The sequence below is a fragment of the Plecotus auritus genome (assembly GCF_963455305.1).
Source record: "Plecotus auritus genome assembly, chromosome: 1".
NCBI classification, from domain to species: domain Eukaryota; kingdom Metazoa; phylum Chordata; class Mammalia; order Chiroptera; family Vespertilionidae; genus Plecotus; species Plecotus auritus.
The window spans coordinates 143,444,880-143,585,179 of record NC_137770.1 but is presented as its reverse complement, the minus strand read 5'-3'; the positions used below and the strand labels follow the sequence as shown (position 1 = coordinate 143,585,179).

The 140,300-nt window shown below is 40.5% G+C and overlaps 3 protein-coding genes and 2 pseudogenes across 7 annotated transcripts in view; all 5 read left to right on the top strand.

Moving 5' to 3' along the window:
* Positions 1-163: 163 nt before the first annotated feature.
* Positions 164-4,063, top strand: COMMD3 (COMM domain containing 3). The gene is made up of 8 exons (XM_080657324.1): positions 164-347; positions 1,671-1,782; positions 1,883-1,946; positions 2,039-2,073; positions 2,423-2,483; positions 2,567-2,623; positions 2,712-2,771; positions 3,700-4,063. The coding sequence occupies exons 1-8, from the start codon at positions 209-211 to the stop codon at positions 3,757-3,759; spliced, it is 588 nt and encodes a 195-aa protein (XP_080513450.1). The 5' UTR covers positions 164-208; the 3' UTR covers positions 3,760-4,063.
* Positions 4,064-4,869: 806 nt separating this feature from the next.
* Positions 4,870-15,233, top strand: BMI1 (BMI1 proto-oncogene, polycomb ring finger). 3 transcript variants are annotated; one of them, XM_080657295.1, is made up of 11 exons: positions 5,203-5,550; positions 10,215-10,345; positions 10,665-10,761; positions 11,343-11,398; positions 11,511-11,561; positions 11,719-11,827; positions 11,908-11,953; positions 12,380-12,478; positions 12,825-12,905; positions 12,988-13,126; positions 13,209-15,229. In XM_080657295.1, exons 2-11 carry the CDS (start codon positions 10,234-10,236, stop codon positions 13,214-13,216), a joined length of 798 nt encoding a protein of 265 aa, XP_080513421.1. In that variant the 5' UTR covers positions 5,203-5,550; positions 10,215-10,233; the 3' UTR covers positions 13,217-15,229. The 3 variants fall into 3 exon arrangements, with proteins under 3 accessions (XP_080513419.1, XP_080513421.1, XP_080513420.1); XM_080657293.1 differs by having other exon boundaries at positions 4,870-5,550; positions 12,988-15,233; XM_080657294.1 differs by lacking the exon at positions 5,203-5,550 and adding an exon at positions 9,377-9,494 and having other exon boundaries at positions 12,988-15,233.
* Positions 15,234-28,368: 13,135 nt separating this feature from the next.
* Positions 28,369-102,846, top strand: SPAG6 (sperm associated antigen 6; the record flags this gene model as incomplete). The annotated part of the gene is given in 16 exon segments (XM_080654707.1): positions 28,369-28,407; positions 28,551-28,741; positions 52,678-52,826; positions 70,252-70,331; positions 70,333-70,381; positions 70,384-70,476; positions 92,663-92,683; positions 92,686-92,828; positions 92,832-92,867; positions 93,954-94,136; positions 94,138-94,170; positions 95,319-95,385; positions 95,388-95,458; positions 101,336-101,519; positions 101,522-101,527; positions 102,791-102,846. Coding segments are annotated over 16 exon segments (1,401 nt in total).
* A 30,969-nt stretch (positions 102,847-133,815) lies between these two features.
* LOC308248158 (transketolase-like protein 1) lies at positions 133,816-135,372 on the top strand (annotated as a pseudogene). The gene has a single exon. The product of its transcript is annotated as a transketolase-like protein 1 (transcript).
* Positions 135,373-138,287: 2,915 nt separating this feature from the next.
* The window catches only part of LOC308241292 (large ribosomal subunit protein P1-like), a 5,076-nt pseudogene continuing 3,063 nt past the window's right edge, over positions 138,288-140,300 (top strand). The window contains exon 1 of the transcript in view: positions 138,288-138,346. The product of the transcript in view is annotated as a large ribosomal subunit protein P1-like (transcript). The remainder of the gene's footprint in view (positions 138,347-140,300) is intronic.

Genomic DNA, 140,300 nt, shown 5'->3' with positions numbered 1-140,300 from the left:
GGCCGTCGCAGAGGAGGCGGCAAGGGGCGCGGAGCGTAGGAGGCCGGCGGCTGGGGCAAAGGCCAGGCGGCCGGCGGGGACGCCCAACGCTGGGAGGCCCGCAGCCCGCGCCGCCCGCCCGGAGCCGCGTGCGCGCGCGGCGCCGCATCAGCTGAGCGCGCGGCACGTATCACGTGGTGCGCGTGTCGAAGGTCACAGCGCGCTCACAATGGAGCTCTCGGAGTATGTGCAGAAAGGCTTCCAGATGCTGGCCGATCCCGGCTCCTTTGACTCCAACGCCTTTACGCTTCTCCTCCGGGCGGCTTTCCAGAGCCTGCTGGACGCCCAGGCGGACGAGGCTGTGTTAGGTAAGCCGCTAGGCTCCGAGCTGGGTCGGCCTGGGCAGAGGGGCGCTCAGAGGAGAGTGCGAGACCGAGGGAGAGGGGAAGCCCCGGGAAGAGGAAGTCTCCGGGCTCTGCCCTTCGCTCCGGACGGAGTGTAGGGTAGCGGCTCTGCCAAGACCCAGAGCGGACCCTGGCATTACTCTATCCCCAGTTGGCACCTGCACATAGCCAGCTCTAAGTGCCTAGCCGGATTCCCACTCCCAGGCTCTTTGTTCTGTTGTAAAACCCGTGTTTAAGTCTTGTTTGTGGCCTAAACACCTAAGGTTCTCAGCCTGGTCCGAGGTAAAGGCTGTTTGACACTTGGATTTCATCAGGCGAGCTCCCTGGCAATTGAAGCTTTTGGTGCTAGGCTGGCAAGGGTTTTAAAGGCTCTGTTTCCAAAGTAATTACTAGGTCAATTAGTGTTGACATCTTCCAACTTAGAGAATACCTCAAGCTCCTATGATCACTCCAACAGTGTAGTTCAGTATGTTTTGCACAGGTTGCACACCTAGAGCGTTAAGATATGGTGCATAATGTTTTGTTCCGCCCCAGTTACCAGGAGGCGAGTCTAAGTGGTGCAGTCAGTGATTGCGGAGTGCGGTGTTTGTATGGATTGAAGACATATTTTAAGACAGTTCGCTTCTAGGTACTTTTCTTAAATATAAATATCCCAACAATTCAAATGTTTGTGTTTTTTTTCTGTAGTTTTCATGAACTAAACACGTACAAAAGGTATGAAAGTGGAAGTTGTGTAAACGAAAATAGTAGCCACCACCTGGGTAATCTCAAAAAAGGGATGGCTGTCAAAACCTGAAAGTATTTTGAAAATTATGTTTAATAGTCTGAACTTGTGCCCTTGCCTTCCTTGATGTGTTACTGTCCATGGAGGCATTTACACTATAATTAATCAATCTTTAGAGGGAATGTATTCATTCATAAATTTGCACCATGTGAAATATATATGTCCTTATTTTCCTCTGAATTTACTCCACCCAGTGTTAGAATGGCCACTGTATAGTTATTTTTTTATTTGGAAAATATTTTTTAAGAATACTAAGAATATCAAGGCAAAATAAAAAAAGGTAATTGAGACCGGGAAATAGCAGAATTATTGATGTGTGCTCTTTATTGTTTTGCCATTGACCTTGTTGCTCATCTCATTTACTTATAATTGCCAGTCTTTACAATGGAATTCTTTTTTTTATCTTGTTAAAGGGGCGGGTGTACCCAAATTAAAATATCCCTTTAAGAAACATGACCATAAAAAACTTACCATAGGCTTCACTGGCAATTAATTTATTTTAGATCACCCAGACTTGAAACATATCGACCCAGTGGTTTTAAAACATTGTCATACAGCAGCTGCAACTTACATACTGGAAGCAGGAAAGCAAAGAGCTGACAAATCAACTCTAAGGTATAGGATTTGCTTAAATTCCATTTATTATCAAATAATATATTTATTACAATTTTAGTTTTAAAATAGGAACTAAACTTTGATTTCTTTTTTCCTTTAGCACTTATCTAGAAGACTGTAAATTTGATAGAGAGCGAATAGAACTGTTTTGCACAGAATATCAGGTTATTTTCTTCAATTTTTAAAAATGAACAGTTACTGTTTTTTTCTCTTCTGTTTGCAAAGATGTTTTCTTTTCTTTTTTTCCACCCTCCAGAATAATAAGGATTCCCTAGAAATCCTACTGGGAAGGTAGGTACTGTGTAAAGTGTCAAGTTGAGCCACTTTTCACTTGCAGGTATGAATGAAGAATGCTGGTGTGAAACAAAATAGGGTAAAAAAACAGGGATTTTGACCAAAAGAGAAGGGGCCAAAGGGCAAGTTAAACAATTGAAGTTAAGCTAATGTTTTTAAAAGATGAAGTTTATTGAAATAACTTTTAAAAATGATCTTTTACTATTCAAAACTTGAAAATGAAGTTTAACAATGTTTTAAATTCAGAATGGATTAAAATTTTGGCGGGGGGGTTGGAAGATAGAAACCATTCTTAGTAAAGAAAAATACTGAAAGTTTTGTACAAAATTATCACTGTATCTTTCAGTATAGGCAGATCTCTCCCTCATATAACTGATGTTTCTTGGCGTTTGGAGTATCAGATAAAGGTAAAGTTTAACTGTTCTCTAAAGGGTGTTTAGGAAACTTAAAAAAGTAGAGTTGAACACTGAAATGTGTTGTGTTGTTTTAGACCAATCAACTTCATAAGATGTACAGACCTGCCTATTTGGTGACCTTAAATGTAGAGGTATTTATACATTAGCCCTGTCTAAAAATTAAATGTGTAATGGAATTTCAATTTTTTTGATTTAAACAGCATTTTTTTCCTTCTCTAGAACACTGATTCCCAATCCTACCCAGAGATTAGTTTTAGTTGCAACATGGAACAATTACAGGTACAGTATTAGGATCTGTGAATATGTCCATCTTTTTATAGATGTTTAATTGAGAATTATGCTTTTGGAAAGTTCAAAAGAAAAATAATCTAATCATGTCAGTAGATAATGAAGATTGGGTAAGGATTTAATGGGAAGAGGGCTTCAAGAGCAATATTTTAACGTAGACTTCACTTTTGAAATTAAGATGATACTAATAGAGAATTGATCTGTATTGGCTGTTCCTTTCAGTTAAACTTTTGAGTGTATTGTTGAGCGTAAATTCCTTCTATTTGTGATGACTTTGATCCAATAGAACAAAGCAAAATTATAAACATGGCTTTGAAAATGTATTCTTTGTTTTCAGAAATTGAATTAAACTTTCAAAACAGGATTCTTAAACTTTGGTTTTAAAAGACTTTTTATAAAGGGGGAACTATACATAAAAATCTAAAATTTTATATTGCCAATGTAAGGCTGGGAAAATTCACCACTACATTGATTAATGGACATGACAACGAATTTATTTCTTACCACTTAAAAATGAAGATGATTGCTTGAAATTTTGGTGAAATTGAATTTTCCAAAAGGCATCTTCTGCAGTTTTTTTTTTAATGTAACCATTAATCAACTTTAAACTTTCAGAAAATGTGAATACAGGATAATCTTTGGTAGATAACTTGAGAAATTTAATTCTTATATACCTTGCTTGTTAAGAGGATTCGGTTATAAATCATTATTTCAAATCTGAGGGCAAGTAGCCGATTTGAAGTTGAACTATTTTAGAGGAAAACCTCCTTTTGATGGTCTGTCAAAGGTTAATATCCTTGTGAATTTTAAACTTTGTTTATAAAATGTCTCCCGACTTTTTTCTTGAATCTTTCTCAAACTTGGATACTTCTTTCCCGTGTATTATCTTAAAAAACATAGCATTATATACGTCTTTTAGGACTTAGTGGGGAAACTTAAAGATGCTTCGAAAAGCCTGGAAAGAGCAACCCAATTTTAACTTGGGGAAGTTAGCGACCCGCCCGCGTCTAGAAGACCAGAACTCCTTGACGTCCCCGTCGGCCGAACCGTCGTTTGGGTCCTCTGTTTTTAATAGAAAAAAATTTCTTTTTGAATTTATGCCACTCATCAATTTTGACACTTTTTTACACGTATGAAAAAGTTTATTGGGAAATTCTGCCTACGTGTTTGAATATTTAGTATTAACTGTACATTGATCCATTTTGATCATTTTTCAAGTCTTAAAAAAGGAAGTAGACAGTATTTACATTCTGAATAAATGCGTTCTCTTCAGAAGAACTGAGCGTTTGTTTTAATGTGTCAATTATTACTTTGAAGACAGAACGATTAGCGTTAACTCTTAACGACTGTCTTTCCTCTGGATTAAAATTAAACCTGGTGGGAAAGATGCGATCTCCCGGGTTGAATACTCCAGCTTTGAGACTTGGGGAGCCGGTGCAGTCACCCTGCGGAGGGAAGCTGGCCCGTCCCGTTACCGGTGCCGGGGGACTTGCCCGCAGCCCGACTCTCACACGCTGGGCCCCCCGAAGCCCGGCCCGGCCAGCTCCCGCGCGGAGCTCCTGCCGGGAGAGTGGCTGCCCGAGCGCGCCCCGCCTCGGCCGCTGGCGGGAGAGGAAGGGGGCCGCGCGGCCGCGGGAAGACTGGGGCAGGCGCTGTTTCCGCGAGCCCAACTCGGGCGCAGGTTCTGCGCCGCGGCGCCGGAGTCTGGGCCGCAGCCCGTGGGGGCGGCTGGGCCGACAGGGGGCGGTGGCCGGCGCTCTCCTGGGCTAGAGCCTGTGGACTTGTGCGCTGCGGGCGGAGGCGTAGGACAGGAAAAAAATAACGGGGGTGGGTGCGTGGGGTGGGCTGAGCTGCGTGCGGGGAGGGAGCGATGCCCGCGTCCGGAGCTGGGTGGCGCGAGTGACGTGGTGGAGAAATGCCTCCGAAGCTGGGGCCGTCGCGCAGCGCTAGGGGGAGGGGGCGGGGGCCGGGGCCCGGCTGCGCGCTCCGCTGGGAGGGGGCGGCCACGGGCCCGACTACACCGACACTAATTCCCTGGCCGCCCTTAAGGAATGAGGGGAGCACGTGACCAGGGGGCGGGGGAGGGGGCGGGCGGACTCTGAGCCATTTTGGAGCCGGTGTCAGTTTCCACTCTGCCTTCAGCGGTGCATTTTTTTTCCACCCTCCCCTCCCCCTCCTCACCCTGCCACCCCTCCCCCCGCCGCTCCGCACGCACACTCACGGCGCCCCCCACTCGCCCACTCCCCCCACAGCAACTATGAAATAATAATTGTAGTATTAAAGGCAGAGATCGGGGTGAGACAATGGGGATGTTGGCGAGGGAGCCCCGATCCGGATTAGAAACACCTCCCAGCCCCGCAGAATAATACTGATCGCGCCCCCTCCGCGCACTCCCTCCCCCGAGTGCGGAGCGGGAGGCGGCGGCGGCGGCTGAGGAGGAAGAGGCCAAGGAGGAGGAGGCGTTGGAGGCTGAGGAGGAGGAGGAGGAGGAGGAGGCCGAGGCGGAGGAGGAGGAGGAGGCCGAAGCGGAGGAGGAGGAGGAGAGGAGGAGGAGGAGGAGGAGGAGGAGGAGGCCGGGCTCCGGAGGCAGCATGAGCAGAGCGCGGCGGCCGCGGCTCCTCTCGGCTGCGCTCGTTGCCCATTGACAGCGGCGTCTGCAGCTCGCTTCAAGATGGCCGCTTGGCTCACATTCATTTTCTGCTGAACGACTTTTAACTTTCATTGTCTTTTCCGCCCGCTTCGATCGCCTCTCGCCGGCTGCCTTTTCCGGGTACGTAGGAGTAGAAGCGCCCCGGGCCGGGGCCGGGGGCCGGCGGAGGCCGCGCGGGGTTGGAGCTGGCCGCGGGTGGACTGGGAGCGGCCCCCCCGCGCCTCGCCCCGCCGGCCAGGAGGGCGCTGACAGCGTGGGCACCGAGCCCCGCGCCGCCGCCGCCGCCGCCCGCCGGGCCCCGCGCGCCGCCCGCGCCCGCGAGCACGCGCCCGCGCCGCCCGCCGACTCCCGCGGCGCCGGGACCGACCCGCAGCCCGCGCCGCGCCGCGCCGCCGCCAGCCGGGCTCGGCGCCGCTCCAGCCGCCTCCCGCTCTGCCCGGACGGGCTGCGCGCGGCCCCACGTTTTAGTTCCTTTCTCCCCCCAGCGCCCCTTTACACCCTTGCGACGCACATGGCCCCCGAGAAGAACACTTCTATTTGCAGCCCCTGCGGCTCTCGCGGCCACGGCGCCCTTTGTTGAGAGGTAGATTTTGATGAAACGGGGACGGGTTCCTGAAATCGGGAGCTGCTTGGGTCAAGTGGCTTCCCTCCTCTCCCGAAGAAAGGGCTTTTGAGGGGTTTGAACAACCAGAGAACGCCCCCATTTTATAGGGACGGGTTACGTGGGGGGCAGCGGTCCCGCCAAGGTGAATGTTAGACTGGGGAAAGCCCAAATAAAAATGTTATTAACTTAAGTTGGAGGGACACTTGTGTGAAATTGGATGGCTTGTAAGATGGCGGTTCCCAGTTGTTTCCAAGGTTTCCTGCGTTTGTGTCTAAAATGGTAAAGTTTTCAAGGTGTTATTTGTTATTAGTCTTGAATGAGTTATCTAAACATCACTTGGGACGTGCTCACTGGGCAGTGGCCATTTCAAATTTGGAGCTTTTTTTTGGAATGATGATGGTGACTGGACGTTAGTCTTGCAGGAGGTTTCCTTTCTTTTCAAGCTTTTTCCTCTCTTTTTCCCTCTCGGAGACTACAGTTTTTCTCCCAACCTCTACAATGGGATGCGCTTAGAACCACGACTTAGGTCCACTATGTTTTATAGATTTTGCTTAATGTCAGCATAGGTCATATGGTAAAGAGATGCTTTGGAAAAGGAGCACCAAAAAGTGATTGAATATAATTACGCAGTCTTTTGGGTTTGACAGCGATATTGTCTGATCTTTTAGTCCCAGAGATGTACAGTTAATAATTGGAAATAAACAAGTAGAGAGACTTTGATCATTTCCAATTGCAGTAAAAGGATTTAGTGGGCTTAGTTGTCACGGTTCAATATTTGAAAGAGGAGGATGCATTAACCCTTCCCTTAAACTAGGCAAAATTCTAGGCATATTTTTCCAAATACAAGTGTAGGTTGGTGGTACCTGGAATATTATGAGTAGTTCAATTTATATCCTTAACCTTCAAATTCTGGAAACACATTATAAGCTATATTAAATATTAAACACTTGAAACTTAAGGATGCAAATTGTTGACAGTATGTACTAATTTATGAGACTACGTTAACATTTGAATTAAGTAGTCTCTCAGAGGTTGATTTTATGAGCAAATTTATAAACTTTTAATACTTGAGTACATTCCCATACTTCTACCCCAGAGTGCAAGTGTTTGAAATAACCTACCTGTGCAAGTTATACATCTAGTAACAATATCTTTAAGGTCATGGATAAGTCATTGTGCACTTGTGTATACACATATACACACTTTTGTAAGAAAATTGAGCATTTCATTGTACTTGATATTCTACCAACTCCTTGGATGAGCATTAAGCAAAATTCTCCCTAGGAGCCAAGCTAACCCCTACTTCACCCATACTTGCATTGGGCTGTGAGCCTCTACTGGGGTTTTGAAATTCATTTGCATTTTTTAGATTGCAATAGTCAAGCCAATTGTTAACATAATAAGAACTTGCTTCTGTTTTCCTTCATTTTGACATTACTGGTATTAGGCCTCCAATCAAATTAACAGCCCCAACTAAGTATGCCATAATGGCAAGTTTTAACTATTGAATATTTTTACCATTGTACATCTGATGGATTTTTGCTTGCTTAGTTGGCAGTTTCTATGTTGGAACCTAGAAGGTTTTCACTTCTAAGGTGCAAGTGTTTCTTAAACCTTATCAGCATGTCAAATGTTTTCAGTCTTCATTAAGCTGCCAGTACTTTCAAATGGTGTAAAAAGACAAAGACCTGATTTTTATATAGTAACAAAGTGATACTTATTAGCATCATAAATGATAATAGGGTTGTGGCCAAATTCTTCTGAACTTAGGTAGAGGAGTTGTGTGAATTAAGACTTTAAGATGAATTTGAAAGGGTTTTGGTCAAGTATATGTGCCTTAAATTTTAAAGCCAATCAGTAGATAATCCTCCACTGAGGTTTGACTGTTCTGGTGTGTTATATTTGTGTTTGGTGTTGGTTTTCTATAAAGTAGAGAAAGGCAGCTCTTTTTATTGAAGCCCCTAACTTAATCTTCATGATCAGTGGCATTAGTGTGGTGTGCTTTCACCGGCTAGGGCAGGTCCTGTGGTGTCACAAAGAGAGTTTTCTTTAACAACCAAGAATACTTGTTTATAATCACCAAGTGCAATGGATTTAAGTATTGCTACTCTAGGGATACTGCTCCACCCACAACTCCTCTGCAACCCTACTTAGACTTATATCAATAATATGTTGACAATATTCTTCTAAACAAGTAACCCAAAGGTAACTGAGGATTCACACATGAAGCTTTCTGGTTGAAGTCACTGGTTGCCCCTGTAGGCACTTTCATAAAAGAGGTTTTGTTTTTACCATTTTTTAGTACTCTAAAGCTTTTAGTTTCAGCCATTGAGGTATGTTCATTGGTATTTCCCTCCTCTACATAAAAATTTCCTAAAAATTACAATCTTAGATACATCTTCAAGTTTCACAAGCTGCCAGATATCTATTCAAGGCAACTTGGAGAATGTCCTTCAAGACAGGTCTAGAAACTTAGCCTTATTTCAGGTTCTGAAATGAGTGAAGTGGGAGTAAAATGTATTTTTCAAGAATACTACACGAAATAATTGACTTCCTTGATTGTCCACTGGTGTATCATTGCTGATAGTTTCCCACTGTGACTTTTTATAACATATAATATGTTGGGAATATCATTTCATCATGTGGGGGTCTCTATGGAGTTTAGGCTGAGAAAATGGCATTTGTTTTTCTCTTACATGGTTGCTCTGGGTTGACAAGGTGTTGATTTAGCTTTGGGAATGGGCTGTGGTCACATGGTTCTTTACATATTGTCACTATTGTGGCGATTAAAGAAGTTTTTCTTGTCTCTAGCATAGCTCAAATAAAACAGGGCTTTTCCCCTTCTCCTCTTCTTGTAAATTTCAGTTTTTAGCCTTTTCAAAACTTTGTATCGCTCATCTAATCTACAGCAGAACTTCATAGTAAAGAAGAAAGCTTTAGAGAAGTTCAGTTCAATAAACATCTCTGCAATTTGAGCTCTGACGGTTTCGGGCTAAGTGCACAGTTGGCAATTCTCAAAAGATCCCTTCGTGAAATTTTTGATCTAGTGATTGCAAACAGGAGAGACCGAAAGAGTCAAGATCTAAAAGAAGCTCTTCGCACAGCATCGACGTGGAAAGAGGCCCCCAAGAGTGTCCGAAATGGCCGGGAGTGCGGTTTGCATTTCCCTTTACCACTCGCCCACTTCGGGGTCCCCCAAACTGCCCCGCTGGGTCGTGGCGGGCAGGGATCTTGTTCCCCAGAGCCGTGGGCCTCGTGGGGCTGCCCCACCCCCGAGACTCGGCGCCCGCACCCCACCCCGCCCCCGCGCGGGCCCCGCCCCCGCGCCGCGCCGGCCCCTCCCCCGCGCCCGCTGCCTCTGCCACCGCTGCCCCAACCACCCCGCACGCCAGCCTGCCGAAGCTCGGCTCGGCCTGGGTCCGCAAGGAGTTGTAGCTGTGGCCGGATGCCAAGTGTAAGTGTAAGTTGCTATGGAAACCCCGACAGAGGCGAGTTCCGAATCCGGAGCAGACGGAGCCGCGGAGCCCCGGTGCTGCCGGATCCGCCCCTTGCATCCCGGCCCCGGGCGTCCGCGCGCTCAGGCCCCAGCCCCAGGCTGACTCGAGGTGCTTCTCCTGAGGCCCCAGCACCCAGCTCCGGAAATGCCAGGGATGCAGATAGAGCAGAATTTATTTTCCCTTTGTGTTGCCTAAAAAACGTGCCAGGTTCTGGTTGCTGGAAGCGCCTAAAACAACAGGAACCCCTGGAAAGCCAGGGCATGCTCCTGAGTTTCGATTGAAGATCCATAAGGTAGCTTTACAATAAACTTGGGAGACTCTGAACAAGCCCTAGCGGTGGGTAAATATCTGTGGGGACTGTGGGGCTTCTAGGCTGGAGGACAAATGGAAGAAAGAGACCCAAATACTCAGCTCCCTGCCCCCACCCCAGACCTTTTCTTGTCCTGCTGGAATGACCTGAGGACCACAGGTTAACGTTAGTTGGAACCTTTTTCACCGTTTCAGGATAATTGATTCAAGCTTGATTAGTATATTTCTTCTGTAGAATTAATTGGGATAGTCTAGCTATACAATGTTAAATGAGTTTCACGAACACCTCAGCATTTCAGAGTGTAAGGTTACTAGGAGTTGGAGATAATGTCGATTCTCCTGTGAATTATGGCCAATATTTCTATGTCTTGCAGGGTCTTTTATTAAGCAGAAATGCATCGAACAACCAGAATCAAGATCACTGAGCTAAATCCCCACCTGATGTGTGTGCTTTGTGGAGGGTACTTCATTGATGCCACAACCATAATAGAATGTCTACATTCCTGTAAGTACAAAGTTTTAGACCTTTTTTGTGTTATATTTCACATTTTATCCTGAAATAGGAAAACTAACAATTCTGAAGTCCATGGGAATGTTGGTACAAAGTGATGGAATTGTTTCCTCTCTTGCATTTAGTGACTTTTTATTGATAAATATTTAATAAAACATAAGTATGCAATGTATAAATGTTCTCAGGATATTAGTTTATTTTATTTAAAATAACTTTTGGCATTTACCAGTTTGCTACTATTCTCCATTTTTAACACAATTTTAATGCTTAGCATATAATTTCTAAACTTGCAAAAATGTGTTTTTACTTCTAGTCTGTAAAACATGTATTGTGCGCTACCTGGAGACCAGCAAGTATTGTCCTATCTGTGATGTCCAAGTTCACAAAACCAGACCACTACTGAACATAAGGTAGAAAATTTTTTAAATCATTGTTTGTAAGTGTTGTTGGAATTACATAATTTAGTGAAGGGTTACCCTGTTTATTTCTTCACAGAAAATCTACCCTCGAATCCCCACCTAATGTGTATGCTTTTTTGCAGGGTAGCCCTTAATTTCATGCCATGTTAATAATGACTAATTGTAAACAAAGTTCAGTGTTATTCAAGTGATTTTAAGATTTTTGAAAACTGAATCAGTTTTTCATTTTTTCATTGTTTTATTGATATAATAATAGGCAAAATTGAATGTGTTCAAAGTGCTTCTATTCTCTTTTTATTCTCTTTCATAGATAATTTAGTAACTTGAAGGGCATGCATCTCATGACTCAGTAAAATTCGAAGAATTTATTGAATATAAAATAAAGTATTTTTCTACTGATTTAAAATAGTGCTACTACATAAAGAACTTTTGTTATCTTATTAATGTAGTTATAGACAGAGTCATAGTCAAGTAAAATACCATAGCAGCAGGAAAACAAGGAATCTATAATAACTTGTGAACATTTTAGTTTTTGTCATATTGATAGTTTATTTTTCTAATTTATTTTTCAGGTCAGATAAAACTCTTCAAGATATTGTATACAAATTAGTTCCAGGGCTTTTCAAAAGTGGGTAACTTGCTTAAAAATTATTTTTTAAGAAGTATTTTATCAGTTTTACCTGCTATACCAAATGTTTAAGTCTTTCCACCCCCTTCCCCTTTCCCCTCCTCCCCTTTAGATGAAATGAAGAGAAGAAGGGATTTTTATGCAGCTCATCCTTCAGCCGATGGTAAACTCTTTGGAGGGGGGAAGACATTTTATTTGGAGGGAGAACTTTCAGTAATTTATTAAAATTGAATTTAATCCAAATGTCACTTCTATTCTCATATATAATATATAATTAAATACTTAATTTTTAAAATTTGACTTTCATAATGTCTTTATAGCCACCAATGGCTCTAATGAAGATAGAGGAGAAGTTGCAGATGAAGATAAGAGAATTATAACCGATGATGAGATAATAAGCTTATCCATTGAATTCTTTGATCAGAACAGGTAAATTCTTTAGGAAATGTGATTTATACTTACATGTTTATTAGATACATTGTTCCACTAATAAATGATCTGCTTCTTAGATTGGATCGCAAAGTAAACAAAGACAAGGAGAAATCTAAGGAGGAGGTAAGGTTCCATGTTTCAAAAGCATAAAAAAAATTTAGATTCTAAATTTTATGAGTTATGTTGCCCTTTAGAATATTCTAGGGTCAGATGATGCTGTCAAATGTAAGAAAATTGTCATGTTTGATGTTTAAGAGTGACTTAGGTATCTGATAGTTTATAAATAGAATTTAGTTTATATATGATTGCTATTGTTACAAAATATTTTAAATAAGTAATGTTTAATGCTTTGATATACTTAAAGTTTTCTTATTATATCAGGAATCTGTTCATTTAATATTTATAAAAATAGTAAATGCAAAGTATAGTTAAGAATTTAGTCATATCCCACTTTGGGGAATACCTTGTATCATTGAGACAATCTAATTAAAACTTTTTTTTAATCTGAAAGTTAAGAATAAAAAAAAATACTTTTCTGAATGTACTTAGGTGAATGATAAAAGATACTTACGATGCCCAGCAGCAATGACTGTAATGCACCTAAGAAAGTTTCTCAGAAGTAAAATGGACATACCTAATACTTTCCAGGTATGTACTTTACAGTGTTCTTGCATTTTATATAGATTTTTTTAATTCAATGACTTTTTTCTTTTTGGATTCTGAATCCCAAAAAGCAATAAAATTTTTTTTAAAAATTTAATTTAGTACTTAACTTGGAAATATCTCTTAAAATAAATTCTGTTTTATGCTATGAAAACAAATCCCTTAATAATTTCAAGAAATATTTTTCCTCATTTGAGATTTCAAGAGTGATCCTTTGTCCAAATGTTTGGAGAAAATGTTTTTTAAAGCACTTTTGGGTTATATTTAGACCCCCCCAAAAAAACTAGACTTTTTCACCGTGATATTTAATTGAAATATCATTTTTCAATAGATTGATGTCATGTATGAAGAGGAACCTTTAAAGGATTACTATACACTAATGGATATTGCCTACATTTATACCTGGAGAAGGGTAAGTAGCATATCTGATACAGATTATTGTGGTAAACTGTATTTAAAGAGTTAATATTAATTTCTTCCTTTTAACTTTGTAGAATGGTCCGCTTCCTTTGAAATACAGAGTTCGACCTACTTGTAAAAGAATGAAGATCAGTCACCAGAGAGATGGACTGACAAATGCTGGAGAACTGGAAAGTGACTCTGGAAGTGACAAGGCCAACAGCCCAGCAGGAGGTATTCCCTCCACCTCTTCTTGTTTGCCTAGCCCTAGTACTCCAGTTCAGTCTCCTCATCCTCAGTTTCCTCACATTTCCAGTACTATGAATGGAACCAGCAACAGCCCCAGCGGTAACCACCAATCTTCCTTTGCCAGTAGACCTCGAAAATCTTCAGTAAATGGGTCGTCAGCAACTTCATCTGGTTGATACCTGAGACCTTAAGGAAAACAATTTTAAATCCCTGATTTATATAGATATCTTCATGCCATTACAGCTTTATAGATGTTAATACATGTGACTATCGTCCAATTTGCTTTCTTTTGTAGTGCATTAAAGTTGGCTATAAAAGATGGACTAGATGTGATATTGATATGGACGTTAATTGAAAAGAAAGATTGTTCCTATGAAGAATTGGTTACTGAGAGGCAGACAAGATTTTTTTTGTGTTAGGAAAGATATGAAATGGTTTCTGTAACCGTTGTTTGGATTTGAAAATATTCTGCAGTGGATATAAACATTTGGCCATAGTTTGTTAATCTCAACTAACGCTGCCTACGTTACATTCTCCTTGATTGTTCTTGTTATTAAGCTGTTTTGTGAACCTGTAGAAAACAAGTGCTTTTTATCTGAAAATTCAAAAAACAGAAAGAATACGCATAGAATAATGCATTCTATGTAGCCATGTCACTGTGAATAACGATTTCTTGCATATTTAGCCATTTTGATTCCTGTTTGATTTTTACTTCTCTGTTGCTACGCAAAACCGATCAAAGGAAAGTAAACTTCAGTTTTACAATCTGTATGCCTAAAAGCGGGTAACTACCGTTTATTTTACTGACTTGTTTAAATGATTCGCTTTTGTAAGAATCAGATGGCATTATGCTTGTTGTACAATGCCATATTGGTATATGACATAACAGGAAACAGTATTGTATGATATATTTATAAATGCTTTAAAGAAAATATTGTGTTTCATGCATTCAAAAATGGTTAAAATTCTCCCAACCGGTTCGACCTTTGCAGATACCATACGTTTGAGCCTTTTCGGCATAGAATATTTTTAATGTGGATATCTAATTCTAAAGTCTGTTCCTTTGGAAGTAATTGGCAAATCATATTGACTTTCTCTAATGATACATGTTTACTTTTAAAATACGTTGCAGAAAAACTTTTAACAAAGGAATTTGGAAATAGTGTCTTCATTTCCCATTGCTTATGATGAAATTACTGTGTTTTAAAAATGTATATTGATCACTATAATCTTAAGACAAATTTTAAAATAAATCAGCAAATTGCTGGAGGAAGACATTTTATCTAAAATTATTTTAATATGTGGTATAACAGTAATTTAAAATTTAAGAGTTGCTTTTATAGTTGTAAACAATGGCATATGCCGTCTCTCTAATGTCTGGAAATAGAAGCAATTTATCATGAGCTTCTACAGGTATTAATTTTTAAATAGCGTGAGCATATTGAATTTAAAATATGAATAACCTCAACAATTTTCAGTTTGTATTTTGCTTTGGTCGAACTTGGTGTGTGTTCATCACCCATCAGTTAGTTATTTGTGGGGGTGTTTATATGAATATTGTTTCATGTTTGTATGGGAAAATTGTAGCTAAACAATTTCATTGTCCCCAGTCTGCAAAAGAAGCACAATTCTATTGCTTTGTCTTGCTTATAGTCATTAAATCATTACTTTACATATATTGTTGTTACTTCTGCTTTCTTTAAAAATACAGTAAATGAAGTTTTATGAAACTACAAATACATATATTTTTATTTTGACCTAAATTTGTACAGTCCCACTGTGTTGTTTCTAATTATAGATGTAAAATTAAATTTCATTTGTAATTGGGAAAAATTCAATAAAAGGGATATTCATTTAGAAAATAGCTAAGACTGTAATAAAAATTTGATATGAAAAGCACAATGTGCAGAAGTTTTGGAAACCCTATTGTGGATAATAACAGATAAAAGCTAAAGGGAATCCATTGCTGTCTTAGTGATGTTGATAAGAAGTACATGATTTGTTGTATAATTGCTTAAAAACCCAATTGAAAGATGTATCTGTTTATTTACTTTATAACCTTTGAAGTAAAAGTTACCCATGTTTGCCAATTTTGGTGAATTTAACTTCTTTTTCTAGGCCTCAACTTTTTCATATCTAAGACAGAAAAGTTAGTTAATGAAAGTTGCAAGTGGTATTTTTACTTTGGATGATTGTGTATATAAAAAAATGAAAAAACTTTTCAAAGGCTAAACACTTCAAATGCTAGTGGACTGTCATTTGACTTATTCAAAACCAAATTGTAAAATCAACATGGGATTTAGACTTTAGTGATTAATTTATTTTTGAAGTTATTAAAATATCAGATATTGTATTTATGGCTTAACACTTTTCTCATACTTGAAAACGTACATTTTATTTGAAAGGATTTTTTTCCCTACTCAATTTGAAAATTGCTTAAGCAATTAAAGGGTATTTCAGCCAAAACGTCATTGTCGTTTAATAAAATAGAAGATTACAATGTTTTGAATTTTCCTATAACCAGCCATCACAGTTTGGCAATTAAATTGATTTAAAACTTTTGTTAAACTATTTTAAAAATTTTCAACCTTGCTAAAATCTATAGCAAAGCTAACTTCGTAACTCTTAGCAGTAAAAGCAGGGTACATGAAAAGTCAGCTTTAAGTTTGGCTTTTGCTTCTGAAAAGCATGCTAGGATTCTATACTACAAAGTTAGTGCTAACAAAATATTCCACAGAAAATGCCTAAATTGATTTCACAGATTTTAGCTTAAAAGCAGAGAGAGAATGAAGCTTGTTGCTGTTGTGTAAATAGTGATCTATCTTGCTTTACACATGCATACCACTTTACAACTACTTTTTGCTTTTAAAATTGCCAGCCGGCCGCTAATTGCACTGAGTTGGAAAAAAAGAAAGCTGACTTAACCTATCAACCACGTTACTTCGTTCCCATTTCTGTATGTGCCAATGTTAGGATCTCTGGAGGTATAATACAACAGGCAGAGTAATCTGGTAGGGACTTTTCTTCATCCTTTTCCCTTATTCTTTCCCCAATATTTGGAATTTTAGTTCACGTGTGAAATTTGGTACACTCATACAGATCTGCCAAGATAAAGTTACGTTATGAAAACTTAAAAGGCTCTTAATAGGAACCCATGTGACATGCTGTTTGCACTGCCCAACAAGAAATGAACATGTTTGGTTTTTCAAAAATAGCTTACAGTAATCTTTGAGGGGATGGGATTTCAATTTTAGAAACAATCTGCATAGGGACCCTAGTCTCTTTTAGAATCCTGGAGTGAAGGAAGTTTTTTTTTTCACTTGTTTTAAAGGTTTGATAAATATGTATCTTCCCATTGCCCCTGGAATGACAATGGAAATTCTGATTTACTTTAGTGCTTTCCCTGATACAGTCTAACTCGAATTTTATCCAAAACAAAAGGCCTTGGTGACATTACATGTAAGTGACCCTTTTAAAAAACATACTTTTAAAGACATCTGTTGGTGCAAAGAGCATAGAACACAGCTCCAGCATAAGGCTCTTGGGTTAATTAGGTAATGTCATTTCACTTGATATTTCTTCATGTATAAAACGAACAGTACAACAGGTGATTTTTGCTAAGATCTAAAAAAAAAAAAAGTCTAACTCCAAAATAAAACCTTGAACTAAACTGGGACTATTTTAGATAGGCTGGTCCTTTACAAGGAGAGATGCTATCACCTATTAGAGCCTCCCAGAAAATCAGACTTGGGAAATAGCCCCGTGAAGTCCTTGAGTCTTTAGATCTTGCAAATCTCAAGATCGGCCAGTTTTGATTATGAAAGTCTGAAAATGTTTACACAGTCGAGTGTTTCCTGTTTCCGTAGTTAATTTTTTTTTTTTTTACCGTTTTTTCTTCTTTTGGTTCTTGAAACGGATTTCCTTTATTTGCACCAGTTTCTTTTTCTTAGTGTGCAATTTCTAGGTCGCATAAAGACTTCACTGTCAACTTCTGTCTTCAAGTCGACGGCATCAAAAGTCATTTATCTCTGGAAAGGCTACTTTAAGATCCTTGTGGGTTTTCTGAAGGCGTTCAAGTGTATGTGGAAAACTCATCCCGAAGTCTCATTTAACCTCCAAAAAAATTAGTAAGCATTCAAAAGCTTCCAATGAATGAGTTAAAGTGCTTCCCATCTTTTAACTCGTCTTAAAATGTCCATTCCAGAAGGAATTCCCCAAAATAGCAGGTGTTGCTCCCTCAGAATCACTTACATTTCAACACAAATATTACTTCTTGCTCTGATTGCTGGGGGTCAGCATGAAATCCAAACTTCCGAGAGAACGTGATTTCAAGTTCGGTACCGATTTGGCGCTCTCCAGCCCACGATCCTCCTAAGTGGCTAGAACCCAATTTGAGAACAGACTTGGAAAGCTGAGCACGGGTGCTCGGGGAAGCGCGTTGAGAACTGGGATGGAAGGAGTAAGAACTTGGCACAGAAGAGAAAAGTGATCACTGGAGGGAGGTCTGTCCAGGAGCTGCAGTCTTGGGTCTCAACCCCCCCCTGGAGTGGAAGATACTCGAACAAAGCCAAAGACAAGCGCGCACTGCGCCACTTGGAAGATAAAACTCGGGCGACGGTGATTCGGACGGAAAGATCAACAGCTCCCCCGCCGCTAAAAAGGCTCTTCACGTTCTGGCGCTTGGTGGAAAGCGCGCGGGACGCCCGCGGCAGAAGATGACCTCCCTCTCCCGGCAGCGCTGCCTCCCCGGTCCGGGCCCTTTACCCAACGGACGCGCCAGGAAGAAAGGGCCCTTCTCCCGCTCGAGGTTGTACTAGCAGCGCTCCGAGGAGTGCGGGAGTCACAGCGCAGACCCGCCCCGCCCGCCGCGCCCGCCGCGCCGCGGGGTCCGGCCGCCCCGCTTGAGCCCAGGCCGCGGGCACCGGAGGCCATTTTGCGCGTGCGCCGCTCGCCCCGCGCTGCTCGGCGGACGGATTCGCGTCCCGCCAATTTTGAAAGCTCGGTTCTCAGGCCCTGCGGGGCTGTGCTGGCGGGGAAACGAAGTCATTTCTCCTGCGTCGGACCCGTGGCGACCGGCGGCGACAGCGGGGTGCGCGTGGCCATACAAGGAAGGCTTCACGGGCGAGGCACAGGCGGGTCCGCCGCCGCCGAGGCGCAGCGCCCGCAAAAACGGACCCCCGCCCGGAGGCCGCGGCCTGCCCTCCGGAGCCCGCATTGGAGCATGTTTGCGGGGCCATTCCAGAGCAGCGCCTCGCTCTGCCCTCTGCCCTGCCTCAAATCCTATGTGTCCTTGGAGTTAGGGATTTTGGTGGATATATTGTAAACGAAATTAACAAAATGTAAAACTATCACCCAAGGTTCCCCAACGCTGCGCTTCGCGGGCAGCGGCTGGAGAGGGTCCCCCAGTTGAGCTCGTTTGATCGGTAGAACAGGGTCTGCTCCCCTGGGAAGGGAACTGGACCCGGTGACAGCGTGGAGGAGGGGGCGGTGTGCGGCAGGAATCTCAAAATCTGGGCCAAGAACGACGTGTTGGGACCCAACGGCGACGCCTAAATGGGTCTCCATCAGGGACAACTTGGAAGGCCGCTGTTCTCGCGCCCCCGGGCGAGGGCGGCCGCGGTGGGTTGTTGCCTCCGAAGGCGCTGGGGACACCACAGCCGGCTCCTTGCAGAGTCCGCGCCGGCTGGACCCCAGGAGTCCCGCGCGCACCCCAGAGACCGGGAGAGGGAAGGAGGACTTGGGGAGGGAGGTCCCGGTGGCGGCAGAGAAGTGAAAGCGACCTGAAATGGGCGCTGCTGGGCGAGGCCTCCATCAGTGCCGCCGACCGCAGGAGCCGCCATTTGGTGGCAGATTTCAGTAGCATGTGTTGCACGTCACAGCTGGCTTGTCTATGTGGCATGATTTCTTTAAAGCCGCGGTTTAAAAAAATGCAAATTTCCCCCTAGGTTCTCCCTTTCCCCCTCCCGGGAATGAATCCTTCCCCACTCCCCGCGGACGGCCGCGCGCGGCGGCCTCCGGGCCTCTGCGGGGGCGCATTTCCATGGGGCGCACCCACTCCACCACCGAGGGCTGGTGCGAAGCGCGAGGAAGCCCAGCAGACTTGGTGGGGGTTTCCCTCCCCGTTTTCCCGAGCCCGCAGCTTTCCTCTCCACGGTGAGAAAGAAGAATCTCATTTCCTGAGGGATCGTGACGGGCATTGTCCTTCGCCACCCGCACCCGCCCCGTCTCCGCCTCACACCTCAGCGGGAGGCGGGGGAGCGCGGTAGGCCCCGCGGCAGGAGGCCGCCTGACAGAGGGCTGGAGCCCCGGGGAGGGAAAGCCGGAGGGCTCCTGCGGTGCCCGGAGGCTGGAGCCCGCGCCGGTGCTGTCTTCGAGGGTTTCCGTTACAGCCCCCGAGCGTGAGGAGCCTACCGAGCGGGAAACAAAGGCCCAGGGTGAAGGCGAGGCGGGTCCGCGCGCGAAGCTGCCCAGGGCGCGGCCGGGCTCCCACTCGCGGGCGAGCAAGGCGGACGCGGGCCTGGGAAGGTGCAGGCCGTGCCCTGCGCAGCCTGCGGCCCCGCCTTCCGGCGGACCGAATGAGCCGGGTCTTCGAGACCCAGCTGCCATGTTGCCTTCACGGAGGGCGCCAGTAATTTGACGCTCCAGAGGCAGTGACACCCCCAACCCAGGAGCCCTTTGGCCCTTCGTGCGGCACAGCTGCGGTCAAGGCCCGAAGGGACCGCCGGGCGCGGGTGGGCGGGGGCCCTGCGGGCGGCCAACCGGCGTCCCCACTGCGCCGCAGCCGCTTTCCCTCGCCACCTTCCTTCCCGGCTGCGTGGCTGCGCGCTCCGCAGAGGCTCGGTTGCCAGTAGCAACCACACGACGGCGATTTGCAGCCGGTACCGCCGCCTCCTCGTACACCTCGGGGTCGAGCATTTGCAACTCTGGGGGTGGCCCTCTCGCCCCCGCCCCAGGATCTCATCAGGATCCTCAGCTCCCGCTCAAAAGCCAGCTCGCGGGCTTGGCCCTGCCCCCACGGCAGACAATAGGGGAGCTGGGAGCGCCCGCTGTGCGCAGAGCAGGCACCTGAGCGCCCCCCCAACCCCCCAGAGAGGGGTGCTTTGCTTAGTCCCTGTCCCAGGTGCCCTCCTCACCACCTTCAGCCTAAATTCTTTGTCAGTGGCTAGTCCATTAGGAAGGTTTTTTTGACATCAGAAATAAGGATGGTGGAAAAGAAATAAGTCAAGACCAGACACCTACTGCCTTTCTAGTTACATCGACACAAAGAAAAGCGCGTACAGTTGTGTCTGCTCTTGGTAATGGCTTTCCTATGGGTTAGAGCCACAAGCAAACACTACTATCTTTCGTCTTAGTTTGCCACGAATATTTTGCACGAAAGCCATAATGGATTATGTTAGCGCAAACATTATATCCATATACTTGTCCTTGTTATACAGAAATTGATGGGACATTTCATTCCCCCTCCCCCTTCATTTAATGATCCACATCACCCCTTGGCAGTGTGGACTGAGTGACCACACTGATGCATAAAGAAAATGACTGACGTTAACCCTTATGAATTTTTCTGCCTTATCTGTTTTCAGTGGTTCTAGGACACCGATTTATTTTAAGTAGAACTCTTGTTAGTGTTGTAAACAGGTTTTTATTGAAGAAAAATCTTCAAAGTATCCAGCAAAGTCTTTCATTTAGCAAGTAGAATAACTCAGGAAATATGTGCATTGCTAAATTTCTTCCCTGTTAATAATTTTCCTGGCTTTAACTAATTAAGTTGGGTGTTCTTCGTGGATTGAAATTTCATGTAAATTACAGATGTGCTGAAATTTCTAAGTTTAAAGCTCCATGAGGACAAGAATCTGTTTTATTTACCTTTGTATGCTCTGGAGTCCATTTAACATGACTCAACAATTTCCAGAGGATTCCAGAAGTTTAACAACCCTTATTAGAAAAACAAAACCTTACTAATAACTACAATAAAGCGTGGATATCTTTAATGAACTCAATGGAAAGCTAAACATTTTCCAGGCTAGTGGCATTAATAAGATATCCTTATTCATTATACCTTTACCTAATTATATTTCAAATGTGGTAGATTGGCATTAACTATCTTTACAGTTCAATAGGAACATTTAAGGGGCCAGTATTGGATATTGCAAAGCTAAGACAATGCACCTTGACATTTTCTATTTAGTTTAAATTAGCTTTAAAACATACTGAAAGTAACTAATATGTCTTAACCATATCAGATGGTAAACTCAAATCAAGATGACTCCTAAAATGACTCCTAGATATGGTGTTATAGAAGGTTTCACATTTAAGCTGCACAAAATGTCAAGTTCACTAAATAAGACAGTTCACTTCAAAGAAGAAAGTTAGTACTACTTGGTTCCTGGAGGCAACATAATGACCTGTAGCTTGCCCAAATACCCCCGCCCTCCCACCACCTTAAAAATAGGAAAGCAAGGCTTTAGTGAAAAGTTCCTTTCTATGGTCTTTCAAGAATGAAAAGCTCCAACAACTTGCTTTGGACCAAGTTAAAGAGATTATCTCCCTTTTTCATTACAACTGTGTCTTTCAATGAATTGAAGGATAAGATCAAAGTGCATTCATATTCATGTGAATTATCACTATTGACTTGAATAATGATGGATTTCATTGTTTTATTCAATCTGAAACCAGAAATGCTGCTGCTTTTGAGTCTCCACCCCTAAGGCTGTAGAATTTCTTCTAAGAGGACTCAAAAGCCAAGCAATTAGGTTTGACAACCACGTCATTTCCATAATGTACTTCCGTACAGAGGACCTTTTTGGAATTGGTTACATTTCTATAGAATTTTACCACGTAAATTTTGACTCCTTTCCAACCTCCTGAACAAAACTCCAAAGTTCAATGAACTCACTTCCAAAATACATAAGTATAAATTGTACTGGGAAAATAGAGTAATGTTTAGAAAGCATCTAGCTGTTCATGAATCAGAAAATTAATGTTATCAGTAATTAACTCAGGAGAGTATTTTTGCTTTGAACATGATTCATTACAGTTTGTTTTCTAGTGTAACTGAAGGACTCAGAGTAAGCTTGGGAAAATGTGTTTACCAGCTGTTTCTTTCTAAATATGCCTCAACACAATTTTCTTAAAATATTTTCACATGGGTTCTCTTCAGACTACCCCATCATTTTCTAAGGAGAAAGAGGTTATGTGATCTAGTGGACCTCACTCACTTTTATCAAATGACCATTCTGCTCAAATTACTCACATTTTTAAATTCTTGTCACTTTGGAGAACACTTTTAAGATAATTTATTACAATAAAGTAAGTTTACAATAGAATAATAAGAACAACCTTTAATATAGACTTAAAAAGATGCATTTTCATGAACTTTAATATACACAATTCATATAGGCTCTCTAACCTTAGAGACTCTAGTGCAACACAAGTCTAGTATGTTGTAATGGTCTGCAGTGGGTTCTGGGAATATCCTTTCCTGGAAAGATAATTGATGCCAGTTATTTGTAGCAATCTCAAACATTTGCCATACATTTAAAGCATTAAGCATCACATTAAAAAAAGTAACATTTTTCTATCCATCTGTGCTACAAGAAGTCTGTATTTCCACTGTCCTCATTTGATGTACTCTTTAACCAAAGAGTAAGTTTATTTTTCTTTGGGATTTGATCATAAACATACTGGCATTATTTGAATAGTTCCAAGTGTATTTGTAAACTTTGAAGACATTTACTTATAATTAAAATAAGCAACTATGTATTATTTCACCAGGAAAAAAAAACACCATTCCTAGAATAAAGACCATTTCTTTATAATCCATTTCCTATCTTACTAATGGGAAAGGTATCAGTATTTTCTTCTTATAGGTGGTCATTAATATTTTCTTATATTTTAACATATAAGAAACGTTATTCTAAGCTTTAAAAAATAAATATGGGCAAGTGTTGGAGTAGAAGGTAAAGTAATTCAGCTTTAGCAGCATTCAGATATTTCCTCCGAAATATCAAAAAGTAAAATATCAGAGTTGCAAATTGCAGAGCAGGTATCTCCTCTTAAAGAATGAGCTGCTGTGCCACCACGTCTTCCAATCTCGCCTGCATGTTAGCGTAGCTCACCAGACTGATCATCTCTGTCGGGTATGCAGAGTGGATAGTCTATTTTTGTGAAAGCAGAAACCTTGAACGCCTTCTCTCTGTACTTTCGTATTTTTTCCCTAGGCGTCAGAGCATACAGTCAATTGTTCTTCAGAGTAATTAATGAGCAATAAGTTTTGGCTTGGGACTTGATAAAGAGAAATGACGTAAAAAATTTTTGAGGCTCGCACATGCGCAGTGAGATACAGCTTTTTTTTTTTTTAAGTACGCTTTTGGCTCTTCACCCCGCCTCTGGGATTCCTTCTGCGCGCGAGGTCTAGGGAGCTGGCTGATGCCAGTTGGTGCCGGGTTCCCACACCTACTCGGCCAAACAGAGCATGGAGACCCCACCTCCAGCTCCTCCCCGCCCCACAAGGACTCTGAGACCCGAGGGCAGAAAGTCGGAGGGAGCCGGGCGGGCCGGAGCCGCTGCGGCGAGCTTTTCTGGTTGCGCCAGCGCTTGGGGCCTCGGCTCCTGGTTCCGGTCTCCGCCCGCTTCAGGCTCCCCCCGCGGGTCGGCCGCCAACCGGACAGGCGCCGGCGGGACCCCTCCGCGGAGCCCGCGTGGGTGCGGCTCCCGCCGGAGGCTCGGCCGCGGAAGCAAAGCGAAAGAACAGGCTCCTTCATCTCCACCCCCGCCGCGGCGGCTCTGCGGGACCCGCGGCCCTCCCCCGCTCCCGTCCCCAGCCGGCAGCCAGCCGGGCTGCGAGGAGGCCGGGGCGAGGGACCCCCCAAACTCCCCACCCCGCCGCGGGCGCCCCTGGAAGCCCCGCGGGAGGGAGGCGCCGGCCCAGCCCGCGCTGCTCTTCCGCCCTCGGCCTCGGGCCGCGCCCCCGCCCCTTCCTCCCCCCGCGCCCCCTCTTCGGCGGCCCTCGCGGGGCCCTGACCCGATCCTTGTTAGAAAGTGTGCGGGGGGTGCGGAGGGCTCCTGGGGTTCCAGAAACTTCGGGATAAAAGAAAAGCGTGAGAGGTCGGGGAGTCTACATGCTGACCCTCCCCTCCAGCCCCAGCGCCCCCGCCAACCTGAACGCAGGTGTCTGCGGGGCCTGGGCGGTGGACCCGGACCCGCACCCATGCCGCGCAGGGCCTCTCGGCGCCGGCTCCGAGGCGCTGGCTGGGAGCCTTCGGCGCGGGGCGGGCGGAGTCCGCACCATGGACTGCGGGCCGCGGGCCGCGGGCTCCCGGCCGCAGCTCGGGTGCGGGGTCGAGTTCCTTTGTGGCACCTTCCACCTTTGTCTCTTCTAATAGAGAGGTGGGGAGGGAGTCGTATCTGCCTTCTCCGGGAGAAGTCCATCGCCACCGAGATGTTAAAGGTGTGGGCCTGGCGGCGGGGAGCCAAGCTGACGGACTTGCTGGCAGGGCGACTGGCGCTCTGTCTGGCGACAGGGAGCTTGGGCACACTTTTAAGGAACACCCACGGGAGTCTGTGGAAAGATGATATTCACACATCTGTGTGTCTCTCTCTCACCAAGCCGCAGTTTTGAATTTATGCATGTCCCTTTGTCTTAGAAAATGTCATGCTATATTTCAGACTTCTACGTTAGAATCATTAATTTTTAGTATCCATCACTTTGTGCTACATGGTGTCTTTGCGGATGAAATTATTCTTGTGTAATCCCACTAATGACGGTCTACTGTAGGAGTGGGAAAAATCTCTGCATCACTGAATTAGTGGAAAAGATACACCTGTATCTTTGGAAGTTGGGTGCCAGCCAAATCACTGTCGTCATAACATTTCATTGACCTTAACACTAAAAAAAGCAAACAAAAAAAAAAACACTAAAAACTTTCAAATTTAAACGGTAAAGAGTTGGCTTAAAAAGGCTTCAAAAGTTAAGACTGGGAAATAAGACACAAGCATAGAAATATTCATCTTCCCCTCCTGGAGAAGAGCCTTCCGCCGTGCTGACTAACTTCATGGCAGAATTAGACGGTCTGCTCAGACCTGAACGTAAAATCCTGACGTCCCCCCCTCCCAAAAAAAGTGTCAATGCAGTATTTAAAATGTAGTATGTTTGCTTTCCTCATTATAGATAATATTTTGAATCCACTTAGTAATGGGGTGTGTAATCCTTTATTTTAACTCAAGTATGTAAATGAGTTATTTCAGTAATTTTAGATTTAGTGTTGGTAAAATGATTATTGTGTTCTCATAACTTAAATATATGCAATTGCCAAATGAACACCTGTTTAAATGCTAACACTATGTTTTTATTATTTGGGGGAGGAAGGAAGGACATTTCATACCTAGATAAAACAGCTAATTTTTCTTAAAAACAAGAAGCCTTTTATTATTTAAAGAATGTTTGGGTCTTGCCTCTTCACTTGGGTTACCCTAAATCCCCCCTCTTTACTTCCAAAGCACTTACATTGTAGAGTAATTACAGTCCTTAAAACAGGGCAGGCTGCAGTATATGCTTCTTGAATGAATTAATACTTTGTTTGCATGTCTGCCCCCCACCAGATTTCATGTGCTAGAAGACAGACACATTCTATAATTAGCAAAGTGTCTAGCACATATGTATACATAGTTGATTCACCTCTCCAGCAGTTTTTAAAATCTGGCTGTTAATATCTAATTAGCATACATAAAGCTTTGATTTTAAAATTCAGCTAGGAGCTAACGAAAAAGTCACATGTATGTTAAAATTAAAGTTCTTTTAGGCTTGTGTAGAATATATTCCCATGATGATGGGATTTTCTGAATTTCCAAAGCAAAATTTTAAAGGGAAACGGAACAGAATTTTCAACTGACTTTATACTGTCATCTTTTTTAGTCTCATTTGCATAAATAGAGGAATGCAAAGATGATTTTGAAGTTACATAAGATTAGCTTTTTATAAAAGAGCCAAAGTCTTCCAAACAAATCTTTCATAGAGACATTTTTGCAAGTTGCTCAGATGTTTCACTCAATAAAATGTATAATTTAATGTGTCAAGAACATTGTATGTCTGTATTTAAAGTCAGCTGGTACTTATTTTAAGAACTTTATCTTAAATAACATTTTTTTAAAAAAACCCTAAAGTATCCCTTTTAATAGCTTTTCCCCCTCACTCTTAGAAGTGTGCATGTGATCATGGGGACATTCAACTAACTTTGTAAAAACAATAGTATTTTATTTTAAAGTTAGAAAGTTGAAAAGTGGGTCAGAAAATATAGATTGGCTTTCTTGTCAGTAAAAGTAATCTGTTGCCATATTTTATATTTGAATTGCTAACAATTTATATGTATATTATGATCATTTCATGTTACATTTAGCCATTTAAAGACTTCTAAAAAAAGGAAGCTAGAATTAAGGAGCCAAAGATCTAGCTTCTTTAACATATCCAATTTCAGATATAAAATAGGAATCCTATATTGTGTTTTATCAGTTACAGTACAATTCAATCCATAGGCATTAAATGTTAATGATGACAGACTCTCAGAATCTATAGTTAAAATATATTAGATACCACTTGAATTAAAGATTTCAAACTTTGTAGCATTCCATAACTAGACAAGTTTATAGGTTTACACCTTTTTCACCACTGAGCTCTTATCTCAATATTTTTAAAGTAGAAAATACATAGTGAAAAAAAGAAAAGAAAATACATAGTAAAACCATCATTAAAAATGGCAGCTATACTAACTTGGGAGTTTAAGGACTGAAATCAATTATGGGACCTTTTAGTTTTAAGGGGATTCCCCCCCCCCGACCCCGTCCCCGCCAATAATGCAACAAGGAACTGAAAACAAAATTACAATGAAAGTTTATTTGCAATTTTAATTATTTGCTCAATCTGTCCTCCCCCTCCCCCCCCCACACATCTCAAAAAAGGAAACACAACAACTTTAATTTTAAAGGATCTGTTTCCTTAGGTTAATGTGGAGATCATTGTGAAACTTAACCCTTGGAGTTAGGTAGAGGGGTTTGGGTATCACTGGCTTCTGAACTGCAGAGCAGAAGACATGCATCTGTCTTACTGAACACATTGCTCTCTCTGATTTCCGGTCCATTCCCAACTATTTGGGGCTCCACAAAATGTCAGGACTTCATCAGAGAACTGAAGTCAGAATGAGATCTTCAAGATTATTTTATAGGACTCACACCAAATATAAGAACCAGCTAGGTTGAAGAAGAGAAGTCAAGAGGTTTCCTGTCTTGGCATGACTCAGCAGCAGCTGTGGCTATCTTCTCCACACCTGGTGAAATTGTAGTTTCTGATGGAGAAGCATTTTAAGTTAACACCTGTGATTGAAACATTTGGCAAACAGTTTTTAGAGAAGTTAGGAACCAGTAATAGACTAAGTACCTATTATTTGTTAAGAGAGACTCGGTAAAGAGTTAGTTATATAAGCTAGGGAAGTTCAGTTAAGATAATTTGAATTAAGACTTTCCAGGTAAAGATTCTCCCCCACCCTTTTTTTTGGGGGGGGGGTGTCATTCAGCAACAAAATAAAGCCTAAATTTTAAAAAGTGCAAATGTTTAAAAATCACACAAAAGTGAGGAAACAGCAAAGCTAGTAGTAGTAGGAGAAAGTCACGGAAGACGGGACATTTATCACATCGTTTCCTCGTAGGCTTTTCTCATTGAATATCTAGGAGTGCTTATTAAAAGCTTTCAATACAACATAATTCAGTGTGTGGACATCGTTGTCTTGACCCACCAGGAATTCTGAAACTTGAAGTGCCAGGTATATAAAAGCTGGAGTAAAGGGAAAACTTTGGACTTTAAGGTTGCAATGACAATAATGTATTTATCAGATTCCGCAATGTCACATGGGACATTCCACTGGACTGTGGAACCAAGACAGGTCCATTGCCCAGTTTCCTTGTCTCACTGCACTTGCCCCGGTGTCCCTGGCGCGTGGGGCTCCCGGTGCAGGCGGACAGATATGTGGGTCTGGGGTCGCTTGTAAAGAACCTGTGCTCCCGAGGACGTCCACGACACCAGGCTAGCTACACTTGAGGTGCACCACTCCTGCAGCGGATGGGCGCATTGGCACTTGGGGGGCGCCCCTGCAGGCGGAGTTCCCCTGGGGCTGGCCGTCTTTGGGGGTGCGGGTCCCGGCGGCCCTGACATCACTCCCGGGACTCGGCCTTGCTGCGAGATGGCAGCGTCCCGATTTCGGTCGGTTGACCAGTCGCGGGTACACAGAGGACCGGCTCCCGTCGGAGGCTGAGTGGCTGTCGCAGTCGCCCTGTCCACTCCTCCTACTCCCAGGCCCCGCGCGGATGAGCCCCGTCGCCCCCGAGCTGTGACCCGCGGAGAGCGGTGGGCGCCCTGAGTCAGAGGCAGGAGCTGCAAGGTGGGGGCCGAGGCGGCGCCCCGACGGCTGGCGGCGGGAGCCGGGGAGGACAGGGCGGCCAGCTCACCGCGTCTCTCCCAGTGTTGGAGCGGCCCCAGGAAGCCCAAACCCAGTTCGCGCAGATGGTGGCAGAGCTGACGACCAGACCTCAGAATACTGAGACCCTGCAAAGCGCGTTTAGCCCTCACCTGAACCCGCCTCACACCGCACGGGGGGCTGTGTCACCCCGGGCTCAGGCCTTGCCCCGCATCAGTCGCTCTGGGTCCTCAGCCCTGCCTCGCGTCACCCACATCCCAGGCCAGTTTTGTCCCCAAAACTCTTCAGCGGAGTCCCCGCTTTTCCGCCCCAACCCTCCCCTCCCCCGGGCTCCAATCCCACCCCATCCCCTGCCGGGCGGAGTTTTGGGGAGGAGAAGCGTGGGGACTGGAGGACAGCATCCCTAAATTCCTCCAGTTCACTGCGAAGGTGTAGAAGCTGCCGGTCTCCTGGCGGGCCCGTGGGGCTGAGAGGGTGAAGCTTACAGATTGGTGTGAGAGGGGCCCAACGCCCCTATTAACATCTTGATCGCAACCAGGCATGTGTCAGGTTGAAAGTCAAAGCCAACGAATTGCCTGGAAGTCATTTTACGTGAATGGGAATCTACCCTAATCACTCCCGTTTTATCCGGGTGCCCCTACACTTCACCCTGCCTTTGATCACCTTCACTTCTTCACACCAAAGGAATTCCAGAGCCGTTGACACATTATTTCTCATTTTGCGTTAGTGAAAGAGCCATGATATGCTTGAATATTTCCCAGGAGATTCAAAGTCGGTAAAGACCTAACTTTGAGAAATCATTATGGTGTTCTTATTTCACCCCTCAGCCAGAACTCCTGCAGACTACAGAGAGGGAGAGGGAGGGAGGGAGAGGGAGGAAGAGAGAGAGAGAGCGAGCGAGCGAGAGAGCTTTGCTTCTAATCTAGTAACAAAGAGATAAAATAATGGTGGCTCTCTTCTCCCCTGCCCTCCCTCTCTCATTAAACATGATTCCACCACCATCTGAACTCAAAGATAGCATTTTATCACTGTGTCATGAGAAACCTTCAATTCATTGGATATGATTTTAAAACATTAAAATTAACATGGAATTAAAAAATTTAAGAACTTATTGACAAGAATGTTTAGTTGTAGTACTTACTCTTTTTTTTTTTTTTTTAGGGGAATTACTACTGCACCTAGATTTTGTTTGTGTGTGTGTGTGTGTGTGTGTAGGGGGGGGTTGTCTTGTTTTTTGTCACTAGGAGGGATTTTGATATTTTATTCCCTGTATTTTTGGGAGGGGGGCATCAGGAGAAATATTTAGAATGGAGAAAGTGCATTTTATAATCATTAAAAACCTTTTTATTTAGGGATAATTGGAAATTCACATGCAGTTGTAAGAAATAATACAAGATCCCGTATACCTGAAAATTGTATTATGATATCACAACCATGAGTTGATATTAATAATTCATTGATTTAATTCAGGTTTCCCCAGTTTGACTTGTACTTGTGTGCTTGTGTGTGTGGTATGCAGTTTTTTCTGTGTGTATCCATCACCACAATAGTCAAGATGCAAAAGTCTTTCATCACCACCAGGATGCCTCCCTGTGTTGCCCTTTTATAACCACATCCACCTCCCTCTTGTCCCTAACCTGGGCAACCGCTAATCTGTTTTCCATTTTAAAAATTTTGTTATTTCAAAATTGATAATCTTTTGTTGTGCAGTTGTTTTATGTGGATTAATTTATTTTCTTCTGCATGTGTGTGTGCTTTAATGCATGCATGTATACTCCTCAAAGTACTCAGAACTCATAAGTACTGGTTAATTAAAGTTTATTAGAGCATATTATATTTTAAAAATGCACCTTTTAAAATGGTTTTTCCCCTCTCAGTCCTATTTAATGGCCTTCGTGAATGTACACTTGCTATTTACATTATATTAAACATTTGATACTGAAATATGGAAGTATAGATAACACTTAAAATACAGAATATCGTGTTTTAGTATAATAGTGGTAGGTTTTCTCTTCCCATAAGTATACAATGTAGAATATATTATGGAATTTAATCAATCCAAACTGTTAGGCTAAATGATCACCAAAGTATAAGTGACTAAGATGTGGCATTTTAAATAGCCACCTATTTTCACTTATGGTCTGGCTTATGAAGGAATGGAGTACAAAAGGAATATAACTTAATGTTTTAAAGTGATCTGTACTTGACTAATGTCTTTTTAAAAGTAATTTATTTTTATTGAATTTATTGGGGTACAGGTTTCAAGTGTACAACTCAATCAAACATCATCTGCTCACTGCATTGTGCGCCATTGCCCAAAGCAAAGCCTCTTTCCATTCCCATTTTCCCCTCTTTTATCCACCTCCACCTAACACCCGTCCCCTTCTCCTCTGCCTGTCACCACTGTCTTTCCCTCTGGCTATCAGCACACTGTTGTCTGTGTCTAAACATAATATAATATATATATATATATATATTTTTTTTTCCCCCCTCTTAATTCCTTCACCTCTTTTACCTACCCTCAACCCCCCTTCCCTCTGACAGCTGTCAATCTTTTCCATGTATCCATACCTCTGTTTCTATTTTGTCAGTTTGTTTATTAGATTCATGTAAGTGAGATCATATGGTATTTGTCTTTCTCTGACTGGCTTATTTCATTAAGCATAATACTCTCCAGGTGTATGCATGATGTTGCAAAAGGTAACATTTCTTTCTTTTTTAACAGCTGAGTAGTATTCTATTGTGTAAATGTACCATAGCTTTTTAATCCACTCATTGACTAATATCTTGATGGAACATTAAGATTTTTATTTTCCTGAGATATTTATTTTAACATATTTCATGTTACCTAGATTTAATTTAAGCACTTCTTTTTTAAAAATATATTATTTATTTAAAATATATATTTTATTGATTTCAGGGAGGATGGAAGCGGGAGAGATAGAAGCATCAATGATGAGAGAGAATCATTGACTGGCTGCCTCCTGCACACCCCACACTGGGGAACGAGCCTGCAACCTGGGCATGTGCCCTGGGTCGATATTCAACCACTGGGCCACACCAGCTGGGCTAAGTACTTCTTTAGTTATTTTAAGTAGAGACAGGTAATGAATATTGTAATATATTTATTCTTTTAATTAAAAAATAACCTGTAAGCTTTTTTTATGAAAACTTTTTTTAATAGTAAACTAACTTAAACATTCAAATGGTTTATTCTTAAAAAAATCACCTGGATTAAAAAATGCTTTTGAATGAGCCACTATATGTATACATCAATTATATATTCTGATCAAGCTTTTTTTTCAGTTATGTGACTTCATTTTGGTAGTCTAAGACACCACTATATTTTATTCCTGACTCACATAATTTCTGCATACCTGGGAGGGTTTTATTTTCTTACTTTTATATAAACTATTTAAATAAATACATGTCATGTATTCAAGGTAATGTGAAAACCATTTCCATACGGGCATCATGATAAATCAGTAGTTCGGTTGTTAAAAATTTTTGAATTCATTCACTGTGAAAGGAACTTGAAAGGTGAAAATTATCAATGAAGTTTTATTTCATTTTAAATCTCTGCCCTTTTTCATTGTGCTTTTGGTAGTCTTATGAGAGAATCTGCCTTATAAAATATGTCCAAAGTAATTACTAAAGCCAACAATATTCTTCAGAATAATTGGACAAAAATAAGTTTGATTCCTAATTAAACTTGTTTCTAGAAAGAACTGTGTACAATGTGTCTATAATTTAGAGTTATTTTTTTCTCATTGAGATTTGATTCCTTTGAAATCAAAAGAGCATACATGAAAACATTAAAAAGTTTAAAACCTCAAACTCTGTACGTTTGAACCATTACATCTCGCAGCTATAAATGTGAACCAAAACAAAAATAGGCTCTGCATTTTTAATTTTTATTTATCTTTGCATATTATAAAAATTTAAATGTACAGAGAATGTAAATATTAAAACATTATACAGAGAATGTAAATATTAAAAGAATTATCCACAATCTGTGATTTTTTTCTTCTGTTAATTTGTATTTTCAAATTTTTCTAATGCACATATGGTTTTAAATAGTAGTAGTAATGAATAATTTAAAACAAAAAAATGAATTTTGATACTTTTCCTCTTTTGATAATGACTGTCATAGTAGAGGTAATATATTGTTAATTCTACCAATTGTAGAATTTGAGCAATTTAGGGTGGTTGTTTAGTTACAAAATATAAGAATCATGTTTTGTTGCATATTGGAATACAAGACCACTCTTAGGTTGTTTAGGAGGTCTTTAGAAAAAAACTACTAAAAGTTCCAAGAAAGTTATTTTTAGAATTATTTTTAAATCAAATAAACGTATTTGAAGCAGATTTTCCTATAAGTCAAGTGGGGGGTAAAGTTTAAATTAATACTTTGTAATATATTACATATAATCTATAGTAAATCAGTAAGTATGCACATTTTCAGAAGAGTAGGAATACAGAAGTTTACATAACACTTTATGCATCTGTCTGAAGCTAATTTGCAAGTTGAATAAACTTAATGGATTCAGAATTCAAGAAAGTAATATATGTTGACATAAAATGATTTTAAATTACATGTGTCTGGGGCAGTGTTAAAATATTCAAATTAATGATCTAGCACCTCAATTTGCTATGAAAAGGAAAAGCCTGTGTTAAGCATTTATAATGTATCTAAACATATCCTGGTAGGTAAATGTACCATGATTCTCTTACAAAAATTATTGTTCCATAGGATAAAGACAACTAGTGGAGCAACTTCAAAATATGAATTATGCTATTTAAATTTGATGCATTTTGTCAACATAAAAGGAATCTTACAGTTGTAAATTATAACTCAAAACACTGACTTTTTTTTAAGATAGGGATATAGTTTTTTTTCACCTATGTTTAAATGAAAAATATTCTATGGAACTATAAAAATTCTGAAAATGTAGCACCTAACAATATCTCCTAAAAACAAGATTATTCAGAATTTTATTCTGTGTTCCAAATCATTGTTCCTACATGGATATTTATCTGTTTTGTTATCTAAATTTTGTTACATAAGTAGAAAATAATACAGTGAAGGGTAGGGTCTCATTGTTTTCTTAGGAAAAATTAGACAATTAAGGAACAAAAATAAACCCCAAGCTATTGATGAACTTATGAAAGTGAGGCTTAGAAATAGTGTGGATAAAATTTAAATGTTACATATTAAATGTTTCTGAAAGTATTTAAATATTTTCTAATTCCACTTTACACTTTAATAGTTTTTTTCATGGCCTTTGCTCCTATGACTAGAACCTTTTCCTATACTTCTTTTTCTAATTAATTTCTACTCATTCTTTTAAAAAAATATATGTTTTTATTGGTTTTAGAGAGGAAGGGAGAGGGAGAGAGAAACATTGACCAGTTGCCTCCCGCATGCACCCACTGGGGATGGAACCTGAAACCTGGGCATGTGCCCTGGCTGGAAATGGAACCAAAGACACCTTTTGGGGCACGGGAAGACACTCAACCAACTGAGCCATATTGACCAAGGTTCTACTCATTCTTTATGGCTCTATTTAGATGTTAATTCCTCAGAGAAACCTTCCTTGGGCCCTCAGAGTAAGTTAAGTCTCCTGATTTATGCTTTCCTTGCTCCTAGTATTTCTTTTTCATATTTCTTATCATAATTGCAATGATTTCTATTTTCTTCACTAACTGTAAATTCCATACCTAGTAAAATGCTTAGCATAGAGTAGATGTTTAACATGTTTAAATAGAATGAAAGAATAATTATTTTTCTAAGTGTTTTCTTATCTCTTAAAAAATCAGATTCTTGTAACAGCTCGGGTAGGTAGTGTAGGTATCTTCTTCAGTGTGGATTCTTAAGCCCAAAAAGGATGGATAATTGCCTTAATCACAAAGCAAGTTAGAGGCCAAAGTGGAACTAAGACCTGTTTCTTAATTGCTGTCTGATCCTGTGATCCTTCTGCTTATAGGAATTAGTAAACTATTTCTGAGTGGTTTTAGAAATTCCTAGTAAACCTCAATGTTAACTGTGAAAACAAGTTGTCTGTTTAGGCCTTTGGGTAAGGAGGCTGTCTAGTAATTGTGCTTAATGGTCCTTAATTGAGGTCTCCTTAAGGACCATTATGGGAGCTTGAGTGGAGGCCAGATGCAGAGGCTAACTTTGATAAATACCTGGAGGTTTGAGGGAGGAATTGTATTTAGGGCTTAAACTGGTCTTAGAGCTCTAGAGGACCTTTCGGCTTCCTGTGGCTTCTAAGGAAAAGCCTTATCAATCCAGAGACTCATTAAAGCACCCAGGGAAGAGCATATAATTCACAGGGGGTTGAGACCCAAGAGAGTACTTCGGAGAGTTGTTGGACTGAGGCCCTACCTGGATCAGGTGCGGTGCAGAGGAGATTTCATCAGAGCCCAGTGGGGTCAGCTGCCTGTGACTGCCTGCCTTCTCTCCAGTGTGGAACTTACATGATCATTTGAAAACTATAGTCAAAGCTCATCTTCATATTTCTTTATATAATTATAAACATGTAAGTTCCACTCATTTTATCTAAAGAATATGTAAATTGAACCTGCCATAACTTGTATGCTCTACATGCTCACTCAGTTCATGGTGATGGCTGTTGACCTAGTCTAGTCAGTTTAATACAGTAATCATGGAAGACAGCTACAGTAATGTTAATGGTAGAATAATATCAATTCAGAGATTATACCCTTTGGTATGCATTCTAAACCTGGCAATAGGCCAGTTTCATTGGTTAATGGTAAATGCTATATAAGTATACTAATAAAAACCTAGGTGGCGTCTCGCCCTTGTGGTCACAAGATGGCCGGCAGGGGAGGGCAGTTGTGGGCAATCGGGCTGGCAGGGGAGCAGTTAGGCGTCAATCAGGCTGGCAGGGGAGCAGTTAGGGGTGGCTTCTTTTCCTTAGAAGCCACAGGCTGGCAGGCAGAAATGGTTAGGGATAATCAGGCAGACAGGCAGGCAAGTGGTTAGGAACCAGCAGTCCCGGATTGTGAGAGGGATGTCTGACTGCTGATCGGGCCTAAATCAGCAGTCGGACATCCCCCGAGGGGTCCCAGATTGGAGAGGGTGCAGGCTGGGCTGAGGGACATCTCTCCAGTGCACAAATTTCGTGCACTGGGCCTGTAGTATGTTAAGTAAGTAAATAAACGCATGCTCTGCTTCCTTGCCCTCTTAGAATTGTTGCTCGTTTGTTCAGTGAGTTAGTGGTCTTGGTTTCATCTTCCTCTCACCTCTCCCCAATCAAAAATGACATATCAGGTGTGGTAGCCTATCACTCATAAACAACTGAGTTAACAGTGAATCACCAAACAAAATTCAAAGATGCTAAGCGTAGTATTAACTACAATGAGAATAATTTAAAAAGAAGAAAATGAACTACTTTTGATCATCATGTAAAAAGATTATACATAGATTTTTGTGGTTCATTATGACCCTTTAAGTAAATTATAAGACTCTGTGTTGTAAGGGATATAATACCTAAAATCATAATTGACTTGATAGTAATGACAGTGAGAAAGTAATATACAGAAAACAAAACAGACATGTGATACCAAAATTTATGTATTTTAAAATCAAATGCAGGAATAGTGTCCAGAGTATAATCAGAGAGGCTGGGAGAAACCAAATCATGAAACCAGTTCATGAAAATTCTTACTCTAAAAAAAATGCAAGGGGGGAATGCTTACATATTTTCAAATAAAAGATGACCAGTGAAGGAAAATGAGAACAAGTTGTAAAATTCATCAGTGTCATGCACTTACTTCAGTAAAAGTATAATATCAAAATAAAAATTTTAAATCTACTAAAGTTGGTAAGTGTAGTTGGAGTTACTCTGTGATAGAACTGGTAGTGCTTACAGTAGTAAAGTCAAAGTGAGTGGTGGTTTCTAGAGCCAATCACACATGGTTTTCAATAAGAGCTGGCTGTGTATTCAGGACTGTGCTAGGTAATTTGAGAAACAGAAAACAAGTGTAAAACGAGCTCTGCTCTGGAGATGTTTATTGTTTTCCTATGGAAATAAGCATTTTATTCATATAAACAAACTAGAGAACCACATAAGATGCCATGTCAAGGATGACTGCTGTGCTTTGCATGACTTTGGGTGCACCATTTATATCATGATCTATGTGAGTGGCATCACCTGGATTTGTGCAGCACACAATCTGCTCAGCCATCCATGGTGGACGTGGGAATTATTCAGTCTTCATTTTCATTTCTTTCCCTGAGAATAAGTTGTGTAAACAATAAGTCTCCCCATGGCTTCCCATTTCACTTAGAATAACACCACAAAGTCTTAATTTGACCTATAGCCAAATTTGATCTGGCCGTCCAGCTTTATCTCTTGCCAAGTCACCCGCACTTGACATTTCAGGCTGGTCTGACTTTCTCATGGCTTTTTCAACAGTCCACCACAATTATGCACTTCTTGTCCAAGCCAGAAACCTGAAGTATCACCAATTTCTCTATCTTCTTCACACTAATCCGTTTCTCTTCTAAATATCTCCCTTGTCTCCTTCCCGTTTGCCACTGCTGTTCTCTAGGCCATCTTCACATCTGGTGTAGGTTCCTACAGCAGCTTCCTAGGTGGTCTTCCTGCCTCCAATCTTGCTTATGTTTATCCTTTCTTCCCAGTGTAATCAGAGGAAGCCTCCTTTACAAAGTGAAATTTGACTGTGTCACCACACTGACATTAATGTTCAGATTCAATTCAAAATACTTCAGGATTTTGGTTTCTGTAATTTCTTAGCCTTCCTTCTCCAACCTTCTTTCTCCCCTCTTGTACTGTAGTCATACTGCATTCTCAGTTTTGTCAACACACCAAACTGTTTTTGGTTTTCAGCTTCATTTGTGTAGTTCCTTCTGGTTGGAATACTCTCCAATCCATTTACCTCACTACTCCCTCCAAATTTTTAACAGGCAATCTTCCCCCAAAGCCTTCAGATCTCAAATTAGATGTCACTGCTCCTGGGTTGCCTTTTCTGTGTTCTTTAAAGCCTGCTCTACTCTATGTATGACACAGTAATTGAAAAGACTATATGCACCAAAAGAAGCATTCTATTTAAACATGAAGCACACTCTATTCTCATTTGTTGCATACATCATAATGTGTTCCTTTTGTTTACCTCTCACAGCCCCTTTATAAGTTCCTCAAAGTCAAAGATAATTGTGTTTTCAACACCCTATCTATTCTTAATAGATATTTTTTTAAATTACAATTTACATTCAATACTCTGTATTAGTTTCAAATGTACAGCATAGTGGTTAGAAAAATCATGTACTTTGCAGAGTGGACCCCCTGATATTTTAAGTAGCCACCTGGCCCCATACATAATTGTTATATTATTGACTACTAGAGGCCCGGTGCATGAAATTCGTGCATGGATGGGGGTGTCCCTCAACCCAGTCTTCACCCTCTCCAATCTGGGACCCCTCGAGGGATATACGACTGCCCGTTTAGGCCCGATCCCACCGGGGATCAGGCAGTCGGACATCCCTCTCACAATCCAGGACTGCTGGCTCCCAACTGCTCACCTGCCTGCCTTCCTGATTGCCCCTAATCGCTTCTGCCTGCCAGCCTGATCACTCCCTAACCACTCCCCTGCCAGCCTGATTGATGTCTAACTGCTCCCCTGCCAGCCTTTTTGCCCCCAACTTCCCTCCTCTGCTGGCCTGGTCACCCCTAACTGCCCTCCCCTGAAGGCTTGATTGCTCCCAACTGCCCTCCCTTGCAGGCCTGGTCCCTCCACATGGGGGCAAGATCTTTGACCACATGGGGGTAGCCATCTGGTGTGTTGGAGTGATGGTCAATCTGCATATTACTCTTTTATTAGATAAGATAGAGGCCTGGTGCATGGGTGGGGGCCAGCTGGTTTGCCCTGAAGGGTGTCCCGGATCAGGGTGGGGGTTCCCTTGGGGTGTGGGGTGGCCTGGGTGAGGGGCCTGTGGTGGTTTGCAGGCGGGCCATGCCCCCCAGTGACCCAAAGCGGAGGCCCTGGTATCTGGGGTTTATTTATCTTCTATAATTGAAACTTTGTAGCCTTAAGCGGAGTCCTGGGCCAGCTAGAGTGTACGAAAAGCTTGGCTTCCTCCATCTCCGGGAAAACTCAAGCCTCCCTCCTGCTCTCTCCGTGGCTGCAGCCATCTTGGTTGGGTTAATTTGCATACTCGCTCCTGTTTGGCTGGTGGGTGTGGCTTGTGGGTGTAGCAGAGTGATGGTTAATTTGCATATTACTCTTTTATTAGATAAGATATTCCTTATGCTGTGATTATTCTCTAACTACCAATTTATACCTCTTAATCCCTTCACATTTTTCACCCTGCTCCCCAACCCCCTCTCCTCTGTCAAGTGACACTCTGTTCTCGGTATCTGTGAGTCTATTTCTATTTCATTTGTTTGCTTATTTTGTTCTCTAGATTCCCCATATAAGTGAAATCATATGGTATTTGTCTTTCTCTGTCTGACTTATTTCATTTAGCATAATACCCTCTAGGCCAGCCGTGGGCAAACTACGGCCCGTGGGCCGGATCCGGCTGTTCTATCCGGTTCTCTTGCTCTCCCCTCCGCTCCTTTACTTTGAATTTATATTAGTTCACACAAACACTCCATTCATGCTTTTGTTCCAGCCCTCCGGTCCAGTTTAAGAACCCATTGTGGCCCTCGAGTCAAAAAGTTTGCCCACCCCTGCTCTAGGCCCATTGCTGCTGTTACAGAAGCTAAGATTTCATTATTTTTTATGGCCATATAGTATTCCATTATGTGTACAACAGGTTTTTTTTTAAATATATTTTATTGATTTTTTACAGAGAGGAAGGGAGAGGGATAGAGAGTTAGAAACATCAATAAGAGAGAAACATCAATCATCTGCCTCCTGCATGCCCCCCACTGGGGATGCGCCCGCAACCAAGGTACATGCCCTTGACCGGAATCGAACCTGGGACCCTTGAGTCCGCAGGCTGATGCTCTATCCACTGAGCCAAATCGGTTAGGGCTACAACAGTTTTTTTATCCACTCATCTATTGATGGGCACTTGGGTTGCTTCTATATCTTGGCTATTGTAAATAATGCTGCAATGAACATAGGAGTCCATATATTCTTTTCAATTACTGTGTCGGGTTTCTTTGGATGTATTCCCAGGAGTGGGGTTGCTGAGTCATAATGCAATTCCATTTTAAAATTTTTTGAGGAACCTCTATGCTGTTTTCCATAGTGGTTGCACCAATTCACATTCCCACCAACAGCGCATGAGGATTCCCTTTCCTCCACGTCCTTGCCAACACTTGTTTGTTGATTTATTGATGATAGCCATTTTGACAGGTGTGAGGTGTATCTCATTGTGGTCTTGATTTACATTTTTCTGATGATTAGTGTAGTTGAACAACTTTTCTTATGTCTATTGGCCATCTGTATATCTTCTTTGGAGAAGTGTCTATTCAGGTTTTCTTTTAATTGGGTTGCTTGTTTTTCTGGTGTTGTGCTGTATCTGTTCTTTATAAATGTTTGTTATTAACCCATTAATAGATACATAATTGGCAAGTATCTTCTCCTATTCAGTAGTTTGTCTTTTGATCTTGTTGGAGGCTTCCTTGCAGTGCAGAAACTTTTTACTTTGATGTAGTCTCATATGTTTATTTTTTTCTTTTGTGTTCCTTGTCTAAGGAGGTATATCAGAAAAAATATTGCTACAAGAAATGTTCAAGATTTTACTGCCTATGTTTCCTTCTAGAATTTCTGTGGTTTCAAGTCTCACATTTAAGTCTTTACTCCATTTTAAGTTTATTTTTGATATGGTGTAAGAAGGTGGTCTAGTTTCATTTTTTTGCATGTATCTGTCCAATTTCCCCACTATCATTTATTGAATAGACACTCTTTACCTATTGTATATTCTTGATTCCTTTGTCATAGATTAATTGACTGTATAGGCATGGATTTATTTCTGAGTTCTCTATTTGTTCCATTGATCTGTGTTTGTTTTTATGCCAGAACCATGTTGTTTTTATTACTATAGCCTTGTAATATAGTTCGACATCAGGTAGTGTGATACCTCCTATTGTGTTCTTCTTTTTCAATATTTCTGTTGCTATTTGAGGTCTTTTGTGTTTTCACACAAATTTTTGGATTATTGTTCTAGTTCTGAGAAATATGCTATTGGTATTTGTTTAAACATATTTTTTTCTTTAAAGACTACTATCTAGAATATACTTTATTTTTTTTATTTTTGTTAATCCTCACCTGAGGATATTTTTCCATTGATTTTTAGAGAGAGTGGAGGGGAGAGACACAGAGAGAGAAACATTGATGTGAGAGAGACCCATTAACTGGCTGCCTCCTGCATGGTGATCGAGGCTGCAACCGAGGTAGATGCCCTTGACCAAAATCCAACCCGGGACCATTCAGTCCCTGGGCTGACACTCTATCCACTGAGCCATACCTGCTAGGGCGGTATTTTTTTAAAATATATTTTTATTGATTTCAGAGAGGGAGAGAGAGTGATAGAAACATCAATGATGAGAGAGAAACACCAATTGGCTGCCTTCTGCAGGCCCCTCCTGGGGATTGAGCCCACAACCTGGGCATGTGCCTTGACTAGAAATCAAACCATGACCTCCTGTTTCATATGTCAACACTCAACCACTGACCCACGCCAACTGGGCTCTACTGGTATTTTGATAGGAAGTAGTGAATCCTAATGGATATTTCTTGAATGGATTATTCATTCCATGGTAATTCTAAAATATATGGTAGAAAAGGCTCAATTCATGGGGCCATAGAACATTAAATATTACTTCATCAGAATGGAAGGCACTGATTAATTAACCAGTAATATACATAACAATAATAAAATGATGATGAAAAATATGGTCAACATAGGGAATTGATTCCTTTAGTCAGCACTGTTATTTACCAAGCACTTGTGTTTATTTTATCCCAACTCATGTTATAACACTTTAGAAATTTTACTTCATTGTAATTCTCACAACAATTTTATGAGGTAGTCTTAGATTTTACATATGGTGAAACTGAGACACAGAGATGTTAAGTAACCTTGCTGAGTCCCACTGCAAGGAAATGGCAGCACCCAGATTTGAACCCAATCAGTTTACCTCCAGATACAGGCTCTAATTACTTCAGTCTATTGTTTGTCAACATAGGCAGTCATGTAACAAGCAGGGCAAGTGATTCCTTCTATTTTTAAAGCTTTGAATTTCTTTAATATTCTCATTGGACTTCAAACAGAATGCCTGGGTCAAGTAGTAACACTGACAGTCAAAGGTGAATTCTTTGTTGTGTATTGGTTAATTGTATGCAAAAATCACTTCTTCCAAAGCTTGAATGAACTATAGTGCAATTTCATAGTAAATGGTCATATAAAAAGTAGTTTTAGATAAAAATAAAACATTTGCAATAATAAATAATAATTATTTTTATTAATAATAACTGTAGGGCCGAAACCGGTTTGGCTCAGTGGATAGAGCGTCGGCCTGCGGACTGAAGGGTCCCAGGTTCGATTCCGGTCAAGGGCATGTACCTTGGTTGCAGGCACATCCCCAGTAGGAGGTGTGCAGGAGGCAGCTGATCGATGTTTCTCTCTCATCGATGTTTCTAGCTCTCTATCCCTCTCCCTTCCTCTCTGTAAAAAATCAATAAAATATATTTAAAAAAAAATAATAACTGTAGGGAGCAGTTATAGGGTTAAGCCTTGGACTGACCTGCTGGCAAAGCCACAAACAAGTCCCAGCTTAGAGGGCACAGCCCTCTTAGCATAATTAAGCTTGATCTTGTGGCTGCTCCCTAGATCTTTCCTGGGTAGCTAATGGGCTGAGGGAGGTGCAGCAAGTGCTGCCAAAACAAGTGAAACTTACAAGAACAGTGTAAATCACCTTGTTTACCTCTGACTATAAAATAAAGTATCAGCTTGCAGTCTGGATCTGATCTGTGGTCTCAGTCACGCACAGAAGATCCACCTAGACCCAGCTTATTCTCTTTGTCTTTTCTTCATCTTTCACTGGCCCTCCCTCACGCTCGCTGAACCCTTGGCTGTGCTGGTGCGGCACAAGTGGCGCCCAACGCGGGGCTGAGTTCAGCCCAAGTGGCACTCAGTGCGGACCTGAGTGTGAGGGAACTGCAATTGTCAGGTGAAAGGAGGCCCCAAGGCGTGCGCACACAGTAAGTAAGGCAGGGGTGAAGTACAAGCCAGGTGTAAAATATGGGAAATTCAGGATCGCAGGGAAAGAATGTATGCGTATCCATGCTTAAGGCTATGCTCCAAGCAAGGGGCTGTTCTGTGAGGTATGAACAGCTTTTCGATTTTTTGGATTTTGTGAGTAAAACCTGCCCATGGTTTTCTGAGGAAGAAAAAGTAAATATAGAGGCATGGGAGAAGGTAGGAAAACAACTTCGTGATCATTATATAGCTGAAGGTCCAGAGAAAATGCTTGCCTCTACTTTCAGTCTGTGGTCCCTGATTCGGGACTGCCTAGAGCCCACTCCAGAAGGGGAGTGGAGGAATGTGGCAGGGGAATCAAGACAGATGGGGGAAGGTTGCCAAAGGCTTCCGACTCCACCATCAGCGCCTCCGCTGCCTCCTCCAGTCCCTGGGGCTACAGCTCCTGTGGGAGAGAGCCCTCCAGATGATGCACTTTCTCCCAAATATGAGCAAGGAATGGAGGAAGCAAGGGAACAGTGCTGGTGGGTTTGGGATGATGGGGGTGGAGATATGCTAAAGTATTGCCTCAGGGCATGGCCAATAGTCCTACCTTATGTCAGGATTTTGTGGCTGCAGCCATACATCCTATAAGGAAAAAATATCCCGAGGCTTATATTATTCATTATATGGATGGCATTCTCTTAGCTCATAAAAATGAAACGCATCTAAATAATATCTATATAGTTTTGCAGGATTGCCTGCATTGTGCTGGATTATGCATAATACCCAAAAAAGTTCAAAGGACATTTCCTTTTTCTTATCTTGGCAGCATTATTGAGGGAAAAACAATAAAACCTCAGAAAATTCAAATTCAGACTGACACTTTACTTACATTAAATGACTTCCAAAAATTACTAGGAGATATTAACTGGGTTCGACCTGCTTTAAAATTAACCACTGCTGACTTAAGCCCTTTATTTCATATACTAAGGGGAGATTCATCTCCATCATCCCCACGCTGCTTGACAGAGGAAGCCAAGACAGCCTTACATAAAGTTGAGAATGCCTTAAGTTCAGCACAACTTACTAGAATTGATTACTCCCTTCCCTTACAGGTTTTAATTTTCCCTACGACACATACACCCACTGGGGTTATTTGACAAGCTCCTAGAGTTGTTGAATGGCTATATTTGGCTCATTCTCCAACTAAGGTATTGACTCCTTTCCATGATTCAGTTTCCTAGCTAATAGCTCGAGCCCGCCTTCGAACAGGCCAATTAGTGGGCCAAGACCCTGACCTTGTTGTAGTGCCATTTACAGCTATACAGCAAGACTGGCTCTGGCAACAATCAACAAATTGGCAAGTTGCACTTGCTAATTTCTCCAGACAGGTTGGTAACCATTATCCAGCAAATAAGGTTTTACAATTTCTCTCAGTTACTACCTTTACCTTCCCAAAGATAGTGAAGTCACAACGTATACCTCAGGCATTAACCATTTTTACAGATGGATTCAGTTTTGGAAAAGCTGGATACTACTGCAGCAGAGGTGCAAAGATCCTTCAAACCCCTTATATTTCAGCACAATGGGTAGAAATACAAGTTCTTATCTATGCCTTGACAGATTTTGCTACGGAGCCCATTAACCTATATAGTGATAGTGCCTATGTGGTAAGTATGGCCAAACTAATTGAAACAGCTACTGTAGGGCACACTAATTCAGAGGAACTCTTTCATTTATTTTTCAACCTTCAAAGAGTCATTAGATAACGACAGTTTCCCTGCTTTATTGGTCATATCCGATCTCATTCAGGTCTCCCTGGTCCATTAGCTATAGGCAATGATGCTATTGATCTTCTCCTTGCTATAATGCAAGAGGCTACCCCATTTTCTCTTGCCCAGTCCTCCCATGCTTTGCATCATCAAAATGCTGCTGCCTTACGCAAACAATTCCGTATTTCTAGGGAGCAAGCTCTTCAAATTGTTAAGCAGTGCTCTCAGTGTGTAATTCATTGCCCTGTACAATCGCTGGGGGTTAATCCTAGGGGTCTTAAACCTAATAAAATCTGGCAAATGGATGTCACCCACATACCGGAATTTGGTAAGCATAGATGGGTACATGTTAATGTCGATACCTGCTCCCGCTTTATCTTTGCGACTCCCCAAACGGGAGAGAGTGCCAAGCATGTAATTAATCATTGCCTAGCTGCCTTTGCGGTACTAGGTCCTCCCTTAGAGCTAAAGACAGACAATGGACCCACACACACTAGTTCTGCTTTTCAACATTTTTGTTAGCAATATCAAATTTGTCATAAAACTGGTATCGATTACAACCCTCAAGGTCAAGTAATAGTGGAAAGAGCAAATCGAACTCTTAAAATACAATTGCTAAAACAGAAAGGGGGAGACGGATGTTATGTGTCACCTCAAAACAAACTCAGTCATGCTCTTTATACTTTAAATTTTTTGAATTGTGATGCAGAGGGTCATACAGCAGCTGAAAGGCATCGGGCCTCCTGTACAATAGCCTCCGCGGGGTTAGCCTGATGGAAGGATGCACAAACTGGACAATGGTTTGGACCAGATCCAGTAATGATGTGGGGAAGAGGTTGTGTTTGTATCTTTCCAGAAGGAGCAGTGCAGCCAATTTGGGTGCCAGAGCATTACGTGCGTCACCACCATGGACCCAGAGAAGCTCCTTGTCCCATCATTCAAAAGACTGAGAGTTTCCCCGATGACAGCAAAGTGGAAAAGGAAGATGATGAAGGCTATACAAAAGACCGAGATGCCAACATGGGGTCAGCTGAAGAACTTAACAACTGAGGCCCAGCAGATGGCAGAAAAGCAAGAAGTGGAAGCTACTCCCTCAATCATGTTTCTGGCCATGCTAGCATTGGTTAGCTGCCAGTCTTCTGCAAACTCTTGCGCGGCCAAGTCCGAGGACTCTTGAGTAAATCAGCAAAAGAAACTTTCATTTAGTAGAAATATGTTACTGTAGTTTGATTTCTCTGTTATTGTAGTGTTGCATTGGCATTGTTTTTTTAATAGCCATGTCTGGGTTTTACATTGGCATTGTTTTGTTATTGGGTTTTGCATTGGCATTGTTTTGTTAATATTTTAATGGTCAGAACTTTGTTCTTGATGTTTAAGTTTTACTTCCATTATTGGTAGCTTAAAATTAAAAGAAGGGTGAGATGTAGGGAGCGGTTATAGGGTTAAGCCTCGGACTGACCTGCTGGCAAAGCTGCAAACAAGTCCCAGCTTAGAGGGCACAGCCCTCTTAGCATAATTAAGCTTGACCTGTGACTGCTCCCTAGATCTTTCCTGGGTAGCTAATGGGCTGTGGGAGGTGCAGCAAGTGCTGCCAAAACAAGTGAAACTTATAAGAACATTGTAAATTACCTTGTTTACCTCTGACTATAAGATAAAGCATCAGCTTGCAGTCTGGATCTGTTCTGTGGTCTCAGTCACGCACAGAAGATCCACCTAGACCAGGGGTGGGCAAACTTTTTGACTCGAGGGCCACAATGGGTTCTTAAACTGGACCGGAGGGCCGGAACAAAAGCATGGATGGAGTGTTTGTGTGAACTAATATAAATTCAAAGTAAAGGAGCGGAGGGGAGAACAAGAGAACCGGATAGAACAGCCAGATCCGGCCCGCGGGCCGTAGTTTGCCCAAGGCTGACTTAGACCCAGCTTATTCTCTGTCTGTCTTTTCTTCATCCTTCGCTGGCCCTCCCTCAGGCTTGCCAAACCCTTGGCTGTGTGGGCACAGCACAAATAACGAAAGTAAAAATTTGGAATAATACATCTTTAACATATTTTATAAGTTTGTGATAATTTTGAATAAAATTGGAAAGCAAAGAATATATATGGTAGAAATAACTTCACATTTAAGTCAAAAAATATAAAGAAGGGCATCAAAGGACAATACCAAGAGAGTAAAAAGACAGCTCACAGGATGGGAGAATATATTTGCAAAGCATATATATGATAAGAGATTAATATCCAGAATATATATATACACACACATTTGCAAATATATTTATATAGAACTCCTAAGATTCAATGAAAAACTCCAAACAACTTGATTCAAAAAGGGCCAAAAAATTTGAATAGACATTTCTCCAAAGAATTTATAAAAATGGCCAATAAGCACATGAATAGATATTCAATATCACTAGTCATTAGAGAAATGCAAATCAAACCACAGCGAGATACCATTTCATACACATTGGGATGACTATTATTAAAAACAACAACAAAAAAGTAAGTGTTAGTGGAGGAATTGGAACCCTTGTGCTTTGATGGTGGGAATGTAAAATGGTGCAGCCATTGTGGAAAACAGTTTGATGGTTCCCCAAAAGTTAAACAGAATTACCATTTCATCCAAAAATTCCACTTCAAGGTACACAGTAAAAATAATAAAAAGCTGGGACTTAAATGGATATGTGTACACCAATGTTCATAGCAACATTATTCACAATAACCATAAGGTGGAAACAGATGAATGGACACAATGTTGTATATACAATCGAATGGTATTCATCTTACAAAGGTAATGAAATTCTGATACATGCTACAACAGATGAACCTTGAAAACATGCTAAGTTTGAAATAAGCCAGACAAAAAGGGACAAATATTATATGATTTCATTTATATGAGGTATCTATAGTAAACAAATTCAGAGAGACAAAGTTACCAGGGGCTGGGAGTAGGGAGAAATGGGGAGTTAGTGTTTAATTTGCATAAAGTATTTGTTAGTGATGATGAAAAAGTTCTGGAAATGATAGTGGGTGATGGTTACACAACATTCTGACTGTACTTAATGCCACTGAATTGTACATCTAAAAATAGTTAAAATAATAAATTTTGTTATGTATACTTTACCACAAAATAAATACAATTAAAAAATTGCAAAACAAAACAAAGAAGATAAGAAGTAACCAGGGCAAACAAATCTTTATTTTTTTAATATGTCTTTTAAAGATTGATTTCAGGGAGAGGAAGTAAGAAGGAGAGAGACAGAAACATCAGTGATTAAAGGTAATCATTGATTGGCTGCTTCCTGCACACCCCATACTGGGGATCGAGCCCACAACCTCAGCATGTGCCCTGACTGGGAATCAAACAGTGACCTCCTGGTTCATAGCTCTACACTCAACCACTGAACCACACTGGCCGGGCCAGACACTTGTTTTTAAGGAAACAAAGTTGAGATGTTAAATATCTTTATAAACAGAAAATTGAGATAATATGTATATAAATTATATATATATGTAATATGAGAATGAATGGGTAATAATTTTTGCCTTTGGAAATGTTTGACATTTCCTAATTAATATGCAGTTGGCATGCAAAATCAAAGTAATTAGACCTATGTTGCATTGAAAGGAATTAAAGGAAAGAGCTGGGATTATTTTGAGGCTATTTTATATTCTCCACTTGATTATTAGTTTCTTGAGAGTAGGAGCTGCCTTAACTCATGTATGTACTTCTATTCCTTGCCAATTGGTAAACCTGATCTGTTTTTTGAATGAATGATGTGGGCAGGATTAGCAAGGGTGTTTCTGTTTGGGGCATAACTGGATTGCAATGTAGGTATTAGCAGCAATGTCTCCAGTATGGCACTGGAACAAGAAAAATACAAAAGGAGCTCAAAGCTATAAAGTTGGGGGTAGGGGAGGATTGTAAAGATGTATCTTATAAGTTAAAGTTCAAAAATAGTTTCACACTATTTTATCAGTTTGTATAGAGTACACTAAATTGTTTTATAAATATTAGAGTATAATATATGAATTATTTTTAATATTAGGTTTTAGATAGATCATGTTGGCTCCTTCAGGGGAGACCCCAATGAGGTCATTAGCTGCTCCTTAGAGAACTTGTGTATCAGATATAGCAACTATTTCAGACTGCTGTAATTTATGGATTCTAAATTTTCATGCATTTGTTCACCAAGGATCAATCACTATAGATTCCTAATGGACAGGTAGATAAGAAAAAAATTTCTTTTTATGTTATATATACTTTTCCCCCCTGTCTTCCCTTTCCTCCCTTTACCCCTTTTGTCTCTCAGTGTCTCTTGTATCATTATCTGTATTTTTATGACAAACCTGTAATTAAATAACAAAGTTTCCATCCATGCTGTGTAAGAGATAAAATCATGTCCCTAGGGACTTAATGATGATAAACCATTAAGAGAAAATTTAAGGATTAGAAATTAGGGGCAGTATTTTCCCTAAAGAATGATCTTATTCAAACAAAGATATTTATTTATTATTGAATTTATTTGGGTTACATTGGTTAATAAAATTACATAGGTTTCAAGTGTACAATTCTATAATACATCATCTGTATAATGTGTGTTTACCATCCAAAGTCTAATCTTCTTCCATCATCATTTATTCCCCGTTTACCCTCATTTACCTGCCCCCACCCTCTAAACGGATATTTTAAATGGAAATTTTAGCTTTTACTTGTATAGGTTCAGAGATTTAAATTTTTTTCAAAATCCTCATTGTGCTACTGTTCGGACTAAGGAATATAGGGTAAGTATGATAGAGCAGAAGTTCCATGCAGGAGTCTAACTTGGATAATGAATACAGGAATAGAAAGAGAGGAATTGTGTGTCATTTTGTTGACATTATTTTTCTTAGTCCAGATGCAATAGAAAAATGGAGGAGAAAGTAGAAAATTCCTTTGAGTATATGGACAAGTAAAATACATTTTGGGGGTAAAATATTTTACTGCTAAAATTGCAAACTGAAATTTTCCAAAATTGGAGGCTTTTGGTATATTTGCTAAATACTGTAAGTAATAATAAACACATAATTAAATTAAATATTATAGACTTAAATAGATGAATTCATCAAATTCTTACCATAGAAGTTCAAAGGTCTTGAGATTTTAATTTGAAATATTTAGGTGGAATAATCCAGAGTATATTGATTTTCCAATTATATTTCAAAAGACAATAAGCCACTTCACATAAATTTATCAAGTAAGGAAATAAAGGAAATACCAGAATCATCAGAAAAAAATAACACAAGCCCTAACCGGTTTGGCTCAGTGGATAGAGCATCGGCCTGCGGACTGAAAGGTCCCAGGTTTGATTCCCGTCAAGGTCATGTACCTTGGTTGCGGGCACATCCCCAGTGGGGGGTGTGCAGGAGGCAGCTGATCGATGTTTCTAACTTTCTCTCTCTCTCTCCCTTCTTCTCTGAAATCAATAAAATATATTAAAAAAAATAACATGAACCATAATCATGATTCTTTTATTTTTTAAATTGTGATTCTTTAAAAACTATTCTAAGTATACTTATAGTTTATATTTTTGCATCATTAATATATTTATTATGAAACTTTAAATGTATGTAAACAAATTTAGCTTTTCTTTGCTCTTCTTTTTTAAATGGTGCATATTTATTATAAAAAATTTCAAGTTATATTCAACAACAACAACAACAACCTAATTTAAAAATTGATCACAGGACTTGAATAGACATGTCAACAAAGACATTCACCATTATTAGTGCTAGGGAAATGTAAATCAAAACCACAATGACATACCACTTTATACCTATTAGGATGCCTATTATTTTAAAACAACATGGAAAATAAATGATGGTGAGGATATGGAGAAATCTGAACCCTTGCACTTTGCTGGTTGGAATGTAAAATGGTGCAGCTGCTGTGAAAAACAGTTTAACAGTTTCTAGATGATGGTGATGATTACACATCATTGGAAACTATTCTAGGCATACTTATAGTTTATGTTTTTTGCCTCATTAATATATTCATTATGAAACTTCATACCACTGAATTGTAAACTAAAAATGGTTTATGTGGTAATTTTTATGTTATGTGCATTTTATTACAATTTAAAAAAATGACGTAATAAAGCAAACTACAAAGAAGAGATCGATAAATTGTTTTAGCCCAACTTTCTAGAAATGCTTTGTAATTCTAGTACCCTATTCTGTGCTTTAGACTTTTTTGTATGAGATATTTCCTAAATATCTCTATGGAAAAGGTATAGATAATAATATAAGCAACACTTATGAGCATAGGCATGTTGATTTGTTTAATAGAAGCTATGACCTAGGCATGAGCAGGAGTGCTGTGTGCCTGCAAAGTTAACCAGCCTGTGGTGGTTTAAACTTGAAACTGTGGCCTTGTATTAGATGGTCTAACCAAGCAACTTAGATATAAAAATGATCACTAAATCAAGTGCGAGACTATGAAAAGCCACAGGTCACATCATTAAATGTATCTGAGATAAGCATCATAATTCTCTGTTCATGTTGTTTGGTAATACTATTTATTTTACTTTAATCCTAAATGTTATTGTAAATGTTTTCCTTTTATTCTATTTCAAATGTTTCTGGATGTATCATTATAAAAGAATATTGGTAATATATGCTTTTATAGATCACTAGAATATGTTTTTATAGAAACGATGTAATAACATCGGTTGAATAGCCTGCTGTAAATTACATAAAGTTTAGAAAGTCAAGGGCACTTTGTTCCAGTTTGAACTCCATCATTACCTTTCTTGCAACCTTAGACTAAAACATTATCATTAACATCATTACCTTTCTAGTAACCTTCTAAAACACCATCATAAAGCACAAATAGCCATTGACTATTTTACATATTTTCTAGTAAGGCAAAATTAATATAAAGAGTTGGAATATCCAATAAAATGACCAAAATGCAATTATTATTTGTCTCCCTTTTCCTACCTCCTCAATTTTAATACATATTATTTATTTAGCAACAAGAGGCCCAATGCATGAAATTTGTGCAAGAGTAGGCCTTCCTTCCCCCTGCTGCTGGCACCAGTTTCCCTCCGGCACCTGGGGCCTGGGCCTCCGTAACAGCCCTGGCTTTGTCCAGAAGGTTGTCCAGAAGGACGTCCAGTCTAGTTAGCGTATTATGCTTTTATTATTATAGATTATCAATAAAGACTGTCAAAATTTCTAACCTTTTTCTACCATTTATTTGTTGTGTGACAATTTTTTTAACCTTTCTCAGCCTCAATGTCCTTATCTGTAAAATAGATGTAATAATAAGGCCTACATCATAGGTTTGTTATGAAAGGTTAGTAAATTAATATGGAAAACAAATCTTTAAAACAATGCATGCATACAAGTGCTCCACAAATATAAACTGTTTTTATTATTGTTGTGAGGATGATAAATCTACACTGTAGTCAATCCTAAAATGATATTGTGAGACCTGATAATACAATATACTTTCTTATATCAAAGAATTTATTTTTTGGAGATAATGTCAGAAATATGATCTGCAGCCCTTCATGAATGTGAGGTCCTAGCCAAATGGCCCTCTTTCTCCCTGGCCCTGAGATAGATCCTGATAAAATTTCTGTAATAAACTCTAAGTTCATTTGGAACCAGAGGAAGACCCAACAGTTAGAGAAAAAAAAAAACAAAACCCCAAACAAAATACCACACAAATGAAAGACTTCACTGAGCTGAAATAATCTGAACACAACTCTGAAAGATACAATTCGCAAAGGCTGAGGGTGGCATTATACAATGTGCTTCACAACTTTTCTTTGCATTAGTCCTAGTAGCCTGTCAGGTCAACAAGCTAGTATTTGCAAATCAGGAATTTAAATTCTCTAAACCCAAAGCCGTTCTTATTTCCACACTATGCTGCTTCTTTGATAATTACAGGTTGTATTATTCTGTGTCTTGGCCAATTATATGCTTCTAAATATCTCATTAATTTTTAGTGGCTAATTTTTTGTTTTTGCTGATTTTTCCCCCTTAATTTTTTATTTGCATATACTATGCTAAATTGTAGTTTTGCTTTTTAATTTAAGTTTTGCTGATTTCTGTTTTTTCATGATTTCACTCAAGTGCAATGTCTTTGTTGAGGCCTCTTCAGGACATGGTCCCAGCAGTTCAACAGACTGCTACTTTGGCTCTTGGGAGACTGGCTAATTATAATGATGACCTAGCTGCAGAAGCAGTTGTCAAGGGTGACATTCTTTCTTATTTATTCACTAGTAGCCCCGTGCACGAATCCGTGCACCAGTAGCTCTCTGCGGGGCCTGGCCACTCCGCGCCCACTGCCCAGAGGCTCTCCACGGCCCAGAGGCCCATCCATGGCTGGGAAATGCATACGACTTCCCTCCCTGTTCTCAGGAACTCTGATAAAGGGCTTCCTTCCTCTTTCTTGGCCAGCTTTCACCCCTGTGCCTCTGCCACCAGCCCCACCTGTCACACTATCCTCCACCCCCTGGCCACCCAGACTTGACCTTGCCTGGGTGTCAGGGGCCACTAGACTGCTCAGCTCGCCGGTTCCTTCTCTTCTTATGCAAGCGTTCTGCGCCCTGGCCTGGCCAAAGGCCCATCCGCGGCCAGGCACGGAATGCTTGCCTCATCGCCACGGTGATAAAGTAAGCATTCCGCCAGGCCGCTCACACTGCCCGCTCTCAGCGGCCACCCCGCTGAGACTGGGGGACTCCAGCGGGGATGAGAGGACCAGGCGCCGCCATCTTGTGGCTATGGGTGCCGCCACCTTTGTGATGGAGTGATGGTTAATTTGCATATTACCCTTTTATTAGATAGGATTGGCAGGACAGAATGTAAGAATTTTTAAAAAGTTATGTTTTTGACTTAAAAAATTTGATAGTTTGAGTACATTTGCAAGCTTGTAGGCATTAGAATTAAGATGTTAATACACATTCAATTTTTTGAACTGAACATAATAATATCTTTAGGGCATTCTACTTTGAGGCTATATGCAGCTTTTTTTCCCATTGTTAATATAAAGAGAAAACAGATTTTAAAAATGTAATGGGATTACACATAAAGCAATATTTCTGTGTATGGGAGTATTAAAATTATAGGATCAGTCTTAGGTATATAAAGTCAAACAAAAAGTTGTTTACAGAAATCTTTATATACAGGTGAAATTCGGTTAATGGCAACTGTAAGAAATTGCTTTAAAGCAATAGAGAGAGAGCTCTAGCCAGTCTGGCTCAGTGGATAGAGTGTCGGCCTGCCGACTGAAGGGTCTCAGGTGATCGGTTGCAAGCTCCTCCCTGCTCAGGCCCTGGTTGGGGCTCGTGCAGGAGGCAAACAATCTATGTGTTTCTCTCACATCAATATTTCTCTCTGTCTTTCCCTCTCTCTTCCACTCTCTCTAAAATCAATGGAAAAATATCCTTGGGTGAGGTTAAAAATAAATAAATAAATAAATATATATATATATATATATATATATATATATATATATAGTAAAGCAAGGGGGGGAGAAGCATTCACAAGGAAGGAGAATGTGTTTAATGTAAGGTTTGGTAAAGCATTTTTACCAAGTATGCAAACATGTCAGGCCTTCTAAGGGCATTTAAGAGTGCCCTACTACTATATTTCTGTACAGCACCACATAATAATAGTTCAGGAAAGACCTTCCTATAGGTAGGGTCTTGCACTGTTCATTCCATTCTGTTAGTTTACTATAACCTAGGAACGTATCTTTCTTGACATATTTTTAAGATTACATTCCTATTTGTGTCACCAAATGACAAACAATCCAATTAAAAATTGGCAAAAGACTTGAATAGACCTTTATCCAAAGAAAACAGACACATGGTCAACAAACATGAAAAGATGCTCAACAGCACTAGTCCTTAGGAAATGCAAATCAAAACCATAGTGAGCTAGCACATTACCTATTAGGATGGCCATAATAAAAAAGGAAAATAACAAGTGTTAGTGAAGATGTGGAGAAATTGGACCCCTCATACATTGTTGGTAGGTGTGTAAAATGGTGCAGCTGCTTACAACAGCTTGACAATTCCTCAGTAAATTAAATATAATTACTATGTAACTCAGCAATTCTACTCAATAATTATATTTCCAAAAGAATTGAAAATGAGTGTTCAAAGAAAACTTGTACAAAATGTTCATAGCAGCATTATTCACAATGGCCAAAAGAATGACTGGATAAACAAAATGTTATATATCCATACAGTGGAATATCATCAGTCATAAAAAGGATCAAGTACTGATATATGTTACAACATGGATGAACCTTAAAAAACTTTGCTGAGAGAAAGAAGCCAGTCTTAAAGGCTACATATTATATTATTTCATTTATATGAACTATCCAGATTATGCAAACCCATAGAGACAGAAACAGACTAGTGGTTGTCAAGGACTCCAGGAGAGAGGAATGAGGACTGCTTAACACATATGTGGTTCTTGTTGGGGTGATAAAAATATTCTGGAACTAGAAAGATGGTTGCACCACATTGTGAATGCACTAAATGCCACTGAACTGTATACTTGAAAATGGTAAATTTTATATTATGTGTATTTTACCAGAGTTTTTAAAACTAAACACAAATCCTAATTGTTGAAAAATTTTCTCTTATTTTTATAAATAAGAGAGTCATTTACTAATGACTATTTTATCTCTTCAAGGAGTCACAGAAATTTTATTTTTCTTGTAGGTATTTCTTCTATTATCAAATACTGTTGGAGATTCTTTTTCCTGGACTCTTAATCATTCTTTTGAGGGTAGAGTATATATTTTGGTACCCCACATAGAAGGTTCTTTTTTTTTTAAAGAAAAAAAGATTTTAAATATAATAATATTACCAAAACTGTACTAATCTAGATATATATATATATATAAAGGCAGTGACTGTAACGACCAAAGGCTCAACGGAACACTGGAAGTCAGTCCTGCGGCACTGACTGCTGCTGCTGCAGGTGTGGCAACCCAGCACTGACTGCTGAGGGGGCTGCGGATCAGGCCCAGAGAGAGGCCTGGAGAGAGAAGCAGGGTCTGATCCATAGCCTCCGTGGCAGCTGTTGATCAGCCCTTGCCTCTCTCTTTCTCTCTGGGCCTGGCCAGCAGTGTGCCTCTCTTTCTCTTCGGGCCTCTGCGGGGGCTGCTGATCAGCCCTGCCTCTCTGATCAGGCCCAGAGATAGGCCCGGAGACGCTGACTGGCATAGAAACCGACCATTCAGAACCAAATCTGGGTGAACTGCAAGGAGCCAATGGTTGCATAGGAGGCAGAGCTTTTGACGCTGAGTGGCATAGAAACTGACCAATCAGAACCTAATCTGGGTGAACTGCGAAGGCAGAACCTAAGGTGGGAGCTGAGGAGGGGGTTTTAAGGCAGTTGGGGGCAAGATCAGGCTGGTAGGGGAGGGCAGTTAGGGGTGATCAGGCAGGCAGAGGCAATTGGGGTGAGATCAGGCTGGCAGAGGAGAGCAGTTGGGGGCGAGATCAGGCCAGCAGGGGAGGGCAGTTAGGGCCGATCAGGCAGGCAGGCAGAGGGCTTAGGGTCAATCAGGCAGGCAGGCAGAGGCAGTTAGGGGTGATCAGGCAGGCAGGCAGGCAGGTGAGCAGTTAGGAGCCAGTGGTCCCAGATTGCGAGAGGGATGTCCGACTGCTGGTCCCACAGGGATCAGGCCTAAACTGGCAGTCGGACATCCCCCAGGGGGTCCCTGATTGGAGAAGGTGCAGGCTGGGCTGAGGGAAACCCCCCGTACACAAATTTTGTTCCCCGAGCCACTAGTATCCTATATAATAAAGAGGTAATATGCAAATTGTCCATCACACCCTAGCACAAGATGGCTTCCCCCATGTGGTCACCAGATGGCCGGCAGGGGAGGGCAGTTGTGGGCAATGAGGCCAGCAGGGGAGGGTAGTCGAGGGTGACCAGGCCAGCAAGGGAGGGCAGTTGGGAGTGACTGGGCCTGCAGGGGAGGGAGGGCAGTTGGGGGGACCAGGCCTGCAGGGGAGGGCAGTTGGGGGCAACCAGGCCTGCAGGGAAGGGTGATTGGGGGCAACCAGGCCTACAGGGGAGGGCAGTTGGAGGGGACCAGGCCTGCAGGGAGGGCAGTTGGGGGTGACCAGGCCTGCAGGGGAGGGCAGTTAGGGGCACCAGACCAGCAGGGGAGGGAAGTTGGGGGTAACTAGGCCTGCAGGGGAGGGCAGTTAGGGGTGACCAGGCAGGCAGGCAGGCGAGCAGTTGGGAGCCAACAGTACTGGATTGTAAGAGGGATGTCTGACTGCCAGTTTAGGCCCGATCCCTGTGGGGATCGGGCAGTCGGACATAACCCGAGGGGTCCCAGATTGGAGAGGGTGCAGGCTGGGCTGAGGGACCCCCCCAACCCCAGTGCACAAATATCGTGCACCGGGCCTCTAGTAGTATAATATTACAAAAGTGGTAGGAAATATTAAAATATTGCAAATAACAGGATCACTTCTATTATATTCTAAACTAGTTTTTTCCTCTGGCTCTATTTTTGTTCATCAGTTTATGTTGTTCATTATATTCCTTAATGAGTAAGATCATGTAGTACTTATCTTTCTCCAACTGGCTTATTTCGCTTAGCATAATCCTCTCTAGTTCCTTCCATGCTGTTCAAATGGTAAGAATTCCTTCTTTTTTACAGCAGTGTATTATTTCATTGTGTAGCTGTACCACCGTTTTTGTTTTTTAAATAAATCTTTATTCAGATTATTACAATTGTTTCTCCTTTTTCTCCCCATAGCTCCCCTCCACCCGGTTCGCACTCCACCTTCTGCCCTTACCTCCCCACCACTGTCCTCATCCATAGGTGTATGATTTTTGTCCAGTCTCTTCCTGAATCCCCCCAATTTCCCTTTCCCCCTGAGAATTATCAGTCCACTCCCTTTCTATGCCCCTGATTCTATTATATTCACCAGATTATTCTGTTCCTCAGGTTTTTAATTCACTTGATTTTTAGGTTCACTTGTTGATAGATATGTATTTGTTGTTCATGATTTTTATCTTTACTTTTTTCTTCTTCCTCTTCTTTAAGAATACCTTTCAGCATTTCATATAATACTGGTTTGGTGGTGATGAACTCCTTTAGCTTTTTCTTATCTGTGAAGCACTTTATTTGCCCTTCAATTCTGAATGATAGCTTTGCTGGGTAGAGTAATCTTGGTTGTAGGTTCTTGCTATTCATCACTTTGAAAAATTTCTTGCCACTCCCGTCTGGCCTGCATAGTTTCTGTTGAGAAATCAGCTGACAATCGTATGGGTGCTCCCTTGTAGGTAACTAACTGTTTTTCTCTTGCTGCTTTTAATATTCTCTCTTTGTCTTTTGCTCTTGGCATTTTAATTATGATGTGTCTTGGTGTAGTCCTCTTTGGATTCCTTTTGTTTGGGGTTCTGTGGGCTTCCTGGACTTGTAAGTCTATTTCTTTCACCAGGTGGGGGAAGTTTTCAGTCATTACTTCTTCAAATAGGTTTTCAGTATCTTGCTCTCTCTCTTTTTCTGGCACCCCCATAATTTTAATGTTGGTATGCTTGAAGTTGTCCCAGAGTCTTCTTACATTATCTTCAACTTTTTGGATTTTTTTTTTCTTTTTGCTTTTTCGGTTGAGTGTTTTTTGCTTCTTTGTATTTCAATTCTTTGACTTGATTATTGTGTTCCTCTAGTCTGTTGTTGGGTCTCTGTATAATATTTTTTATTTCAGTCAGTGTATGTTTAATTTCTAGTTGGTCCTTTTTTATATCTTCGAGGGTCTCGTTATATTTATCGGCCTTTTCTAGGATATTCTTGAAAAGCCTTATAACCGTGGTTTTGAATTCTATATCCAGTCATTTGTTTTCCTCAATTTCTTTCGTTTGTGATCTGTTTCTTTGACGCCGCATTTTCACTGCTTCCCTGAGTTGGTAGGGTAAATTTGTGTGCTAGGTTTCCTATATGGCCCAGTGGGTCTGCCTCCCCAGTTAACCTGAGGTGGACACTCTTGGTGTACCCCTTTGTGGACTGTGTGTACAGCCTTGTTGTAATTAAGTCTTGATTGTTGTTGGTATCACTTGGGAGGAATTGACCTCCAGGCCAGTTGGCTGTAAGGATCAGCTACGTCTACGCTGGGAGAAGTTCAGTGCTGGAGACAGGTTTATAGGATTAGACTTGCCAAATTGCAATAGCCTCTGTGCTCAGCTTGGATGGGGTGGAGTCTCAGGGCGGAGCAGACAGTCTTGGCTTCCCCTCAGCCTTGCCCTTGCGCGCACGCGTAGATCTCTGCCTTCCCCAGCTCCCGAGTCTCTGCCCGAGAGTCCAGACTCCCCCCACAAGAGCGTGGGTCCCCAGGGGCTCGCCTGGAACCAGGGTTCAGTGCAGTCAGAACTGGGGCCCAGTGCAGTCAGGAGCCTCTGACTCCCTTCCACTAGGGAAAGCCTGTGGCAACCTCCACTGCCTTTGCGCGCACTGGCACGCGCGCACCTTCAGACCTCTGCCTTCCCTGGCTCCTGAGTCTCCGCCTGAGAGTCCAGACTCCCCCCACAAGAGTGTGGGTCCCCAGAGGCTCGCCTGGAACCGGGGTTCAGTGCAGTCAGAACTGGGGCCCAGTGCAGTCAGGAGCCTCTGACTCCCTTCCACTAGGGAAAGCCTGTGGCAACCTCCGCTGCCTTTGTGCGCTCTGGCACGCGCGCGCCTTCAGTCCTCAGCCTTCCCCGGTTCCTGAGTCTCCGCCCGAGAGTCCAGACTCCCCCCACAAGAGTGTGGGTCCCCAGGGGCTCACCTGGAACCGGGGTTCAGTGCAGTCAGAACTGGAGCCCAGTGCAGTCAGGAGCCTCTGACTCCCTTCCACTAAGAAAAGCCTGTGGCAACCTCCACAGCCTTTGTGCGCACTGGCACATGTGCTCCTTCAGACCTCTGCCTTCCCTGGCTCTGGAGTCTCACCCCGAGAGTCCAGACTCCCCCCGTAAGAGCGTGGGTCCCCAGGGGCTCGCCTGGAACTGGGGTTCAGTGCAGTCAGGACTGGGGTTCAGTGCGGCCGGAGGCTTCCTTCCCCCTTCCGCCAGAGAAAGTCAGCCAGGCTCTCAGCCACCCTTCCTCTCTGTGCGCACAAAGACCCTTTGCCGTACCTCCAATTCTCTGTGAGCTTTTCTCTTTCCTTCTAGTTGTAGAATTTTCACTCAGCCAGCTTTCCTGTGGTTCTGGATGGTGTCCGTTCTGTCTTTTAGTTGTAGTTTTGAAATTGTTGTGCAAGGCAGCAGTTTAGGTGCTTACCTATGCCGCCATCTTGGTTTCTCCCCATTTTAAATTTTTTGAGGAAACTCCATATTGTTTTCAGAGTGGCTGCAGCAGTCTGCATTCCCACCACCAGTGCAAGAGGGTTCCTTTTTCTCCACATCCTCTCCAGAACTTGTCATTTGTTGATTTGTTGAAGATAGCCATTCTGACAGGTGTGAGAGGGTACCTCATTGTCATTTTGACTTGCATCTCTCAGGTGATTGGTGACTTTGAGCATGTTTTCATATATCTCTTGGCCTTCTGTATGTCCTCTTTTGAAAAGTGTCTATTTAGGTCCTTTGCCCATTTTTTGATTTGGTTGTTTATCTTTCTTTTGTTAAGTTTTATGAGTTCCCTGTAAATTTTGGAGATTAAGCCCTTATCAAAGATAACAGTGGGCTTTCTTGTTGTTTTGTTGATGGTTTCTTTTGCTGTGCAGAAGCTTTTTATTTTGATCTAGTCCCATTTATTTATTTTTTAAAATATATTTTATTGATTTTTTTACAGAGAGGAAGGGAGAGGGATAGAGAGTTAGAAACATCGATGAGAGAGAAATATTGATCAGATGCCTCCTGCACACTCCCTGCTGGGTATGTGCCTGCAACCAAGGTACATGCCCTTGATTGGAATCGAACCTGGGACCCTTCAATCCGCAGGCCGATGCTCTACCCACTGAGCCAAACCGGTTAGGGCTAGTCCCATTTATTTATATTTTCCTTAGTTTCCATTGTCCTAGGAGCCATATCTGTAAAGATATTGCTACAACGTATGTCCAATATTTTGCTGCTTATGGATTCTTCTAAGATTTTTATGGTTTCCCATCTTATGTTTAAGTCCTTTATCAATTTTGAGTTTATTTTTGTGTATGGTGTAAATTGGTGGTCTAGTTTCATTTTTTGCATGTATCTGTCCAATTTTCCAAACACCATTTATTGAAGACTGTCTTGACTCCATTGTATGCTCTTGCCTCCTTTGTCAAATATCGCGTTTCCCCGAAAATAAGACATCCTCCTAAAATAAGACCTACTTACAGGTTTCCTTCTGAGTGAAATATAAGGCATCCCCCAAAAATAAGGCCCCAGGCTCTGTCTCAGAATGAAAATTAATTTACCGTAAACTGGTCGCTAGGGCCGCCCCGACTGGCATCTAGCAACCAGTGATGTTATGCGGAGTCCTGACGTCACTGCTGTGTGGAGGCAGAGCGGCGGTCGGAGTGAGCGGTGAGCGCAGGGCGGGAGAGAGGAGGAGACTTTCGCAGATGCGTGTAGAAGAACAGGAGGATTAGAGCGGACGGGACTCGGCGAAGGTGGTGAGTGCTGGTCTGTCTCTGGTGACACTACCTGATGCTCGCAGCAACCTTCATGATGACTGAAGGTTCTCAGTCAGTGGCAGTCCCTGCTCCAGCCCAGATCCAGGCCCCAGCAAGCCCAGTGACAGTCCCCAGGCAGGCCCCAGGGGGTAAATGTCTGATAAAGGGGTAGAGGGGATGTCTGGTGAAGGTGTTCAGTGGCACAGGGGTAGGGGGAGGGGGATCACTTAAAATGACACAGGAGGATCAGAGGGGACAATCAAAATGACACAGGAGGATCAAAAGGGGTTACTAAAATGGTAATCCCCCCTCTGATTCTCCTGTGCCATTTTGATTCCCCCCTCTGTTTCCCCCTGTGTCATTTTGAGTGATCCCCCTCCCCCCACCTTGATACCCCAATTCCTTTTTTTTTTTACCCCTAGAAATGAGCGCAAAAAGAAAAAGCTACTCTGTGGAGTACAAGAAAGGAATCGTGGAAGACTCTTGGGGCCAAAATCTTACTGCTTTCTGCAAAGAGAAGATGTTGAGTATCCGATTGGTCCAAAAATGGCGAGCAGAGTATGGTAACCTCATTGAACAAGTGGACAAGGGAAATGCTAAAAAGCGCAAGTGTGGATCAGGTCGGCAACCATTATTTTCCGAGCTGGAAGACCTGATCTGTGAATGGGTTGTTGACAGGAGAGCAAAGGCTTTGGTTGTGAATAGGGCTCAGATTCAAGAATTTGCCCTTGCAATGGCACCACAGTTTGACATAGCCCCCGAAGACTTCAAAGCATCACGACACTGGCTGGATAATTTCCTTCAGCGAAGTGAACTGTCTTTAAGAAGATCTACAACATAGTTTAGGTTGGAAGATACTGAAGTTATTAAGCGAGCACTTGCATTCAAGTCCTTTATTGATGATGCTGACTTCTCTAAATACAATCTTTCCAACATGATTGCTATGGATGAAACTGCAGTGTTTATGGGCCAATCATCTCAAACAACAATTGAACAGCGGGGTGCCTCCTTAGCGTACATTCCCTCCACTGCTTACGAAAGTGCACGTGTTTCCTGTATTTTGGCAATTCGTCTGGATGGCACTAAAATCCCACCTTTAATCATTTCTAAGGGCAAGAAGGAAAAGATTGAACGTGTTTTGGGCATTTTTATTCTTGAAACTGAAAAAGCCTGGGCCACACAAGCAGTTATAAGGAAGTGGATCGATTTAATGCTGCCGCTTGTTATGCGAGGGAGCCAAAGAGGTCTGCTAGTCTGGGATGCAGCCAGCACTCACCGCGCTAAAGACATGAAGACATTTCTTCACGAAAGAAAAATAGATCAGATAATGATTCCCGCAGGAATGACGGCCTATCTCCAGATTCTTGATATTGCAATAAACAAGCCATTCAAAGACAATTTGCGCATGGAAATTAAAGACTACATTGAAAATAGAATGGAGAGAAATCAGCGTGGAAACTTTGTGAAACCTAAACTGCAAGAAGTTGTGACTTGGGTGAAGAATTCATGGGAGAAAATCACTGACAGTTGCATTGCAAATGCACTGCGAGCAGGCTACCTTGACAAGAAGTACTCATTTAAAGACAGTGCTATTGCTAAACATGAGAGATTTGGTCCACTGATTCTGAAAGAAATGGAGTCACAAGAAATTCACCAGGAAATTCAGGAATTGGATTGTTATGATGATGTTCCAGAAGATGATGACATGATTGTCATTGAATAAATGAGTAAATTCTTGATACTGTAGGATTCACAGTTTGTCTGGTTTGTGTTGACAACTACCGTACTACCGTACCGTATACAGGTAATAAATTTCCTTTATTTTCATTTAACAATAAATGTGTACCGTATTCTTCTTCATGGAAAAATAAGACATCCCCTGAAAATAAGACCTAGTGCGTCTTTGGGGGCAAAAATTAATATAAGACACTGTCTTATTTTCGGGGAAACACGGTATTAACTGAACATAATGGCTTGGGTTCTCTCTTCTATTCCATTTATCTATATGTCTGTTCTTGTGCCAGTACCAGGCAGTTTTGAGAACAGTGGCTCTGTAATATAGCTTGGTATCTGGTATTGTGATACCTCCAACTTTGTTCTTCTTTCTCAGGATTGCTGTGGCTATTCGGGTTCCTTTTTTATTCCAGATGAATTTTTGGAGAGTTTGTTCTAGGTCTGTGAAATATGCTATTGGTATTTTAATGGGGATTACATTAAATCTGTAGATTGCTTTGGGTAGTATGGACATTTTAATGATGTTGATTCTAATAACCCATGAACACGATATATTCTTCCATTTGTTTATGTCTTCCTCTATCTCTTTTTCAATGTCCTGTAATTTTCCAAGTACTGTTCTTTTACCTCCTTAGTTAAGTTTATTCTTAGGTATCTTAATTTTTTTGGTGCAATGGTAAATGGAATTGTTTTTGTTGTTTCTCTTTCTGTGAGTTAATTATTGGTATATAAAAAAAGCAATAGATTTCTGGGTGTTAATTTTGTATCCTGCTACATTGCTGAATTCATTTATTAAGTCTAGCAGTTTTTTGATGGAGTCTTCAGGGTTTTCTATGTACAATATCATGTCATCTGCGAATAATGACAGTTTTACTTCTTCTTTTCCAATTTGGATGCCTTTTATTTCTTCTTCTTGTCTGATCACTAGCACTTCTGGTACTATGTTGAACAGTAGTCGTGTAAGTGGGCATCCCTGTCTTGTTCCTGTTGTTAGGGGAAATGTTTTTAGTTTTTGCTCATTGAGTATGATATTGGCTGTATGTTTGTCATATATAGCCTTTATCATGTTGAGATATGCTCCCTCTACTCCCACTTTGCTGAGAGTTTTTATCAAAAATGGGTGTTGGATTTTGTCTAATATTTTCTCTGCATCTATTGATATGATCATATGATTTTTGTCTTTCTGTTTGTCTATGTGATGTATCACATTTATTGATTTGCGAATATTGTACCAGCCTTGCATCCCCGGAACAAATCCCACTTGATCATGGTGTATGATCTTTTTAATATATTTCTGGATGTGATTTGCTAATATTTTGTTGAGGATTTTAGCATCTATATTCATTAGGCATATTGGCCTATACTTCTCTTTCTTTGTAGTGTCTTTATCTGGTTTTGAAATTAGGATAATGCTGGTCTCACAAAAATAATTTGGAAGTGTTCCTTCCTCTTGGATTTTCTGAAATAGTTTGAGGAGTATAGGTGTTAGTTCTTCTTTGAATGTTTGGTAAAATTCTCCTGTGAAGCCATCTGGACCTGGGCTTTTGTTTGGTGGGAGTTTTTTGATTTCTGCTTCTATTTCATCAGTTGTTATTGGCCTATTCAGGTTTTCTGATTCCTCCTGATTCAGTTTTGGGAGATTATATTTTTCTAGGAATTTGTCTATTTCATCCACGTTGTCCAGCTTGCTGGCATATAGTTGTTCATTTTCTTACAATCCTTTGTATTTTTGTGGTGTCAGTAGTTATTTCTCCACTTTTGTTTCTGATTTAATTTATTTGTGTCCTCTCTCTTTGTTTCTTGATGGGTCTGGCTAATGGTTTATCAATTTTGTTTATACTTTCAAAGAACCAGCTCTTGGTTTCATTGATTTTTGGATTTTTTTAGTCTCTTTGTTATTTATTTCTGCTCTAATCTTTATTATTTCCTTCCTTCTACTTACTCTGGGCTTTTCTTGTTGTTCTCTTTCTAGTTCTTTAAATTGTAGGGTTAGTTTATTGCTGATTTTCCTTTTCCTTTTTTTTTTTTTTTGAGGTATGCCTATAGTGCTGTGAATTTCCCTCTCAGGACTGCTTTTGCTGTGTCCCAGAGATTTTGGGTTCTTGTGTGTTATTTTCATTTGTTTCTAGGAAATTTTTTATTTCTTTGTTAATCTCATTGGTAACTCATTCATTGTTTAATAACATGCTATTTAGCCTCCATGTGTTTTTAAAATTTGGTGGTGTTTTTACTGTATTTTATTTCTAATTTCATTTCACTGTCATCTGAGAAGATACTTGATGTGATTTCAGTCTTCTTGAACTTGTAGAGACTTGTTTTGTGTCCTAACATGTGGTCTATCTTTGTGAATGATGCATGTGCACTTGAGAAGAATGTATATTCTGCTGCGTTGAGGTGATATCTATACTAATAAAAAGGTAATATGCTAATTAGACCAGACATCTTCTGGACGTCCCTTTGGACAAAGCCACGGTGGCGGGGGCCAAGGCAGAGGGGTTAGGGGCAATCAGGCTGGCAGGGGAGGGCAGTTAGGGGAGATCAGGCCAGCAGGGGAGCAGTTAGGGGCATCAGGCTGGCAGGCAGAGGTGGTTAGGGGTGATCAGGCAAGCAGGCATGTGATTGGTTAGGAGCCAGCAGTCCCGGATTGCGAGAGGGATGTCCTACTGCTGGTTTAGATCTGATCCCTGTGGGTCTAAACCGGCAGTCAGACATCCTCTTGAGGGGTCCTGAATTGGAGAGGGTGCAGGCTGGGCTGTGGGACCCTCCCCCCTTCCCCATGCACGAATTTCATGCACTGGTCCTCTAGTGTTCTATAAATGTCAATTAAATCCATCTGATCCAGTAAGTCCTTTAGAGTCTCTGTGTCTCTGTTTCCTTGTTAAGTTTTTGTCTAGAAGATCTACCTAGTGAAGTCAGAGGGGTGTTAAAGTTCCCTACTATGACTGTATTGTTCTTAATCTATCTCTCTGTTAAAGTCCTCTAGAAGTTTTTTAAAAAATATATTTAGGTGCTCCTATATTGGGTGCATATATGTTTACCAGGGTTATATTCTCTTGTTGGATAGATCCTTTCAATATTATGTAGTGACCTTTGTTGTCTGTTGTGATGGCCTTCATTTTAAAGTCTATTTTGTCAGATATGAGTATTGCTACTCCAGCTTTTTTTTTTTCTTTTCCATTTGCATGGAAATTTTTTTCCCATCCCTTCACTTTCATCCTGTGTGTGTCTTTTGTTCTGAGGTGGGTCTCTTGTGGATAGCATATCGTTGGGTCATGTTTTTGTATCAATTCAGCTACCCTACGCCTTTTGATTGGAATATTTAATCCATTTACATTTAGGGTTATTATTGATAGGTACTTATTTATTGCCATTTTAATTCTGTATGGATAGGTTTCTCTCCCTGTTTCTTCTTCTCATTACAGCAGTCCCTTTAGCATTTCTTGTAATGCTGGCTTGGTGGTTCGTTTAGCCTTTTTTGCCTGGGAAGCTCTTTATTTGACTGTCTATCATGAATGATAGCCTTGCTGGATATAGTAATCTTGGTCACAGATCTTTGCTTTCTATTAACTTGAGTACTTCATACCATCCCCTTTTGGCCTATAGAGTTTCTGATGAGAAATCAGGTGTCAACCGTATGGGAACTCCTTTGTAAGAAACAGTTTTCTTTTCTCTTGCCTGCCTTTAAAGTTCTCTCTTTGTCTTTAATATTTGGCATTTTAATTATGATGTGTCTGGGTGTGGGCCTGTTTGGGTTCTTCTTGCTTGGGGTTCTCTGTGCCTCCTGAACTTGTGTGACTTTTTCCTTTACCAGATTAGGGAAGATTTCTGCCATTATTTCTTCAAACATGTTCTCTATTCCTTCCTCTCTTCCTGCCTCTTCTGACACCTGCTATTCTAATATTGTTATGTTTCATGTTGTCCCACAGCTTCCTTAAGCTCGCTTCCTGTTTTTTAATTGTTTGGTGTGTTTTTTTGGTTCTCTGATTGAGTGATATTTTCAACTCTGTCTTCTAATTCACTGATTCAATCCACAGCTTCCCCTAATCTGCTGTGTATTCCTTCCAATGTGTTCTTTATTTGTGTTATGTCATTTTTTTAAATCTTAGACTGTTCTTTTTTCATAGTTACTATATATTTTTTCATGTTGTTGAGCATCTTTACCATCATTACTCTGAGCTCTGTTTCAGATAAATTTCTTATCTCCACTTCATTTATCTCTTCTTCTGGAGAATTCTCCAGTTCTTTCATTTGGGGGTTGTTTCTTTGTCTCCTCATTTTGGCTGTCTGGGTTTGTGACTGTGTATTTGTTAGATACTCTACACTTCTCAATCTCTAGTGCAGGACAGTGTTAAAGGCTGTTTCTGACTAATTAGATCAGGCAAAGACTCCCTCTGCCTACAGACTGATAGGATTCCGACTTGAATTGCCTCCCAGGCAATCGTCCTGAGGTATGGAGAGAGTTTTTTTTGTTTTGTTTTGTTTTTCCCCAACAGGGTGGGGCAGTTGCTTCTGCCTGGAGCTAATTGTTATTTTTAATCTCTTAAGTGGCTTCAGGGCAAGGTATTTTCCAATAGGGTGTGTCAACCGTCTTCCCCCCAGGCAAAGCAAATGTCTATGTGGGAAAGATGTCCTCTACTGTGTGAGGGAATAACTCAGCCCAGGAAACTTAGGGTATCTGCCTTCTGAGCTCTATCCCCTGAGTTCCCAGTCCTAGCTTCTGCTCTCACATCTCCAGTCCACTTCACCCTCCCTTTGCCGCAGCACAAGATGGTGGCTCCACAGGGAATTTTGTGTGTTGGCCCTTTAAGAGGGTGCCTGAACTTTCAGACAGCACCCCACTGCTTTTCACAGCTAGATGTTATGTGTGTACCCTCTTCAGTTTGGTGCTCTCTGCTGGGAGGCCCAGCTTGGGGATTAGATCCCAGAGTTCTCAGTGACACCCCCCCCCCCACACACACACACAGCTTAGATATCTCTCTGGGACTTCAGTTGCTGTCTGTGGGTTCCCAGCCAGCCCTTTCGTGCCTCCGCCCCTCCTACCAGTCTCTATGTGGTCTCCACTTTCAGTCCTCATGTATCAGGATTCTCTCCTGCGATTTTTCCATTGATTATTCAGGATGTTTTTCTATATTTTAGTTGTAATTCCAGTTTGTTCCTGGGAGCATGTCCATGTAGCATTCACTTACTCTGCTGCCATTTTTGATCCTCTCTAGAAGGTTCTTACTAGAAGTTTTCTAAGTGTGAATGATGTCCATTAGTTGAAAAGAGACAAAAAATGTATTATTGCAGAAAAGTGATGACAATGTGAAGCATTATTCACAAGCTTCTATCTCCTTCACCTACCAGTCCTTTAATTTATTTCTCACAGGAGATTTGAACTCTCTTTATCAGGTACAAAGTCCTCTGGCTTTGCTTTTGCTTTTTTTTTTTTTTTCTTTAAGGAAATTTCTTTGGTGAGAAATGGGAGAGAAGAGAGGAATGAGGAACTTAGGGAAGCAGAAATTAGGAGAAAGGGGGAATGAGATCAGAAAGTATGATTATAGGCTCTGTAGTTAGTAGTGATATTAATACCCAAGAAATTTTCTGTGAATTTGAAAATTCTACAATATAAAAAGTCAAATTAGCTTAAGGTAATGCTAAGAAATGTACCACCATTATTTTCCCACAATTATGAGAAAATAATCTGTGGAGCACTAGCCAGTACGGTTCAGTTGGTTGAGCATCATTCCATGCACTGAAAGGTCTCAGGTTTGATTCCCAGTCAGGGCACATACCCAGGTTGTGGGTTTGATCCCTGGTTAGGGCCTATGTGGGAGGCAACCAATGTTTCTCTCTCTAAAATCAATAAAAACATTTAAAAAAAATAATCTGTGGGAAGCTACTTTAAAACTCTTCAAATTTTTACAATAAATTAGTAGGTATTTGGTTACTGACATAAAATTAGACTTTACAACGAATAGTTTGATATCTATATATGTTACATTTAAGAAACTAAAGAAATATATAAAATCAAAACATTATTACTAAATAGCATATTTCTTATATCATTAATATACTAGAGACCTGGTGCACAAAATCTGTGCATTTGGGGGGTGCCTCAGCCCAGCCTGTGCCTTCTTGCAGTCTGGGACCCCTGGGGGATGTCTGACCACCGCGGAGGCAGGAGAGGCTCCTGCCACTGCAGCTGCACTCACCAGCTGTGAGCCTGGCTTCTGGCTGAGCGGTGCTCCCCCTGTGGGAGCGCACTGACCACCAGGGGGCAGCTCCTGCATTGAGTGTCTGCCCCCTGGTGGTCAGTGCGCATCATAGCGACTATTCAGTCAATTTGCATATTAGCCTTTTATTACATAGGATACCAGGTTTTGAGATCAATGTTAAAAATATGCTTGGTGTATTTTCTCTCTCATAATTTTTTTGTATTTTAATATTTTAGCCTAAATTAATAGAATGCATTAAAAACAGGTGCTATGGCACTAAGTCACTTTTTAGTAGTCTCTGTAAAGAAATAGACACAATCTAAAGTAGAGGATTAACTGGGTTCTGTAATAAAAGGAAGAGTTAGGAGACCATTACTGTGTCATTATGTGAACCATAAAACCACAGTGAATGTTATAGCTAAATACTGCCTAAACATTTAATTTTCTTAGCTATATAAAGGAAATCATGTTTCAGTTTTATTTTATTTCTTAATCTGATAAAACTTATATATAGAAAATACTTTAAATATGAAGCATTCACATAATGTTAAGTCATTTATATTTACCTTTAAAAAACATTTCTAAAAAGGAATATATAACATGTCCCATTGTTTGGCTAGTTTATTTACCAGGAAAAGTTTTAAAATGTATCATTAATATTTTGCCTTTATATTTATTCAATGATTAATAAGTGCATCTTGAAACCTGGTTGTTATTTCAGGATAACTTAGGACACCAGAAAGATTAGTTAAGGTCATGAAAGGCCTACCAGGCTTAGAGACTGAGGGCAAGTAAAGGAAATGAATTTGTCAGTTGACAGTTTAGTTGCACATGCTAACAATCCAAGAGTTTGTATGGGTCAAACAAATACCTTCAGTGTAATGCAGATACATCAAAATCTCATTAAATAATTAAATAATGAATTTGTGGGATATACAATTTGCAGGAAATATTTTATTTTATAAATGCATGTTTTAGAAGAAAACATTTGAAATGTAATATGACTTGCCTTGTTTTTGTTTAGTTACTGAATGAAAGCAATGGGGAACATAAAAAAAATAAAAATGATGTTGCAGGATGTTTTTCTTTAGTATTTAAAAGCTGTTGAGCTTCATTATATTTTTATTTTTACATTGGTTTTAGTCTATTTTAACTTTTCATTATATAAGTGCTCAATTCACTTTGTGTTTTATCTATTTTATCCTTGTTGCGTTTCTACAAGGAAGCTGCTGCTTTTGTGTTACGAGCAAATTGCTAAACATTCTTCTCATCTAGCTCAGGCAACAGTTGATTGTGGAGTACTGATACACTGGTAAAATGCTTGGAAGATTTTGAACCTGGAGTCAAAGAAGATGCAACCTTGGCATTTGGTTGTACTGCAAGACATAATGCAGGTAATGGAGCATATTTTAAAATGGGGTTATTAAAGTATATGTTTATTAGGTAAATCTGATTTTGCTTAGTAAAGCATAGGTGAAGTTTTCATGATGTTTCTATACATTATGGGAGATAAACTTTGAATGATGCTCAAGTTTTTTTTATTGCAAATTCATTAAAAAATGCACATTTCAGTCTTTATCTTAATTAGCAGAAGAGAAATCTGCAGATGGAAAGAGAAGGGGGTGGGGAGAAATGCAGTAAATGAGATATTAATTCTCAAAGACTTTGATAAATTGGTTAAGAAATTATTTTAGTTTGTCACCCCTCAGGGTACATTGAGTCTTCACTCTGACTCCTAACATAGAGTATTCCAAATCAGCCAGGGGCTGTATCATAGAGTGAGTACTGTAATGTTAAAAAGATATGGACATAACTTTCTAGAACATGTTTGTATTCAGCCCATATTGGGCAGGAAGGAGGAGGAAGAGAAGGATCACCTTCTCTTATAAACTGACAGCTCAGTGCCTGGACCTGTCTTGTGAAGGTTGTGCTGATTAGTAAAAAATATATAGGGAACGAAATTGCCCCCACTACTTTATAGAAGTTGCTAAGTAATATAAATACATAACACAACAAGAATATGCAGTTTAACAAACATGTAAAAATGATTAACTTTGTTCGTAACCAAGAACTGCATATGAAAACATTAGTGCAAATATCTTTTCTCTCTACCTGAGAGAAAAAAGAGTAAAGCAGAAATGTAGCCAATTGGTTAAGAGTACTGTGGCATTAAAAAGACCTGAGTTTGAGTCCAAGTTCTCCTACTTAGTTGCTATGTGACATTGGATATGGCTTTTCAACTTTGTGAATCTTTACTTCCTCATCTGCAAAAAGAGGGTAACTACTTCAGAATTATTTAGAGACTTATTGTGAGGATGAAAATACATGTAAAGCACTCAGACCAGTGGTTGGCACATGGCCAATACTCTGTAAATGAAAGGTATTAGTATTAATACTGAAGGTTAGAGAGGACTTGATAATGTTTATGTACATTGGTAGAAACACTATAAATTGTGTCAACTTGTGGGAAGTTGTTTGGTAAAACCAACCTAAATCACAAAAGAGTCTATGGTTTCTCTAATGATCAACTTGGCTAGTAATTCATCCTAAGGAAAGAATTCCACAGAATGAAAAACTATATTCATGCAAATGTTATTGGAGCATTGTTTGTAATATCAAAAGACCTCAAATATTTGGCAGGAGTTTAGAGGTTAAATTATGGTAGTTTACTTAATGGACTCACATTCAACAAATTAAAAAGGCAATTGTGAATCCTACATGGTAACATGGAAAAGTGATTATAATGTAAGAAAGGACGAAATTGTGTATTACACTTGTAATAATGTAAAAATAAGTTTTTATGTAGACATAAATTACAAAGAGGTACATGTTTGTGTTACTAGGGTGATAGAATTAAGGATATTTGTTTTTATTTTCCAGATTTTCAGGGGGTATACATGTATAAAATAATAACTACCATTTACTGAGTAATTACCATGTACTGGCTCTGCACAGTATGCGTCAGATACATTAAGTGTGCTACCCTTAGAGTAGGTATTACTCTCCTTGTTTAATGGAGGAAGAATGTGGAACTTAGATTGCCCCACGCAGCCTGAAGTTATGTTAAAGGTGGAACTGGAATTTGAGTCTAAATCAGTCTGTATCCAAGCCCATGTTAACCACTGTGCCATACAGCTTCACTTAAGTACTTCTTGAAAGAGTATTGAAGAAGAAATTCACAACAGAAACAGTGAGAAGTTCTCCCATGGTTATGTTTAATTTGGTTCTTAAAGTGGTGACACTGTTAGAGACAAAAAGAAATAAAATGATATAAAAGTATATTGAGGCTGATGGGGGCGTGGAGGGATTGAACAAAAAAGACAAAAAAGAGAAAGAGCTCATGGATACCAACAACAGTGTGGTGATTGCAGGGGGAGAGGGAGGTGGAGATGAAAGAGGGTAAAGGAAGGATAATGGCAAAATAAAGAAAAAAAATGGGGTAAAAAAAGCAAATTGAGAAAGAAAACTATTGTCATGCTTAGAATGGTTCAGAATTAGTATATTAAAATTATTTCCTTAATATCTGGATTTTGGTTTTCCAAATAGGTTCACCTTAGGACTATTGCTTAATATATGTTGATTGAGAAAACTAAGGCAGTGTTTTAAATCAGAGGCTGGTTATCACGGGGAAACTACACGAATATATTTAGTAATTTTTTTAATGCCAGAGGACTTAATGGCAAACAGATTGTAACATGAGTATTTCAAAGGGTGGTGCCAAAGAGCTTGGAGGGACAGCTGTGCAGATACATTCTGGGGCAGGTGCCCATAGGTAACCTTCCCAGACCTCCCTTTTGTTGAGTTTGAGGCTAAGTGATAATAGTTCATAAACAGGGTCTGTTCTAAAGATTCCATTCCATTTTTTTTTTTTTTTTTTTTTTTTGCTGTAATCTGGCTCCCACATGGAATTGCCCTGTAATTTCAATATTTCACGGTACTTAAAGGCCTGGGACCTAGTAGCTCCCAGAGGAGATTACTGCATAGATTTCTCTGAAGGAAAAGGAATTGTTATCTAGAAAGCAATAAAAGGAGTCACCATTCACAACCTGAATATCAGTGAAAACAGAGGACTCACCTCCAAATAACCTGATTTCTTTCTCACCAAATTCCTAAAAGTGGAATATATTGAGATTAATGGGAGGACATTCATTCAATGTTTTCTACTTAGTATTAGTGGTGAAATGTAGATCAAACAGTTTAAGAAATATAAACCTCAACTAGAGATTTAAAAGAAATAAAGTATATCTTTAAGGGCATAGAAGGAAAAGATGTCGTATGAAATAAAAATAAAGTAACATACAATTAATAGGGGAGAGAAACCAATGGACATTATCTGACTTTTCCTTTTGAAAAAATGTAATTTTTAAAGGTTACATCTATGTATAGATTTTAAAATATTTTACTGATAACCAAAGGGAACTGGGGCTAACAACTAGGAATGGCAAGTGTTTTTTTAAAATTCTATTCAAATTGTGTCATTAATTTCTATGATTGAACCACCAGTTATTGAATACACTGATAAAAAAGTACCTCTTACTTTGAAGATGTTATTTCTTTATATTTTTCCTGCTTATTGATAAAGGCTGAAGTAGAATTCTTTTCATATTGGTTGTCTCTTCTTCTACCTACACTTTTCCACACTGCAGAATTATTTTAATCAATGTCAAAACTCTCACTGTTTCTAAAGATTAGTCTTGCTTTGGAGGTACAAGTAGTAAGGCGAGGACCCCGGTGGTTGGAAGGGTGAGGGGTGAGGCACAGGAACCATGGGGCTGTGGAGCCACAGTGCTTCCCAGAAAAGTGCTTCACTCAGCTCCTGGCCCTCCTTCCGGCTCCCACCTGGCAGCCTCTGTCTGGTCTTGTTACTGTTTGCAGCACAGCAGTGTTGTAGAGGAGTGCTTCCAATGAACTTGTGTTAAGAGTGTGGCAGCAATTAGAGTACTTGGTGAGGTGGGGACAATAGCCTATATATTGGCTGGAAGTGTGAGGAAGGAGGAGTCGCATAAGTACTTTATGTATGAATGATCTTCCACATTTGGGCTAAACAAAAAAAATAAGTTCTACTTTTTTATTTTGGGAGCTTTAGCTAAAAATGCTGTCTCTTGTAAACTTGGTCTCTTGTAAAATTTTGGCTGTTCTCGAGCTGGCAAACAGGAATACATTTGATTAGGTATTCTAAAACATTTCAATTATTGATAGAATTGTCATGTTATAGATGAGGAAACTGAAGTAGAGAGGTTACAGAATTTATTCTGGTCAGATGGCAATTTATGGTGGAACTGCTTGACAGTTACTCAAAACCTTTCAGAGATTTTTCATTTTTATGGTGTAAGAAAGAAAAGTGTATGAGAGCTCGTAATTCTTCGTTTTAACCTCCTTCTTCTATTTGAAAGTCTCACCAGATAGCTCTGTTTTAATCCTTGATGGCTGGTTCCCACATGTGTGACTATTATTTCTCTCATAGACCTGATTTATGTTCTTAGGACCTAAATCAAGTGAAGAGTTTTATTCCAGCTCAGTAGCAGTTAGGAGAGGAGATTGTGGCGGCCAAAGATGAGTGGTGCTTCCAGGAAATGGCTGGTGTGGACACTACAGAAACATTTACCAGTAGAGTGTTTTCTATTCGCTAAGTAAATAATGTAAGGAAAGATTCAGAGCTGGCCAGCCTGGTTCTTTTCTCCCTTATAGAGAATGATGAAATGATGAAAGGAGAATACTATTTTAAAATTCAGAATTTTGGCAAATATTCTTCTTATGCCACTCATACCACCTATATATAATTACCAACATTGTAAATTGTGTAAAACAGGCTTAGGAAGCAGTGATTAACTTTTTAAAAATCTACATGTTATTAAGAAATATCTAGTTAATAGGGACTTTGTAGTGTATGACTTAGAGTAGGTAAGGATGGACAGGGGAAGGGGACAAGAGCCTGGTAATTAAAAATTATTTAAAAAACCCTACAGACAACTTTCTGCACAGATGCCTGTAGATATGTTGATTTCTGTTTCATCTTATTCTTTTTATAACATTTTTTATCCTAGAAGGATTGAAAAACACCTAAGAGGCAAATTATGTTTATGAGATTATATATATTATACCTACTTTTATTCTAATATTTATTTCCACAAATACTCTCCTATTTACTTAGGTGTAAATGAAAAAAGATAAAGTATGGACCTGGAGAGCATTATGCTAAGCAAAATACGTCAGTCAGAGAAAGATAAATATCACATGATCTCACTCATCTGTGGAATATAATGAACAACATAAACTGATGAACAGGGACAGATCCAGAGAGAGAATCATTGATCAGACTGTCCAACCTCAGAGGGAAGGCAGGAGAGGGTGGAGGGAAGGGGGAGAGATCAACCAAAGGATTTGTATGCATGCATATAAGCATAACCAATGGACACAGACACTAGGGGGGTGAGGGCACGAGGTGGGGGGTTCGGGGGCAATGGGGGGATAAAGACACATATGTAATACCTTAATCAATAAAGAAAAAAAATAAGTAAAAAAAAAAAAAAGAAAATAAATGTCTTTTCTATGTTCTTTGGGCAGAGAAGAGAAACCAAGTATGTTAAACAAAATAACATTTTAATTATAACATTACTCAGTAGTTACTTAATTTTTTAGTCATTTTGGGGGTTAGTTTGTATGCTAGTAAAAACATATGTTGTAAATTCTCCTGTATTTTTATTTATTGTGAATTTTAAAGTTATGAACTCTTGGTTAATAAAATCTGAGTTTTTTTTTGGCTTTTTTTTTTTTTTTTACAATCAGAATATGGAACAATAAAATAAAATTCTGTAATCTCAGATCCCTAAGTCACTGAGAACTTTATATATGAGGCTAGCAAATAATTTTTTTTATCACCATCATCATTATAATCACCAAATAGTATTTGAGACACTTAACCCACACAATATTTCCTCTATCTGATGGCACATAACATTCTTTTTCTCTTTAAAAAATATTTGTATTGATTTCAGAGAGGACGGGAGAGGAAGAGAGAGATAGAAACATCAATGATGAGAGAGAATCATTGATCAGCTGCCTCCTGCACGCCCCCTGCTGGTGATTGAGCCCGCATGCAACCTGTCTGGGAATTGAACGGGTGATCTCCTGGTTCCTGGACTGATGCTCAACTGCTGGACTGGCAAGTAACATTATTTTAGTCTGAGGCTTGTTTCCTGTGCAAGAAATGTCACTAAATGTGTGTGCTGAGTGAATAAAGAGAAGGGTGTTTGTATCCTAGTGGTTTCATCAATCAGGTTTGAACAGAGCATCATAATATATTTTTTAAGTTTGAACAAAATTGTTTCTCAAACTTGGATTATTTTCTAGTCAGTGTATAAATCCTCCTAACGTCTTTTAGATATTGAGGGAAAACACACTTTTATTTATATTTTACATTTATTTACATTTGAATTTCTAGAAGTACATTAGGCATAGTGTACTTACTGAAATTTGAAAGTACTTTAATTAGCATTTCACAAACATCTACAAGACACTTTAGCTTATTAAAAGCTTTGAACTTTGTTAGCACAAGAATTGTACTTTGACATAAGTCATGTTCATCATCTTATTAAAATTTTTTAAACTCATGGTCTACAGGAAATAGTTGCTGTGTAATTACTATGTTGTCTGACAAATTTGCACAGTTAATTTTGGGGGCTTTACTTTTATCTGTGGTTTTAGATGAATAAACCAGCTTGCTATAAAAATGTAGTATAAGTTATCTGACTCAAAGCATTTTGCTCAGGATAGAACTCTGGCCTTGAATTAATTGTAGATACTTAACCATTTGTGTCATAGAATATTTCTCTATATCTCCTTTGATTTACACCACAGTTTTACCAATATGGTAGCTACTAGTTACATGTTATTTGAATTGTGACTAGTGTACCTGAGGAACTAAATTCTTAATTTTATTTACTTTTAACTAATATAAATTTAAAAATTGATTATCAATTATTGGAATACTTTTAGGCATGATCAGAACAACTTTGGTATGTGAACTAACTTTTCAACTGTAAACTTTTTGAAATCTAAACAGAGACTAGAGAATTCCAATGAAAATGTAGCAGATCAATTGAGTTGTGCTGTAAGTATACAATATTCACTGGATTTCCAAGACTTGGTATGAAAAAAGACTGTGAAATATCTCATTAAAATTTAAGATATTAATTAAATGTTGAAATTATAATATTTTGTGTATATTATGTTAAATAATGTATATTATTAAAATTAATTTTAAATAAGCCAGTCAGAGAAAGACAAGAACATGATTTCACTCATATGTGGAATCTAATGAACAAAATAAATGAACAAAATAGAAAGAAACTCATATATAGAGAACAGACTGACAGCTATCAGAGGGAAGAGTGGTTGAAGCACAAAGAAGTTCCCTATGTTGTACTTTATAATGGCATATTTCCTGAGTGGAATATTATGCAGTTATTAAAAATGTTGGGCTGGCTTCATCCTCAGGAATAAAAGTGGACAGTGGAAGCCCATCAGTAGCTTTAAGGAATTACTCAAAGGGAGTCACACTAAAAACTGCTGACCATTTTATAAAAATACTAGAGGCCCGGTGCACAAAATTTGTGCATGGGGAGGAGGGTCCCCTCAGCCCAGCCTGCACCCTGTCCAGTCTGGGACCCCTCAGGGGATGTCTGACTGTCCAACCGGCAGTTGGACATCCCTCTCACAATCCAGGACTGCTGGCTCCTAACTGCTCACCTGCCTGCCTGATTACCCCTAATTGCCTCTGCCTGCTGGCCTGATCACTCCCCCCCACCGCCGGCCTGGTCACCCCCAACTGCCCCCTTCTGCCAGCCTGGTCGCCCCTAACTGCCCCGCCCCCACTAGCCTGGTTGCCCCTTACTGCCTCCCCCTGCCAGCCTGGTTGTTCCTAACTGTGCCCCCTGCCAGCCTGGTCACCCCCAAATGCCCTCCCCCCACGCTGGCCTGGTAGCCCCCAACTGCCCCCCCTGCCAGCCTGGTCATTCCACGCAGCCTGCTGTTCAGTCATTTGGTCGTCCATCACTAACCCCCCTGCCAGCCTGGTTGCCCCACACAGCCTGCTGTTCAGTCGTTTGGTCATCCCTCACTAACCCCCCTGCAGGCCTGGTCGCCCCATGCAGCCCCATGCAGCCTGCTATTCAGTCGTTTGGTTGTCCCTCACTAACTCCCCCGTCAGCCTTGTTGCTCCACGCAGCCTGTGTTCAGTCGTCTGTCCAGTTGTTTTGGTCATGATGGCCCCTGGCTTCTTATATATTAGAATCATGTAAACTTTTTAACCATCCAAAGTCTCATTTCTGTCTCCCTTTTCTGTTTCCTCCTTCCTTTGTAGAGAATTCTTGTAGAGAATCCCACTAGGGCACCAATGACCCCTTACTATTTAGCCTTCTCCATGACTTGAGCTCCTTGAGTCAGGGACTTATCTAAAACCAGGGCGGAGTAAAGTGTGAATACCAGTGAAGTTGGAATGATAAAATATGCATTTTTTTCATTTAAGTTTTTAAAAAGCAGAATGCGAAATTGTAGGTAGGTGAATATTATATAAAAGCAAGGTTGCAGTCCTATATAATAAAAGGCTAATATGCAAATCTACCAAACAGCAGAATGACTGGTCGCTATGACATGCACTGACCAACAGGTGGCAGATGCTCAATGCAGGAGTGCGGCTCAGCCAGAAGCCGGGCTCATGGGTGGCTAACGCAGCAGCAGTGGTGGGTGCCTCTCCTGCGCTGAGGATGTCCGACTGATGGCTTAGGCCCGCTCCCTACAGGGGCTCCCAGACTGTGAGAGGGTGCAGTCTGGGCTGAGGGCCCCCCTCTCTGAGTGCACGAATTTTGTACACCAGGCCTCTAATATTATATAAAAGCAAGTGGAAAACAAATGAAAGAATTTTAGGTGCAAAGGTATATTTTGTAAAGCTCTGACTCCAAGTAATTCATTTTCTTCACTATAAGAGCACTCCAGACTCTCTCTGCAGGTTTGCCTTATTCTATTCAGCTTAGTCTCAGCTGTTAAGTAGTTATAACACAAAAACTAAAAATTGCTAAGTGTTTTAAACATTTAAAAAAATCTTATGCTACCTATTATCTTCCAAGGCCATACTCTGGTCTTTATCTTTTCCTACCTTCTGTTACTCTTGTCTCCACTTCTTAACATATTTTGAAGCTGTTTTTTTATACTTGAACCCTGTAAGAGTGAGCCATCCATTCCAGCTGATTGTAATTTCTTACTAAGTTCCCATTAACTTCAGATCAGTGACTTATTTGACTCACTTGACTTTTTAAAGGACCCAGAATTATTTAACCTTCAAAGCATATATTTGTATGTAAATTAACCCTTAATCTCTCAAACACTCAACCCATGTGTATGGTTAGACCAGTGGCTCTGAATGGATGGAGAGAAGTTGTATGGAAATGATGAGAAAAGGCCCAGCCAGCATGGCTTAGTGGTTGAACGTTGACCTATGAACCAGGAGGTCATGGTTTGATTCCTGGTCCATGCACATGCCTGGATTGCTGGCTCAATCCCCAGTGTGAGGCATGCAGGAGGCAGCCAATCAATGATTTTCCTCTTATCATTGATGTTTCTATCTCTTTCCTCCTCTCTAAAATCAACAAAAAAAAAAATTAAAAAATAGAAATGACAGACTAGGACAAAATGACATCTGTGAGTGGGGGAGATAAATAAAAATCATAGACTTGACTTTTTCACAGTAAAATGCAAATTCCTTCTCCACCCTTTTCTCACTCTCACCTGAAATTGGAGATATCAATTTCTCTGCTCAGAATTATAGCTCTAATGAGTGTTACCCATGAAAGGATGTTGCCTCTCTCAGAAGTATTAGTGAAGAAGTAAGGGTTTTGTGGTAGCCAGCATCCATGATGGCCCCTCAATGTTGCCTGCTTCCTTCTCTTATCATTCTTTAGTTTCTCCCACATTATACCAATGAAATATAGCAGAAGTAATAATAAATTGTTTCTGAGATTTGATTATAAAAGACTACAGCTTTTGCCTTGGGTTCTCTCTTTTGGATCATTCACTTTGGGGTAGGCCTCAACATGAACAGTTGCTGGAAAGGCCCCAGAAAAGAGTAGTAAATAAAGCCTTCTAACATTCGCAGGAGTGTGGTTGGAGGCAGATCTTCCCAGTCAGGTCTCAGGTAACTACAGCCTCATCATGACGGCAGCCTAGTGAGAGATCATAAACCAAATCACCCAGCTAAGCCGCTTCCATATTCCTGACCTACAGAAAGTATGATATAATAAATGTTTCCTGCTTTAAGCAGCTAAGTTTGGTATGATTTGTTACACGGCAGTAGATCACTAAACCAGTTGTAAATAGCTGAGTTAGACTAAAAACTTGCCACATTTCTTCTGTTTTGAAAGCGCCATTCCTAAAATCATAATGGCGTATGGGCAGTATATAACCAGCTTTGGCAATTGCAACAACATATTTGTTTTTACTATAATTTCATCAAATCTTGAAAAATTTGGTTGAGTAGGGTGACTATTATAACATAAGATCAACATCATAAGCAGTAGTCAAATTTTAAATATATTTTTGACCTGCTATATTTCAAAAAGATTTTGAAGGGATATAGCTGTATGTTTTAAAGCTAGATGCAAATACCAGCCTATCTTTAAACTGATCAATAAGGCCACCTAAATGCGGATAAATGACAATTCTTGATATTCTTTTACTTTTTTAATGAAACTAAATAGAACTTTTTTTAGGGCTTAGGAACAGTGAGTTAGAAGTAGTGTTTGAAAAAAAATAAATTAAAAAGCAATAAAGTTAAAAGAAATTAGAATTCCTGAGGTGTTTGATATGCATGATTATTTTTAAATTAGTTTGCTAAATATATAGATATCTCTCTATATTTCCTTCCTTTATTCCTTTTGGAGGATCTCTTCATTTTGAGTTCTTTTTATGAGTTCTCATGATGGATCAATTAATTTTGCTTTAATTCTCTCCAAAATCAGCTTTGTGAGCCAAAAGATTAGTTAAGATTAATATGTTTAGATCAACCCACCCTTTTCTGGCCAATTTTTAGGTTTTCGTCTTTTTTTTTTTTTAATTTTCTACGTAACCACTTGAGTGGTTCTTCTGTTATGACTCCAAAACATTACTGCAAGAATCACAGGTAGAAAGAACATCACCTTTCCACACCCAGAAAGCCCACCCCCACCCAAGGCCTTTTAGAGGTATGAGGTGTAAGCCTCGGTTGCACATGGCGGTTGCAGGCTGTAGTTGGTCCCAAGTGGATGTGTTTTATTTGACCTGCACTATGTTGTCTCCCACAGCATTCTTTAAAAAAATAAAAAATTAAAAAAGTTGCTAACACTTAAAAAAATAGGCAATTTCACATTAAAAATCAGATTTCTGGCTTCTCTTGAAAAACCCAAAGATCTGACAATAGTATATTCCTACCTGGCCACACTGTGCTGAAGCTGAGTAAATGCTGCTCTGTCTAGCTGCTGCCATTACTTTTCAGTCTATTGCTGCTCCTAAACTGGATATTTTTCTTACACCCTCTGGCTTCACTACTCTAGGTACTTGCCTGGGCCTTGTGGACATTTCAGTTACCACTCTTAATCTACACAAAGAACTAGCCATAAATAACAGTTAAGAGGAGAGACTGAGGTCATTGAGAGAACTAAAGCAAAATTACTCTTGCTTGATTTAGCTGGTTTTACCCGTTACAGTCATGCCTATTATACTAGTACAGTGGTCGGCAAACTCATTAGTCAACAGAGCCAAATATCAACAGTACAACGATTGAAATTTCTTTTGAGAGCCAAATTTTTTAAACTTAAACTTCTTCTAACACCACTTCTTCAAAATAGACTCACCCAGGCCGTGATATTTTGTGGAAGAGCCACACTCAAGGGGACAAAGAGCTGCATATGGCTCGCAAGCCACAGTTTGCCAACCACGGTACTAGTATATTGCTGGGCACGCCTGTCTGCACTCTTCCCTTCTAGTCAGCAAGAAGTCATTTTAATAATCCATTCATCCAGCTTTAGATAGTACTAATTTTATAAATGTTGTTGATCTTAAAAGTCCCCCCTTTTATTCATCTTGTTTTGTTTTAAAATTAAATCTAAAGTTATACTGAGCTTTGTTTATTATTCTAAATAGAAGATATTGATCCATCTAAATGGTAATACTTCACACCTGTCAGTGAGAGCACTCTAAGCTCAGTCTTTTATTTTTCACTAGAGGCCTGGCGCACGAATTTGTGCACCAGTGGGGTCCCTTGGCCTGGCCTGTGGGATTGGGCTGAAACCAGCTCTCTGACATCCCCCAAGGGGTTCCGGATTGTGAGAGGGCACAGGCCAGGCCAAGGGACCCCACAGGTGCACAATCAGGGCTGGGGAGGGACGCAAGAGGTTGGCCAGCCAGGGAGGGACCTCAGGAAGGCTCCAGGGCATGTCCGGCCCATCTCACTCGGTCCTGATTGGCCAAACCCAGCAGCAAGCTAACCTACTGGTTGGATAGTCTACCCCCTGGTGGTCAGTGCATGTCATAGCGAGTGGTTGAGCAGCCTTAGCATATCATTAGCATATTATGCTTTGATTGGTTGAACGGATGACCAGATGACCGGACACTTAGCATATTAGGCTTTTATTATATACTAGAGGCCCAGTGCATGAAATTCGTGCATGGGGGGGGGGTGTCCCTCAGCCCAGCCTGCACCCTCTCCAATCTGGGACCCCTCGAGGGATGTCTGACTGCCTGTTTAGGCCCAATCCCACCAGCAGTCGGACATCCCTCTCACAATCCAGGACTGCTGGCTCCCAACTGCTCGCCTGCCCACCTTCCTGATTGCCCCTAACTGCTTCTGCCTGCCAGCCTGATCACCCCCTAACCACTCCCCTGCCAGCCTGATTGATGCCTAACTGCCCCCCTGCCAGCCTGTTTGCCTCTAACTGCCCTCCCCTGCAGGCCTGGTCACCCCTAACTGCCCTCCCCTGCAGGCCTGGTCCCCCCCAACTGCTCTCCCCTGCAGGCCTGGGTCCCCCCCAACTGCCCTTCCCTGCAGGCCCAGTTGCCCCCAACTTCCCTCCTCTGCCAGCCTGGCCACCCCTAACTGCCCTACCCTGCAGGCTTGATCGCCCACAACTACGCTCCCTTGCAGGCCTGGTCCCTCCCAACTGCCCTCCCCTGCTGGCCTGATCACCCACAACTGCCCTCCCTTGCAGGCCTGGTCCCTCCCAACTGCCCTCCCCTGCTGGCCATCTTGTGGCGGCTATCTTGTGTCCACATGGGGGCAGCCATCTTGTGTGTTGCAGTGATGGTCAATTTGCATATTACTCTTTTATTAGATAGGAAGATGGGGGGTGGGAACCTGAAAACAAAAATCTGTGTTCCAAGAACAGTGTAGAATAAAATAAGAAGAAAGCAACTGTCTAAGAATCAAAGAGTTGTCAGCCCAAATTTTCACATTATTAATAGTCAAACAATTTAAGCCTCATAAATGTTATTAGAACCATGGAAAATCTGAGAAAGACAGAACTATGATGGGATGACCCCTACCACCAACCCTTGTCGAGGAGGCTGCCTCAGTTCCTTCATTCAACAATGAGCTATTCCTCAGGCCCAACAGAACTAGTTGAAAACAACTGACTAACAAATTTGAAGACTGTATATTCAGTTGTCTACAATGTAAGTAATAAATGGGTTTCATTATTATTTTTGAGCAAGGAAGGTGCAACTAAGTTTATTCTCTCTGACAATTTGCAATCTAAAAATGTTAAAAATGATTAATAACTCTTAACATTTAAAAATGTAATATTTTAACTTAAATGTAGTAAGGGCATGGATTAAGGCAAGAGGGGAAGTGTGAAAAAGTAAATGGATAATATTTTTAGTGTATATTAGAAATTCTTTGAAGAATAATTACATAGTCTTAATATTTTCTTTAAAGGAGACATATATCCCCACCATTTTCTTTTTAAAATATATTTTTATTGATTTCAGAGAGGAAGGGAGAGGGAGAGACAGAAACATCAATGATCAGCTACTCCCTGCACACCCCCCACTGGAGATTGAGTCCACAACCTGGGCCTGACCAGGAATTGAACTGTGACCTCCTGGTTCATAGGTCAATGCCCAACCACTGAGTCATATCCAGCTGGGCCATTTCTACCATTTTAAAAATAAGAAACTTTTTGCCATATTGAGAAACAAGCCAAAATGTTTATGTTTATTTATCTCTTCTATTATTATTTACTTACTAGAGGCCTGGTGCATGAAATTTGTGCACTTGGGGGGGATTCCCTCAGCCTGGCCTGTGCCCTCTTGCAGTCTGGGAGCCCTCGGGGGATGTCTCCCCCTGGGAGAGCGGGCCTAAGCCGGCAGTCAGACACCCTTAGTACTGCCCAGGGGCAGGAGAGGCTCCTGCCACTGCCACTGTGCTCACCACCTGTGAGCTTAGCTTCTGGCTGAGCGGCACTCCCCCTGTGGGAGTGCACAGACCACCAGGGGCAGCTCCTGCGTTAAGCATCTGTCTCCTGGTGGTCAGTGCACATCATGGCGACTGGTTGTTCTGCTGTTTGGTCGATTTGCATATTAGCCTTTTATTATATAGGACTAGTGGCCCAGTGCATGGAATTCATGCACATTAAAAGGGAATCAATTAGAGAAAAAATTTTAATATTGCTATTTGCCCTTTCTCTATAACAGAAGTGTCAGAGATGAAAGAACATTAGTAAAATGTATATGAAAATCTTCCTCCTGTCAGAGTCTGGGGCACACCACAGGACCCAGAGTCAAGTCCCCACCCACCCACACGCTTCTTGAAATTATGCAAGACCCAGACCCAGCTGCCCCCCCCCCCCCCCCCTGTTAAGCCCTGCTGGGAGGGGAGTGCAGCCTCAGGTCCCCTGTCAAGCCCCGCTGGGTGGGAGGCACAGCCTCAGGTCCCCTGGCATACCTCAGGTTCCCCAGCTCGGCACTGGGTTGGGGGGCGTGACATGAGGTCCCCTGGCCTGGGGCAAAGGGCGCACCTTGAGGTCCCCCGTCAAGCCCTGCCAGGTGGGGGGTCATGGCCTGAGGTCAACCATCAAGCTCTGTCTGAGGTCCCCCAGCCCGGGCTGGGACAGGGGGCATGCCTTGAGGTCCCCTGTCAAGCCCCGCTGGGCAGGGGCCATGGCCTAAGGTCCCCTGTCAAGCCCTGCCAGGCAGGGGTTGCAATCTCAGGTCTCCCGCCCCAGCCCAGCGCCACGCAGCCTTAGTCCCCTGCTGATCACTCGTTACAGGAACCCCGCCTCTGCTGTGGGCACAGCCATCTTGTGACAGAGTGAGGGTTAATTTGCATATCACCTCTTTATTATATAGGATTATTATATAGGATTGTTATGATAGTAATGTTAACACATTGCAGACAGATCAAGAGAATTCTCGTGTCATATTACACAGTGTTTTACAAAGTATCATACTTTAAAAAGATATTAGCTTATAAGAACAGCTATATTATAAAAGGCCAGGGACTAAATGACCAGACGGACAATCAGTCACCAGGAAGTGCATGGAGCACCCCTCGGTCCCTCCACTGTGGCCCACAGGCTTCTATCACAGCAAGGCTGGTGGCCGGCAGGTGGGCAGGGCAGTGGGAGGGTGGGCAGGGCCAGGCCAGAGGCCTAATGACCTCACCGCTGCTGCGGTGGCTGCAGCGGCTGTGGGTCAAGCCTGGAGAGAGGCCTGGAGAGAGAGGCAGGGCCTGATCCACAGCTGCGGTGGCTGCTGGCGTGGCCCAGAGAGAGCGAGAGAGAGAGAGAGAGAGAGAGAGAGAGAGGGAGAGAGAGAGAGAGGGAGAGAGAGAGAGAGGCAAGGCCTGATCTGCAGCTGCCACGGAGGCTGTGGATCAGGCCCAGAGATAGGCCTGGAGAGGCTCACTAGCATAGAAACTGACCAATTAGAACCAAATCTGGGTGAACTGCGAGGAGCCAATTGCTGCCTAGGAGGCGGAGCTTTTGATGCTGACTGGCATAGAAATTGATCAATCAGAACCAAATCTGGATGAACTTCGAGGAGCCAATGGTGGAGCTTTTGACGCTGACTGGCATAGAAACCAACTAATCAGAACCTAATCTGGGTGAACTGTGAAGGCAGAACCTAAGGTGGGGGCTGAGGAAGGGTTTTAAGGGCAACAGCTGTTTGGTGTAAGGTGTAAGAAAGTGGTTCAATTTTTTAATGACTGGTTTGGCAGTATAGTGCATATGGCTGGCTATCAGTCCAGATATAGGGATTATGTATTTTTGTCTGACAAGAGCATTTCCTCCTGCTGAAAAAGGCTTCCCCCCCCATTTAAGCAATCTTATCCTATATAATCTATCTATACTAAAAAAAGGGTAATATGCTAATTAGACTGGGTCAATCAGCCATCTTCCATATGTCCAACTTCCTTCCAGACAAAGCCATGGTGGTGGGGGCCGAGGCAGAAGCAGTTAGGGGCGATCAGGTCAGCAGGGGAGGGGAGTTGGGGCTGAGATCAGGCCAGCAGGGGAGGGCAGTTGGGGGCAACCAGGCCAGCAGTGGAGGGCCATTGGGGGTGACCAGGCTAGCAGGGGAGCAGTTAGGGGTGATCAGGCAGGCAGGCAGAGGTGATTAGGGGCAATCAGGCAGACAAGAAGAGGCAGTTAGGGGTGATCAGGCAGTCAGGCAGAGGGGTTAGGGGTGATCAGGCAGGCAGGCAGGTGAGCGATTAGGAGCTAGCGGTCCCAGATTGAGAGAGGGATGTCCAACTGCCAGTTTAGGCCCAATCCCACCAGGCCTAAACCGGCAGTCAGACATCCCCCAAGTGGTTCTGGATTGGAGAGGGTGCAGACTGGGCTGAGGGAACTCCCCAGTGGATGAATTTCGTGCACCGGGCCTCTAGTGTAATAAATAACTTCAAAATGTGATGGGTATTTAATTTTAAAGTGTGCCTTTGACATTTATGTAAAATGTTTTTTGTACTCGTTCAATAGAAACTTATCTGACCCCTGGGTAAAGCTAGCAATAAAACTACTGGTCCGCAATGTGTTAATATAGTTAGCCCTAGCAAAAGCTACATGTATGGACAAAAAACATGCTAATATATCTTTTACTTAAAAAAATATGTATCTATACTAATAAAAGGGTAATATGCTAATTAGACTGGATAGACCGGATGTCTTCTGACGTCCTTCTGGATGTCCTTTCCGACAAAGCCATGGTGATGGGGGCCAAGGCAGAGCTGGTTAGGGGTGATCAGGAAGGCAGGCAGAGGGATTAGGGCAGGGGTGGGCAAACTTTTTGACTCGAGGGCCACAATGGGTTCTTAAACTGGACCGGAGGGCCGGAACAAAAGCATGGATGGAGTGTTTGTGTGAACTAATATAAATTCAAAGTAAAGGAGCGGAGGGGAGAGCAAGAGAACCCTCCCCTCTTTCGGCTCCGCGGGCCGGATAGAACAGCCGAACGGGCCGGATCCGGCCCGCGGGCTGTAGTTTGCCCACGGCTGGATTAGGGGCTATCAGGCAGGCAGGCAGAGGCGGTTAGAGGAGATCAGGCAGGTAGAGGTGGTTAGGAGCCAGCAGTCCCGGATTGTGAGAGGGATGTCCGACTGCTGGTTTAGGCCCCATCCAGGGATTGGACCTAAACAGGCAGTCAGACATCCCCAGAGGGGTCCTGGATTGGAGCGGGTGCAGGCTGGGCTGAGGGACACCCCCCTCCCCCCCACCCCGTGCCCAAAGTTCATGCACCGGGCATCTAATATATATATATATAATCAGCCCTGTTCAGTGGGTTCAGTTGTTGTGTGTTGTTCAGTGCACTCACTGAAAGGTTGCTGGTTTGATTCTCAGTGAGGTTCCATTCTTGGTTGGGGCATGTGCAGGAGGCAGTCCATTGATGTTTCATTCTCATGTCAGTGTTTCTCTGTATCTCTCTTTCCTCAAAAATCAACTAATGGAAAAGAAATATGTAATTACATTGAAGAAAATTTGGCAAATAGAGAAGAAAAATATATCCCCAATAGTACCATCAACCCAGTGTAAATACTGTAGTATGTTGGTATAACATATAGCTTTTTTTCCTCTGCATTTTTCTTTGCATAACTACTACTAATCTTATTTGTTATTAATAGTATATGATTATGTCAGTTGTTATTGTACAATAGAAGGTATAATTTTAAAAATTTTTAATATATTTTTATTGATTTCAGAGAGGAAGGGAGAGGGAGAGAGAGATAAAAACATCAATGATGAGAGAGAATCATTAATTGGCTGCCTCCTGCATGCTCCACACTGGGATCAAGCCCACAATCCAGGCATATGCTCTGACTAGGAATTGAACCCTGACCTCTGGTTCATAGGTCGACGCTCAACCACTGAGCCACTCCGGCTGGGCAGAAGGTGTAATTTTTAAGAATTAATCTTTTTTGCCCTGGCTGGTGTGGCTTAGTTGGTTGGAGTGTCATTCTGAGCACCAAAAGGTTGCTGGTGCGATTTCCAGTCAGGGCACAACTTAGGTTGCGGGTTCAATCCCTGGTGGGGGAACATATGGGAGGTAACTGAATGATGCTTCTCTCATACATCAATGTTTCTCTTTCTCTATCTTCCTCCCTCTCTTCCCCTTTTTCTCTGAAATTAGTAAAACATAGCAAACATATCCTTGTGTGAGGATTTTAAAAAATGCTTTTTGAAGATTCACTTAAAGTTTAAAATGAGGCTAAGATATTTTCAGATATGAAAGATAAATTTATTGGGTCACTGCTTTTTTTTTTTTTTTTCTCTGAGCACTTGGCAGAGTCTTCTAGAACAGATAATGTTTTACTCTATTATTCTGCTTCCTCAACATCTGGTCAAGTTTCTAGCATGTAGTAAGCACTTAACAAACACTTAGGGACTAAAGGAAGAGAGGAAAATATGCACTTACACTAAATACAAAACAAGACAGAATTACATGAGGATGCTTTTGGCTGTAAGTTACAGAATTATCAACTACAAGTGGCTCAAACAATAAGGACATTTTTTATTTCACATGACAAAAGTTCAGAATCAGGGCATCTCCAAGGTTGGTTATGCAGCTGAACAGTGTCATGGAGGACCCAGGTGTTTTTCATTGTTGTACTCAGGCATCCTCAGCATATTGGTCTTTTCTTTCATTATAGTTGCAAGATGGATGGAGGAGTTCCAGATGTTATTAGTAGACATGTTCATGTCCAGCAAAGAGGCAGTGTTTCCTCCTGTGTATCTCTGTTTATGACTGAGGAAAACTTCTTACAGATGCTTTTAGCTGATTTCTATTCAGGTCCCATTGGCCACTATTGGTTCGTAAGCCCATGCCCTGGCTGACAAAGGCTGTTGGGTAGACACCAATAGTCACTGGCACCGAAATGCCAGAGGAAGCACTAGTAAGGAAGACGAGAAAGATATGCCATGGAAGAAAGGTAGTGATAGGAGGCGGGTTGAAAGAGCCTGTGGTATATAGTAGGGTGTGCATTATGCAGATACCAGTTTTGTAGAATTGTCTAAATTTGGAGATGTAAATTATAGGAAATCTCAAGTACAAAATTACTAGCCCCAATCAGGTCCTTGAATGCTTCATTACTTTCATGATAAATCTTTCTTCAATGATATCCCAGTTTTCCCCACATGTAACATCACTACTCTAGAGAGAACAGAAGACAGTTTAGGATGGAATTGGGTAACAAATTAAAAGAACAGAGTTTGCCTTTTTATTAACATTATAGAGTTCAAGTAAAAGAGGATATGGCGTTTTGTTTTTTTAGGAAAAGAATAAGGCCCGGCCAGAGTGGCTCAGTTGGTTGAGCGTCTTCTGGTGCACCAAAGGGTTGCCAGTTCGATTCCCAGTTAGGACACATATCTGGATGGCGGGTTTGACCCTGAGTTGGGGAGCATACTGAGGGCAGCTGATCAATGTTTCTTTCTCACATCGATCTCTCTCTAGTTCCTTTCCTCTGTCTATGCATGTCCTTGGGTGAGGATTAAAAAAGAAAGAAAAGGATAAGCCCTGGCTGGGTAGCTGAGTTGGATAGAGTGTTATCTCGATACACCAAGGTTGTAGGTACGATTCCTGGTCAGGGCACATACAAGAATTGACCAATGAATGCATAAATAAGTGGAACAAATTGGTGTTTCTCTCTCTAAAATCAATACATTTAAAAAAAGAATAAAATGTGTGGGGATTACAAAGATAATGGATTTTTTAAAGAACCTTAAATTTTATTAATAGTACTTTTAAACAGTTGTAGTCTACTGCATTTTCTTGACTCTTAGAAACTATGTATAAAAGTGAAAATACATAAATAGATGAACAAATCCTTATACTCTCTAGAAACAAATGTTCAGCCCATTATATATATCCAAGGTGCCCTCAAATATATACAATAAAGCTGATATTACAACACCTGTAAAATTTAGATGGAATTGAATTAACATGTTAATAATTAACATAAAATATGAAAATTATATCTAGAAATTACATATAATATCACACTTTATGTTTATTTCCATTTTCTCTGGGTGGGGAGGGGGAGAAAGAGAGAAACAGTGATCACCTGTTTCACCTGCTGTCTTGTTGGTCTTCATGCAATTGCAGTAGAATCACAGAGATACTTCTGGGGAATGTTACAGTACTAGGTTGATATTCCAGTCTGTTGTAGCTTAAAAAAAGTTTTAAAAAACTTTTTTTTAAAGAAACATTTTTCTCTTATCTGCCTCTGGTTCTTGATATTATATATTGACTTCTCATTGTATTTCATGTTTCACACTAGATTTTGAAAATTGAAACATATTTGCTAATCAATGTAGTGTTAATTTGTAGAAGTCTGTCATCTACACCAGCATTGAAAACGTCTGGCACATAATGACCTTCTCTTAATACTTGTTTAATGAAAGAATGAATGGTTTATACAATATTAGGACTTCTAAGATAATTGTAATAATTTAAGAAAAACAAATACTGGATGCTAACCTGTATTTTCTAACATTATTTCCTTTTAGAAAATGTGATAGTACCCATCTTTTGAAAAATTAAACACCATATATTTTTTGAAGATCTTAAGTGATATGCTGAATGATAGTTTGGCTATCCTATCTAATAAAGAGGAAATATATTAATTGACCCTCACACTGTTGCAAAGATGGCGGCACCCACAGCCAATAAGGAGGGAATATGCTAATTGACTGCCACACCCTCAAAGATGGCAGTGCCCACAGCCACAAGATGGTGGCACCCACTCCCCACAGCCCCGCTGGGGCGGGCCTGGCTGCTCCGCGCACCTGCCTCCGGACTCCTCCAGTCCTCTCAGCCCCCCAGCTGCCCAGGGCCAGCCCGAGGTGCAGGCAAGACTCGGATGGTGGCTGCCCAGCTGACACCTGAGGCACAGGCAAACCTCAGATGTCGGCTGCCCAGCCACCCAGGGCCACTCGAGGCTCAGGTAATCAGGGCCAGCCAATGCTTGCGCTGCCAGCAGTGGCAGCAGCAGAGGTGTGATGGGGCATCGCCTTCCCCTGATCGCTGGGTCCCCTCCCACCCCTGAGGGCTCCCAGACTGTGAGAGGGGGCAGGCCGGGTTGAGGGACCCCCCCCTCCAGTGCATGAATTTTCATGCACAGGGCCTCTAGTTAAGACATAAATTGTCAGGGCACTAAAAATGTGGAAAAATTAGAACATAATTTGAAAAGAAGAGATTATAGATATGGGTCTCTGTGATTAAGTAAGGGAGGCCACGAATACAATGAAAGCAGAATATTGTAACTCTGTGTTGTGCTTTATGCTTCTCAAAAGATGTCTTTCTACATACATGTTATATAGGTCTGCCTATCTCTCATTATCTAAAATTTAAATGTGTTATTTTTATAGCTGTTATTCTTGGACACACAAGTAAATCAATGTGTATATTCAAAAGATGTTTGTTTCTGACAAGTAAAATGGTTAAGATAAATATCTTAACATCAACATTTATATATATTAAAGTATGCTGTTTAGTCATAGATCTCATTTTGAAACTGTTTTTATATGTACAATAAAAATGCAGCTTTTTATTTTATATAATATTTTTAAAAACTCTTTTAAAAATACTATAAGATGAATGGAATTTAAAACTCGACATTATTAGCACAAGATTCATGTTAATGTTTACTCATGTAAATAGTACAAAATACTGCCTAATTAGTGTGGTTAGTAAATTTTTGGTACTTTAATTTTCTGTTATTGTAAACCATGCATATCAAGAAGTGCAGAATTGTCAGAGCTTAAACAGCTGACATCTGCTTACTCTCTTAAAAAAAAAAAAAAAAAAAAGAATAACAAGCCATTTCAGCCTAATCTACCTCAAATGTGTTCATGTAAATGGAGGTCCATCTATTGACCTGTATTCTTTTCAGCTCAGGATTGGTCCACATGGTTTATGAAACAAGGAAGGCTGATTTGAAATGCAGATGTCAAGACAGTGAAGTACCCTCCCCTTTTTTTCTTTGCTGTATCTGTCAGGGAGAAAAATGGCTTGCACAAGGGTCAGTCACCCATACTCACTTAATTACTTTTCTTGGACCCACAGAACTGTCACAAGCTGTGGTGGATGTGGAGCAGTTCCTCTGTTAGTACTTTGTATCCCGGAGCCAGAAATTGCTTTGAAAAGGATTGCTGCTTCGGACCTCAGTGATATTTCAAAGCATTCTCCAGAGTTACTACAGACAGTAGTGGATGCAGGAGCTATTGCTCACTAAGCCCAGATGATTCTGAACCCTGCTGCTAAATTAAAGGTATTTAAAAACAAGTTAAAAAACAGATTTCTGTTAATCTAATGGAAAATGTATATGGTTTAATATATTTTCAAAAATAGTTTATAAATTATTATTGAAAATAGATGTGACTATATTATATATTTAGTCTTTTAATATGTGGAAATTATGCTGTAAGGATTATATAATAAAGACATGACTGGGGAAAATATGTGCAATGCTAAAAATTAGAAGTAGCATTAGTACTAACATTAATTGCTAAAATAAGGAATCACATTAATGATTGAATCTCATTAATCAGGGTGGGAAGTCACCTAAAGGTTTTCTAGCTCACCACTAATTACATTTAAATTTTTTATGAAAATTGTCATATTTATGTTTGTCTTTTTTATAGCTTTTTAAAAATCTAATTTTCAGCCAAAACCGGTTTGGCTCAGTGGATAGAGCGTCGGCCTGCGGACTGAAGGGTCCCGGGTTCGATTCCGGTCAAGGGCATGTACCTTGGTTGCGGGCACATCCCCAGTGGGAGGTGTGCAGGAGGCAGCTGATCGATGTTTCTCTCTCATCGATGTTTCTAGCTCTCTATCCCTCTCCTTTCCTCTCTGTGAAATATCAATAAAATATATTTAAAAAAAAAATCTAATTTTCAGTTAATAGTCACCAATTATACTTTTGTATGCTAATAATTCATTATATCCTATAAGTTTTAAAATTGTTAATGTTAACTAAGCATACATGGAAAGTTCTTTGAAATGTTACAGCATCATGCCAAAAATAAGTTGTCCTTTCTGCCTGATCTTTTTTGTACTATATTGCCACATGTATTGTAAATTAACAATTTCAGTATTACATAATTAAGAAATAGTATTTACCCAGAAGTCACATTCTTTGATCATCTGTGATAGAGATTTAAATAGTCCACAGAAAACTAAGACATTTAATTTGGGAAGTAGGGAATTTAAGAAATTCAGTATTTGGGTATAAGACTAGGATGAGAATGTCTCAAAACTAAGAAATCTTAAGTTATGTTACACATGTAATTGTTTTTCCTTTTTATAAAGGAATTTGACTATATTAAGCTATTTAAATTATATCTGATTTCTGCAGTGGGCTCTATGTGATGCTTTGTTTTATTTTGGTTTTTGCTTGACAGCCTCGGGTCCTTTCCACTCTAAAGTTGCAAAACAGTCTGTGGGTCTGGCCGAAATGGTGTTTGAAGCAGAGGTTTTTCCAGTTGTACCTACCTACCTGAAGGACAAAGATGAATATGTGAAGAAAAATGCTTCTATTTTTAATTAAAAAGATTGCACAACATACAGCCAAGGTAAAAATAAAAAGCTTTTAAAACACAATAATATTAGTTAATTTTCATTGTAAAGTGAAACATCAGTTTGTATACAAGGCCCAGGTGCTGTGCCGCATGATTTGTCTAGGTCAGGGCTTCTCATCGTGAGCACTATGCACATTTTGGACTAGATAATTCTTTGTTGTGGGGGACTGTCCTGTACACTGTAGGATGGATATTTAGCAGCATCCTTGGCCCCTTCCAGTAACATCTTTTTTCACTGTGACAGTCGAAAGTGTCTCCATATGTTGCCAAATATGTCTCAGGGGACAAAAGTGTCCCTTGTTGAGAACCTTACTGGGTTATGTCAATGGAGTTTGAGACAGAAAACTCAGTTTCTAATCATTTTCTGCTTTCCATTTCTAGATTGTGGGGACTGTAGACCTTTGCCATTCTTGTAATCTTAGGTCAGCTGGGATTAGTAAGAAGTTGTCCAGTTCCGGGTGGGAGAGACCACCAGGCCCCCAGCCTAGTGTGACTACTCTAGTAGCTGCTCTTATGTGGTGGTTCCCGCTCTGAGTTCTTAGATGCCAAAGGAATAGGGTGGATTCTGCAGTTGTATCTTTTTCCTGTGTATATTATGACTAATCAATTTCATTTCACTAAAGTTTAAAGTCCTCATTCTTTATTTCACCTAACATCTTGGTTGAGATTTTTTATGTTTGAAGTGTAAATAGCTAGTAACCATTGTTCCCAAAGGGGGATAATTATGCTAGGATACTTCAAGTCTGACATGGTCGCTCAGCATTCAGTGAGTAATCTGCTTCATACTCACAATTGTGATTGGGGCTTTCAGTAGTTAGCTAGTTATGAACTAGCCCTAGGCTTAGTGTCTAGGTGAGGAATTTTGACATCTATTATAATAGGGATAAAAGTTGTGCCATAGCTGCATGAAAATTGAAGCACAGAGTAAGCTCCGTACAGTGAGTATATTTGTACATTCAGAATGGGATTATTATACTTGTATATTTCTTTAATAAGTAGAGTAATTTCACTAAATCATATTTCAAATTTTACCAGGTGTTTTTAGGTCCTAAGTTAAAATGTTTGGCAATATTAAAGTAATGTTTAAGGATCATCTTCAGCTTTACAGTCACAATTACCGCACTATCCTTCCTTTCCCTTAGCTTTCCCAGCTGACAGTGAACATAGGAGGAGTTACCGCCATGATTGACTGCATTGGATCTTGGAAACATAAGGCATCATGATGCTTGGTTATATGGCGGCTCATTCTGAGAACCTGGCAATGGCGGTGATCATTAGCAAGGTTTATTCTTGCTTGATTTTCTTCTAGCTATTTCAGTGAGATATTCTAAGACAGAACTATAGTAATACTCCCCCATCCTATCTAATAAAGAGGGAATATGCAAATTGACTGTCACGCCATAACAAGATGGCTTCGCGCACAGTGGAAGCCGAGTTCCCATAATGAGCCTTAACGAGCAATCAGCAGGGACCTGAGGCTGTGTGGTGCTGGACCGGGGCAGGAGACCTGAGGTTGCACCCCCCACCTGGTGGGGCTTGACAGGGATCTCAGGCCATGCCGCCCACCCCGGTGCCAGGCTAGGGAACCTCAGGCTGTGCCCCCCACCCAGCACCGGGCCAGGGGACCTCAGGCTGGGCCCCCTGCCCCAACGCCAGGCTGGGGGACCTGAGGCTGCACCCCCTGCCATGTGGGGCTTGATGGGGACCTCAAGGCGTGCTCCCTGCCCCGACCCAGGCCAGGTTATCTCAGGCCACACACCCCACCCCAGCGCTGGGCTGGGGGACCTGAGGCTGTGCCCCCCACCTGGCAGGGCTTGACGGGGGACCTCAGGGTCCACCCCCCATCCCCGCACCCAGCCAGGCAACCTGAGGCTGTGCTCCCCACCCAGTGGGGCTTGACAGGGGTGTGGCCAGCTGGGTCTGGATCTAGACCAATGGGGCTGGGGCCGGCTGTGTCTGGGTCTCGCGTGATTTCGAGGTGCACATGGGTGCACAGGGACTTGACTCTGGTTCCCATGGCATTCCCCAGACTCTGACAGGAGGAAGATTTTCATATACATTTTACTAATTTTTTTCATCTCTGACACTTCTATTATAGAGAAAGGGAAAATAGCAATATTAAAATATTTCCTCTAATTAATTCCCTTTTAATGTGCATGAATTTTGTGTACCGGGTCACTAGTAGATTATAAAATGTAACTGACTAGAACAGCCGTGGGCAAACTACGGCCCGCGGGCTGGATCCGGCCCGTTCGGCTGTTCTATCCGGCCCGCGGAGCCGAAAGAGCGGAGGGTTCTTTTGCTCTTCCCTCTGCTCCTTTACTTTGAATTTATATTAGTTCACACAAACACTCCATCCATGCTTTTGTTCCGGCCCTCCAGTCCAGTTGAACCCATTGTGGCCCTCGAGTCAAAAAGTTTGCCCACCCTTGGACTAGAATGAAAGGAACCTGAAGAATTTTTCAGCCTGTTTTTAAGGCTTATTAGTAAGTTTCTAAAAGCAATGTTTGAAGTAAGGTTTACTTTGTAGGCAGTTTAAAATTTTACTCAGTATTTATTTATTTATTTATTTTTTACTTCTTAAAAGCTTCTTTCTAATTTTATGAATTGATGGTAAGTATACACCAAATGTCTTTCTTTCTATCCACTTCTTTTTTCCTGATTTGCTATATGCCTTGAACCACAGGGACTACTTAAATTATTATTATTATTTTTTAATAAATCATTATTGTTCAGATTATTACAGGTGTTCCTTTCCCCCCCCACCCCATAGCTCCCCTCCACCTGATTCTCCACCCCACCCCATGCCCTTACCCCCTGCCACTGTCTTCATCCATAGGTGTAAGATTTTTGTCCAATCTCTTCCCGCACCCCCAACACCCCTTTCCCACTGAGAACTGTCAGTCCACTCATTTTCTATGTCCCTGATTCTATTATATTCACCAGTCCATTCTGTTCTTCAGATTTTTTATTCACTTGATTTTTAGATTCACTTATTGGTAGGTATGTATTTGATGTCATTTTGTTGTTCATAATTTTTATCTTTACCTTTTTCTTCTTCTTCCTCTTCTTAAAGAATACCCTTCAGCATTTCATGTAATCCTGGTTTGGTGGTGATGAACTCCTTTAGCTTTTTGTTGTCTGTGAAGCTCTTTATCTGACCTTCAACTCTGAATGATAGCTTTTCTGGGTAGAGTAATCTTGGTTGTAGGTTCTTGCTCTTCATCACCTTGAATATTTCTTGCCACTCCCTTCTGGCCTGCATAGTTTCTGCCAAGAAATCAGCTGACAGTCGTATGGGTGCTCCCTTGTAGGTAACTAACCGTTTTTCTCTTGCTGCTTTCAAGATTCTCTCTTTGTCTTTTGCCCTTGGCATTTTAATTATGATGTGTCTTGGTGTGGTCCTCTTTGGATTCCTCTTGTTTGGGGTTCTGTGCACTTCCTGAACTTGTAAGTCTATTTCTTTCACCAGGTAGGGAAAGTTTTCTGTCATTATTTCTTCTAATAGGTTTTCAATATTTTGCTCTCTCTCTTCTTCTGGCACCCCTATAATTTGGATGTTGGTACTCTTGAGGTTGTTCCAGAGGCTCGTTACACTATCTTCATATTTTTGAATTCTTTTTTCTTTTTGTTTTTCTGGTTGGGTGTTTTTTGTTTCCTAATTTTTCAGATCTTTGGTTTGATTCTTGGGGTCCTTTGATCTACAGTTGAGTTTCTGTATATTCTTTATTTCAGACAATGTATGCTTAATATCTGATTGGTCCTTTTCCATTTTTTTGGCATTCTTACTAAGATCCTTAAAGGTCTCACTAAGTTCTTCAGAGGTTTTTAGAAGATTCTTGAGTAGCCTTATAAATGTGGTTCTGAACTCTATGTCATCCAGTAGTTTGCTTTCCTCCATTTCTTTCATTCGTGACATGTTTCTTTGTCTCCACATTTTGGCTGCTTCCCTGTGTTGATGGAGTGGCTTTGTGTGGTAGGTGGCCTAAAGGGGCCAGTAGCTCAGCCTCACCAATCACCTGAGGTGGACGCTCTTGGTACACCCCTTTGTGGGCTGAGTGCAAAGTCTTGGTGTAGTTAAGCCTTGATTGCTGTTGGTACACTGGGAGGAATTGATCTCCAGGCCAATTGGCTGTGAGGACCCACTGTGTCTATAATGGAAGAACTGTTGCACTGGAGACACGCTTATGGGGCAGAGCTTATTTCAGTGGGGCTTTGGTGCTCACTGAGTCTGCCTCTTGAATGCGTCACTATGAATGTGAGGAGTTGAATTCTGGTGTCTCACACTGACCACTAGGTACACTGGCTTCTGGATCTCCAATGGGGTGCAGGTCAGCTACTGTCTGAGGCCACCCAGCAGGAGCTACAGCGAGAACTACAGTTTTCTCCTCTTTGCTTGGGGTTTGGAGGTTTTGGAGCTTTCTGACCTGGGCTGCAAGTTTGCTAGGTTAAGCTGCGATAGGGCAGGCCATTCATCTGCTAAAACCGCTGCTTGGAGCTTGGGTGGGTCATAGGTTGTGCGGGGTGGGGTCTCAGGGTGTCACTAGGCTAGGGCGTGGCAAACAGTGATGGCTGCCAGTTAGCCGGCTCTGCATCTCCGACCTCGTCCCTGCGTCCCGTGCCCCAGCGCAGTAAACAATTATTCCTGCGCACAGCTCTGCAAGCAAGCCAACCTCACTTTCTGACCCGATGGCAGACAGTCCAGCTTCTCCCCATAGAAGTTTGGTTCCCCCGCCACTCCCCAGAAACTGGATTTCAGAGTAATCAGGGGCTTGTCTCCCTTCGGGTTGAAAAAAGTAATGCCTGCCACCAGCCCGGATCACGCGCCTCTGTACCTCAGCTTTTCAGTGCTTATGCACGTCTCAATGCTCTTTTCTCTTTCCTTCCAGTTGTAGAACTTCCACTCAGCCAGCTTTCCTGTGGTTCTGGGTGATAGACGTTTTGTCTTTTAGTTGTAGTTTTGAAATTGTTGTGCGAGGCAGCAGTTTAGGTGTTTACCTATGCCGCCATCTTGGATCCTCTCTACTCAGTATTTAATATCTACAAAATATCCATACCTCTGAGTATTAGTATTACCTGTATTGAAATATTCAGTGCATTTGTATCCTGAAGGACTGACTATATATTTACAAATATGTAAAGCATACTTTGATTAAAGACAACTGTTGTAAATTACATGCCCAGTGGTCATTCTCCCCTTATCTGTCATTTGGGTAGGAGATGACAATAGCTAGGACATTCCTTTTTATCTACTGTCCTTCAGCTTTCATGAACTAAATTTCTCTTTTTAGATGTAGGCAATTCAGAGCACATGTCAGACAGTGATGTTTTGTGTCCTTGCTCTAGGAATTTGGCCTCATTTCAATTTACAACTTGTTATTAACCTACCATACAGTGTAGCCCTGACACATAGTAGGTGCTCAGAAATGTTGATTGAATGGATAATGTTAATATCCTGAGGAGCACTTCAGGGGCTGTATGCTTACAGTGTCTCCACCAACCCTCTAGGGGGTGGGTTTCTTATCAGCATAGAAAGCCTGCTGCTGTATGTTAAACAGAAGTGTGGATTTTTTTTTAGCCCTCGCTAATCCTCAGACTAAAAGGGAGCCTCAGATCTTTATTTTCTACCTATTCCTTGATAATTCTTTGCTTTGCTCGCTTTTTATCCTACGCTTTTCCTTTTGTTCTATTACCAAAGACTATGATAGTGACTAGAACAGCAGTGCTGCTTTCTGAAGAGTCACTGTGGGGATATTACTGGGATTTTTATTCTTGGTTCTTTTGTGGATCGGCAGAAAGCTTATACATAGGAAAAATGATGAAAGAAGCAGCAATTGCTTTTGCTTCCTGTATTTCCTCCCCAAACTAACCAGGAGGTGCCCCCCTCCTTTGTTGAGGGGGCTGCTGGCCTCTCCCACCTCGTCTCAGTCAGTTGAAGATCAAGGTGGCAGCAGCAGTTTGAGTCAAACTGCACAGTTCTGTGTCTTTCTTTGTCCTACATAGTACTCTGAAGACTAATAATACTTCACATTTAAATAATACTTTGTAATTTTCAAATCACATTCTTGTTTCTTATCTTGTTTGCTATTCATAATAACTGAGGGTGGGGTGGAGGAGGCTGACTTCTTTTCCTCCTGCTTCTTCAGTCTTAATATATCCCAGAGAATGAACTTTTTGGAAAGTTGCCTCATTCTGAAGACAGGGCCGACCTTTTGTATTGGCAGACAAAGATTTTTAGTTGGAAAAAAAGAAGTCAATGAAGAAATATGGCAGGTATCTTCAGAAAATTGGTTTTAATAACCAAATTTAAAGTCACAGGGAAAAAAGTGTATATGATCATTTGGACTTTGCTATGGTAGCATAGCAGTGTGACCTTGACTTTAGTGGTACTAAAAGGTGATAATTATTATAGTCTCAAATTAGTTAGAAAGTTATTCCTATACAGAATCTGGAATTATAATTTGATTTGGCAATTTGATTCTTCCTTAGATATAGAAACAGATGTATTTGAGGCCCTTTAGTTAATTCTGTTTTATTTAGATAAAACTGAAGCCTAAAGTGCAAAATACAATCATGTACTATCTGTGTAACAAAAGTAATCCTTTCTATTTTGACACTCAATCATGTTAAAATGGGCAAAACTATCACTTAAAAGTTGACCAAATTGGAAATTTAATTACTAGTTTAGGAAAGGTTCTAGTGAATATAGTTCATTGGATTTCAAATCTCTAGTAGTTATTTTGTTGTCAGATCTATTATACTTAGTGAAAAGGCGATTTTAAAGTATTCTAAATTAACTTTTTAACAAAGGAAAATAAAAGGTTTTAAAATCTAAGCATTTAAAATTTGTCCCAGTGGAATCTGGTTTTACCTATGTACTAATCTGTGGCTTCTGTTGTTTGGTTAAATGCTTCTGTATTTGGTGAGTAAATGCTAGCAGAGATAGTTTTAGTTGGATTGTAACAGATAACTAAGGTAAATTAGTTCTAGTCATTTTATTGACTTGAAAAATGACAGCCCCTGTGCTGTGCTCATTTATTGAACCATCTAGGAAAAAAGGATCAAGGCCAAATGATTTCTTCTAATGTTTGAGAGACACGGGAGACTATTTAATCCTGCTCTGGATTCATAACACTTGCTCTTTTGATCATCGCTGCAGGGTGTGCCCCAGTTGTCAGTCTGCTTGTCAGAAGAACCAGAAGATCACGTTAGGGCTGCCACGGCCTGGGCCATGGCACAGATCGGGAGACACACTCTGGAGCATACATGGGCCGTCGCAGTCACAAACACTCTGCCAGTGCTGCTTTCTTTGTACATGTCGGCAGAAAGCTCTGAGGATCTTCAAGTAAAAGTAAGTGCTTAATTCTTACTGTTTCGTGAAGATTTGTTAGATTTTGACTGAATATGTAATTTAAAATGTCTTAATTTTCATTATGGACAATTTTGCTGTTATGAGTCAAGAAATACAAATTTATCAGAAGAACTGAGGGGAGTCTTCATTGAAAATGAATTGCCCTTGTCTCTGACAATCAGTGACATGTTTTAAAGAAAGAGCCCTGCAGATGCAAAGTTGTTTATAAAATGAATGTCTGGTTGTTGCCTTCTACATTCCTGCTGACTTTTCTCATAAAATATGAATTGAAGAATAATAGGATTTTGAAGTTAGAATTGGATGCAGGCAACTTTAGTCCATCTTACATTAAAAATTCAGTCCAGTCCTGGCCGATGTGGCTCAATGGTTTAGTGGCAACCTATGAACCAGGAGGTCAAGGTTTGATTCCCAGTCAGGGCACATGCCCAGTTGTGGGCTGGATGCCCAGTAGAGGGCGTGTTTCTCTCTCTCTCCCTTTCTCTCTAAAATCAATAAAAATATATTTTAAAAAATATTTTAAAAAATTTTAGTCCAGAAGAATTTAAGGTGCTTTCCAATGTGTAATATAACTGGGCAGGGGGTGCTCTTGAAGTCCTGATCCACTTCTCCTGGTTTATTTAATTATATGTCTTTAATTTGTTCTTTAAAAGAAAAATGTCCATAGTATTCACCAAATTAAACATTTTTAAATATGCATTTAAAAAAATCCAGCTTTCTGAAAAAATATTATTAGCTATTAAAATGATTCACAGAACATGAATATAAAGTAGGATGGGTTAATTATGGAATTTCAAAGAAAGAAAATGTTTCCCAGCACACTACCTTATTAGGGAAATATGTAACTTTTTGAAAACAGCTTTTAGAATTGACTTCGATCGCAGTACACAGAAATGACAATAATTCAAAATAAAATTAACAATAGTAAGTTAAATAATATTTAAATATAAATTAAATCAATAAATTAAGTAAGAAAACACGCTTGCTGAAACAACTTTAAATGATACAATGAGGCAGGCAGTTTATTAGAACTGTATAGTTCAGGGACTCTGACAGTTATATGTATAGTGAACCATTTATGTAATTATCAATTTATATATTTATAAATTTAAAATTTTATAATTTACACATTTTATAAAAGTGAATTTATGTATATTTGGTTATGTTTAGCTGTTATTTCTCTATAAATTCATTGAGTTAAGTTGATTTCTAAGATTAACGTGTGTTTTTTTCATTTTTTGTAAGACTTTCTGGATTTGGAGCTTCTCTTATATTTCTCTGATGTTGAGTGCATTCCCTGACAATGCTTGGTAGGAAGAGTAAGACTGACAATGTGCTAAGGCCTTTTCCAATTTAACAAATCCTGTGATTCTTTGACTTTTTGGTTGAGAAATCACAACTCCATTTTCAGTTTTGAGTTGTTCAGGACAGCTTATTTACATATATGTATTTTTAACCTACATACGTATTTCTCTTTTGGCCTCGAATTTCTTTAAATCACTATCATTACTGTTTTTCCTTTCTCCCGCTTCCCTTCCCATTCCCCAAATTCCTCTTCTTTCCTCTTCCCTCTTCCTCACTTAACACCCTCTGGCCCCTTACCTCTGGTGGTCCAATGATATGGCCTCCTCTGCAGGGTCTCTATAAGCATAACCTGTGCTGCCCAGGCTATAATAGTAGTTATATTAAACTTCTAGATTATCAACAGATCCATTATAACTATCCTAAAAAAGTCTCTATCACTTTCACATTCCTGAACTTAGCAACATTTATTTTCCTGTAAGTTTTGGAAATAAAGGGATATGTGAAGTAGAGCATGAATAATTAATAGTAGAATCAATAGTAATTATAGCTGAGAAACCCTTGTCAATAGTCTCTTAGGTAGCACTATACAGGGGTGGACAAAAGTAGGTTTACAGTTGTAATACAAATAAATAATACAATAATTAACAAAGAATAATACAAGAATAAACTCTGTTTCTCATACCCACTATTGAAACCTACTTTTGCCCACCTCGTATACTTCTTTTTTTTTCCTGTATTAAGGTATTACATATGTGTCCTTATCCCCCATTGTATACTTCTTATGTACTGCAAGTTTATATAACTTGGTTTTTAATGAATTATTATGGTATTATGATGTATAAATATCACTGGAGTAAAAGTAAGATGACTTTATTGTGTGTGTGTTTTTTTTAACAAAGGTGGTTTTAGTAAAACATTTAGGTTAACTAATAGAAATTAAGGTTTCTTCTGTCTACATTTGATACCATAATTACTTTAAGGAAATACACTGGGTGTTAAATTAAATTATATTAATCATTGTCCTATTAACAATCTTCTAAGGCTTTAAATCCATTCAAATATTTTTTTTTAAAAATATATTTTATTGATTTTTTACAGAGAGGAAGGAAGAGGGACAGAGAGCTAGAAACATCGATGAGAGAGACACATCGATCAGCTGCCTCCTGCACACCTCCCACTGGGGATGTGCCCGCAACCAAGTCACGTGCCCTTGACCGGAATCGAACCTGGGACCCCCCAGTCCGCAGGCCGACGCTCTATCCACTGAGCCAAACCGGTTTTGGCACAAATATTTTCTTAATGTAGGGACTTAATCATCCTTTTATTTTCTTCCTCAAGGTCGCTTAGATTCTATCAGTTGTTGGATGAGAGTCTAAGTTTGTTGATTTCACACTATCTCAGGAGGGGAAAATGCAACCAAGAGCTTCAGGAACTGTCTAATAGTATTTCTCATTTACTCTGTGGCAGCTTTCAAATTATAAGACCATGTTGAAGTTTATTTTGTGCCAAAGGCATGTCAACTTCTTAAGCACTCTCTAATTGGTTCTGATCTAAGAGAACCAATGAATAGCCCTTTGAAATTTCTTGTATATTTTTACATAACATTACCATCTGCCTGTGACTATATTATATCAAATACCTGATTAAAAATTGAAAAAATACATCTTTTATTTAATAAGATTTCCTATATATTTTTAAAAAATATTCAGGCAATTCCATTTTCATTTGTTTTGATTTAGAAGCATCCTATTAAAATGTTCCATGTTAATTTTGACATTTGAATAAGTTCATTCTATCACCTTAGTTATAAAACTATTTCTAAGATAATTATTTGCTTTACTGTGTTCTTATCATGATGGTTGGCCCTTTAATTTTTTAGCAGTTTGATTGAAATATATATATAATATAATTTAGTCATTTAAAGTGTACAATTCATTGGCTTTTAGTATATTCAGAATTGTGCAACCATACCGCAGTCTAATTTTAGAACATTTTTATCACCCCCCATCACTCTGTATCTTCCCTATCTAGCCTGAGGCAACTATTAATTTACTTTCTGTCTTTCTGTATTTGTCTCTTCCAGACGTTTAATTTAAATAGAATCATACAATACATGTGGCATATTGTACCTGGCTTCTTTTACTTAGCATAAGTTTCAAGGCTCATTCTTGTATAGCACATATTGATATTTTGTTCCTTTTTATTGAAAAATAATATTTTATCATATTGATATACATTTTGTTTAGCCATTTACCAATTGATGAACATTTGGATTATTTGTACTTTAACTATTATGAATAATGCAGCTATGAACATTATTGTCCAAGTTTTTATGTGGACCATTTTTATTTCTCTTGGGTAGATACTTAGTAGTGCAATTGCTAGCTCGTATGATAACTGGTTAACATTTTGAGGAACTGCCAAATTGTTTTCCAATGTGGGCAGCATTTTGTATTCCCATCAGCAATGTGTGTGGATTCCAATTTTTCACATCCTTGCCAACCGTTATCATCTTTGTGTTTTTATTTATAGCATTTCTAGTGGGTCTGAATTGGTATCTCATTTTGTTTTTGATTTGTATTTACCTGATGGTTAAAGATGTTGAAAATATTATTATTTGCTAATTGGCCATTCATAAATCTTCTTTGGAGAAAGGTCTAATTAGACCATGTGCCCATTTAAAAATTTGGCTATTCTTGAGTTATAAGGATTCTTTATACATTATGGATACAAGTACTTATAAGATTTATGGTTTACAAGTATTTTTTCTCAATCTGTGGATTGTGTTATTATGTTCTTGATGGTATTGTTTGCAGCAAAAACGCTTTAAAATTTTATCTTTATTGTTGAAAGTAATATAGATGTCCCCTTTTCCCTCCCATAGTCCTCCTCCTCCCAGCACCTGCCCCCTCCCCAGGCCTTCACCACACTATTTTTTTTTACTAATAAATCTTTATTGTTCAGATTATTATAGTTGTTCCTCTTCCCCCCCATAACTCCCCTCCACCTGGTTCCCACCCCACCCTTTGCCCTTATCCGTGCCCGCCACACTGCCACTGTCCTCATCCATAGGTGTACGATTTTTGTCCAGTCTCTTCCCGCACCCCCAACACCCCTTTCCCACTGAGAACTGTCAGTCCACTCACTTTCTATGCCCCTGACCCTATTATATTCACCAGTTTATTCTGTTCATCAGACTTTTTATTCACTTGATTTTTAGATTCACTTGTTGATAGATATGTATTTGTTGTCATTTTGTTGTTCATAATTTTTATCTTTACCTTTTTCTTCTTCTTCCTCTTCTTAAAGAATACCCTTCAGCATTTCATGTAATCCTGGTTTGGTGGTGATGAACTCCTTTAGCTTTTTGTTGTCTGTGAAGCTCTTTATCTGACCTTCAACTCTGAATGATAGCTTTTCTGGGTAGAGTAATCTTGGTTGTAGGTTCTTGCTCTTCATCACCTTGAATATTTCTTGCCACTCCCTTCTGGCCTGCATAGTTTCTGCCAAGAAATCAGCTGACAGTCGTATGGGTGCTCCCTTGTAGGTAACTAACCGTTTTTCTCTTGCTGCTTTCAAGATTCTCTCTTTGTCTTTTGCCCTTGGCATTTTAATTATGATGTGTCTTGGTGTGGTCCTCTTTGGATTCCTCTTGTTTGGGGTTCTGTGCGCTTCCTGGACTTGTAAGTCTATTTCTTTCACCAGGTAGGGAAAGTTTTCTGTCATTATTTCTTCTAATAGGTTTTCAATATTTTGCTCTCTCTCTTCTTCTGGCACCCCAATAATTCGGATGTTGGTATGCTTGAAGTTGTCCCAGAGGCTCCTTACACTATCTTCATATTTTTGGATTCTTTTTTCTTTTTGCTTTTCCGGTTGGGTGTTTTTTGCTTCTTCATATTCCAAATCTTTGACTTGATTCTTGGGAACCTCTAGTCTGCTGTTGGATCTCTTGTATATTATTCTTTATTTCAGTCAATGTATGCTTAATTTCTAGTTGGTCCTTTTTCACATCCTCGAGGGTCTCTCTAAATTTATCGGCGGTTTCTAGAAGATTCTTGAGTAACCTAATAACCATGGTTTTGAACTCTATATGCAGTAGTTTGCTTTCCTCCATTTCTTTCATTTGTGACCTGTTTCTTTGTCTCTGCATTTTGGCTGCTTCCCTGAGTTGATAGCGTGGCTTTGTGTGCTCAGTGTCCTATAGAGCCCAATGGCTCAGCCTCCCTAATTACCTGAGGTGGACACTCTTGGTGCACCCCTTTGTGGGCTGTGTGCACAGTCTTGTTGTAGTTAAGCCTTGATTGTTGTTGGTATCACTGGGAGGAATTGACCTCCAGGCCAATTGGCTGTGAGGATCAGTTGTGTCTATGATGGGAGAACTTCTGTGCTGGAGACACCCTTATGGGGTAAGACTTGCTTCAGTGGGGCTTTGGTGCTCACTGAGTCTGCCCCCTGAGTGTGTTTCTTATGGATCTGAGGAGTTGTAGTCTGGGTGGTCTCTCTCTGACCACTGGGTACATTGGCTCTTGGATCTCCAAGGAGAGAGGCCACCCAGCAGGAGCTACAGAGAGATCTCAGATTCCTTCTCTTTGTTTGGGGTTTGGAGGTGCCCAGATGAGGCCCAGCTGTGAAGCAGTGCAAGCTGCTGTTGAGCCTTGGGTCTTCTTTTGGAGGCTCTGGGGATCTTTGACCCAGCTGCAGTATGTTAGGTTTCAGATTGCAAAGGGCAGGCCATTCATATGCAAAAGCCTCTGCACACAAATTGGGTGGGGCAGGGTCTCAGGGAATCACCAGGGTGGAGCAAACAGCAATGGCTGACCATCAGCCCTGCCTGGAAGAGGTCATGTGTTTCTGTGTCCCATTGCACCGTGCAGGAACAATGATCGCTGCAAGCACCTCTGAGAGAAAGCTGCCCTTGAGTTCTGCCCAATGCCAGACAGTCCAGTTTCTCCCTGTATGAATCTGGGTCCCCAGAGTTCCGCCCAGAACTGGAGTTCAGAGCAGTCGGGAGCTTGTGTCTCCCTCCCGATTGAAAAAGACAACAGTGTACTCAGTTGCCAGCTCTTTCCACGCGCACGCTCCTCTTTACCTCTGCACTTTACTTCTGCACTTCTGCTCCTCCTCCGAGTCTCAGTGTGCTTTTCTCTTTCCTTCTAGTTGTAGAATTTCCACTCAGCCAGCCTTCCCGTGGTTCTGAATGATACCCATTTTGTCTTTTAGTTGTAGTTTTGAAATGGTTGTGCGAGGCAGCAAGTTCAGGTGTTTACCTATGCCGCCATCTTGGTTTCAACTCTCCTTCACCACAATATTGTCTGTGTCCATGGGTTATGCATATATGCATATAAGTTCTTTGGTTAATCTCTCCCATCCACCTCCCAAATCCTGACTTCCCTATGAGATTCCTCAGTCTGTTCCATGTTTCTATGTCTCTGGATCTATTTTATCATTAGTTTATTTTGCATTCCACGTATGAGATCATGCGATAGTTGTCTTTCTCTGACTGGCTTATTTCATTTAGCATAATCATCTCCAGGTCCCTCCATGTGTCTCAAAGGGTAAGAAATTCTTCTTTTTACAGCTGCAGGGTATTCCATGGTGTAAATGTACCACAACTCTTTTTATCCATTCATTTACTGATGGGCACTTGAGCTTTTTCCAAATCTTAGCGATTATAAATTGCACTGCTATGAACATAGGGGTGCATTTATTCTTTCTGATTGGTGTTTGGGTTTCTTAGGACATATTCCTAGAAGTGGAATCACTGGGTCAAATAGAAGTTCCATTTTTAATTTTTTGAGGAAACTCCATTCTGTTTTCCATAGTGATTGTACCAGTCTGCATTCCCACCAGCAGTGTACTAGGGTTCCATTTTCTCCACATCCTCTCCAGCACTTGTCATCTGTTGATTTGTTGATCATAGCCATTCTGACAGTTGTGAAGTGATACCTCATTCTCGTTTCAACTGCATCTCTCTGATGGTTAGTAACTGAGCATTTTTAAATATGTATGTCTACTTTTCAGAGATATCTAGTTAGGTCCTCTGCCCATTTTTAAAATTGGATTGTTTGTCTTCTTTTGTTAAGTTGTATGAGTTCCTTACATATGTTGGAAAGTAACCGCTTATCAGATGTATCATTGGCAAATATTTTCTCCTATACAGTGGGCTCCCTTTTTATTTTTTGATGGTTACTTTTGCTGTGTAGAAGCTTTTTTTTTTATGTACTGGTAGTCCCATTTGTTTGTTTTCTCTTTTGTTTCCCTTTATATACCAATAATGAACTCTCAGACAGAGAAACTAAACAAACAATCCCATTTACCATTGCAACAAAAATTAAGGTACATAGGAATAAACTTAACCAAGGAGGTAAAAGACCTATACTCAGAAAACCTCAAAATGTTGTAAAAAGAGATAGGAGATATAAACAAGTGGAAGAATATATTGTGTTAATGGATTGGTACAATTAACATCATTAAAATGTTCATACTACCCAAAGCAATCTATAGATTCAATGCAATCCCTATTAAAATACCAATGGCATATCACAGATCTAGAACAAATACTTCAAAAATTTATATGGAACCAAAAAGACCCTGAATAGCAGCAGCAATCTTGAGAAAGAAGAACAAAGTAAGAGGAATCACAATACCAGATATCAAATTATACTACAAAGCCACTATAATCAAACAGCCTGGTACTGACCCAAAAACAGGCATATAGATCAATGGAACAGAACAGAAACCCCAAAAATTGACCCAAGCCATTATGCTCAATTAGTATTTGACAAAGGAGGCAAGAGCATACAATGGAGTAAAAATAGTCTCTCAATAAATGGTGTTGGGAAAATTGGACAGGTACATGCCAAAAAAAAAATGACACTAGATCATCAACTTACACCATACACAAGAATAAACTCAAAATGGATAAAAGACTTAAATGTAAGTTGTGAAACCATAAAAATCCTAGGCAGCAAAAGAAACCATAGGCAGCAAAATCTCAGACATCTCACATAGCAGTATGTTTGCTGATACATCTCTTAGGGCAAGGAAAGCAAAAACACTTTTAAATTTTAACAAAATTTAATTTATATATTTTTTCTTTTGTTGCTTTTGCAGTTGGAGCCATACCTAAGAAGACTTTGCCTAACCCAAGGTCACAAAATTTATTCCTATGTTCCCCTTTCATTATAACTTTTTGGTCCGGAATGCTTTCAAAATTAACTTTTGAATAAGAAACTTTTTTAATATTATTTTAAACAGTTTTTATTAAAAATAATCCATTAAGCAAAGCAATAATGAATAATTTTTATTATTCTTCTCATTTTTTTTGGAAATCATTTGAAATTGTATCAAGGGTTTTTATTGACAATTTTATTTTGTTAATTACTTTTTTTTTTTTTTTTTTGAGAAAGAGGAAGGGAGAGGGATAGATGGAGAGAAAGAAAGAGAGAGAGAAACATCGATGGCTTTCTCTTGCATGCCTCCTACCGGGCATCTAGCCTGCCCTGACCAGGTATGCAAACAGCAACCTCTTGGTGCATGGAGGATGCCCAACTAACTGAACCACACCTGCCAGGTCTGATTATTATTCTTATGTGTATTGTTAGGAGGCAAAATATAGTGTTGCTAGTCAGTTACTGTGGTTTTTACAACAACTTTATTTTGTTGTTGTTGTTAATCCTCACCCAAAGATGTTGTTTTATTTTTATTGATTAAGGTATTACATATGTGTCCTTATCCTCCCATTGCCCCTCCACTCCCCGCCCCACTCATGCCCTCACGCCCCTGGTGTCTGTGTCCATTGGTTAGGCTTATATGCATACATAAAAGTCCTTTGGTTGATCTCTTCCCCTTACCCTCACCCTCCCCTACCTTCCCTCTGAGGTTTGATGGTCTGATAGATGCTTCTCTGTCTTTGGATCTGTTTTTGTTAATCAGTTTATGTTATTCATTATAATCCACAAATGAGTGAGATCATGTGATATTTATCTTTCTCTGACTGGCTTATTTTGCTTAGCATAATGCTTTCCAGTTCCACTGATGCTGTTGCAAATGGTAAGAATTCTTTCTTTTTTACCGCAGCAGAGTATTCCATTGTGTAGATGTACCACAGTTTTCTAATCCACTCATCTGCTGATGGGCACTTAGGCTGTTTCCAAATCTTAGCTATGGTAAATTGTGCTGCAATGAACATAGGGGTGCATTGTAGACAGCGCCTGGGAAGGCACATGGGCATTATTTAATTATTGTCAGCTGAACCCAGGGCGACAGGCAAAGCCACCACCCTGGGAACACGCCTTGCCAAAAGGGCAAGGGTGTTGAGAGCTTGACCTTCATTTCAGCCCTTGGTGTGGGGAAGTGTTTTGATATCTAAATTCAGCCTAGCACCAGGAATGCTCAGGGCCTACTCAAGAATGCAAATAATCTCCTTTTGTCTTGACCTTTGGTGAAACTTCCTGGTATTTGGGATATAAAATAAACTCCACTGGATTGGCTCTGGGTCCCTGTCTCTCCATCAGAAGAGGACAGTGGTCCCACCTGGTCCCAGCTTTTTCCTTCTATCTCTGTGTCTTGTCTCTTTCTTTTATTTCACAATCCTCAGCCACCACTACTCAGGAACTGGACCCGCTCTCCAGCCGCGCTGTACACTGAAAGAGAGAAATACCTACAGTGTATATATCCTTTCTGATTGGTGTTTCTAATTTTTTGGGATATATTCCTAGAAGTGGGATCACTGGGTCAAATGGAAGTTCCATTTTTAGTTTTTTGAGGAAACTCCATATTGTTCTCCACAGTGGCTGCACCAGTCTGCATTCCCACCAGCAGTGCACGAGGGTTCCTTTTTCTCCCGTATCCTCCCCAGCACTTGTCATTTGTTGATGATAGCAATTCTGACAGGTGTGAGAGGGTACCTCATTGTCATTTTGATTTGCATCTCTCAGATGATTAGTGACATTGAGCATGTTTTCATATGTCTCTTGGCCTTCCTTATGTCCTCTTTCAAAAAGTATCTATTTAGGTCCATTGCCCATTTTTTTTTTTTTTGATTGTGTTGTTTATCTTTCTTTTGTTAAGTTGTATGAGTTCCCTGTAAATGTTGGAGATTAAACCCTTATCAGTGATAACATTGTCAAACATGTTCTCCCTTGCTGTGGGCTTTCTTGTTTTGTTGATGGTTTCTTTTGCTGTACAGAAGATTTTTATTTTGATGTAGTCCCATTTGTTTATTTTCTCTTTAGTTTCCATTGCCCTAGGAGAGGTATCGGTGAAGAAATTGCTTCGGCATATGTCTGAGATTTTGCTACCTGTGGATTCCTCTAATATGTTTATGGTTTCCCTTGTTATGTTTAAGTCCTTTATCCATTTTGAGTTTATTTTTGTGTATGGTGAAAGTTGGTGGTCTAGTTTCATTTTTTTGCATGTATCTGTCCAATTTTCCCAACACCATTTATTGAAGAGATTGTCTTGACTCCATTGTATGTTCATGTCTCCTTTGTCAAATATTAATTGAGCATAGTTGTTTGGGTTGATTTCTGGGTTCTTTATTCTATTCCATTGGTCTATATGTCTGTTCTTGTGCCAGTACCAGGCAGTTTTGAGAACAATGGCTTTGTAATACAGCTTGATATCTAGTATGGAGATCCCTTCTACTTTGTTCTTTCTCAGGATTGCTGCAGCTATTTGGGGTCATTTTTATTTCAGATGAATTGTTGGAGAGTTTGTTCTAGGTCTGTGAAATATGCCGTTGGTATTTTAATGGGGAGTGCATTGAATCTATAGATTGCTTTGGGTAGTATGGACATTTTAATGATGTTGATTCTACCAATCCATGAACACGGTATGTTCTTCCATCTGTTTATATCTTCCTCTGTCTCTTTTTTCAGTGTCCTATAGTTTTCCTCATACAGGTTTTTTCCTCCTTAGTTAAGTTTATTCCTAGGTATCTTAATTTTTTGGTGTGATGGTAAATGGGATTGTTTTTTTAATCTCTCTTTCTGTAAGTTCACTATTGGTGTATAAAAATGCCATACATTTCTTGGCGTTAATTTTGTATCCTGCTACATTGCGGAATTTATTTAAGTTTAATAATTTTTTGATGGAGTCTTTAGGGTTTTCTATGTCCAGTATCATGTCATCTGCGAATAATGACAGTTTTACATCTTCTTTTCCAATTTGGATACCTTTTATTTCTTCTTCTTGTCTAATTGATATGGCTAGCATTTCCAGGACTATGTCTAACAGGAGTGGTGAAAGTGGGCATCCCCATTTCATCCCTGTCCTTAGGTGAAATGGATTTAGTTTTTACCCAGTGAGTATGATGTTGGCTGTAGGTTTGTCATATAAGGCTTTTATTATGTTGAGGTATGATCCTTCTATTCCCACTTTTCTGAGCATTTTTATCAGAAAAGCGTATTGGACTTTGTCAAATGCTTTTTCTGCATCAATTGATATGACTATGTGATTTTTATCTCTCAATTTAAGTGATGTATCACATTTATTGATTTGCGGATATTGTACCATCCTTGCACCCCCAGGATAAATACTACTTGGTCATGGTGTATGATCTTTCTAATGTAATGCTGGATCCAGTTTGCTAGAATTTTGTTGAGGATTTTGGCATCTACGTTCATGAGGGATATTGGCATGTAATTCTCTCATTGTGTTGTCTTTATCTGGTTTTGGTATTAGGGTAATGCTGGCTTCATAGAATGAGCTGGGAAGTCTTTCCTTTTGAATTTTTTGGAATAGTCTGAGGAGGATAGGTTTTAGTTCTTCCTTGAATGTTTGGTACAACTCCCCAGTGAAGCAATCTGGCCCCGGGCTTTTGTTTGCTGGAAGCTTTTTAATGACTGCTTCAATTTCTTCCATAGTTATTGGCCTATTGAGATTTTTAGATTCTTCCTGATTAAGTTTTGTATGGTTGTATTTTTCTAGGAATATGTCCATTTCCTCTAGGTTGTCTAGTTTGTTGGAATAGAGTCATTCATAGTGTTTTTAAATAATCTTTTGTATTTCTGTGGGGTCTGTTATTTCACCTCTTTCATTTCTGATTTTGTTTATTTGGGTCCTCTCTCTTTGCTTCTTGGTGAGCCTGGCTAGAGGTTCATCAATTTTGTTTATCCTTTCAACGAACCAGCTCTTGGTTTTGTTGATCTTATGTATTATTTTTTTTTGTCTCTATGTTGTTTATTTCTGCTCTGATCTTTATTATTTCCTTTCTTCTGCTTACACTGGGCTTTCTTGTTGCTCTCTCTTCGAGTTGTAGAGTTAGATAATTTATTACAATTTTTTCTTGTTTTTTGAGGTAGGCCTGTAGAGCTATGAACTTCCCCCTCAAGACTGCTTTCACTGTGTCCCATAGAATTTGGATTGTTGTCTTTTCATTGTGGTTTGTTGCCATGATGCTTTTCATTTCTTTTTTGATCTCTTTGGTAACCCAATCATTGTTTAATAGAATGCTATTTAGCCTCCAGGTGTTTGATTTTTTTCATTGTTTTTATTGTAGTTGATTTCCAGTTTTATGCCATTGTGATCTGAGAATATGCTTGATATGTTTTCAATCTTCTTGAATTTGGAGAGACTTTGCCTGTGACCCAATATTTGATCTATCTTTGAAAATGTCTCATGTGCACTTGAGAAGAACATATATTCCGTCATTTTGGGGTAAAATGTTCTCAAGATGTTAATTAAGTCCATCTGATCTAGTGAGTCATTTAGGATTGCTGTTTCTTTGCTGATTTTTTGTTTAAAAGATTTATCCAGTGATGTCATTGGGGTATTAAAGTCCCCTATAATGATTGTATTGTTGTTGATCTCTCCCTTAATATCTTTCAGGAGTTGTTTTTTTTAAATGTATTTGGATGCTCCTGCATACATGTTTAACAGGGTTATATCCTCTTGTTGTCTCTATCCCTTTTGTATTATGAAGTGGCCTTCCTTATCTCTTGTTATGGCCTTCACTTTAAGGTCTATATTGTCAGATATAAGTATTGCTACCCCAGATTTTTTTTTTTCATTTCCATTTGCCTGAAAGATATTTTTCCATCCCTTCACTTTCAGTCTATGTGAGTCCCTTGTTCTGAGGTGGGTCTCTTGTAGACATATATATGGGTTGTGGTGTTTTGTTTTGTTTTAATCCATTCAGTCACTCAATGTCTTTTGATTGGAACATTTATTCTGTTTATGTTTAAAGTTATTATTGATATGTACTTGTTTGTAGCCATTTTTATTTTTTATGCCTGTGTTTATTCTTCCCTTTTTCTTTTTTGTTTTCACACCAGTCCCTTTAGCATTTCTTGCATTGCTGGATTGGTAGTGATAAACTCCCTTAGCCTTTTTTTGTCTGTGAAGCTCCTGATTTCTCCTTTAATTTTGAATGTTAGCCTTGCTGGATAGAGTATTCTTGGATTCAGTCCCTTGCTTTGCATCACTTTGTAAATTTCCTTCCATTCCTTTTTGGCCTGATGTGTTTCTGTTGAGAATTCATTTGATAATCTAATGGGAGATCCCTTGTGCATAACTTTCTCTCTCTCTCTCGGAGCCTTTAAGATTCTCTCTTTGTCCTGAACATTTGTCAGTGTAATTACGACGTGTCTTGGTGTGGGTCTTTTTGGGTTCATCTTGTTTGGGACTCTATGTGTTTATGTGATTTTTTTCTTCCCCACATCAGAGAAGTTTTCTGACATTATCTCTTCAAATACGTTTTCTAACACTTGTTCCTCTTCCTGTTGCTCTGGCACCCCTATTATTTGTATGTTGCTTCATTTAATGTTGTCCCAAAGCTCCCTTAGGCTCTCCTCCTGTCTTTTAATTTTTTTCTCCAGTTGCAGTTCAGTTTGGCTGTGTTTTGCTTCCCTGTCTTCTAATTCACTAATTCGGTCCTCCGCTTCTCCTAGTCTACTGTTGAAACTTTCCATGGTGTTTTTTATTGCAGCTATATCACTTTTTATTTCCTCTTGATTCTTACATAAGTTGTTGATTTTTTTCATCCATCCAGTTTATGAATTGTTAAGACCCTTATTGTGAATTCTTTTTCTGACATATTGCATGCCTCCGTTTCACTTAGCTGCTTCTTTGGTGATTCCTCCTTTTCTTTCCTTTGGGGGTTTCTTTGTCTCCCCATTTTTGCTCTCTCTGAAGGATCTAGGTGTTGAGTCATGCAGGGGCTGCTCCTTGGGCAGCAGTGGCTCCTCAGCCAGCAGCTGCTCCTCATTTGGCGGCGGCTCCTCTGATGGGCACTGCTCGCAGCAGTGGTGGCTCCTCTGGCTGGCAGGGGCAGGCTGCTCATGCAGTTGCTGCTCCTGGGGCAGGGGTGGGCTGCTCACGAGGCTACTGCTCCTCAGATGAGGGCGGGCTGTGCAAAGCTGCCACTCCTTGGAGGGGGGCAGGCTACTCAAGTGGTTGTGGTGCCCTGGGCTAAAGCATTGGGCCGGCCAGAGGGGAATGCATTTTGAAACTCACAGGATCCCACACCCAAGGTAGCTGGAGTCTTGGTGACCGTGGGACTGCAGCTGTGGCAGCAGGTGCGTGGCAGGGGTGGCTGTAGAGTCCCAGGTGTTATCTGAGGGCACCCTGGGTGGAGGTAAGGCTAGGCTCCCAGTCACTGCAAGTCTCCCCTTCAAAAAAGTGTGGCCTCTGCAGAAGAGCCGGCCACTCCGGGACTGTTTGCAATGGTAGCAGAGGCTGCCTGCTTAGGCGAGCCTGGTCAGCTGCCCCCGAAGGTACTGCGGTATCTAACTGTGCCTCGTACACACACACACACACACACACACACACACACACACACACCATGTCCACACACTCCTCTTTTGCTCCCTCCCTCACTCCCTCACACTCTCTCCCTCACTGCTGCCTTCTTCCTGCCTCTGTAGTTGGGTCTGGAGGGTTATTGACCCATTTGTGGATGGAGTTTCCTCTCTGGGTGTCTGGTTATGTGGCTCGCTCTCTACCACATTGGCCAAACAGGGTAAAATTCACCTTGACAAGACACTACACAAAGGGAAAAAAACACGTATGTACTCATGACACCGATCACCCCAATATAAGTGACCACCAGAGAAAAGAGAATTAGGGGAAAGAAAAGAGAGCACAATGATATTGAAGAGAGAGAAAATGGCATGAGAGAAAAGGAAAATAAGAAAAAGCAAGAAAAAGAATAAAATATATATTTGGGTAGAAAACACCAGAGAACAAACAGATAAACCAAAACATACAAACACCAACTACCCAGTAAAGAGGGTGGGGGCAGAATCTTATACAGTAGGTCCTCGAGTTATGTTGGACATCCGTTCCTACGGCACAATGTAATGCAATTTTCTCTGTAAGTCGGAACCCACCTACATAAGCACCTATGTCACTCAAATGGTGCAAATACATAGCAGTAATAAAGTGAAACAGTAAAAAAAAATTTAAAAGAAAGATAACAATTCCTGACCTTTACTTGTGGTAAATAAATATTAAAAAACATAAAGCACATATGTACATATGTTGAAATGATGGAACTTTTTTTTTTTAATAAATTAATGGGAGATGGCGATGTAAACACGAAATGACGTATGTCTAGTCCGATGTAACCCATGGACTGCCTGTATACAGAAAGTAAGGTTAAGTAATGGGATGAATATGGGGAGGACCTCAGTTCAGTATAGAGGAAGTTGAAAGAGGATGAGTGGATAAGAAAAAAGAGAAAGAGAAGAAAAAAATAATAATAAAGAATTAAAAAATAATTTTAAAAAGTAGGATAAAATTAAAAAATTAGAATGATGAAAAATAATGCGAAAAGAAATAGAAAATAAAAAAAATTAAAAAAAGGAAAAGAAAAAAAGATAACAAAATAATAATAATAAAAAAATAAAAATGAGGGCTGGTTTAAGATCCCACTCTTCTGTACTGTCTGCCACTTCTCAGTTTTTTGTTGCTGGGACTGAAGGCCTCTCTTTAGGCCAGTCCCAGTGGGCTCTCAGGGACTATTCAGATTTTTTTTTTTGTATCCTTTGTAACACTCGGGGTGTAGTCTGGGTGTGGCTGTATTGATTGCCTGGAGACTGCAGGGAGGGGCTATCTCTTCAGGAGAAAATGGCAGCCTGGTCTTGCACATCAAGTATGACTCAATGCCAGACTCGTGGCCACCTCTTCCCGACCCTCTCATCTCCCCAGCCTCTCCCCAGACTCCACAAGTTCACACCTCTACCTGCACCTCAGCCATGGGTGTCTGTATTTGAAAGGTCCTATGAACTGGGTTCAGTGAACAAAAGCAAAGACCAAAAAGAGGGGAAAGAGCTGTGCCACTGCAAACCCCTCTCCCCCTGGCATGGTGCGGCCTGGGCAGCTGTCCAGGCTGCCCCCTCTGGGCTCAGTCTCTCTTGGCTGTGACCCAGATCTAGAATCCCCTGCCACCAGCAGTCCTACAGACCTCCTTTCCACAGTCAGACACTACGCCTGTCCCAAGGGACGCGGCCTCGGTGCCAGGCAGTTTCCCTCTGACCCTCTGGGATCGGAGGTCTCGCAGTTCTCTCCAGCCCAGATCCCTGATTTTACCTTTCTCCAGGCATCCTCTGCCCTTCCCAGTTGTAAATTATCTCACCAGCTGTGTCTACTTTGACAATTCAGGGTGGATGTTATTCGATTTAGTTGCTCATTCTATCTGTTCTGGGACAAGGCTCGGGACACATCTGTCTATTCTGCTGCTATTTTGTCTCTCTACCAAAGATGTTTTCTCTATTGAATTTTTTTTTTAGGGAGAGTGTAAGGAAGGAATGGAAGGGGGAGAGAGAAACATCAGTGTGAGAGAGACACATCAATTGGTCACCTCCTGTACACACACACCAAATGGGGCCAGGTATTGAACCTGCAACCTAAGTACATGACCTTGACCAGGTATTTAACCCATGACCCTTCGGTGCCCAGGCCCAACACTCTAACCATTGAGAAACACTGGCCAGAGCTACAACAGTTTTGATCAGTGCAGACAGAGTCAGTTTTTTTGAAATGACAGAAAAATGAATGAATATAGAACTGTAGATGCTATGATTGTTCATAGAAAAACCAGACTCAAACTCAAGTTGTCCTAAATAGGTAGCTCATGACTTCTTCTCTGACATCATCATTTATTATGTATGACTAAGGGTTAACACTAGGTACTGAATGCAATGATAATTGGCAAAATGTATAATCTGTTATTCATTAGTTCAAAGTAAGATATTACTTGATTTACTGATTTAAGTAAATAAAAGTGTTTGTTGACCTCATAATTCTTTTCCAATCACAGTATTAAGTTACAAGAACTATTTTATTTTGCTCAGAGCCATAAATAACCTGTCATAAGGCACATTTACTAAAGGTTATTAAATTTTAAATCCAACATATGACATACCTTATATGTAGAAAATCCTATGGAATACACACACACAAATACTAGAACTAATAAAAGTTCAACGAAGTTATAGCATGAGATAAAAATGTAAAAATCAATTTTATTTCCATATGCTAATAATTCAAATATGAGATTAAGAAAATATTTTTACTCACAATATCATCAAAAAGAATATGCTAGGAATAAATTTAACAAAGAAGTATAAGACTTCTATACTGAAAACTACAAAACATTGCTGAAAATATTTAAAGAAATTCTGAATGGAGAAATAATCCATGTTTATGGACTGGAATATTCAATATTGTTAAGATGCAGTACTCCCCAAATTGATCTATATATTCAACACAATCTCTGTCAAAATCTCAGATGGCCCCCACACCTCACTCCAATTGAAAAGCTGACTCTAAAATTCACATGGAAATGTAAGGGACCAGACTATCCAAAACAATCTTGAAAAAGAAGGACTTATACTGCCTAATTTCAAAACTTACTACAAAGCTATGTAATAAAGAAAGTGTGGTACTTATTTACAGAAAGACATATACTAGTATATCAGTGTAATTGAACTGAGAAACTGAAATAGACTCTTTTTTGGTCAATAGATTTTTCACAAAGGTGTCAAGGCAATTTAACGTGAAAAGGATAGTATTTTCAGCAGACAGTATTTTGAAAAAACACCAAACTAGAGTCTAACATGACAGAGCTTTCACTTCCCCTCATGCTCTGTAAAATCATCCTAGAGCCCTGGCCCATTGCTCAATGGTTAGAGCATCAGCCATGGACCGACTGGTTGTGGGTTCAATTCCTAGCTCTTATCAGGGTGCATGTGGGAGGCAACCAATCGATGAGTCTCACTAATGTCAATCTCTCTCTCTCTCTCCTCCCTCCCTTCCACTCTGTCTGAAAATCAATTGGAAAAATATCCTTGGGTGAGGATTAAAAAAAAAAAATGCTAGAAAGGAATAGAAAGACTACTTCTATTCAAGAAAGTTCTTTGCAATTACTTAATTCTAACAGGTCATTCCATTTGAGGAGCCCTTTAGTTATCTTTTTAAAATTTTTTCCCATAAATTTATGCTATAAAATTGTATTGAAAATTATTTTAAAGTTACATAAAATAGCATTCTTCTTAAAGGGTGTATAAATGTGTAAAAATTAACTTTCTTTTCTTTCCTTGAGAAAATATTTTCATATTTCCTTCATTTAGTGGTTTTACACAAATTTTGTATGTTACATAAACCTTTGGCATCCTATCTAATGAAAGAGTAATATGCAAATTGACCACCACTCCAACACACAAGATGGCTGCCCCCATGTGGTCAAGGATGGCTGCCCCATGTGGACACAAGATGGCTATTACAAGGTGGCCAGCAGGGGAGGGCAGTTGGGAGGGACCAGGCCTGCAAGGGAGGGTAGTTGTGGGCGATCAGGCCAGCAGGGAGGGCAGTTGGGAGGGACCAGGTCTGCAAGGGAGGACAGTTGGGGGTGATCAAGCCTGCAGGGGAGGGCAGTTAGGGGTGACCAGGCCTGCAGGGGATGGCAGTTAGGGGCAAACAGGCTGGCAGGGGAGCAGTTAGGCATCAATCAGGCTGGCAGGGTAGTAGTTAGGGGGTGATCAGGCTGGCAGGAAGAAGCGGTTAGGGGCAATTAGGAAGGCAGGCAGGTGAGCAGTTGGGAGCCAGCAGTCCTGGATTGTGAGAGGGATGTCTGACTGCCCATTTAGGCCTGATCCCGGTTTAGGCCCTACCGAGATCGGGCCTAAACAGGCAGTCGGACATCCCTTGAGGGGTCCCAGATTGGAGAGGGTGCAGGCTGGGCTGAGGGACACACACCCCGTGCACGAATTTCATGCACCAGGCCTCTAGTATTATTATATTTGTAAATTATATATAGTAGATATACATTTTATGGTATATTTTATATGTATTAATATTTTCAAAGCTAGCTTATTAGAACTCTTTTTGGTTAAGGAGTTCTCATAAACCTCCCAAAAGTGAATAAACATATATTTGGAAAGAATTTACTTATAGAATATATGGGGATAATAAGACTACCTATTTCATAGGGTCATTATAAAGTTAAATGAGATGTTATATGAAAATAGTTTAGCTCAATCCCAGGCACATATTAAGCATACACACACCAGTTGTTTTTAAGATATAAAGCATGGAAGTAGTTAAGGCTAATTTAAAAATTAATAAAAATGAATGGGGGCCATGTTTATTTAAATAATACTATATAAAAGAGGTACTGCTACCTGTATACTCTATTTCTGCAAATAATGAACAAAATGATATACTGTTACATCTTGTAAACTATTATCTATAGTTCAATAATTCTATTTTTAGGTACTGGTCTGAAAGATACTAACAGCCTTCACTTCTCTGAACTCCTTCCATGATCTCCAAGTTTGGCTGACCCTTGCGCACCACAGCCATTGAATAGTAGGTTTTCCACTGCTGAAGCTACCTCAGGACACAATTCTATGTATCAAACACCTATGTTCTGTCTTCTTTCTTCAAAGGAACATACAAAGAAAATAATTAAACTCTCCCTCACCCCCAGTTCTAAGTAAGGAACTGACCAGCTAAAGGGAGCAGGGATCATCTATAGAAAGACTCATCAACTCTGGAAAATGACATTATTTTTGAAAGTTTCATTTTGTAGTTTAATCTTTTAGTTTTATTGAACTTGCTATAAAAATGAACACTTACCCAAATTAAGAGTTAAAAAATCAGACACTAAAGAAAATAAAAATAAATCAGTGAGATTTGTAGAAGGTTGGATAGCCAAGATAAATACAGTACCTTATATTATGTACTCTGTAAATATGCCTTTGGGAATGTTTGCTTCAGGCAGAATTTTGTGTTTTCTTTTCTTTCTTTTTTTTTTTTTTTAAATATATTTTATTGATTTTTTACAGAGAGGAAGGAAGAGGGATAGAGAGTTAGAAACATCGATGAGAGAGAAACATCAATCAGCTGCCTCCTGCACACCCCCCACCGGGGATGTGCCCGCAACCAAGGTACATGCCCTTGACCGGAATCGAACCTGGGACCCCTCAGTCCACAGGCCGACGCTCTATCCACTGAGCCAAACCGGTTTTGGCAGAATTTTGTGTTTTCTTAATCAAAGGATACCAGAGCACTAGAAAAAGATGGGGAAGCAAGGCAGGAGGTAAAAAGATAGTAATTTAATGTGGCTGGGGCATGAAAACTCTTCAGACCAAAATAAGATTTAAAACTGATATTGTTACAGAAAACCGGAGAAGAACCAAGCAACACTTAGAGAGATGGAGTTACATTTATTATTATTATTACGCATGGGCCCAGAGGAAAATGTCTCTCAAATTCTGGGCCCCAACACGAAGGAACTTTCCCTATTTATGTTTTTACCTTCTTTGTCTCCCAAATATGGGGTGTTTCCAGTCCCCTTTGCAAGTTCTTAAAGAGCCCTATGTGCTGGGGCTTTGAGACCTCAACCAAAGGCTTGGCCATAACTTCGTATGGGGAAGGTTTAATGGCCTCTCTGAAATGGGAGTAGTCTTATTTTTCCTTACTATTCAAGCAAGCAAGCATTTACAGATGCCAAAAGAGCAGGGTTAAAATTTCAAACAGCAGTTTTTATATAAGATGGATGCTTCATTCCCCACTGGTTTTATGTACATGAGTCAAATCATTGACTCCTTTGGGTCATTGTTGGGGAGGGAGTTATATTGAACCCTGAGGACTATAAGCTTGAGAGAATTAATTCTCTGCTGAATAAAGTCAGTGGGCCTGTTTATAAGGGCCAGGAATAATCTTTAGAGGGTCCAAAGAGTCCTGGACTCTCTATTTTGACTGGCTGTCTTAAGCCAGGTGTGATGAAGACACGTTGGGATCCTGTCGACCTTGACTGCTGTGGGGGTGGTCCTTTCCAGGTAGGAGTCAGTCCTTGGGTGGCAAATTTCTTTACCCAAACAGAGCCACCAGGGCAGAAGGTATGAACCAGATCAGAAGTTGGTACAGGCAGAGCATCTCGGACGTGCTTCTGGACTGCTTCCTGGGTAGACTGTAAAGCCTGTAAGAACTTGAGTAAAGATTGGTTATGGATTTCAGCTTTTCTAGATTGGGTAGGTCAGGGTCTGGAAGAGTCACTAGAATCTATAGAGGCTCCACTGGTTTTAGGGCAGCCTCCCGAGCCACTTCATCTGTGGCGCGGTTCCCTCTTGCTTCTGTGCAGTCCCCTTACCTTGTAAATAGCACTATGTACGTGAGCCATTGTAAATGCGTACCTGCTATCAGTATAAATTGTTACTGATTTTTCTTTTGTCCACCAGAGAGCCTGAAACTGAGTGTTTGACATCCGGTGCTCCAGTGTGTTCTAGAGTAAAGCCTCGACCTCATGTGGGGCAGTTAGGATTAGTTCCTGCCCTAGGGTTAACTTATTTGCTTTTTCGATAAGCATAGCTGTGGCTGCTACTGCCTGGAGGCAAGTAGGTCACCCAAATGCAAAGGGGTCAAGTCTTTTGGACAAATAGGCTACCAGCCTTTTCTAGGGGCTGAAACTTTGGGTGAGTACCTCTTTGGCTATGCCCCTTGTCTTACATACCTAGAGGTGGAAATACTTAGTTACATCTGGTAGTGATAGTTGGCCCATTGTCCTTGCTCTGCTCATGTCTGTCTAACTGCCTAATATATTACCTCAGGGATCCAGGCTCTGAATTCTTTTTGGGAAAATGGATGTTGAATTTCTTCTGTAGCTGCTTCATGCTGAAGAGGGACGGAGTTTTCTCTCAGAGCCAAGAGATTCTTGCTGCCTGTAAGAGGATCAATGAGGCCTAGGCTCAGAAGGAGGTGGGCTTGTGACCTGGCAGAGACAAACTGCAAACTGTAAAAAATGGTCCAGTGGAAGGGAAAGAAAACATTTCAGTTTTAATAACCTTTATTGAAATAGAATTTTTCTCCTCAGAGTTACCTCTATTTTTATCAAAAGAGCAAGATCAAGACCAATTTATCTATTGTATTCAATTTGGCCTGATGGTTTGCATAAACACAACAAGAATGGTAACTGACTACCATGATTGAATCTTAGTGTGCCCTGTAGGGTCAGGAAGCCAAGCCATCCAGCTGCCCTCAAGCCTGCCTGCAGTATCTGCTGAGTTAGGTGAATCCCTCACCTGCAGCGACTCCACCTGGGACCACGCCCTAGGCTTTACGGCCCATTTCAGTTGCCTCCTACTCGTCATAGCCCAGAGTGCATGGGGGTTCCACAGGTATGCAGAGGCACCCTTATTGCAACCCCCCCTTCTACTCTGACCAACCCCCAGTGATGGTAGGGTATGGGCCTGACACTCCAGCGCCATCTATTTTCAGAGCTACCAAGCAGGATACCAGGCTTTTTCCATGGCACTCTTCTGGATCTCTGCCTGAACAGGGGAGGTGAAGATACTTTTAGGAGTCACCTAATTTGTGAAGAGAGGCATGCATACAGTCTTCCATTCTGCACATTTCTGAGATGGTAACTGTATAATAACCCAAATTCTGCATGGGTCTAGGGTAAAGTTAATTCACTTATATTTTTAAAGGCCATAAATTGGGATAGCAGTGGTTGACAGGCAGAGAAAAGGAATTTTTTGTTCTATTTTGGAGGTTCATTTTGGTTCTTTTATAAAGACTACTAGAGGCCCGGTGCATGAAAATTCGTGCACTCAGGGGGTTTCTTAGCCCAGCCTGCATGCTTTCACAATCTGGGACCCCTCGAGTAGGGTCCATTCCCACCACAGCATGGCTCTGGTTCTCCAGAGCCTGAAGGTGGGAGGAGGGACCAAGAGGCAACTCCGATGGCAGCATGGCTCCGTTCCCACAGCTCCTTCTCACCACCATGCCGCAGGTGGCCAGGACCCAGGACTGACTCCTGCCATACCAGCCGGGACCCAGGACTGACTTCCACTGCACTGGCCGGGACCCTAGCCTGGTGTTCGGTTGTCCGTCCTGATGTTTAGGTCATTTAGGTCGTGACGGACCCTGGCTCTTTATATATTAGGATGTGGCTAGCAGCTACCATATAGCAGCAAAATTTTTAAAGTTTGGATTTTATTTTTTAATCTATTTCTTGCTATTTACATTAAAAATACCTATCTTGCATCTGACATACCAAGGCCTAGGAAAATGAATCCTACTTTAAAAGTTGTGACTAACTCAGACAGAGAGAGAAGCAGTTGTGAATTTCCTCAATGTATGAATACTTTGAAGAGATCTATTGTTGAAGAACAATTTTTTCCAGAGTAGGAGGCCTTTAAAGAAAAAGCATTCTTTAAGGTAGCTTTTTATGTTTGTTTGTATGTATCTGTTTAACTATGTCTACCTATAAAAGCACACTAATGAGATAATATAGCTCTGTTTCATCCACTATAACTTGACAAATTGTGGAAGAAATTAGTATACTCTCAATTGTGAGTTTTGAAGTCAAGCATCTGAGGATAAAGATAACTAACAAAGGACAAAGCAAGTCTCGAACATAAGGTTTTATCTGGAGAAAACACCTTAGGAGGCTTACTTAAGTGTTTTAGAACTTTTTAAATTATGCTTTAGATTTTTTAGTCATTTATTATATTCAAGAATGCCTGAAAATTTTATTTGACATATTTTTATATGCATGTAAATTCTTTCCATAGTATATAAAGTATCCCACAATGTATTGATCAATATATTTAATATTTTTATACTAAATCTTTCATAAAATGTCCTATATAAATATAAATTTATAGATGCCCAAGAAAAAATGAAATCAATTAATTTCCTAGGTTTGTATGATGGAATATTTGTAAACCATATATGAAATAGTTCTTTAATATGAAATATGCTCCCAGACATTTTTGTTTTTATGGGTAATCATACCTAATTAAAACATATGTTGAAAATAATCTCTAAAACAATCAGAAGTTGATTAGTGTGTTGTCCAACTTATGAAAAAAATCTATTAGCTATGTTCATTTAAAGCAACATTAGTCACTTGACATAATAAAAACAAAGTCGTTTTCACCCTAGTTAAGTTGGTATGGTTCAATTGGTTGGAGCATTGTCCTATATACCAAAAGGTATCGGATTTGATTCTAGTCAGGGATGTATCTCTCTCTCTCTTTCTCTCTCTCTCTCTCTCATTTCTTTCAAATCAATAAAAACATGTCCTTGAGTGAGGATTAAATTTTTTTAATAAAAGTAAATATAAACAAAAACAAAAGCATTTTAATGAAATACTATCACTGGATCCAAGTATCTTGTTTTGAAAATATCCATTCTTTGTCACTGTATTGATGGCCCTTAAGTGTTTTGTTATTTATCTAGAAGTTTTGTGAGTTTTTGTTCTTTTTCTTGATAGTCTCTAACCTTGTGTACAAAACATTATTGAAGCATAATTATTCAGAGGTTTCATTTATAGAATTATTTCAGATAAAATACCTTATATTGAATCTTGTGCTTACTGGGTTGAATCTTTACACCAGTATCTAATAACAAAATCTATTTTTCAGGTATTTTTCACCTGGATATTTAGATACACTTTTGCAGAGTGTGAACAGCTATCAACCACTTACCAACTAAGCAAAGTTACATTTTTATACTCGAATTCACAGCAAAGTAGTTATGAATAGCAGTTGATAAATAAAGCTCTTCCTAAATATTTAAAGTAAGTACATTCTAAATTTATTCAATATGAAATGTTTAGATAATATTTTCTAAATTTATATAATACTTTAAAAATTAGTGGCTTAAATATATGAGAAGCTGTTCATAGTAATTTACACAGCATTTACTCTAAAGGTAGATTTAAAAAGACATTAAAGGATTTTAAGGCATTTGTTATTGTTCTATTAAAAATCATACACACACACACACCTCCAACTAGGTACATATGAAAGATGGTATTAAAAATCTCGTAGTTATTTTGGCCAATTCTTCATAGGGATAGGCAAGGAAAACTGGCCTTGCAAATTCCACAGCAGGTTATAGAAGGGAACTAGTTGAAAGAGGAAACTGATGTCAGAAGTACAGAGATTCTAATGTTGGTGAAATAAATGCATTAACCGAACACATAGACTCTGTGAATAACCTGTCATAGATGACCTTAAGAATTTAGGAAACTCCTTTTCATCCCAAGTTTTCTAAGCTCTTTTCTTACGCTACCTAAACTGTTTCTAATCTTTCCTGGCTGGAGAGGATAGAAGGTCAACATTAAGCATTATGCTACTGCAGAGATGCTTTCCATTTTCATGGAAAGGTTTCTTAGTCTAGCTCTGCTTGTGAATAAACAAGGAAGCAGGCATGCAAAATGGGTAATCAGTATTCCTTTGTCCTAGCTTCACTTTCCCAAGTTTCAAAAGTCATGTTTTCAGAGATTTAAGGCAAAATTTGGAAAGAACACCATCAGGCTCAGATTTAACATGCATCTTCATTTACTTAGGGAGCTAAAATGGGGTGACAGGGGGTTTCAATAAAAATTTCAGTGAAAACAGCATTAGAATTGTCCCTTTCATTTTTCCTGTTGAGTGTGCTTCTCACCTGGGAGAATATGTGATTAGATTTAGGAATCTTGGTTAGTTGGCATGTGTGTGCCTTTTGATCTAAAGGGACAGTCCTTACAATGATCTCCCCTGGAAGACTGGAAAGGAGTGGATGAAAACCTGGGAGCACCTAGGCCACAGTATTACCAATCTGGCTGGCTATCAGGCTTCCTTCTCAGACTCTTTTCATTCCTTCTCAAAAGAAACCTACATTTCTTTTTGGTATTTTCTAACTCCATCTCTGTCATCATTTCCTCACAGTGCATAGCTTTTTGCATCTTTTTAAACATCATTATATCCAAGATTGCTCATTTCTTTTTCTTATGTCAGCCAAGGATTGCTTGCAGTTTGATTTTTTAATACCTCCTTACACCTATTTTATTTCCTTGCAATAATTTCTTTGACTTGTTGCACAGAAAAATATGATTTTATTCCCAATTTTGTAGCTTTTATTCCTCTTTCCTATCAGCCTGCTTATCTTATGAACCTTTTAAGAATCTGAGAAAATAGCCCTAGCCGGTTTGGTTCAGTGGATAGAGCGTTGGCCTGCAGACCAAAGGGTCCTGGGTTTGATTTCAGTCAAGGGCATGTACCTTGGTTGCAGGCTCTTCTTGAACCTGGGCTCTGGTCGAGGCATGTGCAGGAGGCAACCAAGTGGTGTGTTTCTCTCACATCGAAGTTTCTCTCTGTCTTTTCCTCTCTTCCACTCTCCCTAAAAATCAATGGAAAAAATATCTTTGGGTGAGGATTTACAACAACAACAAAAATAATCTGAGAAAATAAAGGTAGTTTTCATCGTTTTTACATTAAGAAATTTTTTTCTTAGATGACCACATTGGTAATGAATAAACTGGTCTATATACTATAAAACCTCCTCTGATGTTATGGGATTAGTGAACTTGCTATTATGTATTTCTTATCATTGTATGTTGTACTTGAAGGTTTTCACTTCACACATCATTTCATACTTATCAAAGCGAATTAAGCTAAGAAAGTAATAAATATTTAATAGTGTGTGGATGGGTGCTACAATTCAATCATATGCAATTTGGAAAATTTATACTATGAAATGTTTCTTAACAAAAAACACTTAAAGCACATAAAACTCTATTATGAGACGTTTTCTTTTTTTATTTGTGCTAGAGCAAAAATAATGTCTCTCATTGATGACATTCTTTGATATTTTAACTCAATTTGAATTTTGACAATTCCAATTCTCTGGGCAGACCAACCCTTATCCCCACTGTTCCTCCTCCCCCTGCAGTTTATTTAAAATTCAGCTATTATTATGATATCTCATTTAGCTGAACAATTTTATTTAGGACTTCAGGAATAGAATTGGTTGAATCTTATCAGTGGTTGACCATTATTCATTCAGTTCCCTTGTTGTGGAAATAAATGCCTATCAGTGGTGCCTGAAAGAAATGTTGAAAACCTGGGTTCTAGTCATATTTGTTAAGTAGTAAGGGCGATAATACTTGCTCAGCTTACTAATAAGATGCGAGTGAAAATAATCTGCAATGGTGCATATAACAATTTTGTAAACTGTCCCATTCTGTCTAAGCCAATATAGGCAATGACAGTCAATGACAAATTACACATTTGGACCAAAGATCAAGCAATTGGACAGACAAGACCCCATACTCTTAGATAAGTGGAGTTTATACCAGATGATTTACGATAAAGAAAAGCTACATTTCCTGCCCTCATGGAGTTTTCTAATATAAACAGATTTGCCTGGACACAGGGAGTAAAATATGCACAAGACTCTGAGCACAAATCAGGCATATTTCATTTAGTATAAAAAACAAATGACAACCTTATATTTACAGGAGGTTGACCTGTTTTGCTAAACTTTCCCTCTCACACTATCCCCTTAAAGAAAGGACTAAAGATTTGCTTGTTTCTAAACTTGATTTGAGGTTCTACTTAACATAAACCCTGACCTTAAATTCCTGGGTGAGGCCATCTCCCATCCAAGATATCAAGTTTAGAAACTAACCTTGAAAAGAGGAAGGATTTATCTGTTGTGTTTTCAAATCATCAACTCTTTCCTTAAGTTCATAAACCCTGACCTTAAATTCCTGGGTGAAGCTATCTCTAACCTAAGATGTCAAGTTTAGAAACTGACCTTGAAAGAATGAAGGATTTATATGTTGTATTTTCAAATTGCCAGCCCTTAAGCTAGGTGCTAGCAAATGTTGTGGCTTGTGTATACTCTGGCTTATTTGGCCACAAAATTCACTGTTTAGAAAATATTGATTTGTAGCTATTCTGTTTCAGAGATTAAACAGATCAAATGACAGTCTTAACTATAACTATTGCATTTACCAGTTGTTTAAGGGACTTAGGACTTTCAAAATTTGATTTGCCTATTAAATTATTTTTCTAGTAATATACTTTTGTTTTTAAGAGGTCTTGGTAGGCCATAAAGTGAGACACATATTCACTGATAATTGCTTTAAAGAATGATGAGTTTTATTGTTTATAAAAATCAGTATGTTTTTTAAAAATTTAGGATATATGAAAGGATAAATAAAAAAAAGCAAAAACAGCACTCCAAATCTTACAACCCAGAAAATAATTGTCATTAACAAGTTAATATAATCTCAAGTTCTTCTTTGAGCCTTTGCTCGGATAGAAAAAATTTTAGATAAGTCTATCCATGCTATACCTGTTATTTTAAAATAAAAAGCAAAAGTTATAGCAGTTTGTTTCACAGAAGATGGAGTTTTCACTTTTTTTAGTGGGTTTAGGGTCTCCTCAATGATAAATTAGGGATTTATATAAAATATGTATAAATGGCTTGCTTTTATTAATGATTGACTAGTATTTGCTGTAGAGATTTTAAACTGAGTGCTATTTATGACTTACCAGTTTTATAGCATTAGATTAAAAATATTATACTAATAATCTATCATTTTGCAAGATGATTTGATATAGATATACATTTTCAAAAGCTTTACACATGCATATAGAATTTGTGGTAATGCAGTCTTATTAAAATATTTGAATAAACATTATGTATTACTAATTGTACTAATGTATTTTTGATATAAAAATTTCAATTCTTTGAGAACTATTGTAATCTATATTGGATTCTCTGATTTTTAAATTTCTGTAGCGTGTATAGTTTAAATCATACAAATGTAATTCTAATGCCAAAGAGAATGTCATCATTCTCCCATTTTTTTCTTTGCTAATTCAAGTATGACCTTTTTCTGGGACGAGTAATATGTGTCCTGCTCTTTAGTCAGTCCTTAATGGCATCTAGCACTGCACACAAGGCTCTCTATGGTCAGCAAGGCTCTCTATGGTCAAGTCTCCTTAAATCCCAGGCTCTAGTTTTCTGAAATATCATCACTTAGTGCAAAAGAGGACAGACTCTAGAGTTAGAGACATTGGAATCTCAAAACTACTACAATCTGACTCAGTGGCTTTGGCAAGTTACTAATAGCATCCATTTCATTGGATCCTGAGGATTAAGCAAGGGTGAGTGAGCATAGGCCCTGACATGTAGTAAGCAGTGCCACCACTAGTCTATATGAGATCTTTATGTACATAGAAAAAGGTATACAGTCCTCAAGACACTTTACTTCCATTTGGTAGAAGTTGTAATATTCTATTTTTGTTTGAGCAAGACACTTTACTGCCATCTGCTGGAAAATTTTCTTAATAAATATGCAAATAATGATGTCTACAATGTGAACCACACCCCCTTAGATGTGTTGGCGCCCTTGTGAAATCACAACCTGCACAACTGTGCACATAAGTGCTCAATAGATAGTATTTGCTACTCTTCTTCCCACTATTATACTAGTAAATGGGGTTTGGAAGAAAATTCCAGATAATGCTATTATTACATGAAACAATTTTAAAAAATCAAGGAGTCAAAGTTAATCTCTATAAAAAAGAATTGACATTTTATTATAAAATTTTTTTGCACACAAATGGGAAAAATTCAACTCATACATAGCAGTACCATCACAAAGTAGATTGACTAAATTTGGATTGGGGAGAGTGTTATTGATAATGGTAACACTCTTCCAGGATAAAGATTTATCACCCTAGGCCCTGGTGGGTTTGGCTCAGTGGATAGAGAGCTGGTCAACAGACTGAAGGGTCCCGGGTTTGATTCCGGTCAAGGGCATGATCCTTGGCTCTGTTGGGGGTGCATGTGGGAGGCAACCAATCAGTGTGTCTCTCTCACATCAATGTTTCTCTCTCTCTCTGTCTCTCCCCATCCCTTCCACTTGCTCTAAAAAAAAAATCAATGAAAAAATATCCTCGGGTGAGGAATAACAAAATAAAACAAACAAACAAAAAAAGATTTTATCACCCTAGGAAGGACCTCAGGTGTAAAGATGACTCTTGGAAGCTTGAAGAAATCAACAGCCCACACTAAGTGAAGTGGAAATACCACAACTGCCATGGCTGACTGGAAAAAGATATCAAATAGCTCATAGGGGTGGGTATGCACTTCAGTATTATAGGGATGGAAAACCCACCAGCTCACTTTGTCCAGAGAACCCACCATTTACCAAAGTGATAAGGAATGCATTGTTAAGAGGGTAAGGATCACTGAGAATTTCAGTGGTGTGGTCTTCTGTATGCCAGGGTTGACTGGAGGAGACACTGTTACAGAACTGGGTTCCTTAATAGGGATGGCAAGATCCAGATGCATAGACGCCAGTGACAGAACATAACTGTCAGAAGCAAAGTGTGTGCAATTATTGAAATGAGTTGCAAAATTGACGTGGTATCCAGGGACCCAATCCATACAAAGATTAAGAACTCCATGTTTCTAGAGCAGCCATGGGCAAACTACAGCCCGCGGGCTGGATCCGGCCTGTTCGGCTGTTCTATCCGGCCCGCGGAGCCGAAAGAGCGGAGGGTTCTCTTGCTCTCCCCTCTGCTCCTTTACTTTGAATTTATATTAGTTCACACAAACACTCCATCCATGCTTTTGTTCCAGCCCTCCGGTCCAGTTTAAGAACCCATTGTGGCCCTCAAGTCAAAAAGTTTGCCCACCCCTGTTCTAGAGGCAAAATAGATAGGCAGTCAATAAAGGTATCAATCCTATCTAATAAAGAGGGAATATGCTAATTGACCCTCACACCATCCCAAAGATGGCGGCACCCAAAGCCAATAAGGAGGGAATATGCTAATTGACTGCCCCGCCCTCAAAGATGGTGGCACTCACAGCCAATAAGAAGGAATATGCTAATTGATTGCCCCACCCTCAAAGATGATGGCGCCCACAGCCACAAGATGGCGGCGCCCAGTCCCCTCAGCTCAGTGTGCCTGCCTCCAGAGTCCCCATCCCCTCAGCTCCCCAGCTGCCCAGGGCCACCCGAGGCTCAGGTAACCAGGGCCGGCTGAGGCTTGCACTGCCAGCAGTGGCAGCAGCAGTGGTGTGATGGGGGTGTCACCTTCCCCTGATTGCCAGGTTGCCTCCCGCCCCTGAGGGCTCCTGGAGTGTGAGAGGGGCAGGCAGAGCTGAGGGGCACCCCTCCCCTCCAGTGCATGAATTTTCATGCACTGGGCCTCTAGTTTATAAAAAAAAAACAACAAGAATGGATGGTCAGGAGGCTAAGGGCAGCTGCCCCAATACAAGTCGTTGTCACTGGCTTACTTTCCAGACCTGAGTCAATTCTCAGATCTGGAACCCATTGACTGAAGGGAGGTTGGTGCCGATGAGAATGGAGCCTGAAAGACTTCTATTAAGTGTATTTAGGATATTGTTTCAATCCCTTTACCAGGTGACAGAGTTTATAAAAGTCTGGCTCTGCAGCAGGTCTAGGCACCAGTGCAAGCAGCCCTGCCATATCACTCAGCAATTTCCATGGTATTAAAGAGATCTGTGCTTCAAAAAGATGCACATTTTCTCCTCAGACTCTGACGGGGTAGCAGCTATGGCTCACACTGAGGTGAGCATACCATGGCCAAGAAAGACAAACCCTATGCAGATGCTGTGCAGGTGTTTCAGAACCTAGCTAATTGCCTGCGCATCTAACTCCATAAGGACCAAGTGGCCTGGAGTTCCAGTCACCCACACCATGCAGCAGTGCTGCTGAGATCATGTCCGTGCTGTTCTACCGCATCATGAAATAGAAACAGGAGGACCGAGAGAACCCAATCAATGACCAATTTATCCTTTGCTAGCTACTCCCATTTGTTGATGTGGCAATTTGGATGGTAAGGACCAGGACTGGGGACTGAGTGCAGCATGGTATATACTGGCAGGTACTTTGACAATGCCAGCTACGGGTGTTCTGTCTCTTGGGAGATGGTGAGTGTTGGGAAAACTCTGTCTGGAAGGCACTGGCGTTCAGTTCTCACTACAATCTGGATGATCTCATGGCCATCTTCCACAGTGGTGTCTTTCTCATCGAGAACTGCATGGACACCCATCAGAAGCACTGTGAAGCCTTTGGGTGGAATACTTAAGTGATGGATGGCCCTGATGTTGAGGAGCTGTGTATGATGTTGTGACAAACAACTCAAGTGAAGAACAAGCCCACTGCTGTAATTGCCAAGACCTTCAAGGGCCAGGGCATTCCAAGCCTTGAGAATGCAGAAAATTGGCATGGAAAGCCAATACCAACAGAAAGAGCAGATGCAGTTATCAAACTAGTTGAGAGCCAGATAGAGACCTACAGACAGCTTGAACCAAAGCCCCCTGTTGAAGACGCACCTAAAATCAACATCACGGACATAGAGATGACCTCTCTATCTGCTTTAAAGTCGGTGACAAGGTAGCTACTCACAAAGCATGTGGTTTGGCTCTGGCTAAGCTGGGCCATGCAAATGATAGATTCCTTGTGCTGGACAGTGACACCAAGAAGTCCACTTTCTCCAAGATATTCAAGAAGGAGCACCAGGAGCACCTCATTGAATGTTTTATTGCCGAGCAAAAAATGGTTAACGTGGTGAAGCACCTTCGCTGCCTTCTTAACCCGAGCATTTGATTAGGTCTGGATTGGAACCATCTCTCAAACCAACATCAACCTTATTGGGTCCCACTGCACACTATCCATTAGTGATGGTCCTGGAGGATTTGGTCATGTTCCATGCAGTTACCAACTGCGCCATTTTCTATCAAGTGATATAGTCTGACAGAGCATGCTGTGGTCCTGGTGGCCAATGCCAAGGGGATATGCTACATTCACACCAATGGTCCCAAAACTGAGGTTATTTACACCCCACAAGAAAGTTTTGAGATTTGACAGGCCAAAGTCATTAGCCAGAGTGTCAACAATAAGGCCAGTCATTGGAGCTGGAGTTACTCTGCATAAAGTCTTAGCAATTGTTGATGATCTTTCTAAACAAAATATCCATTGACCTGTTTACCATTAAACCCCTGAATGCTGATATCATCATGTCTAATGCAAAATGCACAGATGGCCAAATTATCACAATAGGGGATCACCACCCAGAAGGTGGCATCAGGGAGGCTGTCTGTGCAACTGCTTCATGGAGCCTGTCATTCTGGTCCATGGGCTGGCAGTGCAAGGAGTTCCTCAAAGTGGGAAGTCTAGTGAACTCCTGGATATGTTTGGAATTAGTGCCAAACACATTATAGTGGCCATGAAATGTATGTTAACAAACTAAAATACTGTTGATGTCTCTACATTTATGCCTGTTAAACCATCATTTAAATCTACAATGTATGTTCTTTGTTGTTCTTGAAAGCAAAGCAAGTTAACTACCTTCCAGTTAAGTCATAACTACATTTACAATTGTAACTCTCATCTTTAAATAATTAAAATAGGTTATAAGATTTTTAAGTGACAGAAGAGCTAACAAAACAACCACATAAAGTTTTATGATGAGACTATAGATACCTGGGCTGGGGATCAACATAAGGTTGCAGTTTCTTAAATGTGTGTATTTTCCTCCTAAGTAAAGAAGATGTGAACTGTAGACTGCGACTGCCTGGGTTATGCAGCACTATAGCACCATGCTGTATATACTGTTGTCCCAGGTTGAGAACTGATGTGCTGCCATCCTGCCTGCAGCTTCCCAGGTACCATGTAACTGCAGATGCCCTGGAATTTCATCTCCCCTCTAATGGTGTGTGGAGCAGCAGTGAAAGCTCTTAGATTGTCCTCTGCTGCTTGAGGTGACTAGTTTGAAGAGAAGATACAACTAGTTCTAGTCTCCACACTGCACTCTTTTGTGAGGTTTCAATGTCTCATTTGCCTGGTGACCAGATCAAACTGTTAGCTCAATTATATTCATCTACTAGTTAAATTTAATGAAGCACTTAAAAAGAAAAAAAAAAATCCAAATGTAGAGTAATCCACTAGGAGAACCACAAGCAAGGTCATACCATATCTAGTAAAGATCTATACACCATTCAAATAGATGTTCTTACAGACTAATAGTCCTTGGTTGAGATAGAGTATCTGACCATGGGACATAAAGTAACTTTGCAGCCAGAGATAACCATTAAGAGCTGGGTTCTGTCAGATCCAGCAAGTCATAACTTGGCTGGGCTCAGCAGCAATCCATCACAAAATGGAAGTTGACAGATACAAGACTGGCCATGAGTAGGGCCAATGGACACAATAAAGTTGTATCAGTTGATGGCCCAAATCCCCATGTCATCTTGCCACTATTGTGCTGGTGTTTACAACTATGTGTGATCTGCCTAGACCAGAGTGTTTGCTAGCCGAGGCTGAGGAAAATCTACAACTGGTGGTGAAGGGCACAAAGTACCAATTACTTCAAGCTTGAGATCCACGGCAGCTGCAGCAACTGTAGTTTTCCATTAACTTTGTTTCCTCATCAATAAAGACCAACCAGAGTCCTGGAGTTGCTGGTTACTAGGTGGCAGGACTTAGAAGCAAGTGGATCTGAGCACCACAAAGGCTGAACTATAACAGATACTCTGATGCTCCACGTATGCATATCTCCTCGTCAGGGCGAGGGCCAAGGCGCCCATCCTCCAGCTGCTGCTATTTTCTAGTCAGACCTTTTATAGCCTTACCAAGGATATAAACTGAGTTAAATCCTCAACCCATAACTAGAATGAACCTTAATAATTTGCTAAACCTTAAAATTAACACCTTAAGTTGAACTAAAAAAAGTGAGAACTCTTAGGCAACTAGTTCAAATTGGAATCAAACCAAGCCATAACATCAAGTTTTCTCAGATCTAAACCCAAACCGGAGTGCCAGACACTTTGCACATATAGCCCTGTGTAGAGTCTCTGTGGACTTAGCAGCTCTTGCTAATTAGAAGCGCCTGACTTTACCCCAGCAGTTTAGCAGATAAATGTCTTCCAAAGTGTGCTCCCACCTGAGGATAGGGAAATTGGCTAGAATTTAAAAATTTTAACTTGCACTTAGTTATCTATTTGGTTCATATGGGGAAGAAAACATGAGTTCTTTTTCAAAAATTAATTCCATACCCACCCAGCATCATACCCTCCAAGTCACATCATAAAAATAAGTGACACCTGGCTGTGGTTAATTGCAAAGCAAATCTCAGTTCTCACCTAATTCTCTAAATATAAGGAGTGAAATCTTAACCTCATTAACAATGAGATTGCCTCATAACTCAGACATAATCCTTGGGCTTCTCATCGGGTGAGGGAGTTAAAAAAAACGACAGTATTCATGTGAAATTTTATTCTTAGAAGCTCTTGCATTGTTGCTCACACAAGAGATACAGGTCTGGGTTTAAGCACCATGAGGGCAGGAGCCGTGCATCTTTGTATTCAGTACATCACTTAGCATAGTTGCCTGGCACTCAGCCTATGATCAGTAAATAGTGACTGGCTGAATGAATGAAGCTGCAGAGGTCCACAAACCAGCCTGCTTGTTGGCACCATTTGAGGGGACTTTGGCCAGGATATTTTGAAGATGTAGCTCAACCAAGCAAGAATGGGCTCTTTTCAAGCTCTATTCTGTCAAGACTGCTGCCACTTTGTTTACACTTGGCATTGGAATCTGGCTCTGCTGTCAGCCGCATCCACTTAACTCAAGTTAGCAGTACCTGAAATAGCTGTTCTTAGGACTTTAAAATGGTAGCAAAAAGAACCAGTTTCAACGGAATGAACCCACACTATAGGATGATATTTAGAGTTTATTAAACAGTATGAGCTTGAATACATATAGTAAGAGAGAGGAAGAGTGAGAGGGAAGTGGGAAAGAGAAAGAGAGAGAGAGAGAGAGAGAGAGAGAGAGAGAGAGAGAGAGAGAAGAGAGAATCAGGTTTACCCGGGAATTTTGGGTTTTACACAGAGAGCCAGTGACTGGAAGTTGCTAGCTAAATTGTTAATGGCAGCTCTATGGAAGAATTAGTGGATTTCAGCTTCTGAGGTCCTGAGAACTGCCATGGTCAGGTTCTCCCTGAGGAAATTTTGGTTGTTCAACTCTTTCTTGGGTTCCATGGGCTACCCGAGTATCTGTCCAGCAATTTTACTTTTACTTAAATTTTACCTTATTGGTTTCTGTTATTTGCAAAGAGAAGGAAAGCGTTTTAGAGGAACCAGTGTATCAAAGTTGGATGCTGGAAGAATGGTGGTGTCGCTGAAGAAGTGGCGAGGTGGGGAAGGAAAGCTGAATGGAGAGCTGGGGTGAAGGCTCTAAAAACAATCACCTTTCCACAGAGAGTCTGTTATGGACCAGAGGCTGCCAACTGTTGACTGGAGCTCAGCAGAGGGCCACCACCGAGTAAGATTGGTTTTTAAATATTCATTTCAAAAGCTGAATGTTTTCTCTTTGCCCTCTTCTCTGCTTGGGAAATCTCCCCTACAGTTCTAGCCTCAACCACTTGTTTTGAATTTCCCTCCCTCAGCTTTTCTTTATCCTCCAAGATGCTAACTAACTACCAACAAAAGGGCTACTTGGTCTTCTCTTTGTTTCCAAGATATTTCTCTGAATTATTAGTCTTTTTATTGAGCCCACGGAAGGAACTCAAACAGTGACTTAATCCTTGACCCTTTTCTTTCTCTTCCCAAGTATCTCATTGTGAGAATGTGGAAAGCAAATCCTGCCTCTGCTTCAAGCTATCTATTTAGATGAATTTATTGGATGCTACTGGGAAGAAAAGGCTAAACTAGGAAAAGGAAGAGTTGTGAGTTTAAGAAAACTACACCAAATTTATGAGGGAGGAGGGAAGGAAAAGAGGAATTTAGACCATTTATTTGTAACATGTCTTACTGACAGTTAAATACAGTGGTTTGCTCTGTTTCTGCCACTTGAGGGTTATTTAATTAAATTCATGCCTAGGATGCTAACCAGCTCCACATCTAAAATAATTGCTTCTGTTTGGTGAGATGTAAAGCCAGGATTGATTTTCCCAGTGTCATCTCCACTCTCTTCCCCACGTAATTTGATCTCTGTATTTGATCGCTATTTGGTAGTACACTTCGATAAACAGATGTCTCGGTAATTAAAATCCCATATGGGCAGACTCATCGGTGAGTTACATCTACTTAATAGTCAGCTTAGAAAACTTCCCATCCTTGGCTCTTCTCTTGTCCTGGTGTCATGTCACTGGACTTTAGCGGGATTTAAATATTAGAGTGCAAACTTGTGTTTGTTTTCCTGCAACTCTCTTTTCATTTTCTGACTACATTTTCCTCACAAAGCACTGATCTCTTTCTCCTTTAACTCATCTGGATTTTCTGTACAGTTTCCCACCAGCATTCAAATTCTCATTGGATGAATCATCCTATTTTTCATCATGCCAGCACCCACAATAATAAAAATAATAATAAAATCAGAACAGTGTTGTTAGAACCATGGATTAAGAGTGCCTTTTATTTTTTCCCCCTGAGGCATAACCAAATATTTCAATCTGAATGGTCCCCAATTTTTTCTTTTTAACTATTTGAGATCAAATACAGGTCATTGAAGGATTTTGATGGCAACAAATTATAGAAAGAAAGAATGCATGTTTGGAGTAGGAAAGGGAAGTTAAAGTTAGAAAAGGCTTAGTGAATGGAATTTACTCACTTTTGAGGGAGGATTTAGATGGAAATGTATTAAAATGTTTATACCTAAAGAGATAATGTTCTTATGATAAATCTTATGATACCGATATTCCATTACATAAAACTTGATGTTAATGTTGTAATTTATAGTAATAAAAGAATTTCCCTTGCAATTGATGATGAATACTGATTTTAGGAACATTCTGATTCCTATCAATTCAGACTTGAACAAAGATCAGATAAATGAGTGGCAACAGTCATATAGCAAAAGGATTCTTTATTTTCCTACTTTTAAATGGATGCAGGTCCGCTGAATTTAACATAGATCTTTTTATATAAGTTTCTCAGAACAAGTATATTTCTTGTGAATTCCTTTGAATTCACAATTTATTATGGAATAAAAAATAATATTATGAAAAAGCAAGCAACAAATTCAGAAGTTAACTAGTACTGTTTTAATTTTATGGAAGTAAATTCTAAAAGTATTTGTGTAAACTTTATTATCTTGATTATATTTAAAAACTAGGTGAAAATCCTTTTGTGGAATGGGAGCTTCATTTTGGTGGTTTAGACATTTCTAGCCTTGTTATCT

Excerpts from the sequence above, each read along its gene's own strand:
- COMMD3 (XM_080657324.1), top strand. The coding sequence starts at position 209 with ATGGAGCTCTCGGAGTATGTGCAGAAAGGCTTCCAGATGCTGGCCGAT. Across the intron at positions 1,783-1,882 it reads GCTGACAAATCAACTCTAAG|CACTTATCTAGAAGACTGTA; the intron begins GTATAGGATTTG and ends TTTTTCCTTTAG. Across the intron at positions 1,947-2,038 it reads TGTTTTGCACAGAATATCAG|AATAATAAGGATTCCCTAGA; the intron begins GTTATTTTCTTC and ends TCCACCCTCCAG.
- BMI1 (XM_080657293.1), top strand. The coding sequence starts at position 10,234 with ATGCATCGAACAACCAGAATCAAGATCACTGAGCTAAATCCCCACCTG. Across the intron at positions 10,346-10,664 it reads AATAGAATGTCTACATTCCT|TCTGTAAAACATGTATTGTG; the intron begins GTAAGTACAAAG and ends TTTTACTTCTAG. Across the intron at positions 12,479-12,824 it reads ACATACCTAATACTTTCCAG|ATTGATGTCATGTATGAAGA; the intron begins GTATGTACTTTA and ends ATTTTTCAATAG.